Source organism: Molothrus aeneus, chromosome Z, assembly GCF_037042795.1.
Source record: "Molothrus aeneus isolate 106 chromosome Z, BPBGC_Maene_1.0, whole genome shotgun sequence".
NCBI classification, from domain to species: domain Eukaryota; kingdom Metazoa; phylum Chordata; class Aves; order Passeriformes; family Icteridae; genus Molothrus; species Molothrus aeneus.
Genome location: NC_089680.1, coordinates 10584081 through 10728259, shown reverse-complemented (window position 1 = coordinate 10728259; position 144179 = coordinate 10584081). Strand labels below are relative to the sequence as shown.

Genomic DNA, 144179 nt, shown 5'->3' with positions numbered 1-144179 from the left:
AATTTCATAGCACCATAGAATGGTTTGGGGTGGAAGGGATATTAATGACCATCTAGTTTCAACCCCCTGCACCTGTTTTACTTCGTTGGAAGTGGATATGGCGTTACCATCTTTTTCTTGAATTTCAATTTAGACTGTAAGATGTTTTCATAACAGAAGTTAAAGTATAAAAGAATAATCAGTCTAATGCTCTCCTGTCACTTTTTTCGTGTTGTCTATCTCTCACTTTGATCCCATTTTGGTCATTCTGAAAGAGTATTTTTACCTTTTACAGCCTTTAAAATTTTACCTATGCTTTTGCTGTTAAATTACTTTTTGTACATACGTTAGCTTCTAAATTTCCTTTGAATGTTTATATATGAAATGCTAAATTAAATATTATTATGAATAGACATGGTTTTACATGTTTTTGGTATGTTTTTTCTTTGTTACTTTTTGTTTACTTTTCTCTAATGTAAAGTTCATTAACTGTCTGGGTTTTTTCTCAAGAATGTGGGATTTTTTGCACACATGCCAATAAATTTTGGAAGCAGATGTGATTATAAAGGCAGATGCATATTTGCATTATGGTGGGATTTTTTTTAACAGTGATAGATCATATATGTAAATGTTTTCAATATTTCAGAATAAATTTTAGTGAATATATCTATTTTTGTGTGTATATGTATCTATGTCTATGTAAGCATATGTAACTTATGTATATACATATATAGTATGTATATACATACTTTTTATGTTAAGCTGTCTCATTATAAATCTGTAGGTTAGAGTTGTGAAAAAATACTCACCATTACCAGTTTACTGTTGCAAATGATTATTTTAGGTCTCTCAAAGAATCACCAGCCACGGTGGTGGCCAAGGCAGGTTTAATATTTAAGTGATGGTGCAACAAAGTTCATCAGCAAGATTCGTTCTACTTATTCAATGGTTAAAGCACAAACAGGAGAAATTGGACTAGAACCTGAAATCAATCTACCTAAAACTAAAACCAGCCAAAATTTTTCTGTGTAGGCTGGAGATGGAAAAAGGGCAAGGATAGGAAAGGATTAACAATAAAAATGAGTAAGAGAGACAGTCCTTGCAGGGTCACAAAATTCAGACTAGACCACTTGCCCAGACTTGACTAATGATTTAGGCCTAAATGTTTTAACAACATTTAAACTTAATAGCACATTTAATTGATATTTAAATAATCTATCAAAATATTCTATATAATTTACTGTAAGCACAGCAGTAATTCATCTCAGGCCTAGCTTCCTTAGAAACCTAAATTACTTAACAATCTAAGAGAGCAACATTCATAGTACATTTGCTTTAGCTTATTCACACTTGCACACACGCAGACCTGAAGGCGTATGTACAAGGTAGTCACTTGTAAAAAATTTCCCTCAAGGTCAGGGAAATACTCACATTGGATGCTTTTTCATCCTCTCAACAGGCTGAGCCTCAGGGAGTGGGGTTATCAGTGCAGGATCCATTGTCATTGTTCACTGGTCCTCCGAGTACAGGACTTCCTGAGAGGTGCCCCACTCAGAGGAATTTGCTGATCACAGACCACTGCAGGCCAGAAGAGTTCAGAATTATTTATGAGGTTGCAAAAGACCTCTAAGATCATCACCTTCAGCCTCTGACTGGTCACCTCTTTGTTGCTAGACCATGGCGCTTAGTGCCACATCAGGTTGTTTCTTTAATACCTTCAGGGATGATGACTCCACAAACTCCCTGGACAGTTCATTCCAATGAATTCCAGTCTAACAATCTGTTCTGAGAAGAAATTCCTTCTGAAAGGACAGGTCTGCTTGCGACCACTGTTTCTAGAGTCATAAAAGAATTGGCTTGAGTCATAATAATCTTCAATCTTGATGACAATTCAGGTAGTAACTTCAGTTACAAAAGTGTTGTTCCACTGGAGTTGTTATTCAGACAAGAAAAATAAGTTTCCAAAGTGGTTTGTGCTACACAGAACAAGTTCTTGGGAGCAGACAGTATTTTTAATAAGCTCAAGAGCTTAGTCTAGGTGCTTTTTGTCAAGGCTGAGGCCTAATGAGCATTTCTGAGATCACAGTGCAGCCAGGGGGAATGCACCACCACACTTACTCAATGTTTTTTGCTTACTGCATATGACATATTTTAAAAGATACATTTTGAAAAATGAAAATCGGAGTGATAAGCAACTTGCAATTACTTTTCTTGGCCCTGAGAGAAAATCTTTATCTTAACTTTAACAGTAGTCACTGTCAAAAGAGGAAAGAACAATAATATTGGAAACGGAAAATTAATTTTGAACTGGCATAAGAATCTGCTTATTTTCAAACTTGCTGACAGTTTTTTAAAAATAATACTAATTATATACAATAATACCATTGATATTGGGAAAGAAATAATGGCCTATACTGTCTTTTAAATATTTTAAGTTATTAAACAGGTACAAGAATGACTTGGTACTGTGTAATTTAACTGTGTATGAGGAGAATAACCTGCCCTAAGAGATGATGGCCTGTCTGTTAATTATTTCTTCCTGAATTGAGGTACATGACTTTTAAATCAAGAGAAAACTTGATGCAGGCACAGCTATAAAAAGTGATTATTTTCTAAATTAATATGGAATCATATTCCTGTAAGACTACTAAGTTAGCCTCTGAGGAACACGAAAAGCAGAAGTAGTATGTGCTAAACACTAAGCAAAATGTATTTCCTGCCCTCCATGCAGAGTCTCTCCCAATCACTGGAATTAATATTCCTATCAGGCAAACACAGCCATGCAGTCCCAGAATTATTAGATAAATAATTGGATACAGAATTATAAGTCAGTGCAAATGAATTTCCATTGACTTCCTTTGCTCTTTATTTGCATGAACAAAGTAGATGCTGATTTTATATTCTAATGGTCACGTCTAAATGGCTTTGAGTAATGTTTTATTAATAGAACACTTGGTTGCCCATAAGGTGAGTTAAAGTGCAAACCATAGTTAGGATTAAGACTGATTGTTTCCAAGCTGGTAGAAGAGCACCGGTAGCGAGGTCTGGGTGTGTACCAATAAAGTGTACAGTGGTAATAGGAGTTTTTCTGCTGTACCTCAGACTGTCCTCCATGTGTGATGAGTCAGAATTTGTTCTTGGAATCTGAAGAAATGTTTACAATTCTGGAGTCAAAACCAAATTGGATAACGTAATGATGACAAATCTCAATCCATGAAGTATTTGGTCTTGATTTTGAAGAGATGTATCAATGTATGAGTGGACTATGTCCAGGCAGCTTCCTCTTAATACTGAGGAGCATTTTTGGAGTATGATTGCTATGAACTGGATCTACTCAGGAAGAGTTATTTTGTGAACATTGAAAGCTGAAGAGGTAAAATCAAAGCTGAGTTTGTAAAATCAACAGTGATTTTGGTATACATGATGCACTTTTTATATTACACATGAGGTTTTCTTTCTATAACCGTAGCTTTTTTCTAAATTCATCTTTTTATTTTCATTTTATTTAAGTCTGCTTGGAGTAACAACAGAACCAAAAGGGGAACATGAAACAATTGTATCATTTAACTAATCCTCTCTAGCAATATTAGAACTATTTATTGATATGTTAATCACATCAATAGTGATCTGTAGATAATGCCAGTTGCTCTTCAGACAGAGGGCTAAGCGGGCTAAGGCTTTGTGGTAGTTAATGTTAGAAATAATTTGTGTTAGTTTAAATCCTCAATTGCATTTAATTATAGATTTTTTTTTTGTGAAAAAAAACCAGCTTCACCTTTTCCTTATCTCTGTTAACTTGCCATTCAAAATATGCAACAGAAGTTTTCTGCACTGGGCAGAGTTATCAAAAGTTTTGTACATGTAATCATACAATCTTTCATTATTTGTTGGCCATTGAGTGATCTTCTCCAATCTTTGAGACAGCAGTGAGAAAAACTATGCATCTCTGTCTTCAGATAATATTATTTGCATTCATAATTATCACAATAGATAAATAGTTTGTGGGCAAATTTGAGCAGATGCATCATCATTACACTTCCAAGTGCAATGGGACAGAAATTTGGCTCTTAGCAATCATAATGGCATGGCTTGACTAATGTGATCAGTCTTGAAGCAAATTGAATCAAAATTTTCTTTCCCCAGGGAATAGAAATCCCAAGGTATGTTTTAGGCAGCGGATATGATAAATTATTAAATACTTTTTGTGCCATCTAGGGATGACAAATATGCTTTTTTTGTACCTTTCACAGAAAGAGATCTAAAGAGCAACTTGCTCATTTTTTCCTTCTTTGGGTTTTTCCATTAGTGTATCTTCTGCAAGATAGTGAGTGCTAATTCCAGTAAAATATCCTCATGAAAGGGAAGCCACCTGTTCTGGAAGTGCAGTTTTGTTGAGTTGGACTTTGCTACAAACCTTTGCAAAATTCAGTTCTGCTGAAAACTGAACCTCTTCTTACTATTAAATAAAGAAGAAATAATATGAAAAGGACCTGTACTGCAAGAATATAGTATATGCATTGCATATAAAAGTTAATATACAAGGCAGGAGGTATCTGCTACTTCCTATTAAAAATGTTAAAGTTAAGCTAATTTCCATGACAACTATAGCATTTCTGTCTCAGAAACAGGTTCCATGCAACTGAGATGATGAGTTTAAGAATGGAGTGAATGAGGAGTGTAGGATTGGAAATCATTCAAGGGACAAGAAAAAAGGAAGACAGTGGATGATAGAGAGTCACTTGGTTTGAGGGGGTGGCAGTAGTGACAGAAGTTGGAAGAATGTAGCTTGCTAGTCAGAGTGAAAGGAGTAGGCAAAAATAACTGAAGTGAGATAACAGAAAGGAACGTAGGAGACAGATTTGTAGTGTTCTGGAGATTGAAATAGAACAGCCTAGGCAAAGAAACTTGAAAATACTGTATTTCCTTGTGCTAGTTCTTGTGATTAACTTGTGCAAGTAGCATGAGTTTTTTACCTATCACTAAAATTAAATTTTTTTCCTCCGCTGAGAATCTTTTATTTCTTACTAACTCGTATGCTCGTGTGTCTTGCCTTTAGACACAGCCAGCACCTTGCAGATGAGATGGCTGGTGACCAGTTGTAAATATATTTATCCCTCTGCTTAGGAAGGGATGACTTCTCTACTAACATTCAGAAGACTGACCTAGGAAACAAATACATTGTTGGAATATATATTAGCTTAAGTCTTTCCGATTCTGTCACTATTTTACAGACAGAAAGTACATCAAGATTGCAAAAAATCAGTTGATACACAGCCAGCAAAATGGAAAAAACTGTGTGTTGGTTGTTTTGGGGGTTTTTTTAAGTCATTCATTTTATATTTCATTAGGAGGTTTTAAAAATTTCAGATCATTGAACACTACATTTCTGAACTATCCAGACACTGACTACTGGATAATTATTAATCTCAATATAACCTATTTTGTTTTCAAGTTAACAGCACCGAAACTGCGATAAGTATAAAATTCCTGGCATGAGTTCATTGTGTTATTTGATTCTGAAAGTGAAAAAAGATACAATATGTTTAATACTATTTAAACTTTCTTTTAATATGAAAATGTAATGAATTTGTTGCACTGTGTTGAAATGTGTGCATTGTATAAACAGTATTTTGTTTTATAAACAACTCTAGAAGAGAGCAATAGAATATGCCATTTAAAATTTGTAAAAATTTAGCAGCCTTCTCAATGCAATTAGAGAAATAAAGTCTACAAAGTCTTAGATAGTTTGTTTTAATCAGTGGCCAATACTGAGTTTTTAGTGTGAAATGATTAATTTTATCAACCAGAGACAATCACTTGATCTTTACACACATTTTACAGACTGTGTAAGACTCTTTGTAGATTATATTTCTCCACGTGCATCTAGAAAGGTGATGAAATTTTGAAAGTTCTAAATGGCATATACCTTTGATGAAGCGTTTGAGATTCTGCTAGGACTGATTTTAAAACAAAACTGATTTTATAAGGCTTACTGTACTGGGAGAAAGGTGAGGTCAAAAATTTGTCCATGCTTCCTTGTACGATGTGCTGACCACAAAATCAACTTTATTCTTTTGTTGAAAAGGGGCAAAGCATTGCCATGCCTTTCTAGCTCTGCAATCCAAAAAATATTCTCTCATTGGAAAAGTATAAACAACAAATATATAGACAAGCAGGTAGTTAAACATTAATTACTACTGTAAAACTGTTAAGATTAGTGCAGATTTCTTGCCTGTCGTAAAGTAGTTGCTGTAATGGACAGTAATTATGATAGAAAAATAGAATTTGGAACTGCAGTGATTGAAAACTTGTATGACAGATACATGGAGATGCTGGCAATTTGGTTTGTTTCAGTTTGCTATTACTTCTGATAATTACCAGAGCACACTTGAAAAGGCATCGTTAAGTATGACAAAAAGAAAAATCTGTCATCATAACATTAAAGATTACATTCTCTAATGCTGAAAGCTACATTGGTTTTTAGGAAATTGAAAATTTTATGTCAGATTTTAGTGTCTGTGTCTAGTGGTCCCTTTTTAACCTGTGCTTAACTATCCTTTCAGGAAAAGGAGCCTGAAAGAATACATAGAGATTTTGAAACAACAAGTGTGAAACAAATCCTTCTGCTCAGGCCCCCAGCTGTGCAACATAATGTAAGTTATTTAACCACTTTGTCTCTTTTTTTTTTCTTTGTAGATAATGAAAACATATTATTTTCTGTATGTTTAATAATGCTTTGTTTTGATTAAATTCTTTAACAATCATGGTGAAAATTTAATTTTAAAATTTATTTTAATTTAATAGATACAAAAAATGTTAAAAGCCATAAAAGATGTTTTGGAAACAAATATCAATTGAAACCTTACATCATTACTTTGTTAGCTAAAAATTAATTAGACTTGTAATACTTTGACAAATTATTCCAGCTGACCTAATGTTGAAGTATGTGTGACTGCTTATTGTTACTTTCTTTGCATTGTTAGTTAGTCCTTTTACAATATTTTGAGCATTTAGAAAGAAAGTAAATGTTCTTGTGGCTGAATTTCAGTAAACTTGTTGTGTCGTTTAAATAATTTAATCCTTTTGGAGTTGTCAAATTCATATTTCAGTGCTTAAGTCCCAATGGTCTGGAAGGATCTAATCACTAGTGGATCCAGGAAAGAAGAGATGTCATAGGAAAGAAATCAACAAATTCTGATATATAAGTTACAGAGAATATGGGGAGATATCAGAATTCTTAGAAGAAAAGAAACATTGAATTCTCTATATGAATCAGAAAAGTCTGACAAGTTTCAGTTCAGTATCCATGTTAACACAGTACTAGCACAAAATCTATCTCACAAATACAATCTTTCAACTGGTCTGTGTTACAGTATGATTAACATACAAGCATAGTAACTTAAGGAAATTCATAATAGAATTTTTAGAGGAATTTCTTGGCTACCTAGATTCGTGAAATTCACTCTGCAAAAAAAGAGGCAATAAATAAGTTGTTTAAGAAGTGGGGATTTTGAATCCTGAGTAACCTGCACCTGAAGGAAGTATTCATAGCTCTAATTATTCTCAGTTAACTGACAAGACAGATGTTACCTCCATATGTGCTAGGAAAGCCATTCATTGTAATAAAGTATCAATTGTGATCAGTATGTTATTTGGAACTTGGTTTTTAATGTAACTTTGGTTGTTTGAAATATATTTTAACATCATATTTTATATGATATTTTAACATGATATTGTACAAATATTTTTTTAACCTTTTTTTTATCTTCATTGTTACATGACTGTTGTAGGAACGTAAGGACTCAGGGAGTAGGTGTGAGCATGAACTCCTCTAGAGTGGGTGTGAGCATGAACTACCATGTGAGAATCTTGGTTTTAATCATGAACTAACCTTGAGTGTGCTTGTGTTCTTTTTGATCACTTTCTTTTCCTATTTCTTATTCCTTCTTCTGTTGCAGGAAGGCCTATATCGTTTTAGCTTTGCTTTTATCCTGCCCAGTATTCCTCCAAAAGGAATGAACTTGAAATCTTAATAGTTTATTCATTAGTAATTCTTTTAAAAGAATTTTAGGTTTAGATTTGTCATATCGGTCATTATACTTTTTTAAGCATTTGTAGTTATTTTTTTCTGTGTTTTGCAGCTGAAAAGGTACTTATGAAAATTAAGTAATTAATTTCATTTTAAGGTAGTTGTGAAAATTAGCTTCCTTTCATAACTATAGTCCTTTTCATTTGTACAGACATACAATACATGATGTCAGCACAACCGTGTTTGCAACTGTCGCCTGTTTCAAAGAATTTTGTAAGAATTAACTCTGGGGGATTGCTGTAAGTACTTTTCTAATACTGTTAGCTTTCTTTCTAAATGTAGTTGTATTTCTTATAAAAGTCTAACTCCTACATAAAACTTCTTCATCATCAGGGCTTAAAATGCCTAATTAATGGTTTGGTTGTATATTAACATTAATTTTAAAATGTGTAAAATATTTTATGACAATGATTTCACAGAGCACAGATAATGCAAGCTGCTCATAGTCTTTACAGACTGAACACTCTTTTTAAAACTAATTCAAACAGTCTGTAATTTTCCAAAAGCCCCTTAGTTTCATTTAATTATATTTTCAATGTGCCCATTTTGTGTGGTTCAGTCACCTGTGTAAATAGCAGCTTTCTCAGAACTGAAATGAGCAAATAATTACTAACAATTTTGTATAAGCATTATTTTATTCAAAATAGCTTTTCACAATTTTGCTTAAAAACATGAACCGTGAGGAGACTAAAGAACAAATGGTATTCAACAAATGCTCTTAATTTGAGTAGCTGTGGTTATGCTACTATGCCTGCTGCGTCTTGCTGATCACTGAAATATCTTAGCATTTAAGAAAATTGATAATGTCACTCTTACTGCATTCTTTCAAGGGGTCCAGTTTACTTTTTTATGTATGTATGTATCTATGTATGTATGTATGTATTTATTTATTTATTTATTTATTTATTTATTATGTAGTCTATAGGAAAATAAGTTAAATTATACATTCTACTTTTTTCTGAAAGCAGAAGAATTCATAGTTTTTCCAACTTCCCAGGGCTAAATTGACCAATGTGGGCCAGTCAGATTGAACTCTTCATCATTGTTTCTTGGGAGTTTAAAAACAAAACTAACTAAGCAAAGCCAAAAAGACTCCCCAAAGCCCACAATAATGTTCTTCAAATTTTAAGCCACTGTTCCTCAAGATAGAAGGTCAGTGTCATAGGAAGTTGTCTTCATAGTTGTGCTACCCTGATCTTTTTTGTCGCGTAAGCTTGTACACTTGAGGTATTTGAAAAGGAAAATTAAAAGCTGATGTACAACTATATTCAATAGGAAAACAATTATATGAGTGGAGTGATGTATTCTTGGTGACCTGTGTTGCTTAGAAACAAACGGCTGTTTTGTCAGTTGATTAAATCCTCGTCTTCTAATTGTTTTTTACTGGAAAGTCCATTGCAATGCCTGACTCAGACTTGGACATTCCTCAATTAACCATGAGGTCAAGCTACTGTCTGCTTCTTTCCTTCCTTCAGTCCCACTTCATCTCAGCTAAAATCACTCAGACACCTGTCAGTGAGCATTGCTTATATAAAGTTTCATTTATTAATACTGAATTTACCTGGTGTGAGTTGAGTTAGAGCACACATGATCCCATAGTGCATTTCTGTTACATTAGCCAGTGCACACACAAGAAAAGAAAAATAAAAGCATTTTGCTTTCATATTAAATCAGTTGATATATTGTCAAGTAAGTAATCTACCACCAGAAACTTAGCCTGTCAGCATTGTTTGAACAAATTTAAACCAATGAAGTAATTTTATATGGGATCTATTTTATGTGTTGTTGTACTGCATGCTTTTGGTGAAGTGCAAGAAATTATCTGGCTAGATTAACCGTCTCAGTGGGGATTTTTTTTCTATTAGTCACCGAAGAATATTTCTAGAACCACAGCTTCCATATTCAGCTACAAATCTGATGCATTTGTTTTCTCTTGGTTCACACTTTATCTTAATTATTGTAAAATCCTTTTCTCAAACTGGAAAACATAGCCATGGTCCCTATGTATTTATAAAAAGTATTGCTGCAGTGTGTAGTTTCTCACCATCTCATTTCTATATCCACCTTTAAACTTGTTCCCAAACTTCTCACTTTAGACCCCAAGTGTTCCCTCCCTTTCTATGCTCGTAATTATTGCCCTTTCCTTAAAATTTGTAGTGGTATTTTTTTGCTTTCTCTCATTGTGTTTCGCACTTGATAGGAATTTATATAAACATTCGGTAATTCCCTTACATTCCATGGCTTCTTACTGTGACTTTTGCTCCATGTACTCACTAGTTCAAGAACTGAGTTTCAGAAGTGTTCAACCTACTTAGGGTATGTCCTTGAAGTAGGTAATAGTAAGAAGTTTAACAGAAGTAAGAGTATCTGGAAGATCTTCACAGGTTTTATTTTTTTCCCCACAATGACCATAGAAAATAAATAATATATTTTCAGGTGGGATATACCTTAAACCTGGACATCATATGTGTTTCTGGATACTGTGGTAACTGCTGTTGTGTTGTCAGGGAAACAGCCTTGTGCTCATTAGGCAAAACCAATGAGGATTAAGCAAAGCTATAATATAGCTAAGTCCCTGTGACCTTAGCAGGATCAAGATCTGTTAGTTCTTCACTTTGCAAGTGTCCCTCAAGAGTGAGGGTGATATGCACAAGTAAAAGCATATCTGCAGTATGCCTGGTATAAATATCAGACTTGGAGTATTCTAAGAAGTGAATGCATTTCTCAGTTAGATGGATTAAAAGACTCCGTTTGTGTAAGTAAAATCTTTATCAACTAAATGATAGAAAAGTTTTTGTGTGAGCTATGAATGTGGAAGAGATAATAACTCTGGAGTCTCTTTTATTTTTGTTGAAAATTCACACAAATATATACCAATATAAAAGTACCTTAAAGTCACAGGGTTAAGAAACAAAGTTTTTGGCACTCTGGGGTGCGGAGTAGTTGCCAACAGTTTTCAGCACAGTGTTCTTCTTTATTAATAAATATTGATGCATGTGTTACTAAAGTAAACTTCCAATATAGATGTATTATTTCATTCCGGTTTTTTGTATTAAAAAAAGTTAAACTTTTTCTGCTTAGGCATTAAATTATTTTTGCTTTTTCTAACACAAAATATAATATTACACATTAGTTGAATTTTCATAAAAAATAAGAATGAAGGAGCAACTACTTATGACGTGATTTGGCAGAGTCTCTGGAGTTTATTGTTCTTTTCATTGTATTGTTGTGTAACATCAAATGTGATTTAATGTCTTTCTTAATTAGCCCTAAGTTTTAATTATTAATCTGCATGTATCAACCATTATACTTTTTAAGTATCTCTTGTGTTACATGTCCATTATAAAAAAAATTAAAGTTAAAATCAGTGTTAGTTTATCTGCAGACAATGACAGATGAACCTTTTTCAATACTTGTCCCGTGTCTTGTGCTGAGTACGGAGCACCTGACTCAAAGCGTGAAATGAGATGTCTAATTATGAAAATGGCTTGATTTCTAACATTACCTTGTGATTTGTTTTCTTTCTTAGTACTTTGTTTTTACCTTTAGATTAATCTAAATCTCTGGCCAAAGCCGGCAGATTTTGTTAATTTTGATTATTCTTTCCTGCCATCCCAATCCTTTTTTATCAGCGCTCCTGAATTTCATTATTTTTTATATCTGATTTTTTAAAGTAACTGTGTGGTTTTCTCAAAATTATTGCCTTTACCATTTCATCAAAGTTACAGAAAATTTTTGAGTATAAGATACTTGTTATCAAAGCAAGTTCAGGCTTTTTGCAGCATGTTTAAAGCCATTATAGAAATCTTGAAATTGACCTGATTTCATTGCTTCATTTCTGAGAGTCGCCATTTTCCTAATAAGATATTTCTATCAGAACATCAGGGGAATAAATGAAGCAAGAGGACAGTGAAGACTTGGCTGCTTCTGTGAGTTCAATATGATGTCAGCCTTCTTAACTATGTAAAATGCGCACTAGAAAAGTTAGAAATGAGAACATATTCAATACTTTCAATATTTAATGCTTAGATATTTAAGAACAGAACAACATCAAAGTTTTTAGAATGCAGAAGTTGACTTAAAAGACTGCAGCATAAGTTCTGAGAGAAAAATGCACTGTGATGAAAAACAGAACATTAATTTGCAAAGTTAAAGGATTAGGAAATGTACATTTCTCATTTCTATTTCTTCTTCTATTATTAATTTTTTACTTTTAGTTCATGCCAGGTACAGAGCTGAATACTTTTCTTAATATGTTATCTACATCTCAAACTTTTTCCCCTTCTTATATTTTTTCCTAATTTTTACAAGTAAATCTGTCCTTGTTTTCTCTTGGTTCGCCCGCTGTTAGAGCTTACTAATATGAATGACCTTGACTAAGATAAGTAATCAGTAATGACTAATTCAGAAAACAATAAGTAGGATACAACTTTTTTGTTTTCTTTTCTCTAAACCAACTAACTAGTTTAACAACGTTCCAATAAATTACTGCAGGCTATCTACTACCCTGCTGTTTTCTTGGATAATCTGCAGTCCTCAACAATTGTGATAGCAGCAGCAGCCTCCCCAGTTGTTTTGTTTGTGGACAAAGAGGCAGATCAGCCTTTCCTGGCTCATGGAGTACATTAGATGAATCCAGGACATGTCATCCTCCCTGTGCATGTGCTGTGCAACTGATCCATGAGTGCATAACAAGTCTAAGATATTTCGTAAGCTGTTGATTTACAGCAGGCCATCTGTGCATGGCCCACAGCCATGTGTCCAGGCGTTCCAACTTGTTTGGTAGATACCTGGTCTTCCATGTGAAATGGCAAATACAGCTTTCCCATTCTGTTTTAAGTTACTGGTGTAACTTTGGTCCATCTATTCTAAATACAATGTATCATGGACATCTAACTTGTTTGATCTAATCCAGACATGGATTCAGAAGTAGTCATTGGAAAAATATTAATGTGAAGTTTAATTCTATAGTATGAATATGGGGGAAACCAGAACTAACAATACTCTAATCATGTCTGATTTTTCTTCCTCTTTCATCTTATATAGCTATTGACAGTGCTGTAAAATACAAGAACAGTACCAAATCAAAATGTTGACATTTGTCACATATTGAGAACAAAACCCCAGGGAAAAAATGAGGTTATGGAAGACCTCAGGTGTTTAGGTTGCTGTTGTCAAAAGACCGAACAGAGAACTGTAGTTTTAACTGAAATAAATAAAAGCATAATGTCCAACCTCTAATTTAGTCCAGTGACCATCTCAAATTGAATTCTTGTGAATTATGTCCCCATAGATTATGGAACATTATTTCCATTGCTATTACGAGATTATGTGTTTATCGGAATAGTTTGTATTGATTATTTCTGCACTACATTGTAATATTTTGAATTTGGAGCACTGTACATTAGACAGGTATTTAAATCTGTATGTTGGATGCTTTCTTTTTCTATGATTTTTTTTTGTAATTTACCTTTAGACTTCTGATCTACATGTTTAAAAGTTAAATTCATCATAAGAGTAACTTGCCATAAATAACTTTCTTAATGGGTTTAGATGAGTGAAACATTCAGCCTTGGAACACATTTATTCAGGTTATGAAGTACAGATGCTACAGTGGGTATATTAATTAACTGATGTGTAGTTTCCTTTAAAAAGGACATATAGCAATGTGCTGTTGCCCATCAGTTTTAAGTGAAAGACTGTCAACTACAGCAGCTACCTGTGAACAACTGAATATATTTATCTATTTAGTAGATATCTTTGTGTCACTGCAGCAATAAGTAGCAAAAGTTAGATAATCCTAACAGAAATCAAGGACATTAACAACTAACCAAGAGTATCTCATTCTTTTGCAAATTGCTTCCCCAATTTTTTCCTATGGAAAATGATGCAGAATGTTTATATCAACATACTTGTATTCCTCTGCATACATGACTGTATTTTTTATCACTTGCTGCGTTAGTATTTATTTTACTTGTGTTTTGTATACAAAATATAAACAAATAGAAAAACAGCCATAAGCTTTAACATTTATAGATATTCTTTAAAATCATCTCACTGTGGGTGTGTTTTTTATGTAAGTATGCGTGATCTACATATTGATTTTCAGTTTACAACCCAGTTTAAACTTAGATGTAGAATCAACCCAAAACTTCAATTGTAAGACTGTTATCACTATGAACTATCACTGTTCACGTCCTCCTTCAAGTCAAACTGTTTCACAGAATGTCTTGGTTTGAAAAGACAGGTCTCTGCTAAGGAAGGCGGGAGCCTCTCTTCAAGTGGAAAATGTAAACCCCCTCCTCCTGAATTATTAAGGGCTCTCAGGCAAATATATGGGAATAGGAGTAGCAGTTCTTTATTAGGAAAAATAAAAATGTAGTAATAGAAAACAACACTGACAGAGTCAGAATACAACCTGACACCCTGTGGGTCAGTGGGTTGTAGCAGTCCCATTAAATGGTGGCTGCAGCCCTCCTGCAGTGACAGGTGTGGTTCTGTTGAAGCAGTGATCCTGAGAAGGGTGCAGTTTTCCTCTGAAGGTCCAGTGGTGGTATAGATGGGCCTGGTCTTCCTCTGGGAATCCACTGGAAAAGAAAGCTGCTGCTCCGGGAACCCAGTGGGAAAAGGCTGCCTGTGGTGTCCAAGGCTCAGATTATATCCAGGTGGGAATGCTTGGCTTCTCCCCCTGGGCAGAGCATCTCCCAGTGGGATGATGTAATTTCATCAGTCATGCAGTGAGACTCAATGGCCCATGAACAGAAGATATCTCCTGGAGGGAGGATTGGTTGTGGAAGAGATAAAGAAAACTGCCCCACCTGGTTTTAACAGGTGACCCAATTAACAGAAGACAACAGCCCCACCTCTATCAGATGGCTATCAATAGAATACACACTCCTGGCCACATCTTGCATTTCCTACCTAAGACACAGCAGCAGTGGTTAATCATGTTGTCTTGAAGCTTGCTGTGATCCAAAAGCAGTGGGCAGGCTAGACAGTGCTTAAGGGTGCTCCCTTATGGCTCACTTCATCTTTCAGGAGACAACAAATTACTTCAAGGGAGCAGTAGCAAAATGCCTCCTCCCATGGCTGTCCACATCCTAGCTCAGGCAGCAAGGAAACTGCTGCAGATGTAAAGAACTGTGAAGTTCTGCACTGAAGGAAAGTGAAGTGTGCTGCTCACAGCTGTCCTCTGTCTATAAATAGGGGAGGTGTTTCATTTCAGAATCAAAGTAGTTTGGTCTAATTACTTATTAAAGCTGATAATACTTGCCAGCAATGCATGGCATGCTACCTTATAATTTTATTTTCTGACAGTTTAAAAAGGAGATGTTTGGGGAAGCCTCAATGCCTGTTGGGCTTTTTGATCTCTTGCTAAGTGTTGTGCACTTTTGCAGATTATTACTGAAACAATATAAAGCATGCAAGTTTTCCACTACTACTATTATTTGAAGCACTGGTTTCAGTTTAATATTTCAGAAGTGATAGAATCAAGTGCAGAAAATTATTAATGGAAAAAAAGAGAAAAATCCAACTGATTTGCTAACATTCTTTGCTGTTCCCATTTCAAGCCTGCAATTTAGTAAAACTGAGTAAATACTGGTGATGCTTCCTCTGAGAGATATTATGTTCTTCAGAAGTAATAATATTCAGCCTTCTTCAGCCAGAGAAAAACACACGGAGGATAATTTGGATTACCAGTTCTGTTTTTTAAGGGTATTTACAGGCCCACGTCCAAGAAGGTGATTATTTCAGTGCTTGTTGCTTAGGATTTATATTGAGGCACATGGTTGCTAACATAAAAATGTTCAGCTTCCTTAGGAAAAGGTATTTAAGTCCTTTAAGGCACAAAAATACAGAAATAGCTGCACTGCATCAAAGCTGTTCATTTTTTCTGTATTTAGCCTGTGGTTGGATTTCATAACCCCTTCTACAGAGAAAAAATATTGCATTTACAGAATAATCATCTTAATAAAGAAAATTTCGTGTTGGGTTCTTGCTGCTTCTGAGGCTTGATTTACATTCAGAGACTGCTCAGTTGAGGGCAATGGAGAAAACAAAGAAAAGGTGAATGTTACTCTTGAGTAAAGGAGAACAAGAAGGAAAAAAATGAAGAGAGGCTTATAGATTGACAGTGACACAAGTAGCTGACAGTGTCTTCTGAATAGTCAGTATTTGATAGATATTTCCTGAGCAAGTACAAAAAAGAAAGTGGGTAAAATTTAGGATAGACTTTTAGGGAGAGGGTATGATCGCATCTGTTGAGAACATAGTGAGAACCTTGGATATATTGTAGAGACTTTTGGGATATCGAGTGTAGTTAATTGCATGTCCTGATACACAGGTTAGTTCACAGTCATAAGTGTTCTGATATGAGGTATCTGAAAAGCTCCATGTTCAGCCTGATAATAAGACAAGCACTGCAATGCTGACTTCTTGCCATTTCTTTTTGCATTTTGGTATTTACAGTTTCTGAGTCATAGCAGCCCAGTATATTTTCACTGCATCATCTGTTGTTTTGTAAGCCTGCATTGTTATCTCCTTTCTAAGTTACGGAGTCCAGGACTTTTTTTCTTTTTTGTATGGTGTTTTTTTCTACACCTTTCCTTGTATTTCTAACATTGTATTAAAATTTCTGTGTGAATTCCTTCTGTTATTTTTGTATTCTTCTTGGGTTTTGGTTTTTTTGGTTGGTTGGTTGGTTGGTTTGGTTTGGGTTTTTATGTTTTGTTTTCTTTTTTATTTGGTTTTTTGGGTTTTTGGTTTTTGTTTTTTATTTGGTAGAGTGTTTTTTAAACTGAAATCAGTAATACTAATATAGATATGTCTTTGATTTCTGCAGTCCAAATGAACACTGGTATAACTGTCCTCCATTCTAATTCTTACACGATATCTATTAAAGAGAGATTTTTTGTTCGTAAGTTTCTTTCTTAGTACATGCATTTGGTTTCATTTTCATTAGGTACGTGTTGTTTGGTTTTTTTCTTGCAGTGTCCACTGAGTATATGGTTACCAAGAAAATTGTATTTGCTCATGTGATTTTCAAAGTGGAAATGAAATCTGTGAGTGTTCTCTTGGTTATAGAGCAGAGCTCAGATACAAACTACAGTCAATATGCATGTCTTATGCACTGGTGCTTGTGAGACTGGACTAGAGGTTCTTGCTGTTATCTCAGTTACATCTTTCTCCCAGGGGACTCCTCTTTGAGGTAATACAACTTCTAGGAGTTGAGGTTACAAACACCCTATTTAAAATGATGTGGTGTTTGGAGAGCCAGAATCACAGTTAGGCAAGCAGATAATTTTCATCCAGTCATCCCTTTAGTCAGGTATCTGATATGATCTTAGGTGTTCAGGATTGTGGGTTTCAAGCCTACTGAATTCCTTAACAAATGATATTAGGTGTATTTTACAGGTCCTACACTGGGCACAAGGTAAATGTTGCCCTGGAACTTTGTCCAAGATTTTTCAAATTATGTGACTTTTGAATCTTCTGAAAATATAATACGCAAGCTTCAGCAGAATACAGCAGAAAAAAATAATTACATGCATATTTTGCACTGTATTAGACACAAGTGATACTTGCCCTACTTCTGCAAATCAAACACATGCGTTTCCCTCTAAAATTCCTTCCAAATACCAGACTTCCATTTTGGCTTAGACAGAAACTTAGACTGGTTGTAACAAGTATTAGGTCTGCTGGAATGTCATATATTAGATACATAAGTTCCTGTTTTACTGACTATGTGAGCCACTCATAAATCTTTAATATAATCTGGCATATGTACATGACTCTGCTGCATCACATTTTCTTAATGAGGTTCTGTTTAAATTTCCCATCTATTCACTGGCATTTTGACAATTCCAGAAACAGGTCTGGCAGGATTTTTTAAAACAAATATTCTAATCTGTTTTATAATGCTGCAATTTTTTTTTTACATAGTAGTATTCAACTCAGCTTTCCCATGCAGCAGTGTTAATGTCTTTGATTACTGAATTTCAGGTAAAAATTCCCTCTAAATTTCTTTTCCTTGGTATGTGTGCAGTAGATGTCTCCTATATACTACCTTGATGAAAGGAATTGGGTAGGATGCTAGTGGCCTGCAAATATTTGCCAAAAATGTAAACAGAATTGTGTTTTGAGGTCAAAAATGTAAACAGAACTGTGTTTCAAGTTCTGCAATTTTTTGATTGAATAGCTCAGTTGGAAGGGACCTACAATGATCACCTGGTCCACCTTATTATCACAGAATCATAGAACAGTTTGTTTTGGAAGGGACCTTAAATGTCAGCTAGTTCCAACTCCCCTGTTATGGGCGGGGATACTTTTCACCAGATCAGATTTCTCAAAGCCTCTTCCAACCTAGCCTTGAACAGCTTCAGGGACAAGGCTTCTCTGGGTAAACTGTTCCAATGCTTGATGACCCTCCCAGTAAAGAATTTCTCCCTAATGTGTAACATAAATGTACACGCTTTCAGTTTAATGACACTCCCCCTTGTCCTGTCACTATATGCCCACGTAAAAAGTCCCTCTCCATCTTCTCACCTTTTCTGTATTGGAAGCCTGCTTTAAGGTCTCCCTAGAACCTTCTCTTCTCCAGGCTAAATGTCTCCAGCTCTCCCAGCTTGGCTCCAACAGGTCTGTGTCCTTGTGTTGGAGAGCTCAATGCGCCATTCCAGGTGGAGTCTCACAAGACCAGGGTAGAGGAGGAGAGCCATTTTCCTTGACCTTCTGGCCACATCATTCTTCAGCAGACACAGCTGACTTTCTGGGCTTGCAAGCACATGTCGCTGGGTTATGTTGAACTCCTCATCCACTTACAGCCCCATGTCCTCCTCAATTGGTCTGCTCCCAGTCCATTTCCTCCCAGCCTGTGTTTGTGCTGGGGAATCACCATGACCCAGGTGCAGGACCTTGCACTTGGCCTTGTTGAACTTCACAAGGTTCACACAAACTCACCTCTCAAGGCCATCTTATACATGTCCAGTCCCTCTGGATGGCTCCCTTCCCTCCAGAGGGGACCACACCACACAGCTCGGTGTCATCAGTGAACCTGCTGAGGGTGCCATCGATCCCTCTGTTCCTGTGACCAACAAAGACGTTGAACAGTGCTGGTCCCACACTGACCCCTGAGAGACACCCCTTGTCACTGTTTTCCACTTGGGCATCAAGCCATTGACTACAATTCATTGACTCCAACCATCCAGCTCATCAAGATATTCAAGACTGATTCCTGTTCTTAGGACTCTCCAGTAGTTCCCTTGCCATGACATCTGTTCCTTTGGATTCTGAGATTTTCCTAAGCATAAACCATCTACCGATCACACTGATTTGCTGTCCCTTTCTAATTGCAGTCTTTACTGATAATTTTAAGTTTTCATAGGATCTAATATAACCAGTTTTTACCAAGTACTATTTAAATATGCAGTGAATTTTACTTTTTCTGAAGCAATAGAGTTGGTAAGACTTCAGGTTTGTGGCCTTGTTTTTTGAATAACTTCATGGGTCTTGAGAGGATATTACTAAAACCTCTACTATTAATGGAAGAATTACCAGAATTACCAGGATACCAGGATCTCTGAGTGTAAAATTTGTACATAAGTTCTGCTCCTTCTGTGTATTGACTTTCATTCCTTTCTTCCTAACTGGGAGTATTATTAGAAGACAGTATAAATTTATAAGTCTGAATTTTCATCTGTTTAAAATCATCATAAGTCACTTTAAAACAATGCAGCCAATTGCCCTCTTGGGTTTAAAAAATAAGAAAAAAACCTTACAAAAAGTATGTATATTTTTGGAAGATGTTTACATATAAAATAGTTTTCTCTGGTATGAAAAACCTCTATTTAGTAGAATAATAACTTTTTGCAAATGTATTATTAGTTATTACTGTGGCTTCTTGATAGCATCTTTAAAGAATAATTCTGTATTCTTTGTTCGAGTATATTTATCCGATTTTTTCCATTCTTTTCCATAACTAAAAAATACTTGCATTTTCTTGTGTTCATCTTCCTTACCTCTCTTAAATTCCTTGCATTCCATTCTGTAGATTACTTCACATGTATAAGTTACTTGTGAAACTGTCCCTCTTCGAAATCTTGGGATGGGTGATACAATTCAAATTTTGGTATTGATGCTAAAACAAAATACAGTGCTGTTGAATTGATTCTAATTGTTAAGCAAGAGGCACAGTGTTAGAGTCATAGATTCATAGACTCATTTTCATTGGAAACAACCTTTAAGTTCATAGAGTCCATTAAGTTGTACCAGTTAAACCAGTAGCAAAAGCAGTAGTTGTGAGAGAATTAGAGAACTAAATCTCAGGATGCCATTGATTCAGAGTTTCTTCTTTTTGTATGATTTGTTACTTTTCTAAGATACAGCTGAAATCATTTTAATGAATTGTCTCTTTAGTTGGCATTTAATATTCACTTATCTTTGTTGCTCTGGCTGTTCTGTTCTGCACCTTTTCCCACGGCGAGCTGAACTAATTTGCAGTATTGTCAAACTGCAAATGAGTGGGAAAAAGAGCTAGTACTTATCTTATATTCAGGGCTAAAGGAGAGGAACCTAGGCATGTGCACCTGCTTTGGAAAATGCTGCAATTAAGATGGGTTGCACATCAATACAAATAATTTAGTGACTTTGGAGGTGTGTCCCTTCAAAACTACTGAGTCCTTTTCATTTAATTTTAGCAATTTGCAATAGTTAATTTTGTTATTCTGTTCCAGATCTTCTACTGTTACGTGCATTTGAAACAGATTTTCCAATATATCTTCTGTAAAGAAAGCTCTTTGTGTTTGTTTTCTGACAGCCTCTCATGGTGCCACTGAAAAGTCTTCATGACACTCATAAGCCAAAATATTTTAACAAGGTCACTCATTTGGTTAATTTTTGTCTTAAAATGAAACCCTAAATTGGTGGATATATAAATTTTTTTTGTGTTGGACATGAAGTAAAGAATATGATGGACACAGTTTCAGATTAGTTCCTTAATCACATGAATTTTGATCACGTCCGGTACTTTACTGAGGACTGACTCAAGAACTTTTCCTTTGCTTGTCGGTTTCCTGACTGGAGTCTCTGAAATAATACATTTTAATATCGTAAACTTTTACCTCACAATGCACCCCTGCTTTACGTCATTGTTTGCTTCTTGCTCTTAGGTTTCCTGGTCTCCCACAATATGTCACAGGCACAGTCACCATCCTAGGTTCGCTGTCAGTATTACAGTCTTAAAAATCCTGTGCTTTCCTACTTAGGTGAGAAATCCCAATCCATACTGATCCTATTTTCCTTATTAATCCAGTGAACTCATTTATCTGATTTCATTCAGGCGTTTTAGTGTTTAACACTACTCCTCTGTTGCAGCAAGCAGTTTTTCTGTTTTGTGTACTGACCAATAAGCTTTTCATTTATTGTTTTCTTTCACCATGTTTTTATATTCTAATGTTATTAAAGTAATTTATAGCCAGCCATTTTGCTTCCTGCATTGCATTTCTTGTACTGTGCTTTGTATATGTTTTCATACATTTGGTAGTATTTTTTTTACTGACCATGCCATGTTTACCATGAGTTACCATGCAACTCTATTCTTAATCAACTAATAAACTGAATCCTCCTATATCTGCAGAACAATACAAGTAAGTAATTTCTATTGCTCTTTACTTCTTTGTTTGTCCATCATTTTCACCAGTCCACCAGTACAATATAAACTTTATTATATTATTGTCTTAAAATTGAGTATATCTAAAAAATACACACACCATACTTGATCACTGTGAGAATGAAAAAGTGCAGTGCAAAAGTTAAAGAGAAGTAATTAAGTCTGAATCCCAGAGTCAGAGTGGAAAGCCACATAGGTATAAATATGACATGTTTATGGATTGATATATTTTTTGTGGGAGGAGGTTACAATTTGCATCATACATAGTAGTAGGGACAATTTATTTTTGTAGATGCAAAAAGAAATGCACTTATGCAATAGATCATAAAGACTGAGAAGATTATGAAGTTATAGGATTTCCAATATTAAATAATAAAAGATCTGTACAAAATGTTGGAGGAAATGGCAGGATTTTTTTTGTTTGTTTTGTAAATATTTCTTAATTTCCTACTTTAAACCTTCTTTAATTTTCTAGGTATTGTAGAAGCCATTTCTCAGTCTTCTTTTACATGCTTGACAATACTTCAGATTTGAAGTAATGATGAACTAAACACACTGTTACTGTTTTGTTGTTTCAAACTTAGAATATCTTGGAAAGACAGCTTAGATTTTAGCCCAGTTCTGGATGCATTAAGCTCTCCTTTTCCATCACCTTCAAGCAGGAAGTTTCCTTTTATGTTGGCCTCTTTGGCTATACCCTCCTGGAAATAATTTTGATTTGCTTTTTATATTCAGTTCAAAACAAGGGCATTCAGAGAAGGAGTTTTGATTGTATTTTTGTTCTTTTTAGTAACAGGAATAAACATCAAAACAAGACATTAGATCATGATAGAAATAGAAAAAAAAATCAAATTAGAAGAATTTTCAGTATAAATAGATATATAATTACAAGCCCTTGAATTTTTGTAATTACACATACTCAAAAAATCCTCTATGTCATTGCCATAATGAAAAAGCCATCATTTCTCTTCAAAAGCACTTCAGAAAGCAAAATTCAGACAGTCTGCCAGCATGTTCAATTTGTCCATCTCTCACAAAAATTGTACCATATCTTCAGTAAGGAAATTGGTCTTCTGTTGAAAGCAAAGTAATTACAAGAATTTCTCAGAAAAAAAGAGCATTTCTCTCATCACCCCTTGGATTTGAAACTGTAAATACTTTGCTTTTCCCTTGCTCCCTCATCTGTTTAATTTCAGGAGTATCTAGGTCCCTGACCTTGGCCTGATTGACAAGGGAAGTTAAAACTGCAAGCACTTACGATTTCTTTCCACATATCAGTGAAAGGATGTTAGGAATATCAAATGGATGAACAAAACTTAAATAATATTTAAATTATGGAAGGTATGATGTATGCCATTTTGTAATAAACAGTTTACTTAATAATACGATTTTTAATGTAAGTAAAAATCTGAAATACTGTGATTAGAAGAAAAAGCTTTTTTTTTACATATGATAAATATGTATCAGTATATTGTGTGCTTGCTAGTTGGATTTATTTTACTTGGTTACAATTAGCAAATATTAGTAAACATGAACTTACAGACTCGTTATGCTTTCCACGTTCCCTGAACTGCTCCTTTCAGACACAATTTTACTCTGTCTTGTCTTTATCCAGTCTCCAGATAGTAACAACAGGGCTGCTGTTTCATCACAGTTGTGTGCATTCCATATGCCAGGTTATAAATGTTATTAGAGAAGTAAAATTGAAGTTGCCAAAAATTATTAATAAAATTTGTCAGCAAAGCTAGATTGCTTTCCATAGGGAATGAAGTGTTCTGTCGACACTCTCAGTTTTTATTTTCTTAATATTCATACTAAGATCCCAGATCCCACAATAAAATATATTGTAAGAAGTAGACTAAGGAAAGTTAAATTATCAGGCTGTTGCTTAGCAGTGATTTTTAAGATCCTCATTTGAACTTCTCTTTCTAGCTTCTGTATTCTTTGAAGACTCTCACACATAAACAATAAAAAGTATGTTGACATTAAAGCTTGTATTTCCTCCCTACAATATATAATTTCCCCCCATCCTCAGTGTTTTGTTAGTATTTTATATGAAGAAAGTCTAACTAAGAGTCTCATTCAGAGTTTAGCTCCAAGACTTAAGTTCAGCTGGATGAACAAGTTTCTCACATTATTTTTATGCTGGTCATGGGGGAAGATTGAAAAGAGATGAAGAGATGAAAAGATGAAAAGAAGGCTGGGAATCCCACTGGATATGAGTGAAGTCTTCATAATCCATTGGACCTGATGATGTGCATCCCAGAGTCCTGAAGATATTCACTGATGAAGTTCCCAAGTTGCTCTCCATGATATTTGAAAGGTTATGGCAGTCAGTTGATGTTCCAAAGAACTGGAAAAACGGAACCCATTTTTAAAAAGAGAAGAAAGAACAATCCTGGAAACTGCTAACCTGTCAGCCTGACCTCTGTGCCTAGGAAGATCATGGAACAGATTCTCCTAGCAATTGTGCTGAGGCACTTGGATGACAGAGAAGTGATTTGGGACAACCAGCACAGAGTCACCAAGGGTAAGTCCTGTCTGACCAAACTGTTGACTTTCCATGATGGAGTGACCGCATCAGTGGATGAGGGATGGGTTACAAATTTTATTTATCTGAACTTCTGTAAAGCCTTTGACATGATCCCCCACACATGCTCTTGGAATTGGAGAGACATGGGATTGAGGTGTGGACTGTTTGGTAGGTAAGGAATGGATTTGACAGTCACATCCAGTGGACAACTGATGGACATCAGTGACAAGTGGTGTCCCTCAGGGGTCCATAGTGGGGCAAGTGTAATTTAATATCTTCATTAATGACATAGAAAGGGATCAAGTGAACCCTTAGCAAGTTTGCAGATGACACCAAACACAGGTGGTTTTGATACACCTGAAGCATGCCATCCAGATACTTGGACAATCTGGAGGAATGGGCCTATGGGAATCTCATGAGGTTTAACAAGACCAAGTGCTGGTGGCTGCATCTGGGGTGGGGCAACCCCTGGAATCAGGACAGTTTGGGAATGAACAGGCCCAGAGCAGCCCTGCCCAGAAGGCCTTGGGGGTGCTGTGGGTGAGAGGCTGCACATGGCCCAGCCATGGCACTCACAGCCCAGAGAGCCAAACGTGTCCTGGGCTGCATCCAGAGCCCCGTGGGCAGCAGGGCAGGGAGGGGATTCTGCCCCTCTGCTCTGCTCTGCTGAGACCCACCTGGAGCACTGCATCCAGAGCTGGGCTGCCAGCACAGGAGGGACAGGGACCTGCTGGAGAGAGCCCAGAGGAGGCACCAAGATTATTAGAGGGTTATTAGAGGACTGGAGCACCTCTACTGAGTGAAAAGGCTGAGAGAATTGAGTTTATTCAGCCTGGAGGACAAAAGGCTTCAGGGCAACCTAATTGTGTTCTTCCAGTACCTGAGGGGAGCCTACTAGAAAAATGAAGAGCAGCTATTTACAAGAGCATGTGTCTTGGTTTAAGACAGTCTAAATGGGAACACTCTAAAATGAGTTGCCCCCTTTATAAGTTTAACTAATCCCTTTCCACAAATAAGGAGAAAACAAAGATGAGCAGGTGTAAGTGGAAAAAAAATGACAGTTTGCTAACAAATGAAACTGCAACAGGCAAAAACCAGTAAGTAATCACTAGATACAAAATTTCCAAAACATATTTTCTGAGAACCAAGAGATACCCAAAATGCTGGAAATGTCTTTTTTGGGATGGTGTCTGCTGCAGGTGACTCTGTGTGGGGAGAGAAAGGGAAAAGATGGTGGCAAACCCTTCCCCCAAGATGGCGGCCTTGCAAACCCTCCCCCCAAGATGGCGGCCTTTGCAGGCAACAACACGGACCAGGAGACAGTGGATGGCGGCAAACCCTGATGAGAAGGTAGGAGATACAGAGCAGTTCTAATGGCAGATGAAGACTTCCTGGCTTGTGTGGGGCCAGCTCTGCCACCCGCTGCCTCCTCCTGCCACGTGCACCAGCAGCTTGGTGCTGCTGTCTGCCAAGCAGCTGGTGTGTCCAGGGGAAAGAACTGGCCTGTTGGCACTGACCTGGCCCCAGAGACTGGCTCAAGCTCCATGCTGCCCATAGGGTTTGAAAAATTCACCCCCAAATAGTTTTTGTTTGTGAAATAGACTTTTCTGAGTGGCTGCTGTTGCAAGCACAGAAAAAGAACCCCAACCACCTGAAGCAACCCACTCCAAAGCAGAGCCTTCGCCTTCTACCAATGCTTCCACGAAAGAGAGCACTCCCTGCTTCCAGTCTCCACATTAAAAAGGGATATAAACAATACCCCTCTTCCCCCACCTCAGGATTCCCATTCTGGCTGCGGCACTGGATCATAAAGAAACAGTAAGGGTTTTTTGGGGCACAGATAGTTAAGCAATACAATCATGTTTTGGGTTACCCAAGACCACATGGAGTTGGACAAGACAGGACAAGGGGCAGTGGCTTCAAACTGATGGAGAGTAGGTTTAGGTTAGATATTGGGAATATATTCTTTACTGTGAGGCTGATACCTGAATGAGCTGCCCAGAGAAGTTATGGATGCACCATCACTGAAGGTGCTCAAGTCCAGGCTGATTGGGACTTTAAGCAACCTGGTCTAGTTGAACCATGGCCAGGGCAGGAGGCTTGGAACTAGGTGATCTTTAAGGTCTCTTCCAACATAAGCCATTCTACAATTCTATGGTTCTATTCCCACATTGTCTCCTCACTGGATACCAGCAACAAGAGCACAGCACCTCCCTGTCCACTCCCCTTCCTTCCAGAGGAAGCTGTACAGAGCAATTCGTTTCTCACAACTAAGCAAAATTTGGCATCATTCAAGTTCAAATCTCTAAGTTCTGTTCAATGGAGCTAGTCCTGATTTTCAGTTTGAACATCTTTATAGGTTTTTCTATAGGTTTTTCTGTGTACATTAACACAGAAAAACAGTTTGAAACAATGTTCTTAAAATTACCATATTTTAATATGTTTATTACTATTTCTGACTCTTCATTGCTTGATGTTTAATTTTAGCATTTGAAAATTTAGTACCACATCAGAATGACTTGCAACTACAGCAGATTTCAGAGCCTTCTGAAATGAAATCCAAGATGCTAAAAGCTAAGAAAGCTCGTATGCATGTTGCAGAGCAGCTGAGAGCTCAGAACTTCCAAGAAGAGCAAAGAGCTCAAGACACTGAAAAGATGACTACTTACTTTTGTAGACTTCTGATGAAGTAGTTTCTGAAGGTTATGTGTTTAATGAATTAATTAAAACCAGTGTGAAGGCTTCCTGATTCTGTGCTACATGTTCATGTCTATAGAAGAAGAAAGAAAAGAGGCGTGCAGGGAAATAACGCCAATGTACTCTCATGAGACCTTAAAAATGTTTCTATTTAAAAATCACTTTATGTTAAGTTGAGAGTATTTGCATATTGTCAAGCATGGAAAATATTTATAGATTTGAAGACAAAGTGTGTACATGACACAACATTTGAGTTGTCCTTGTAAAGGAGTTTTGTGTAATTCTTTTTTTGTGAAGAAAAGATGGAGCATTGTACAAAAGCAGGAAAATGACAGGAGAAGAGCATCTGTAGTGGGTTTGGTCTCATAACATCTTGTACATCTGTGTAGCTATTTTGATGATGTAAGAAAGGAAGAAGACATTACTTTAGACATGGGAACACTCATCCAAAACAGAGTTTATAGTTTATGTACAGGAAATGGCCAGGTATCAGGGTATTGAACCACACTGACAAAGTTATTGACTAATTTGATATATATTTTATGTGGCTAATGAAGGGAGAAAGTCCTGCTGTGTTTATTTAGCTGTTCTATTGCCACTACATAAACAAGAATGGCAAAAAAATGCCCCTTCATGTATCTGGACAAGAAGATGCAAGCAATATGCAAAATACTCAATATTCTGATAGAATATTTTTTAATATCTTATATGATATATTATATATTTTAACTGGTCTTGACTTTACATACAAAAACATACATACATTTTTCTACTCCACTCCAGCTTTACCTGCATGTATCTGTAGTACACTTTAAATTAGTATAATTTGTATGTTTGTTACTGTTGATGATCTGAAACTCACTATTCTGCAGTAACATTACCTAATGGTATTCTCATTTTCTGTGCTGTATTCAGACCTGAAACATCTACCATCCTGGAACTGGAATTTAATGAAAGCCCTTAAATATATATAAGCCACTGAGCAAAAACTCATTTTCTTTAAAAATGTGCTTCTATTCCACCACATTATTTGTTAATGCAGATAAAGCATATAAAGATGTACAATTTTCTGATGATGGTAATTAAAAGATACATGTTCGTCCTCAAATATTGAAAATCTACCAGTATATTGATAAGGTGTCAAATTATTTAGAATTTATGGTGATACTCTAAATGAATTTTACAACATCTACTTCTTGATATAAAAATTGTGATTTATGAGTACAGTGGCTGAGAATATTTTAGGTCAAGGTTTAACTGTAGACAAAAGGTAGAGAATTTTTTTTCTTTCACAACATTTTAGTGATCCACTTAAAAAAAAAAAAAGAAAAAATAAAGTAATGAAAGGAAAGTAATTTTTTGAAGTCTGGAGCCTGATAATCTCTTGTACTTTCTTTGTGGAAGGTTGTTTTACTTCTTGTTTAATTACATTTGCTTCACATCTATGTAGTGCATTACCTCAGAGTTATTTGGTAGAGTATTAGGGCCAAATGTTGTCTTTTGTTTCAACCTAGTATTTGAACTAGGTTGATACAAGATGTTGAATATTCAACATTGCTTAGGAAGAAGGAGACAAAATAAAACACTAGTCAAGATTCAAACAACCATTATACGTTACAAAGACACCATCAAGACCCACATAAAAAGTGGTCAAAAGCCAAAAAATTCTTGAACGAGAAAAGAGAAGCAAAGGCAATTTTCATTTATATTCTTTTAATGTTAATTATATTAACTCAAAGAAACATGATTTCTGAGAGCATTTACTCTTAAAAATAGTGTACCTGCACCATCAAAAAGCTTCTGTTAAAATTATATAGTAGACTCAGCAAAGATGGGGCTATTTATATATAAGATTATGATTCTGCATTTGTTTTTTAATAAGTAATGTAGGAAGTTCTTATTGAATAAATACCATAAATAGGTCTAATTTGATTGCTGAAACTATTTTAACTTCTAGTCTACCAAGTACAATATGTGAAATAACATTAATGTTGCTGTTGATTTGTGCATGATGAAGTTTTGCACCATGATGTTTGAACTGTTCTGTAACACACTATTGAAATGTCTGTTCTACCAGTTTTTACAAATGGGCAACAATGACAAATGCACTGAAATATAAAGTATACTAACATAGTTGCTTGATTAACTATCTGGGATACATTCATGCTACCAAATATAGAGCAGATCATAGTCCAGAATATCTTGTTTCAAGTCTTTGCAGAGTGAGGATTACATACTCTGCTAGAGCTCTGTGCAAAATCAGAATTATCCTGCAGAAAGAACAGCTGCAAAATTCTAGGATTTTCTGGCTGGTAGAAGTAGGTGTAGCTAGAAAAGGGGAAGAGGGGAAGGAAGTGAAAGGTGAAAGATGGAAATCATCTTGCCTTTATTCTTGGTGTAGCTGATGCTTAAAATATTTTCAGTGTAAGCATTTCTGTTGTCTTAACATGACATAAAAGTGATTGCCTAGTACTTGTTCTGTTGAACCTTCTTTATGTTGCTTTGTGAAGAGAAAGGAAATATAAAATTCTGTGTCACTTCTTCAGAACGTATACAAGGAGATAGAAAAGTTTGAGAAGTCTATGACAGGAAATGTCTCTGCAGTACATGGCTGTGTGACTGACAGGTAACATTTGGATGTTAAATTGTTAAGAAAAGACGGGGAGATGAAGAGATGATGAGACAGAACCAAGAGCAGCCCTGCCCAGAAGGGCTTGGGGGTGCTGTGGGTGAGAGGCTGCACATGGCCCAGCCATGGCACTCACAGCCCAGAGAGCCAAACGTGTCCTGGGCTGCATCCAGAGCCCCGTGGGCAGCCCAGGGCAGCAGGGCAGCCCTGGGCTCCCAGCACAGGAGGGACAAGGACCTGCTGGGGTGAGCCCAGAGGAGGGGAACAAATTGGTTTAGAGGACTGGAGCACCTCTGCTATGAGGAAAGGCTGAGAGAAATGGGATTGTTCAGCCTGGAGGACAAAAGGCTTCAGGGCTACCTGACTGTGTCCTTCCAGTACCTGAGGAGACCTTGTAAGAAAGATGGAGAGCAGCTATTTACTAGAGGATAGAGTGACAGGGCAAGGGGGTATGGTTTCAGACTGATAGACAGCAGGTTTAGACTAGCTTTTAGGAAAAAAATCTTTACAACCATATGTGAGAGTGGTAAGACACTGGATCGTGTTGCTCAGAGAAGTTCAGATGGCCCATCACTGGAAGTGTTTAAAGCCAGGTTGGATAGAACTCTGACCAGCCTGGTCTAGTGAAAGGCATCCCTGGCCATGGCAGTGGGGTGTTTGCAATTGTCTGTCATGAGACTTAGTTACTATCCCCTTTTTTTTTTTCTTTTTCCCTCCCCCTGATTTTATTATTTTTACTCTCAATGCCTTCCCACTTATTCCTGTGATTGCAGTTCTTTAAAGTGTGGGTACTTACAACAGCTTGCCTGGGCTCTTTGTTCATAGTCAGTAAGAAACAGGCATTTGTTGGCAAAATTTGTCTTTTTTAAAACAGGCAAGATGAGTCACCTTCTTTAAGACCCTGTTTCTCTTCATTGACTATAAAGAGGCCATTGAGCTCAGCTACAAGTTCAGCCATAGGCATCTGCTTAAGAGAGGCGAAATTTGTCATTTTGAAAGAGTCATCTGATAGGGAATACACAATCACCTCAAAGTTCAGCTCAGTTGGACCCATTACTTCCTTGTCCCAAAATGGCCACATTACAGTGACTTTTCTGGTGTGCATTTTACTTGACAGAATTGAATGTTTTGCTGTTATCTAGTTCCCAATAGTACTTTCAGGATTGCTTCTTCAAATAACAAAGTTCTCTAAATCTCCAGCTTTCTTTACTTACACTCATTAAACCAAAATCTTTTGCCTTAATTAATAATCTTAAAGACATTAATAGATCCTGGAACTTTGATACAGGCTATGAGTTAATGAATAAAGAGTGTGGGTTTTTAAAATACATTAATGAGACATTGTGTGAAATGGATATAGACATATTAACAACTTTCACAACAAGACTAAATACTTTTCAGAGCAGGAATGGGAAATCCCCTAACTTGTTTGTACTTCCCTCACTAAAATGTCAGAAAAGTATCTTGGGAAAAGAAGCTGTTTAACTCATTAAATGCTTAATCTTGAGGTTGTATGGATGTTTTATTCTAGGCACTGAGATATGTTGTGGAATTTCCATTACTGAGGGTAGGAAGGATGGAACGAAATCAAAAGAGGAACAGGGAAAAGTGAGGATGCAAGACCTGTCTTTCAGCACTGTCAAAGGATTCTATCTACTCCTAAAGTCATTTCAAGACTTAATACAGCTGCTTTTCATTAAATTGTATCACTGAAGTTCCACTTGCCATGATCTGCAGTCCCTTACTTTGATGTCAGGATGTGTACCTTTACCTTAGCCTGTGAAATTCTTATTTCAGATGTGATTCATAAGGTTCTATAACTATTCTAAATGACTACATGTTCATTGTCTGTTATTAGGTAACTTAAATTAAGTGATCTTCTAATTAGGTCTTAAAGGATACTGACAAGGTATAATTGACATAAGAATATTTATGTTGAGCTTTATCAGTGGCATGAATTTAATTCAGTAATTTTCAGTTATGCAAACCTAATTATAAATTAACTATCATTAAGAATTATCTCATTCATTGCATTTTGTTCACCTCTTGTTACATTTTGCCGCAGATTAGCTAAAGACTCTTTTGAGAAATTAATGAATAGACATAGAATTACACACAAAATCTTGCTTTTCATTGTAGGTCTAAAAAAAGTTAAATAAAATATCAATGTTTCCTATTAAAAAAGGAACGTTATATAATGGTATTATTCTACATATCGAATTTTTGTGTATAAGGTAAAAATCTCTGTGTCTTAAGCTGTAGTTACTACTTAATCTCTTCATTAAGTATTTCTAAGAGTTCTAATTGAAATACTACGAATTGTGAAGAATAGGAAACCGAAAAGTGTCTTTTATTATATTTAGTTATCCTATAAATAAGTTTAAATAAGCTTATGCTGAGCAGATTATTTTAATTTATTAGTAATTATTTCTTTCCAAATTATTTGGTCCTTTCAGAAGACACAGAGGTAGAAAATCTTCCCTCAGTCATGCCACCTTTTTATGTATTTATTATGTATGGATACGTAGAAGATTTTAAATTCCAACCTGATGACAGAAATTTTAAAAAATGATAAGAGATATCTAAAGCTCAATGGAAACTTTTTTTTCTGTGATTATGATGATTTATAGTGTGTTTTGTTTCTGATCGGATATGGTTGTAAAACTGTTTCCATTGGCTTTTTTCAGCATGTTTATGTTTGCATGTTGAACTCTGTAAATATCAACAAAGAAAACAGTATTTCTGATCAAAACTTTGGTAAAATAAAGATACTTCTCTCCCACACACTGCTGAGTGGAAAATTTCCTTACTCACTGGAATCCTTAAATGTGCAGGTGTTCTTTTATGGCTGTAATTTCTTTGACATGACTTCAGGAGGTTAGCAGTAATTCAGAAATGTTTGTTTCCATTGCAAATAAATACTTTTTCTTCTGCATCTAGGGGAAAATACAGGATTTGTATTTGTTGCTAGGTCTGTGCATACGCTTTTGGGTGAGCAGGCTTTTTTAGTGCACCTGATTTTCTTAAAGTTGTACATTTTTAATTTCTAGTTCCAGTTTCACCACCATGCTAGCCAGATAGAGAGTACTGTAAAGTTATATAACAGTGACTACATGTAAGAAATAGTTGTACAGAATCAACTTCAGGTTTTAAAGAGTATATATCTGTCTTTTTCTGGTACTGTCTTGGGGCCCTATTGATGATCAGAGATGTTGCACAAAAGCAGTTTGTTTTCACAGTAACAAAGTTTTTGACTAATAGAGGCTTTGGTTGGAAAAGAAAAGCATCAGTCTTATTATAGTCTTTTGCACTATCATTTCTGTAGTCCACAGTGGTCTCACTCTGTGACTCAAACAGCCAATTTGGTTGCAGTGATACTAGGAAGTTAGACCTGTTTCCAAGTGATTTCACTTCTTATCTATCCAGAAACTGCATGAATGATTCTTAAGTCATGTGAAACATATTTGTTCTAGCTAGCCATGAGATAAATAGGATGAATAGATTAATCAGAAAAAAACCAAAAACCAAACCAAACAAAAAAAAAAACAAAAAAAACCAAACCAAACCAAAAAAAACAACCAAACCAAACAAAACAAAACAAAAACAAAAACAAAAAAAACCAAGAAAAAACACCAAAAAACAAAAACAAAAAAACCCAGAAAAAAACACCAAAAAAACCCAAAACAAACACACAAACAAAAAAAGGAGGGGTAAATAGCAGCAGGAGAGAGAAAGAAGCAAGCTTGGAAATTCATCTGTTCACAGCCTGGCACATAGATGGTATACCTATAAGCAAAGTTTTGCCCAGAGAAGTAAGCTAAACATGGGGAAAGTGAAGTCACTAAGGGACTTGAAGATTAAGAAAAACTCAAGAATTCAACATTTAATTTTCATTAAGTGATTTAATGATTGATTGGAATTAAAATTCAAGCTGCTGTGCATATTGCTGAGAAGGTGATTACACATAAATGTTCTTGAGATATTGTCAATGCTATGGTTAATAATGTCTGAATACTAGGAGCTGTCTTCTTTAAGTACAAAGATCATAACTCAATTTCTGTTTCAAAAGATCTTTCTATCTAATTCTAAGAATGAAGTGTGAATCTAATTGTTTTTATACTTACTCATCTAAGTAAGGACTCATGTAAAATAGTGTTTCTGGAAAATCTTTCCAAGGCAAATGGGTTATTTTTGCAGGAAATAGCATTTTAACCATCCAGAATTAACTTATACACCCCTTTAATTAAGAGGGTTGTGATCAACAAGAGGTGGAATGCCTCAGTCTTTCAAAGCTAAAACCTTACTTTAGTTCACTCAGCTTTGAATGCGCACATGGATGTTGACTCTATTGTCCAGGCTATCGCTCAGGGGTGTGGATAATTGAGCAGCTAGTGGACAGAAGACCATCTGCTCACCAGTGATGAATAATCCCTGTAAACAAGTTCTTTCCTCTGTTCCCTAAATGTCCTATGAGTCTGGAGAACTTGGAAATCATGTAACTTAGAAGTGCATTTAGCTTTTATTTTTTCTGTGTGTTCCCATGTTTGTTGTTCTGATAATTTTCTGTAATTTTCCCAGTTCTTTGTCACTTAATTCAGCAGTTGCTCTACTTCTTTGAGGTATCATGATATTTTGTTTATCTCCAATCTTACTTAAGAAGTCATAAGTCTCAGTGGCAGCTGCTCACTGTCTTGTTAAATTCTGGGTTTTCTTTGATTACTTTTGCTAACTGCCAGCTTCTTAACCTGCAAGAAACCAGGTGTCAAAATCAGCTTTTTCTTGGGAGTCAGTTATCTATGATTGACTCTCAGTGACAGCTGTTCACTAAGGTAGAAACTGTTACCTAACTTCTTCCAGTATTCATATTCAAATACAGCTTTTTTCTTGGTTTTGTTACTCTTTTTCTTTTGACAGTGCTATGCTTTTCACATGCATGGCTATTCTTATTTTGGCTATCTCAAGATACAGTCAAACATCAAAATAAAAGTATAAAACTAGACTACAAATGAAGAAATTGCAATGAATAGCCAAACAAAACTTCCCTTTTTATTTCTTTGTTTGGCATTTGGTTTGAATTTATCACAAGGTCTTGGATTTGTAATCTTTCTACATACTTTTTTATTTCAGCAAGCTAAACTGTTAATATTTCTAATACAGAATTTGGGTTATACTCTGCATTATTTTAAAGGCATTTTTCTATTTCACATTGCCCAGCTGAAGTATGAAGTTACTTTAACAAAATTGTTAGTCAGTGTCAGACAACCTGTTATATTCTTTAGGAGTTTGAATTGAATGAGGTTTTTTAATTCAAAGATGATATTATTGGAAGTTTTGACTTCACTGAGAAAGAGTTTAACCTTTTAAGTAATCTGATTGAAAGCAAAGCTCCCTGATGTTTATCTTAATTACTTAATACGGGTTAAATGACATGTCGTCTGGCATATGTCAGCTACTACATCAGGTTGGGATTCTTTAAAAATCACCAGCTCACCTAATGTTGTAGGACAAACATTTTCTTTTGGTTCCCTGAATTTCACTGTCTTGTCTCATGATATCATGATTTTCAACTGTCATTTGAGACTGCATGCAATTTTATCTTTAATGTTAATCTGAAAGAAAAGATCTTAATTCCTCAATAAATCATAAAAAGCCAAAATAAAAACTAATCCCAAATCTTTTTCTCTTTGCAAAATATCATAAAACTCATCTTCTAGAGATATAGTGGTGTAGGTAATGAAGCCCAGATCCAGTTATATCCACCCTGACCAACACTTTTTCACATATTATAAATTTATAATTTGCCACAGCCTTTCCTGTTGTTTTATTTAACAGGATGCATACTTAATAAGTAGGTTTTCCAGGAAAATGTAATTTTCTGCTTAAAGAAATTTGTCAGATTTTCCTTACATAAATACAAATAAGCATTGGGTCTCTCTGGAACATTATTTTGGTGTTTGAAACAATTTTTAAAGAAGCTGGATATGCTCAGCTCGTTTTAAAATTTTGTTCACTTCAATGTTGAAAAGGTTTATGCTTATAATGTATGTGTGTGACATGTGTGACTAAATGTATATGTGACTAAAATTAAATAGGATTCATTAGGGTCTTGTTTTTCTTTTTACAGTGGGCAATGTGGAATGTTCATAATACCCAAAGGATTTTTAGGGGAAAATAAGAATATTTTAATAGTAGACTAGGCTGCAAATAAGTGATATTGTAAGTACTGACACAGTTTTTGTGATGAAGATATGCGTGCATGCTGTGTTCACCAAGAGGGTCTTGAGCAGTGCACAGCACATTCTGTAATCGGATTATTAGTTCAATCGTATTAGATTACTTTATGCTCTGAGGTTAATCCCCTCCCTTAATCCCATTCCTTTGGCATGCAGAAAAATGGCATATAGCAGTAATAGACATTAGGTTCAAAAAATAGTCCCTTGCTCTCCACCCCCATTTCTGCAGCTATAGAATTAAAAATACTTTCCTTGAGTACACTGGAGCAAGAAAGAAAAGCCAAACACTGACACTTAAAATTCAGTTTTCTGTCCTACCCTTGTAACTGTTGGGAGACATTTCACCAAATAACCATTTGGACACATAGGAAGGTTATTTTCATGGAAACATAGAATCATTAAGGTTGGAAAGATCTCCAAGATCATCAAATCCAGCCTTTGATCAAATACCACCATGTCCACTAAACCTGGTCTGGAAATGCCACATGCACTCATTTTATGAACGCCTCCAGGAATGGTTATTTCACCACTTCACTGAGGAGCCTAGTCCAATGCTTAACCACTTATTCAGTGGAAAAAACTTCTCTTCTATCCAGCCCAAACCTCCATTGGCACAACTTGATGCCATTTACCCTTGTCCTGTCACTTGTTGCCTGGGAGAAGGGACTGACCCCCACCTGGCTACACCCTCCTTTGAGGCAGTTGCAGAGAGTGACAAGGTCTCCCCTGAGCCTCCTTTTCTCCAGGATAAAGACCCCTCAGCTCCCTGAGCCTCTCTTCATAGCATTTATATTACAGACTTTTCATCATCTCCATTGCCATTCTCTGGACACAGAGGTCCAGCTCGTGCAGTGAGAAGCCCAGAACTGGATACAGAATTTGAAGTGTGGCCTCACCAGTGCCGAGCACAAGATGATCCCTGCCCTGCTCCTGCTGACCACACTATTTCTGATGTAAGTCAGGATATATAAATTTTGCATACAATATTAGTCGACTTCCTATGCATATTAAAAAGTTTCAGCTTTCTGCCAAGCAGTCATTATGGCTGCAATTCATGGAGGCCAGCTGACATGAAATACTATGTTTGTACTTTTAACTTGTCTTGCCCTCAAAAACACTTTAGTTGTATGCAAACAACCCACTGGAAGTAGTTCCCTGTGCATGTCCCAGATTTGTATTCAGATCTGCAGTTCTTTGTCAGATTAGCAGATTATTTGGACCAAATCTCTATCAGGAATCATTAAAAAAAAATTAACAGTATAGACAATCAGGTTCCAATGTCTGGGAATATTTCTAGATTTAAAGGCAAGTATGTAGTCATTACATCTAGCACACAGTAGTTTCAGACTCTAAATTTCTTTGTGATGTTGTTAGTATCTGAGTAATGTCTGTCAGTACTTTTTGAATGCTGTCACTGTCTCTACTGAATTCTCCGAAAATGTGAGGTTTTAAGGAAGAAATAATTTCATATATTCCATTTGCTACCTTCAACGTGAATCAAAATGACCTCTTTTACTTACACTTTAGAGAAACAGCACCTGATTTTTTTGTTTCTGCTTTTTCATTTCAGTGGGTGTGAATGAATTTACCTATCCATGATGCTCTCAGACATATCAACAAATGTGTTTTGCAATGTTGTGATTTCCTCATCATCTCAGTAGTTAAGCACCATATCATAATCTCTGCTAAATCTTAACTGAGAAACAAAGTTTGACCTCTCAGTTTTAGCAGTACTAATTTTAGAAGATATGTACATTAACAAAGTGAATACCAAGCAGTCTTCTAACTTGTACCAGACAGGACTTAGTGAAGGATAGATATCTGTCAGCTTACAGGGAATATTCCTGTAAAATTTAATACTTGCACAATCTTTTTTGAGAGATCTGTAATGAAAATTAACTACAACTTTAAAAATAGTAACCTTTCCATTCCATGAACTGCAGGATTCCATCATGGCATCAGCAACCACTTCAAAAACATGAAAATGTAATATAAATAGAACTTATGTATTTTTTTGACATGAAGGGACAGTGGCAGACAAGAATGTAAACAATTATAATGGTGAGGGTGTAGTGAACACAATTAAGATGCAAAGGTTAAGAAAAACAAAACTTCTGGTGAGTAGCTAGTAAAATAAACTACTATCACTAGTGATAGTGAACAATCTTGACTTCTCAGATATCTTCTGTTGAAAGGAATGCAATGAAATAAAACCAACAGATTCCAAACAAGCAGACTTCAGCTCTGAAAATCAATACATATCATTCCCCTCCTAGGAGGGGAACATAGGAAAAAATAAAAGAGAAGATGTATCACTTTAAATACACACAGTATTATAATAACTACACACTCCTCCAATGCAGGGGGTATGCAGTGTATAAATCAACTGCCCAAATAAACTATAAGTTCTTGATTGACCTCAAATATAAGAAGTAAGCAGAAGAGGTCAGAATGCAGAAGCTAGGTCAAATGGCAAATGTTGCGTAGAAGAGACTTGCAAAAAATTCAAACCAGTCCAGAATACTTGGAGCAATCAAAATAAAAGAAACCACTAATTAATCAGACAGAAGTTAGTGGCAGTGAATAGATAATCACTGCATGGATATTGGTATATAAAATGAACTAGGGACAATTCCATAGCTGCAAGAGCCCCAAGAATGTGGTACCACACATTCAATATCCACACAGTTAAATTCTTTTTTCTCTGAAGCACTATGGCCTTGTCCCACTCTGTCTGTTAGGAACAGTAAATGGTTCATGCTTCTTCCCAAAAGACTTCTGTGCACCCTCTGGAAGAGTGTTGTTTTGAATAGGCTAAAAGTGGACCAGGAATGTGCTAACTGTTAAATAGTATGGACAGATGAATGCTTGAGCCTGATCTTGTGCCCTGACTTTATTTTGTTTACCGTAGTAAATATTGCCAGCCAGTCCTTTTCACATTTTGGTGTTGAGTGTATTTGTTTTCCTTAGGGACATCCTTATATGCTCTGCTATCCTGTCCCTCAAGGACCATTTTAATACAGTACATTTATCTTCCTGGGTTTAGTCCCTGTTTAAATCCTTTGTGTAAGAATAGATCTTCCTCCACTTAACAGCATTGAGTCTTTTTTTTTTCTTATAAATCAAGCTTCCCTAAGCACAAGACATGACATAAGAAGTGACTGAAGTGGGACAATTTTGAAAATGTAAAATGTCTCCATGGTGCAATACTAGCAGTAAGAGAAACAACAACAAAATTTTTGTTCTCTAGCTAGTTAAAAGGCCAAAGATGCAAATTATCTTTCATTAAAGAAGTCAATTTCTATGAGCTGATGAATGCTGTTAATATCGAGCTGAAGAACTAATGGTACTGTTAAATTCTGAAGCAGAGAAATAAAACAACATAATCAACTGCTTAACTATAAATATCACAAAGAGCAACAAGGAGATGAGTAACTTAACAGCATTGTCATAAACAAATTAGGTCATCCCAATTTGATTTCTTTCTCTAAGAGGACATCAGGCCTTTGAGATAGAGACCAGTAACTGTTAAATCCTTGATTTAATAAAGCCTGTAGGGAATAGGTTGTATCCTTTAATTCTGTATTGCATACCATTTTCATAGATGACCAGGGATATATGGTTAGGATTCATTTATGTCAGAGCAAAAACAAAACTAGGAGGAAAATCAGACCTTTGGTAGTTATCAATAGTTCGGCATCAAAAGTTTGTAACAACTGGCGTTCTATATGCATCTGCCCTGCATCCAGTACTATTCAGGATTCTTATTAACATCCCTAAACATTGACTTGAAATTAAAGAAATGAAAGAAAATTGGTGTGATGGAGCTGCAGTGGTAGATAATATAAAATAGTATTTTCAATTTAAAAACTTAAATTATCCTATGAAAAAAATAGGAACACAACATAGGAAGAAAGGATGAAGACTTACAAATTTATGTAGGAAAAGATAGCCACTCAATAATAAGGTGACAAACAACTAAATACCTATTCCAAAAATAAAAGGAGCTATAGACTACAGCAGCTCACAAGATGAGAGAGTGTTAAGCCTGTTGAATACAGTTTGTTGTTTATCCCTTCAAGCTCTTGGATATGAAATTCATTTGCACATTGAAACTATTGTTTGTGAAAGAAAGACTTTGTGTTTTGCCATATGTTTCGGTTATTCTTTGTAGATAAGCACATTTTCTCAGAGGTACACATAAGTCTACTTCCTGGTTTAATAGAAAAAAACCTACCATTTGTGAGAAGGACAAGTATTATGTCAAATATTAGGATGAGTATAGTCCTTGAAATGTCCTTTTTCCTTCTACTCTTCAGCAATGCTAATGACTATGTTGAAGTATTAAATCCATTTTTTGGCATGTTTCACTTGAAGAACAGGTAGAATAATTTCAGAGAAACAATGGGAAAGCAACAAGCTTTGCCAGAAATTCAGAGATATCTTTGACAAGGGAAAAACTTGAAATGTTTGATCTTGAGAAGATAAGACTGGGGGATGAGAGTGGAGGCATGTGCTAAAAATTTTCATATATTTTAAAACTGTTGCATAAAGGAGCAGGTTGATCTGTTCCCTACCTGTGGTGCATAGAATAATAGCTCCAATTCACAGAACAGGCTATTTCTCTTATGCTAAAGTGTTTTAAACCATCCAGATTTTGCTGCATTACTCAGTTAAACAAGCTGGATTTACCACAATGGAGACTCCTGTGATCCCTACCTTGCTTGCTTTATAGCATTTAGATAATTTTTCTTTAGCACCTATGCCGCAGCGTTTTAAGTTAATCCTTTCATCCGTGATTGTAACCTGTGTCTCACACCTTTCTGTTACAGTAAGCTTCAGAGCAAAACAATCTTTATCATGAGCTGTTGAAAGCTCTCAGTAAATTGGATTTTGAATAAACAGAATTCATTAGTTCTTGTGTGCTGAGGCAGCCTTCCTTTCTGTCTCTTGAGAAAGTATACTTGTGTCTGTTGATGCATTCCAGACTACTGTGCTCCCGATTCACTGCTCTTTGTGTGTAAAGTTCTTGTTTCCTAAGAATGTTTCTTCACCCTACTATTCAGTAACTAACTGATGGTTGCTTCGTTTCCATGGAAAGTCTCCCATTTCTTCATGAGCTGGGTTGAACCTTAGTGCCTCTCAGTGCCAACTGCAGGTCTCTGTGGTCTCTCCAGTATCCAGCCCAGGCTTAGAGGCATTCCAGTACCTGATTTCCCAGACTCTTATCATGAAACAAAACTTCAGAAAAATTCCTGTCAACTATATGAAATGTCTTGAATTGAAGCAGAAAATTTGAGAAATTTAAAGTAAAGAACACTAAGAAGTGCTGTTGTCCACAGAAGTGCAGTGAGTGACACTTGGAATATTCTGAACATTTTTGGTTATCTTAGACTATAAAAGACCACAAATATCATGTGCCTTTATTTTTCATGTTTTCTAGCATCTCTTTGAATTTCAGTACTCTCTAGCTTTGGTTTATTTCACGTTTTAATTTTCTCAGTGTTTACTCAGTATTCAGTTGTTTCAGTCAAAATTCTTTTCAAGGTATATTTGATGTTTTTTGTTCAATAATGATTGTATTGACATGCAAAATTTGCAAACTATGAAACACAGATTGAAGCAGAAAGGTTAACATTGCATCACTTTTACTAAATTTGTTAATTGCAAGGTTTGCTATTAAGCAGACAAAGATTATGCAGGGAAACAAAAATACACAAAAGTAAGTACATCCAAGGATTGCTTATTAATATAGGGCCCCAATATCAGGGATTTGCTGTAGGCCTTGGTTGTCCTACCAATGTGCAAATACCACCATTGTCCTTTGAAATCCATGCCCTTGTGATGCTCAAACACGCAGTAACAGAAAAACAAGCTGAGCTTCACAGACCTCACACAATACCCTGGGGAAGTCTGGCAAGGCAGAACTACAGCCCAGTGCTACCAGTGTTTGTATGAGAGCTCCCACCAATCTTTGTCCTTACAGAAAGCTGAGGGATGAGACAGGCTCTTAGTTTGTTTTCACATTCAGACAGAAGTACTCTTTTATAACTGCAGCTTAAGAAAGTTGGCAGTCTCTTAAAGAAACAAAATTAAGGCACCCACACAAATTACTCTTGAGCAAAAGAAAGAGAGGCAGTTCAATGAAAGACCAAATTGGCTAAATCGTGAGTTCTTCAATGAAATGAAGAACCTGACAAGTGACCTGAGAAAGAGGGTCACATAAATGGTGGAAAACAGGTCAAAGGATAAACAGAAAATTAATAGCATATGCATGCATATAGAGGTCACATCCAACATAACAAGGTGCAAAATGATAGATGGCTAGTTTTTATTTTCTCTGATTCATTGTCTGAGGAGATGATTATTAACCAGATTATTTCTATTAATATAGATCCTCTTTTTAAAAGATGGCTTTTTGTCCTTGAAAATTGGATTAAAAGTACAAAATAATTCTCAGCCAGTATAGTTCCAGGAAAGCAAAACTGTGAGTCTAACATCATGAGAGGGAAAATTATTCAGGGGGTGGGGGTTTTGGGTATTCTTTTATTAGTGTGTTCTGATATGTTTCACAAATATTTTTCTTATAATAAAAATTCATTATTATTAAACACATGTTCTACATGGAAACCTCTAAATTATTCTAAACTATTTACTGAAGACCAGTATATTGAATAATCACTTTAGACAATCCATAGGAAATGCAAAAACCATGAGGAGAGTATATGGGAGGAAATACAACTTCTACCAAAATCTCCCATAGATGTTAGAACCACAGAAGTTTCCTGTTAGAACAAAAGATATGCTACGTTTTAAAAAGCAAATACAGAAGAGGGGGACCAGTGAAAAATCTGTGTGTCTTTGTATGTTTTTAAAATATCTGTAATGAAGTACTTTCTAGTACTTTGAGAGGTAATGCAGTCTACTCTATTAACTGGAAAATTAATAACCAGGATGGTTATTTCTAAGACATATTTTAAATAGATGACTCCAGAGAATGAATTCCTAAATTTAGTCCACAAACAATGAGTAAGAGCAGTTCTATATCATTAAAATTGTGTATTTTCCATTACACTTGCAAAAGAAGACTTAACAAATTGACATATACATGCAAATTCTTTCCTATGCCTATGGATCAAAGTACCTATCCTATGGTACACAGAAATGTAATCTATCTAAGTATTTGTTGCAATAATTTAAGATAAACAGTTTCAATTTCAATTGTCTGCATCAGGTGCCTGAAAAATGTATAAGGCTGCAGACTTTTTCAAGAACAGTGGGGAAAACTGTCTTCAACATTGCTTGGAAATGTAAAACCTCTATTGCTAGATGTCTTTGAGAACAGCTTAGAGAAATAGTTTTTATAAATTACTTTGGTACACTGGATTGTACCTTAGAACTGAAGAGTGATTTAAAAGAACCTCAGAATACTAGCTTTACTCTGTGCCTAATTGTGTAAAATTGAAAACTTCATTACACAGGTTGGCTTTTTGCTTTAAGAAGCAAGATAAATCTGAGCATTCTCAAAAAACATGGTAGATGCTAATTTCCTCCTACAAGGTGATTTGTCCTATACCTTAGACCATCAATTTCAAAAACAATTCCTGCCTCCTGTATATATGGGTAAGAGGAGAAGGCAGCTAATTTCATACATCAATAACTTCAATATCTTCTTCACTTAATCATCCCCTGCTAATGAAGTAGTGTGTGTATGTCAACTGCTGTGCATCAAATTATAAAGGGTACTGAGAATAGAATGTATTGCAGTTTTTCAAAACTACTCTAAGACTATGAACAGAAAGCTGTTCGTAGCAAAGGAGCAAACCTATCACAAAACCAACTTCGTGTCTTCGCCTCTGATAAATGATCTGTGCATATCAGCACATTAATAATAACAGAGTTTTTCTAAGAAGCCAGTATTTTAATTCTCCTCAGCTAAATCACCTTTTGCGCCAGATAAGCTTTTTATAAAGGATCTCACTTAGCTTTTTAAGAAAGTTTCTGATCTCACAACGATGAGAAATCATTGATGTAGAGCTGGAAAAAACAACATAATAGACTATTAGCAGATAATGAACTGTGGAATTTGACATGCCAAAAGGTATTTGAAAATGAGAGTGTTTCCCTACATAATTACAATTTGTTTTCCTCTGCCATTTTGACCTACACAGGATGAAAATCTCTTCTCATGTCTATGTAACAGGCTTACTGAAATGCAGGTCAGGCTATTAGACTGTTACCTTTACCATCCTGAAGGGAGTAGCTATGAAAAGAGTTTTAAGAAACAAGAGTTGTCCTCAAGACAAGAGTCATTTCTAAAAAAAGAAAAAAAAAAAATTAACTCGTAACAATAAACTGCAATTCTAGAAACCTGAAGCCTGAAGGTTGTACATAATGATAAAACACTGCTTTGAACTTTTACCATGAGGTGGGCACCTAAATCCTGTCCAAGTCATGTGAGTTGTTCTTACATACTGCCACTTACTGTCTGAGCACCTGGGAATTATTCTTCTAGATCTTCATGCCAATTCGTGGAGTTCTGTCAGCTGGATTCTAAAACTAGGGCATCAGCTCCTGTAGCTCATCTACATCCCAGCGAGGAGTGTGGCCATCTGCTCTTCATCATCCTCATGTTTCAGTGCTTACCTTCTGCACTAGACACTCTCCCAGCACACAGCTGTGCACAACCAAACATGTTTAGAAGTGTTTGTTCTGCAGAGCCAGATTCTTCTAAAAAGAGACCTGTGAGAGAACACTGTGGTCAGAAACTGCAACAAGGGATATTTGAGTTGAAATAAGGAAACAATATTTAAGAAACAGTAATTAAACGCTGGATTGGTTTAGCTAAAGGAGCCATTGAAATCTCCATCTTTGAAATCCTCAAAGGCACCACTCCCCACTGAATTATGAGAAATAGAAACTTGTCCTCTATCATTCTTTTCCTAAGGTCAGAAGTTTGATTTCAGACTTTATTTGTTAGAGAAGCAGTACCTCAAATGGGTTCTTAAATTAAGCAGAGCATGTTTGGCCTTAGGAAAGTGTAGCAATAATTTGATTTGAAGAAATTGCTTTTTCTACCTTTACAGTTTATTTTCTATACACTACACGTCCTTTAATTTTGTGATGGTAGTTTGTTACCCTTTGCTAGGAATACCTCCATGAGAAACAGAATGAAGAGACAAAATTAGCATTATTTTTTCTATTTGTTCCTAACTGAGGATTATTCATAAATAATCTTACAAGGGTTTGTATTTTTAATGATTTTGCCCAGATTTTTTTTAAGTCTTTATGGAGTTTTTTTTCAAATATGTGGTTCTATTGAAAAGGCCATTTATTGTTATGCAGAAAGAATAAGGCATGTATGTTCAATAAAAATTCTTATTTTAGGTTAAGGAAAAAAAATAAAATAAATAAAAACCAGCTGCTGTCCTTGCAGATAGGCAGTCTTACTGGGATATTAAAGCTCAAGTACCAAGAAAACAAACATAAGTTCTGTCAGAGTTCTTTCAGTATATATTATACTGTTTATTTGCATATGTTTTATTTTTAATTTTACCTTCCATGGAAGCTTTTCTGATTAGTGTGCTGTGTGCTGTGTCTCACACGTGACCTGAGGAAATTATGTGACATTTCTGTCTTTCCAGTCTCCAGAATTTCTCTCTTCAGGTGGTATCATTGTAAAGTTCCACGTGTTGATTCCTTCTTTTCAGTCTGTGGTTTGTAAGAAATTGTCACAAACATTTCCATTGCTAGCTTCCTACTGCATAGCGGTCTTTTTCTCTTTACAGAATTTAGTTCTTTGTGTTAATATACAAATAGAAAAGCTCAAAATCAAAGTAGGGATACCCCACTGCTAAAACACTCTTCTGGTTTTGAAAGACTATAATGGAACAGCATCAGTTAAAAACATGACTTATTCCTTGTAACTATTTGTTTCTTGTTAACAAACTATCACATGCAGAACTGGATTGCTTGCATCCTACAAAGAAAAGTTGTTTTCTCTTGCAGTTCTGCCCATGACTCACAGGGCAAAGGAAAAAAAAAACAAACCTGAAACACAACAGAAAAAAGGAGAGCTAAGTAAAGATTAATTATTAGTAATTATGTCAGTATTAAACTGATAGCCTAGAATGCTTTTAATGTACTAATGGTCTTTGTGTGATTTCATCCAACTAAAAGATATGATTCTGATTAAAAGGTGCCCCTAGATAATTCTGAGTAGCAATTAAATTATCTTGGTAGAAAATAATTAAGTGGAAAATTGCATAGTCTTGATGGGAGGGAGCAATTTCAAAATTTCCTGTTTAGGATCCATCTATTTTTTTCTCTGGTTTCTGAAAGATCAGGTAGTTAATGATGGCAAAGTTGTCTTCCTTCAGGTTATCTCCATGGATTAGGCTTAAGAAGGTTCATGTGTTTCAGGAAAAGGTGCATCATACCTCCTGTAATTGTAATTTCTTGATTTAAACTGTGCTAAGTAAATACTATTAGGAAAACATTCATGCTGGGTCATATGAAAGGTCCATCACTATCTCTTCTCCAGCTGTGGCCAGTAAGAGTTACTTGAGGAAGAGAATATGGCAAATCTTAGCAGCTTTCTGGTTAATCTAATCTAAGAATATTAAAGAAGTGGTGAAATACAACTCATCTAAAACAGTGATTATTCAAATATTAAGTAAGACAGCATGTAGTGGGTTGACCATAGCTGAATGCCTGGTGCCCACCAAAGTTGCTCTGTCATTCCCCTCTTCAGCTGGACAGGGACTAGATAATATGGTGAAAAGCTCATGGGTCAAGATAAGAACAGGGAAAGATCACTCAGTGATTACTGTCATGAGCAAAACAGACTCATATTGGGGAAATTAGTTTATTACCAATCAAATGAGAGAAGAATAAAGGGAAATAAAGGCAAAACACTTTCCCCCAACCCCTCCCTCCCATCTATCCAGATTCCACTTCACTCCTAATTTCTCTACTTCTTCCCCGACAGCAGAGCAGGTGAATGGGGAATGGGGGTTATGGCCAGTTACATCACACATTGTCCCTGACACTTCTTCCTCCCCACTGGAAAGACTCCTCAACATTCTTTCCCTGGCTCCAGCAAGGAGTCTGTCCCATGGGAGACAGTCCTCCACAAAATTCTCCCACATGAATTCCCCAAATGGGCTGCAGCTCTCCATTAACTGTTCCAGCTGGGTCCCTTCCACAGGCTACAGTCCCTCAGGAAGGCTCCTCCAACATGGGTCCCCCCCACAGGCCACAGCTCCTGCCAGGAGCCTGCTCCAGTGAGGGGCTCTCTGCACAGGCCACAGCCCCTGCCAGGAGCCTGCTCCAGTGAGGGGCTCTCTGCACAGGCCACAGTTCCTGCCAGGAGCCTGCTCCAGTGAGGGCTGCTCTGCACAGGCCACAGCTCCTGCCAGGAGCCTGCTCCAGTGAGGGCTGCTCTGCACAGGCCACAGCTCCTGCCAGGAGCCTGCTCCAGTGAGGGGCTCTCTGCACAGGCCACAGCCCCTGCCAGGAGCCTGCTCCAGCACGGGCTTCCCATGGGGTCACAGCCTCCTTCAGGCACATCCACCTGCTCTGCTGTGGCTCCTCCAGGGGCTGCAGGTGGATCTCTGCTCCCCCCTGGGCCTGCAGGGCCTGCAGGGGCACAGCTGCCTCACCCAGGGCTGCACCAGGGGCTGCAGGGGAATCTCTGCTCTGGCTCCTGGAGCAGCTCCTGCCCCTCCTTCTTCACTGACCCTGTGTCTGCAGAGCTGTTCCTCTCACACACTCTCAATCCTCTCTTCAGGCTGTAGTTGGCAGTAATTTTTCCACCGTCTTAGATGCATTATCCCAGAGGTGCCGCTGTCACTGGTGGATTTGGCCTTGGCCAGCAGTGGGTCCATCTTGTATCTGTTTGGCATTGTCTCTGTTGGAAAATGGGGAAAGGTCCTGTCAACTGTACGCTGTAGCCCCCACTACTAAACCCTTGCCATGCAAACACATACAGCAGTATGATTCTTAACAATCATATAGCATGATTTTGAATAGCAATACAGGTTTGGAAGGGAGTACTAATTTCTATTTCATAATGGTATTAATATACTTACTGGAAAACATTCTTAAGGAAGATACATCTCATAATTGAGTAGCCAGCCATTCAACTGCAGTGATGCTTATGATTAAATGTCACTCAGAGGCACTGCCATCAGTGGCCATCAGCATGCCATGTAGATTAGGCCAAGTTCATATCTGAATGGAGTCAAAAGGAGTATCATTGTGATTGCATAGTTCTGCCTCTTACATATTACATACTTTATTGATTTAACATATATATCCTCATCTATTACAATTTCTGATTGATTTAGGGAGCAAACAACTCAATGGAGTTCTCATATTTTTGCATTTGAAAAGCATAAAATATAAGAATACAAGGCAGTACATAAAACACTTTTACAGCTAATACTCATAAGGCAGTCATGTAAGTGAGAAATACAGTATTGTTTGTGTTTAGTGCCTTTTAAAAAGCTCTATCCGCCCTACAAAAATGGATGAGACAATTTCCTAGAATGTATTAAGAGATGAATCTGTTTGAGATATAAATAAGTAGGAGACAAGTCCTTTGAAAGCCTGTTTTTGTAACCACCTCTTTTTCTATTTGTCTTTTCAGACAATGTGAGATTCTCTTGGACATACTGTGTTAATTAGATGGAGGGTTTTGTGGAAATGCATTCTGGTTTAGAAATGCAAATAGGCTTTCTGTAATGGTAGAAATATCCAGTAAGAAATGACTTGTTGTATGATAGTGAAACTTCACATACAGATCAGAGAAAAGAAAACATTTAAGGTCTGAAAAGGTTGTCTGGTTTCTCATTTAACTACCAATAGACAGAGACCATGTTATTGGATAAATACTACTTTGTGTTCATGGCATAACTGTTTATCAGTTACATCTTGGGTTGTTAACTCAGTATTTATATATACATATACATATATGTATATATATATATATGTATATATATCATCAACCAAGCTGTTGTGATACAAAAATTGTTTTGGTAATAATTTAAGGAAAAAATTTTAGTCAGGAAGAATGTAATGGTCCTTTCATTAATGCTCTTACAAGAAGAAAACTTATTTCTAGAAAATAAATAGAGTACATGTTTTTTCTCCTTCTCTGCGTGATTAAATTGGTGAGTGGGAACTTTTGGCATAGAACTATGGGAAATAATAAACTTAAGTACAAGTAGAGGATGCAATCTGCATCTCTTCCACTATGTCCAATTTTGTTTTGATAATAACCATAATTAAACTATGTTCCAGCTGCGAGAGAATGAGACACTCAGTGATGGCATCCATGAAAACTTTGGGTTTGTTTAAAATACACAGTTAAAAGAAATAGGAACATTTCATGAATTTCTTGAGGAGGTAGTCAAGTATTGAGCATGGCTTAATAAAGTAGACAGCTGTCACATCATACAATGATCCCAGCCTAGAAAAAAGTTATCTGTATTAACATATAAACTCAACTGAACATGCCAGCCCTGTACAGAAGAATTTACAGACATTTATAAGGCAAGGGATACAAGCCTGAATTAGCATATGATATATTTAATATAAAATCTGTACTAAAAAATGTATCAAAGTGCTTTGTATATATATGGAACATTTAAGACAAGGATGATTCCTGAAGAGCAGCTGTCAGTGATGGCAGCTACATTCCTTATAGTTATATAAATTCTGGAGATGTGTTTATCATTTCATTTTATTTCAAAACAAAAAAAAAAATAGAAGTAACTGCTATAAAACTAAACTACTTGGTTAATTCATTTGTTCATTAACTCATTCAGGCCTTATAAAATTTTCGATTTTCCTCAACACTGTTAGAGATAGTTGGGTCTCTGAATTGTCCCTCACCTACTAGGAGCCCCATTTTCTCTATTATACCAATAAATATAATGAGTTGCACTCGCTGCAGACTTGAGCAAGTGTGGTAGTAGATGGAATATTTTTCACTAGGTGATGGACAACTTTTATGCGAGATGTGTACTCACTCCTGGCAGAAGTCCTGCATGTCACAGTCGAATGACAGACTCACCCAGACAGTGCCAGGTCCTCCAGGACCAAGCAGCCTCCCTTTCTTGGCTCCTGTTAGCCTCCAGCATCAGTTCCACCTGAGGTGGTGAGGTGATGACGGAGGTGACAGTCATGATCCTGAGGCTTGTCATGGCTGCCTGGCTCCTGGAGCTGTGCCTGCTTGCCGGCATGGTCCATGCACATGGAGGTCACACCAACTGAGATCCCTCTGGGAGCATCCCCTGCATGTTAAGATCAGCAGCTGCTCTGAGGCTCAAAGGACTGGGGATTTCTGAAACAAGTGGCAGTCTCGCACATCCCAAGAAAAGAAGTACAAGAATAAAGTACCCTAAGTGGAGACTGCTGTCACGGGCTGGAGATGGGTTACAGTGTCACACAGCTCTCTCTGGCTACTACAGCAGTTGTTTTTTTCTGTGAGAGGCACAAAGGATATATGGAGAAGACTCATAAACATAATGACTGGAAATGTGGTACATGTGAAGAACAGAACTTGCAAATAAACCAGCATCAGTACATTGTGGCTATGACCAAAACTCCAGGAACAGGAAGGAATGTATTTTTGATGACATGAAATACATGCACTGCTCTGGACCTGCTGGCCAAGGATCACTTCTGGGCAAACAAGAACCATTATTAGGCCTTTCTCAGACCATTGGCTACAGCAGTGGCAAAAGGATGATCACCATTGTGCTAAGGACACCCTGGTCCTCTGGGTCCTTGCTGTACTTTTTGGGTAAGCTTTCTATGTGTTGAGAAGGCCAGGACTTTAGAGGCACACTGCTCGTGTGAGAGGAATTGAGCAGCCGTGGCACCTGCCATGTCTTCTCCTGTATAACAGATGTCCTGAAAGTACATTTTGTCTTTAGAGAAAGATACGTCAGATTGTTTTGGCAGCTGCTTCTTCAGAGGAGGTCATTCTTGAGAAAGCAGACAGCAGCATAAAAAATATTCTTCCCTCTGTAGTTCCATAGTTTCTACTTTTGTTTCTTAGAGTATTTCTACATGTAAAAACAGAGTTGCCCTGTTTCCCTTCTTGATTTCCTCTGCTGCTTTTTTTTTTTTCTTGAATTGCTGAGAGGATGAGGAATGGCAGGGACAAATTGCCACAACCCCTCAACAGTGACTCTCCAAGAAAGGCTGGGTGGTTTTGTTAGGTAAGGTCTGTGTGAGAGCTACAAACAGAATGCAGTCTTCTCTCTGAATTCCTCTGAAGTAAATGCTCCTCACTACCTGACATGCTCCTTTTCACATTTTTCCCACCTGTAAAGCTCTTTCCTGAAACCTTATTGATTTCTTTGACTGGTTCTTCCAACTTTTATCTTTTTTCCTGCCTTTCTTCTGATTCTACATGCTTCCTGTTCTGCATAAATGTCAGAACTCTGATGGAGATCCAATGCAGAATAACTTCAGGTTATTGCAGTTATACTGATACAAATGTCATTATACTGAAAGTAAAGTTAGGCCATTGTACTCTTAATTTACTAAATCTTGCTTTCCTTAAATGACCTGTTGGTGTTATGGGCTATTTTTTAGACTTTAGTATGTTATTTTAACAAATTCAAAGCCTACCAACTCTTCTCAATTGATCAGTCTCTAGAAACAAAATTATTATGCTTCTAGATCAGCCACAGAGGAATTTTTCTCTGTTGATGGCTGGGCAACTTAAAATCCTAACCTAAACCAGATTTCTGAAGTTGATACACCAGTTATATGAGATGGGATGAGTCAAGCTGATAATACCCTCAGAGACTGGCCGAGATCTATTCCAGAAGTAGTTGTGCTTTTTTATACCCCACCGAAAGTCTGCCTCAATTTTTCATGCTCCAATGGTTAGTATCCTTTTAGTTTACTGTCTGTTTTTATGTGTGTTCTGTTTCTACCTGCTGTTTTTGCTCCAGCATTGTTCATTAGCCTAAACTGCTATTGCACTTTTCCAGTGCTTACTCTCTTTCGTATTTATAGACATACATTACCTTTATAGGGACAAGTAAGTGCCTGTTCCATTTTCTGTCTCAACATTTACTTTGTCACACTAACCCAGCCAAGTTCTGTCAGTCATCTTTTAATAGATAGGCTTTAGAGCCTTTACATCATCTGGGTGACCCTTCTTTTCTTCTGTCCTAATTTGAAAGACCGTCTTGAATGTTAGTGATCTGTCTTTTGTGCATATAAGATTTTACTACTACCTTAAAATATTCACCTTAATCCAGCTCCTAGGATCAGAGTTGCCTTTTCTTGGCAGTATTCCACCACAGGCTGAGTGTACTTGTATTGACTTGCCTGACTGGCTTAAATATTGCTAGCAGTGTAGCCACAGGGACACAGTGTTCATTAAAAGCTGAAAAAGCTAACTCAAAATCATGGGGAAATATTTAAGAGCTACCTCACACTGCTCTGCCTGCTGCCACAGTTACCAGGGCTGCATTACGTCAGCTGGCTATGACCTGGATAGTGCAGGTATAAATGTCTTAAGTTATCATTTTTACTGATCCCAGTGTTAGTTCTTCACTATCACCCAACTATGACCCATCCGTCACTACAAATCCATTAGTGAGTGATTTACTTTTTGTTCTGTTTTCTCCATTATCCAGATTCTAGGGCTATAAAGCCTGTTTTGATTACAGGCAAAACTGTACATGCAGACCTTAACAATAAATCCTTCTCTTACAGAAATTTTTATAGTGATGGTAGTACTTCTTGGTTCACCTTCATTTTGTAAGTTGCCTCCCCAGACAAATCTTAGCTTTCTCATTCCCTCTTCTTTGTTGTGATCTGCATGTGTTTAGCAGAGTCAAATAGATGGAGAAATAAGGCAACTGGGCATTGCCTGCTACATAACTGATTAAATATGAATTAGGTTCTACCTTGTGTTCCTTTTCTTATTTTTAAGGTGATAAGATCTATTCAAGCACCTATTCCCTATTTATCAGGAGCAATTTTATCCCTTTCAACTCAGAGAGTCACTGGTAGAATTTGCTGAGAGCTGGCTGAATGCTATGGGCATGTGATAAATTTTAGGCCTCATCAGCTCATCAGCTGAGTCTTTTCTGCCAGTTATACATTCTGTTCCTAGCATTTGTCTGATCTCAGAGTGAGCCTGTTCAGAAGTTTACAAATAAGAAGAGAAAAAAAAAAGTAATTGTCTTCCAGTACCAGCTGAGCTTCCTATGCTGTCTGAGCATGGAATCAAATGGATAACACAGCACACATGATGGGAGCAGTGCAAGTGGAGGTGTGGTCTGACACTGATCTGAGCAGCAGCTGGTGCTTAGCACAGCCAAACCCCACTCAAGGAGCACACCTAAGTTTTATAATTTCTGTGTGGATAGATCACAGGGCATGCACTCCTCACCTGAAAACATTTTCCAAGAAACACAAATGTTTGACAAGATACTGTTCTATGATTACCAATTGTTTTGAATGATCTGCAGAATGTCCATTTGATCACAAGATGTGAGCAATGCTGACCTCAATTGGAGAGTCTTGACTCTAGTAACAACTTAGCATCCGCACTCCTGAAATCTCCTTTCACTATGAAAAAGAGACTTGCTCAGTCTTCTTATTTAAAGAAATCTTCACTATACATACACACATTTCATTTTATATTCAGTTCACTGGCTTGAATTCAGAGAAGATAAAAATATGATTCAGTGGAAGTATTTATAAGAATTTGTAAAAATGTTTTAAGTAGAGATAGATGACTACTGAATAGTTATGTTAGTAAAATTCACAACCTTATTGCATAATAGCTCTCAAAACTACAAAAGAAGACTTTTTTCCTTTTGTTTAATCAGCTTTTTGATGTAAAGCCAATACCTTTTACTCTGTTGTAAAAAAAATAAATCTGCTATTCTAAAATATAAAACATGAACTACTGGTACACAAAAACCATTATGGATGCAGTTTATGTTGAAGGGGTATTAGGTTTCCCTCAGAAAAAAAAAAAAAAAATCATGGGCAATAAGCATTCAAAAGGAATCACAACAACCTGTAAAGTATGTAGCTGATGCTCCCAATTATTCTTTTTCTGCTGCTGCATTCCTACACTCCAGAGTGCACCTCTCACCTTTACAGCCATCACACTGCAAACATTGCTTGCACTGAAGAGAATCACTGTTTTGCCTGAAGCAAGGAACATAAGTGTTGCAAAACTGACTCCTCCTCTAATGGGGTGAGCATGTACAAGTACACAGAGTTGTATTTCTCCCAGAGCTGCCAGGCTGAATATTTTGCAGTCAGAGCTCTAAAGCTGACAGGCTTTTGCTTTGTTTATCTTTCTTTTGGGTCTTTCCCCCTCTTTCTTTCTGGGTGTTTTTCTTCTTTAAATATATGAGAAACACTTTGAAACGCTGGATTTTCAAGTCCTTTTTCAGGAAGCATTCATGAGCTGGCATGGGTCAACATACATTTCATTACCAGGCAAAAGTAAGTACTGCAGTTAAATCTGTTCCTACTGTATGTTTACCTTCCTGTAAAGGGTTTGGTGTTGTATGAAGGACAGAGTAAACTGTAGTTCTGTTAGCAGAAATGAAAAACTTACAGAAATAAGTAAAATCAGTTCAGCTTAATATGGTAAGGTAAATATAATGTGGCTCACATTCTAAGAAAGCAAAAAAGGATTTCTATTTGTAAGTCAGTAATCTCTCTTTTAAAATACTGATATAAGCTGTAGAAACAGAGATGACACTCCTTCTGTATGCTTTTTTCTAAGTGACAGTTGGACTGTGTTTATTATTTCAAAGCATTTTTAATCTACTTGTAGTACTAATCTCATAATATTTCATAATATATATCAATATACTACAATATATTGATTCATATTTTATGTTCAGTAAATATACCTTATTTTTGTTATTCATTAATGAAAATATCCTTCTGGAACTCCTATAACTGCTATAATATCTTCCACTATCTGATGTTCCCCAGTAATTATTTTATTCTTCCTGTGCTACACTCTGTTGTGTCTGCACATACATTCACTAGTTATCAGATTCTGTTTTGTGTTATCTTCCGAATGTGTTGGTATTGGCACAGACTGGCAGTGAAAGGCTGAAGGGAATGGGTCTCAGAGAGAATGGAGAGAAAAGCTGGTGAATGAGCAAGTCCTAAAGAAAATTACGTGCTTTGATCCAAAAGGCATCTTTTTAGCTAGTTTTCCCTGCATTTTATTGAAACACTGTACCGTCAACATCTGTAATATTTTCACTATTACAACAGTCACCTGGGAATGCATTAATACCCTGGGAATGAATACAGTTTCCCGTGCTATGAGTTCCCTCTAGAGAGCACAGCAGCCTGCCAGACAGTTGTGTGGATTCTGTGTCCGCGTTACCAGCGTAAGATTTCTGCTGCAGAAATGCTCTGCTGCAGCTATCAGTCTTTTCTTTTGAGACTTGGCTTGCTTTTGTCTAGCTGCGCTAGGCACTCTCCCAAGGCAGGCAGATGGATTGGCCAGGCAGCGAGCAAGTTTAGCAACAAGTAATGCTTGCACGCCCGCCTAGGGAAAGCAGCCATTTACCACGTGCGCGTTTCGCAGCTCCGAGCATCCACAGCGAGCCTGCAGCGTGAAGGTTCGCCTGTCTCCTGTGACAAAGTGCAGCCCGGTTAAAGCCCTGCACAAAGACTAAACCCGCGGAACGCGCAGACCGTGGAGGGAAACAAAATCTGGAGAAATGCAGTTAGCACAAAGCCGACTGCAGTTGTCATAAAGCCAGCAAGGAGCAAAAAGGCTGATAGGTAATCCTGGTATTTTGCAGTTGTTGTTGTTGTTGAAATTGATCTGGAAACCTGTCAGACTAAATTTTTTGTGTCAAAGGTGGGAGGCTTTGAAAGGGCAGGTTTTCCAGCGGACTGAGTTGAGTAGGATCGGTCTCAGAATTTTCATCTTTATTTTTCAGAAGGGGGTTAAAGTTTTTCAGCTATTTATATTGTATTATCATCATTTTTTGCTGCTCAACAAAATATACCATTTTAATGTGTCAAGTTTATGGCTCTGTCTGCAATTACCACCCATAGCAAGTAAAGTTCAGTTGTCAGAAACAGGGGGCTTTTGAAAGATCTGGCCTTCATTTAGAGATTGCGGAAGTTTGACTTCCACACAATCCTAATGGCAGTGAAGCAAATAGAGTTCAGCAACTTCATTCAGGTGTATCACTATTTGAATTGAAATCTGTATCCTCCCAGGTGGTTCTCTTCTCCAGAATCAGACACAGGTTAATTACAGACTCAGCACTAGAAATGCTTTTGTTCCTACTACCATCCATTTGTCTTGTTTGAAACTAATATTCTGGTATCCCAGACACTCAAATTTACAAACTCTATATTTTCTATATGTTTACATGCCCACCTGTACATATCAATACATATTTTTATTCTTCAGGCAGGATTTTTTAGAGTTTTGTTGCAAGATCTTGCTATGTAATACCCTTCTTTCAAAGTTTTCTCTTCCTCCCAGAAAACCTTCATTTTCTGTGGCTTCAGCACCACTTTTGTTTCCCATTTATTTCTACAGTACAGCTGCCTTTCAGAGAGGTTGTTATCTTCACAAGGTAAGATAAAAGGGCAGCTCAGCCTGTACCCAAAGTTCTTGGTTGTACTCTTAAATTGGACTAATCTAATGGTCTAACAACTTCTCTTACAAAGACTTTCTCACTGAACTCTTCCAGACTGTTCACCTACAGTTTTGGGGGGATGCCTTATTTGGTCTCCGCTCTTGTTTATCTGTGATTACTATCACATTTCTCCTTAGCTTAGCTCTGAACTAAAAATCTTCTATCTGTGAGTCTATACTTAGGCCGCATGGGCCGTTAGGCTAAATTTAGTTGATCAACCTAAGGGTTGATATTAATTTTTTTGAAGAGTCAGCCCATGTGATTTTAATATATTTATTGGTCAGATGTACCTATTTTGCAGTCCTCACTCTTACCTAAGTTATCATTGTGGATTAATTTAATTAAACATTATGAAGTCAAGGGTGCACAGTTTTTTACAAGCAATAATGAGAGACTAACGTTGGCCCTTCTATCTTTTATATGCCTGGTCTCACTGAAGAGGTGACCTTGCTCTGAGACCTTGCTTTATCTATCATAGACAGATAGATACAGGTTGGTAATGGTTCTATTTAACATAAACTTTAATCCTTCTAAAAAACTTTCATGTCCAACAGGCTATATTTACTTTTTTTAGGACTTTTTAGTCCTAAAACTTTTAAACTTCCAGTCGAGCCACTGGTAATTCCCCTGTTTGCAGCATGTACCTGCCTAGTGCAGCTGTGGCTCTGCCTGAATCTTCCTGTACTGCATGTCCTCCACACCTAGCAGAAGCATATGACCAAGCAGGCAGAGTTGTTCTCTTTTCCTGCTGCACTCTAAATAGTGAATTAAAAATGAGAAAGAATGAATATTCAAAATAAATGTTAAAATATCTTTGTTGTTCAGGATTGCATTTAGGTTGAGTCCCATTGCCATTGTATGTAATAGATTAGATGATCATTATGATCCTTCTAGATCTACAGATAATGATCTCTGAAAAGATCTCCTTCAGGATGTTTGTTACATCTGATATGATTCGTTTTCCTTGTCTTAAGAAATTTTCTAATCTCCTGAATTTCAAACCCCTTACAACCAGAAGTAACCCAAGCTTTTTGGCATGGCAGTTCTCTTTCCAAATTCATTGTTCCCTCAGGGCAAAGTCATTCCATATTAACAGTGCCTTTAAATTGTCACATTTCCACTTCTGGTGAACATGTGATACATTACATTCCCTTTGAGCAAGTATGTACTGGTCCATAAAAAGAGTCAATAAACTTGGCACCGATAATTTCTGAAAACTTTCAGACCTCTAACTGGAGCAAGAACAATTCGGGGCAATAATGATATAAAAAATGGAGGGTTTAGAATTCACAACAGATCATCTGTTTGATGAATAGCACATTTTGGATGCTGCTGTATGGTGTGACCCTTCTTTCTTGGACGAAGGAGGAGATGGTCTTTGGAAAAGCAAAGATGACTTGTAGCCAAATCTACATCTGCTCTCAGCCTCATCCAAAAATTGGATTGCTGCTGTTGTTCTTTCTTCACCCCTACACATTGGCTGGTAAATCATGAGAGTTCAACAAAGACAATCCAAAAAGAGTAGGCTTTTCTTCAAAAAGATTCCTTTTGCTTAATCATGATGTGAAGAGAAAATAAAGAACAATTCACTTCAGTGATTATAGGGCAAATTCTACTTACCTTATGAAAGGTAGGTGGATCATAATTTTGTGAATACAGAATAAAAATGGAAAAAAAATAGAAGATATGTATTTTAAGAATAAAAATTAGTCTTTGAAACATTAATATATAAATTATTTAGATGGAAGTGTTAGCTAAACTACCTTGTTTAACTAAACAGGTTCAGTGGTAAAGTCTGGGCATCTGAAGTTAGAATCCTCAGGTGGCCCCTTTGTTTTAAGTAACAATGTAAAGGAGTTTGTTTGTTTTTTTTTTTTTTTGTCTAGATAAGGTAATTTGGCATAATCATACTATTTTGTCCTAGTATGAGGAAGACAAAAAATAGTTTCCTGTCTATTTGTCACTCAAAGGGTGTCTTCTAATCTTCTTTTCAAGAAAAGCCCTACCTCACATGCCTTGTGTCATCTCTGTATTTGAAGCATCATAAATTTGCCTAAATAAGTAATGCCAAATTACCCCAAACTCCCTGTAATTATTACTGTTGTATGTTAAAATAGTATTTATAAGTTCATTCCCTATATAGATATATATATATAACAGTATATTATTATGTACTCTTTCCTAGTTATTTTATGTCCAGTACCTCTCTTCATTCCTTGTTTGAGTGGCAGCAGTGTAGATTTCTGTTGTGATTTACACAAATGAGGGGAGAAGAGATAAGGCTACAACCCAGGGAGATGTCATTCGTCTCAATTAAAGAACAACTTTGGTGCCAGTTGGTGCAGGCTCCATTGCTCCAACTCCTGCTGGAAGACCTGACCCTCAAAAGTCTCATGACCACTGTCAGCAGAAGCCCTTGTCCCCATTCCAGCCTTACAGCCCCCTTAGCCTAGAAATGTATCAGATCCATGAGGCCTTGTCCTCCCTTTGTCCACAGGAGTCATTGTTTGTCATGGTTGTGGCCGTACCCCATGTGATGTCTGAACTTCTTGTACTTGCTGAAAACTTTGCCTTTTTCTTTGCTACAGAAGTATGTCAAAGGCCCTCATAGATAGACACACCTGTGTGTATTTTAGTGTCTTTACAAAGACGCAGATGAAAGTGTATGAAGTGTGTAAATGTATGTTCATATATAGTTATACTTCTTTATACCATACTAGGATTTTATTTATAAAGAGGGTGTATGAAATTGTTTCGTAAGAGATAATAAAATTAAATGAGAATTTAACGTTAACATACAGAAAGCAAAATAAAAGGAAAGTACAGTTAAATGGTGTGGGAGTATGCCAGAGGGAGTGGGGGGACATAACAAGATCTGAACGTGCATTGGGCAGAGGGGTAAGCCTGTAAAGCTGTCCAGGAAGCTGCCACTTCCTGGTCATCCAACCAGCCCCAGGTCATCCAAACAACAGACCAGACCTGTGAATCTGACGAAGAGGCCCTCCTCTTCTATCTTCAAACCAACCAGCTCACCTTGGGGCTGTCCCGCAGCTTTCTCCTATTCTAGAAAATATAGTTAATATTGCTTACTAAAGTTGAAGGCCAGAAGTAAAAAATCAACTTCATGGGAGCATGTTTGTAGGGACACCTACCTCCCAAAATGTTTTCCTAAAGGACCATGTGTCTTCAAGAGGAGATGGTTGGGCTGGGATTATGAAAACAAAAATTTATGTAAGGGGAGGTGAGGCAACTCTTGTCTATATCTCAGTGTTCTAACTTGTAATACCATGACAGGGATTACGCTCCATGTATTCCCTTTTCCCTATGTTGACGTGGAGTTCATAGCACTTCCTGAAAACACAATCCTGGCTGAATACACAAAAGACACAATTTTTCTGTTAATTGTTTTTATTCTTGCTTAGAACCACAGGGTTTAAAAAAGGTAAAACAGCCAAAAAACCCAGCTTTGAAATAAAGGAAATGGTGACAATAGGAGACAGATCACCACAGTGATCAACTAATTAATAAAGTTTCATTGAGCATGACTTAAGTGTTGCCTAATTTGTTTTTCGTGTGCATGTAGTAGCAGCATGTTGATAGACTGCAGCATCTGTTGAAAGACATTTTCTGTGTTCCTGGAGAACTGGAAAGCTTTGGGAGTTAAGGCCCTTTTCTGAAACAAGCAGTACTGTTATCTGAACATGAAACAGGTAAATGGTGTCTGGTAAATCAAGACTCACAATAGACATATGTCTGTGAAAAAGTCCTTTAGAAGTAACAGGTATTTGTTGGCTATTCTAAGCACAATAATAACAGCATTAAGCTCATTTTAATGGTGGTGAACATATTGTCCAAGTGTGCCTGGACTGTGTCTGAAAGGCAGAATGGGTTCTCAAGGAGCTGCAGCTTTTAAAACCATTTTTCCTGCCTCAGTAATTATAGACCAGGGAGGGAATAGACGTTCTTAAATCAGCCTTCACACAAGCTGTTAAATTAAAATAATTTTCACATCTTTGTTATTAGTAATGAGGTACATGCTTCTGTCACAGATTGCTTCAACACGGTGCTCAAAACCTAGACATGGGGATGTTTTAGAGCACACAGTTACCATTTGCTACACTGGTGTGGTATTGGAGTTTATAATAAAGGACTATAACCACAGCTTCTTCATTACTTTGCCAGAGTCAGAAGTGTGTGAAAGATCCAAGCTGTGCAAGGAATTGGAAAACCATGTCTGGTAATTGATGTGAAATTAGAGTAAATATACCTCCACTCGGAAAAGAAGGCCGTGAGGATGTTTGGGAGAAAGGAAATATTTGACAGTGGTTATGAACAGATGTTCACAGGTATTAGTTGAAACTGTGAGAAAGGGTCAGAGGTACTGCTTAATAGACTACAGTCACCAAGGTATTAAGGGACATTCTATTCCAATGAGCTTTAAAAAGTGAACGCTACTGAGGACAAAATTAAAAAGTTTCTAGCAGTAAAAAGATGAGGGAAGAAACAGCTATTTGTAGAGGGGTGTTGCTTGCCCTAGACATTTAACAACTGGATAAAAGCCTCTCCAGTCCATGATGTTTAGCAGTTGGAGCCAGAGTGGGACAAAAAGAAGGATGGTAAACTGCAGTTTACACATCATGCTCCCCAACAAACCTTACACCAAAGTATCCCCACAAAACACCAGTTTGAACTTTACCAAACAGCTATTCAAAGCCCCTGGAAGCCATCAGGCCAGTGGGAAGTGAGGTTAGCAGAAATACAATACCCAGACAGCTGGAATAGTATTAATAATGCTGCTGGGTAAGACACAGCATTATTCTTTGCAGCAAGTCCATTATTCATCAATATACATATTGCTGGAATGTATAAACACTTAGTAGCTTCAACAACAGAGCTTTAACTGTTGACAGCCATGGATCTGGTCTTCAGTCCTGCAATTAGGAAAGCAAAGCTTAAAACGGATGAAAGTTCTTGTATTTGTCATATAGCCAGGAAGCTAGCATGGTTATTTGAAACTTCTCCTGGGGTGGCCAGTGACAGTTTCCCTTTTCATTGACATGCCTGGAAGATTTTGATCTCCATCTACCTCTACACAAAACATTGTTGAATACCAGCTGGTTTGAGATTTATTAGTCCCATTCTTATGGTGAGTTCTGGAAAATGGTAACAGCAATGAGCTCATTGCATCAACACAGATGCAATGAGCTCATTGCATCAACTGTATTATGTGCCAGTAAACCAACCTCATATTGATAGAGGAAGCATTGAAATAAATACAAATGAAAGCAAGTGTGTCTTATTTCACAGTGGAAAAGAGGTTGTGAATTTTATCTGATGACCTGGAAGGTTCTGGTGTTCTAACAAAGCCACCATATAGTAAAGAGTAAGTAGTAAAGGGAATAGCAAAATAATCAAAAGGATCCCTCCTTGAACATAAATTATTAAACATCCCAGGTTGACTAGGTACTTTATTCTACAGCTTCTTTTCAAAAGCTATATAATCTTTCTCAAGGAGTTTGGGAGTTATTAAGCCACATGTTAAAAGCATGGCTAAAACCATGCCCAGAGATGTGATCAGATGTCTCCCAGGCAGCTGTGGCCAAGTTGAAGTCTGGCAAAGCAGGAAGTCTCTAGGGCTGTTGAGAGACACGTCACAGCCCTGAAGGGCTGTCCTTTCTCAAACCCTTTAAAGGAAAAGGGTGGGTAGTGCTCTGGCATTCCAGCCAACAGAAGAAGTAGAAGAATAGTAAACTCTACTGAGCACTGGAAAAAACCAAGAAATACAGAGGAAGATGGCCCATTCTACCACTAGAAAAGGAGATATATTTTAACAAGGCTGCTTTTTGTTCATGGCTGCTCCAAATAATATACTAAACTCATGCTGGATTTGTCTGAAGTTGCCCCAATGCAAGCAGGCATCCCAAAGAGCTTGTTCCTTGAGATGCCATTACTCTCAGCTGTAATATTATTTGCCCCCTGGACTAGAATGAGAAAATTTGTGCAGGTCTGAACAACTGTGCTGGATCTTTGCTGCAAAATTGTTGAAGAGTGAGCCCGATGAATTATGTGTTGAGCACTTTCAGTCATGGATGATAGGTTAGGAGTCATCTTGAGTTTATAAATCCAGTCTGCTAATAAGGTATAGGTGACCTTGAATCTGTCTTCAGTTCATCTTCTGTCTGAACAGGACCCATGTTTACTGCTGCATCATGTTCAGGGGAGGCCTTTGGGTAAGTGTAATCCCCTGCCCTTGTCATTGTCACACTGGGTAATTGAGGTTTGTTTCAGAAATTTCATCACATCTATCATTTAACCAATGGATTTTCTCTTTTGAGGAAAACCCATTGCGAACTCTCCTTAGTGCCCCTGCACATGTTCCTGTAAAGTTGAATTTCTGTTCTGATTTTCCATTTTAATAGGCAGCATTGTCTCTATCTTGTGGCACAGCACAGGATCTAAAGACTGACCAAGTAACACTGTACAATAATGTTGTTGGGGTTTCATGGGTCGTGTTAACGCGTGGTTGTGTATCTGTTTGTTTTTCTAATTTTTTTTTCCTATTCATATTTAAACTTTATAATTGATACCTCTTATTAAGTAATATGTAAATTTTGCAAGTATAAATTCATTTATAAAGTCCATGCATTTATAAGTACTTAAGTACTTATGCACACCTTACTCTATATATTTTAGAAGTATTTACATGTCACTATAAGGGATTGAACCTGCAGTAGAAGAAAGTGGGCACAGCACCTTTCCTGTCCTACCTTGTGTGAAACTGTCTTGACCCTAGAATCTAAAAGAAGCCAGGGGAAAAGGGAGGCACAGTGTTTTCTTTAGACAACAGAAGACATGGTCAGCAGTTTGTGTAGCCTGTTAGCAATTAGTATCTTCTGTGCAGATTTTTAACAGATCTTTTTTTAGCTGTGCCCTCTCTGTGTTGATCACTTGATTATAAACTGCTGTAAGACACTGAAATAAATCCATTACATGTAGCATGGAGATAAGTAACAGCAACACAAGTTCCCACTGAAATGAAATATTCTGAAAACAGAAATGCTCTGGTTTCCTTCTAAAGTAACAAGATTCAGGGACAGAAGAGCAGTAGTGATGTCATATATCTGTGCTTTGGTCAGGCTTTCAAGACAATTTATTGAAATTTTTATAAATTATCTAGAAACCCATTGTCTATATGAAACCACTGTACAGGATGTCCAGTCCTTGGAAAATTATTTACAACTGGTTATCAGTGGGTCTCTGTCTGAGCTTGGTGTAGCAAAGCTACAAGCTTTGCTACACCAAAAAAGGGCTTGCTACACCAAAAAAGTTTTATTACACCAAAAAAGCCCAAAAAAGGGCTTGGTGTAGCAAAGCTCCTTGGTGTGACAACTAATCTATATCTCATTAGTGACATGGATAGCATTATACCATTGTACTAGGTAGTGGTGAAAGGACAGGGACTCCAGCTTAGTGGAGAAGAAGAAGAGAAAAAAGTTGTTTTTATATTATGAGTGTTGTATGGTTTCTGATAAATAAAAACTTGCTTAGTAGAAATAAGACTAAGGTGCTGCTCTGAAACACAGATACAAAACTGCACAAATACAGGACTGAGGTAACAAGGGTTCAGGCAAGTAATTGGTGTTGTGAGAGACTGGATTGCTAGGGATTAATGTCTCAAACAATGCAGATGTAAGAGACTGGACTGTTGGTGCTAGCAGCTCAAACAGTTGGCTGAGTGCTTTGCTAGTGATGCACAGAATGGAGAAGGGTGTGCATGCTTGGGGATAGAAGCTGGATTTCCAGATGATGTAAGAGGCTGATAAAAAACAAATCCTGAGAGGAGCCACAAGTCCTTCTTATCACGCTAATGTCCTCCCTTAAATAATGATTCAGCTGTGAAAACTCCTGTCCAAAGTACCAGGACAGCCACGTGTAGGCTGAAGGTATTCATCTTGGCTGATTGGCTATTATGGGTCATGATTGATTCAACTGCAATGGTAAGAGACAGCTGCAACATTTTAGAAGATGCCAAAGACTCATGAAATGTCCCGTGATCCAGTGTTGCATCATCCAGGGGAGGTACAGGGGGTGTTTCCACATAGCCTCAGCATAATATAAAACCCATGGACCTGGTGTTTTTTGGGTTCTTTCTCTCCACCACTTGATGGATACAGTCTGCAGTCATCACCTCTACAAGACTGCAGTCACTCAGAAGACCAGAAGAGAACCAATGGGACATCGTTGGAACCTATGGAGTGGTGATAATTTTTCTACTTGATCTGTTTCTCTGTTACTTTCTTTCTCCCCTTTCTCCTTTGTTTACCCCATTTGCTCTCTCTGTCTCCCTCACATTTACTGTTTAATAAAAGCTGTACTGTTGACTTCAGAATATGGTCTCATTTACACCTTAATTTGGGCAGAGGGTCCTCTCTAATAATTTTAATAATCAGATTTGAACAGGTATATATGAGGGGTTTAACAGTACAAAAGAAGAACAGGAGTCAATAACATCATCCTGCTGTGCAAAAAGTAAATACCTTGTCAGAATTTAGAAATGGGAGTGTGGTTGAGAGATTTTTTCAAAGTGTTTCTCTTATTCCCTTCAATATTTTCAAGGCCTCAACTAAAATATTTTGTATTTCAGAGGTATGGTGCTTTAAAAAAGATAGATGGGGAGTCTGCAGCAGAGTAAGATTCAGAGATCTGGAGAATGTGGCATATGAGAAAATTATTCAAGCCTGCTACATTTAAATATTAAGAGAAGATATATTTAAAGTGTTCAAAGTACTCTCTGAGCTCTGCAGAGAGAGAAGCAGTTTGTTGTTCTGTTGCTTTTAGGCTGCAAAAGAAGTACTTGGGTTAAGTTGTAGCTTGCAATATCTATAGAATAGATATTAAGAACATTTCATTAATATAAATATTATATCAGTAGTCTACATTGCCTGAAGAGGTTTCAAAATTCCCCTAATTGGGTAGATTAAACAAATCAAAGGAATTTTATTGGCATTGTTGATCCCTCCTTGGTGCTCTTGGGGTCTAGATGACCTCCTGGAACCTCTTCTAGTCTGAATTACTGAGAAGATTTTATGCATGAGATTGTTAGGTTTCACATTCTTTGAAAAGGGAAATACATCTTTGATGTTTGTATTGTGCCCATCGAAGCAATTAGATCTAGAGACTCTGGTCATAGAAACTGTACAGTAATAATGATATCTAAGTAGCATGTTGTAACTGTAAAACTGTGATTTCCTGTGCTGTCAGTGATGTGGTGGTTAATCTTGGCTGGCTGTCAGGTGCCCACCCAAGCCATGCTGTCCCTCCCGTCCTCAGCTGGATAGGGGAGAGAAAATAACAGCAGGCTCATGGGTCAAGATAAGAACAGGGAGAGAATCATTCATCAGCTACCATCATGGACAGTTCAGGTAAATTAATTTATTGCTTAATACCATGAGAGTCAAAAGATTAGAATAATAATGAGAAAACAAATCTAAAAGAAAAAATTTCCCTATTTCATTCTGCTTCTTAGGCTCAACTCTACTCTTTATTTCTCTGTCTTCTCCCGAGTGATGCAGGGGAACAAGGAGTGGAGGTTGTGGTCAGCTCATCACACATTTTCTCAGCTGCTCCTTCTTTCTTATGCTCTTTGCCAGCTCCAGCAAGGCATCCCTCCCATGGGAGACAGTTCTCCATGTGCTTCTCTAATGTGAGTGCTTCCCATGGGCTGCAGTTCTCCACAAACTGCTCCAGTCTGGGTCCTCCGCAGGGTGCAGTCCCTCAGGAACAGGCTGCTCCACTGTGGGCCAACAGTGGGGTCACAGCTCCTGCCAGGAGCCTGCTCCAGTGAGGGGCTCTCTGCACAGGCCACAGCTCCTGCCAGGAGCCTGCTCCAGTGAGGGGCTCTCTGCACAGGCCACAGCTCCTGCCAGGAGCCTGCTCCAGTGAGGGGCTCTCTGCACAGGCCACAGCTCCTGCCAGGAGCCTGCTCCAGTGAGGGGCTGGTCTGCACAGGCCACAGCTCCTGCCAGGACCCTGCTCCAGTGAGGGGCTGCTCTGCACAGGCCACAGCTCCTGCCAGGAGCCTGCTCCAGTGAGGGGCTCTCTGCACAGGCCACAGCCCCTGCCAGGAGCCTGCTCCAGTGAGGGGCTCTCTGCACAGGCCACAGCTCCTGCCAGGAGCCTGCTCCAGTGAGGGGCTGCTCTGCACAGGCCACAGCTCCTGCCAGGAGCCTGCTCCAGCACGGGCTTCCCATGGGGTCACAGCCTCCTTCAGGCACATCCACCTGCTCTGCTGTGGCTCCTCCAGGGGCTGCAGGAGCAGCTGCCTCACCATTCACTGCCCTCAGTACCTGCAGAGTTGTTGCTCTCACATGCTCTCATTCCTCTCTCTGGCTGGAGGTGTCTGCAGAGTTGTTCCCTCTTTATAAATATATTTTCCCAAAGGTGCTCCTGCCATCATTGACCCTGGCACTCACCCATGGCCTGGAATGGGTCCATCCTCAATCCATCTGGCATTGGCTCTGTTGGACATGGGGAAAGATCCTGGCAGCTGCTCACAGAGCATCCCGTGTAGCCACTCTGCTACAAACCCTTGCCACACAAACCTAATACAACCATATTTCAGAATTACCTGGCATCATTCAAACTGTCTTGGCTTGTCTGAACTTTGTTGGAAACTGTGGCAGTAACTGGTATCGGTAAAAATCTTTTTTTGTGTGTTTCTTTATGTTTTCTTAGTACATTATCTGTACTCTGAATCAACCATGACAACCTCTAGTTTATTATTTTAATATGTTCTTGTCACTGTAGTCACAAACAAAATTTAAGTCAAGAATGATTGTTATCTGTATCACATTTGTGGGGCCTTTGGTGTATCCTTTCAGAGTGCTGAGAACAAGGTACTCAGCTCAGCTGATTAGTAAGGGGTATCCCATTGAATTCAAGAGTCTCATGATGTCCAATCTGTTATGAAATGTTTTCATTAAAATTAATTTTCTAGGCACTCTTTCAGGCTCTGATTAACTACCAAGAATCTATTTGCAGTATAATCTTTATGTGCCACTGCTACTGGTAGCCATAGTCCAGAAGAAATTACAACAAGGCTTTATGTTGAAGAACTGTAAAACAAAAACTTTGCAAACCAGAGCAGTTTAGAGCAGATAGCAGATGGAAGTGGGAAGCTATTTACAGTACACAGTGATGTTACACAACAGTTTTTGGAAGGAAATGTGGAAAAGAGTCTTTCATTAACTAAAACTGTAAGGGGAATTGGCTACATTACACAACACTAAAAACCAGCATATATTAGCCCCAGTGGAGAGTTATATTAATGCACTAATACTGATTTAAATACTCAAATGAATTGATTCAGAACTAGCTGGTTTATATGTGAATGGAACTGATACTGATAGGTAGACAGGCCAGAAATACTTTGTGTTTCAGACACAAGAAATCTGAATATTATTTCACATCAACAGTATAACTCAGGGGTGAAGCTGATGAGTAAAGAGGTGCTTTTAAAGCAGATGGTGTTTTATGACACTCAGGTCTTTTGAAAGCATCACCTGACCCCATAAAAAGCATGAAGAGGATAGTGCAGCTATTGAACTAGTGTGTTCAATGTCTGGTTTGATAAAGAAATTCTGAACTCAGTTACAAGTTATTTTCATATTTTTAAACAAGCATGGAGGCCTATTTAAATGATTTTATAATTCTTCTCAGATAGACCTCTTTTCTTTTTAAAACAAACTTCCATGATTCCTTGTCTCGTCCTTGTGGTTCTTAATATAATTTTTAACCAAAAATTTTAGCCAAAGTAATTGAGAAACTAGGGCATTCATTCTCATGGATTTTTAGAGATTCAGCTCCAGGTCCTTGCTTTCTTTCAAATTTAACTTAGATCTTCAATAATCTATATTTTAGTTGATTTCTCTTATCCACTAGAATAAAGGTACTATGATATAGTTTTTTCCAATTTGAAAGAAATCTGAATAGGTATTCTGGAATCATTTCACTTCATATCACCAAGCAGTTAACAGGTGTTAATATCTAATATTAATGAAAATTAAATTATTTCATTTCTTCTGTCAGTAGCTTCACTCTTCATAAATAAAACACTGTTAACAGTAGCAAGGACCCTGGCTGTCCAGTATTACAGATTAATGTTTCTGCTGCTGTACTATGTTCAGCATTTTGCTCTCTAGCTAATTTAATGTGTAATAACTCTTCAAGGAGGAATAGTTCAAACAGGCTAAGTTGAGATACGGGAGTTGAGGCTTGTCCATAACTCAATACTAATGGCATGGAATAGGGTTTGACAGATGATCAGAGGATCCCTGGACTTTTTAATCTAACCATGCCTATTCTTGTTGGAGACTGTGAGGCAGGTCCTGTAAAGAGTGGTAAATAAAGAGTGGACATAGATAATTAGCTGTGTCTGACTTCATTTCTGCAGTGTAATGAAGGAGGCAAGGAGTAGTGTAAGGAGGAAAATTTATTTAATTTAGGAAGGACAGGTTGTTTTGCTGTTGTATTGTAACTGTAATGGACTCTCTGCATCTCAAGAAGAGCTGGATTCCTCTGTAAGGTTTTTAGGAATGAGATAAGCTAGAGATGGGGCCCAGAGATGAATTAAAGTCATAGTATATTATGAAAGTAGGGCAAGCATTGTTGTGAACATCTGGGAGGACCAGGGAAGGAAATAGTAAAGATATTTTTAAAAATTACATTTAGGTAGCTTTGAGAAATTGCTACAAAGGAAAGCAGTCCAAAAAACCTGGGACATAGAAATGGACGTGTCTCAGAGATTTTTATTCCTTTTAAAAATTGGGTAATCTAAGTCTGAGGGATGGAAGCAACAAGGCACCACCAGAAGGGTTTTGAAAGATGGCTAATGCATAATGAGGAGTGTTTTCATTTTTCTTTTTGTGAAATGAAGGGACAGTACAAAAGTATTTTTTCAGGGCAGTATAGAATTGTTGAAGGCAAAACTTTGATGAAGCAACTTACTTAGATTATTTTCAAAGAAGCAGGGTCAGGATACTCCAGAGGACTTCCCATTCAGGTGTTCATATGTGATATAGAAGATTAACTAAGGCACCATCAAAACAAGATATATTTTCTTATAAAAAACTGGAGACAACTATTTCAGCAAAGCCAGGAGCTCTGTAGTTGAGGAAAGGAAGCCTTGCATTCAGGTTCTTGATCTGAATCAAGAAACAGAAGGTCTTGAGCTTGTATTTTCTAGAATCTAATGTTATGCTGTTTGAATATTTGGAAAAATGTTCTTTCCTAAATGAAACAAACTTGTAATGATCTTTGTTTTCCTTCTTCAAAGCTGAATCTATAAAAGAATAGTGAGAGTACTGCTTCAAGTTGCAGCCCTGCTAAAGAATCTCACTTCTTTACATCTGTCAACAGCTGTTTCTCCCATGCAGAACTTAGGCTTGAGTTCCATTCCACAGTATCCCAAAATACAGCCTGAGTGGTCCAGTGCCAAAGGGTTGAAATGTGGGTCCTTTACAGTATACAAACTGACAGATTAGTGTACACCAAATGCACGACTCACTGTCACAGAATCACAGAATCAATTAATTAGGTTGGAAAAGACCTCTGACATCATCGACTCTGTAGCAGGACATCTTGCCCCCACAACAAGAGCTTATCTTTTGTTTGTTAACTGGTCAGATAACTCAAACAAGACAAACTATCTTGTAGTGAGGTATTCTGGCACCACGGGATTAACAGTGATCTGGCATCTCCCAAGTGCCCATAAACATCTTACTGTCAGAGAGAGATCTGGAAGATAAGTTGGATTTCTGACTGACAAACACCTCACTTTAGAAACTATAAAAGCTACACTAAAACTTTCATAAAGCAGAAATATTGTACACATTCCCTGGAAATGTGTGGAGTTTCTTGCCTGAGCAGGGATGCCTGCTTTGCAGTTACTCCTCTGGAGGTTGAGTGAAGGAATCTGTGTACATTACTGATATTTTCATGTTATGTTACGTTTGGCCCCTAATCAACACTGTTTATTTTTCTAACTTTTGTATAGGTGCCACCTTAATGTTGTGCACACACTTATGTTGTGCTGTAATCTATTAGTACTTCTTTTTAATTTTATACTTTGCAGTAAGTAACTCTGATTAAGCTCTTTTGTCTTGTATCTACAGTCTGTTTAATAAATAATTTATTTTGTAAATAGACCTGATTTACCATCCCTAGAACATGCATGCCAGAGTGATTTCTTAAATTCAAGCAGTTGCCAGAAATCTGAAGCTAAAGCAGGGCTTGTCTGAAGCTCCCTCTCATCCCGTGACAGAGTCCAACCTGTGACCCAACACCACCGTGTCAACCAGACCTTGGCACTGAGTGCCATATTCAGTCTTTCCTTAAACACCTGCAGGGACCATGGCACCACCGTGTTCCTGGGCAGTCCATTTTAATATCTAATCACATTTCTGTAAAGAATTTCTTTGTAACATTCTACCTAAACCTCATCTGGAATAGCTTTAGACTATGTCCTCTTGATCTGTCATCAGTTTCCTGGTTGAAGATGCTGAGCCCCACCTGGATTACACCCTCCTTTCAGGGAGCTGTAGAGAGTGGTAAGGTCTCCCCTGGGCCTCCTCTTCTCCAGGCTGAACACCACCAGCTCCCACAGCTGGTTCTGACAGGATATGTGCCAAACTCTTCCCCAGCTCCATTGCCCTTCTCCATCGCTGCTGAGCAGATCCTGGAAGCACAGGAGTGGTGAACACCTGCTTGCTGTTTTCTGACTCATGTAAAAATTAATTTACAAGTTCAGACTAGAATTCTGAAATACTCCAGAAGGGGGAGGAAAGCAGCTCTTTTTCCTCCTTTTTCTTGTCCCTGCAGTGCAGGCTCAGATAAGCAGCTGTATTGGTGTTCATCATTGTGTTGAAGAATTAAACCCCTAGTACTTGAAAGAGAGGTCAGTGTAACCTACACTCCTTGTGTAAACAGTGTCTGAGTTGAGGACTGTTACCCTGTTGCTGGGGAGCTGCTGCCTTGGTTCCAGCTGCTGGTAGTGAATAGTGCTTAACGCAAACCTGAAATTTTCACTTTCTATATATGAGGAGTCCCAACTTTATGTGGACTATGCATCCAAAGACAGGTAATCTAGACTGTATGGACTAGATTCTACAAATAGAAGATAAATTTTGCTGTGTCTGTAGGACTTTGTCCCCCCAGATAATTTTTTCCACCTGACCTTAAAACTTCCTTTTTCTGACTATGGGAAGACCAATAGCCACAGCTTAAGAATCAACACCATGTTCCCAAATTTTTTTCTTCTCCAACTTTGGTCTTGTTATCCTATTCCATGGGAATCCTTACTGCTACTTGAGAAAAGTTGTTCTTTATGTCTTTAGTTGATTTTAATCCTCCCTGCAAAATCTCTCTATGATTCCCTTAAATAACATCTAAGTGTTCCAAGTTTGTGGAGGAGTGTGTGGCTGTTCCCTGTGATTCAGGTAGCTGAGCCAAAGGTCAGCCAGGTTTAGAAGCTCTTTGGCTTTGTGATCGACCCTTTTTAACAACTCTTGCCTAGTAAATCCACGGAAGTCTGGTTATGTCATCACAATTCTACTAGGATTTACAGCATCAACTGTTTTCATTCAAAGAGGTATGAGGGATTATTGTTGCAGGTAATAACCAATACTCATGAGTACCTGAAAAGATGTCTTTACAGTATTTCCACTCTTGTTTTTCTTTTCAGCTCACTGTTGTCAAGAGACTGCTGCTTACTAGGTTCAACAGGTCACTTAACTATGTAGGGAAACCTTAATGGATATGAGCAATCCATTTTCTATTTGAACAGGCGTAATTTAATAGTACGTTGATATCAGGCAGTAAAAAACTAGTTTTTCATTGGCTTTAACATTTTACCTTTTAGCTACATCCTGATAGCCAAACCAAAACTTCACAGGTATTATTCTTCGTGTTTGCTTGAAAAAAATTGGATTTAAGTGTTATTGCAAAAGAGTTCAAACTATTTCCACTTCTTCCCTTGTTCTTTGACTGATATTCATCTGATCTGTTCAAGGAGATAAAAAAACCAAGTTTTTGTTCCTTGAACTGATTCACTGCAGATTTATGGGAATACTGTAAATTATGCTAAGAGAAGTAGAAATACCTGGAGTTTATTGGTCAGTAGTGCTGAAATTAGTCAAAGAGCCGTACCATATAAACTGACTTAACTGTTCAGCATCATCAGAAAAGACTAGAAGAAAACTCCCCCCAACTACAAAATATTAACTTCTTTTTTTTTTTTCCCATGGGTTGACATCTGTAATTTATGAGTAGGTTGAAGCTTATTTTAACATTCATTGTCTGTAGAGAGAAGTTTCTTTTGAAAGTTGATGTCTATTAGCTGTGCTGACCCCCTAGAGGTTAGAGCTGGAGTCATTCTGCATGTTGAAATCCTGTGCCCTATTTTGCTTTATACCTCATACCATGCTTCAGGTGTTTTCATCTGTTCTAATCCAAATAAGGAAAAAGTTAATATTATATTGTTTTATGAGAATAGCTTCAGACTGGTATAACTAGAATGATTGCCTCTCCTTTGCTCAAAATGTCTGATCTCTTTCCTAACTAATAATCTCAATCCTGTTGTGCTTCCAGAATAAAATAAGCACCTATATTGTTTAATCAGCCTCTTGAATGTGGAGCAGTTAGTGTCCAATGACTGATGACTAGCAGCTCATTAGCTCCCCTATTAGCTGCCTCATGGGAAAAATTAAGTGATTAAATCAACAAATTAAGGAGTTTGTTGCCATTTATTCATTTCTGTATTTCAGCTGCATGATTTGAATGAGTTAGTTATTTACTTTTGCTTGCAATTCACATCCTCCTACTATTGTCACTAGTGTGGGTTAAGCTGAAACAAGAAACATTTTAGTAAATCAGTGTCATGCTAAGAAGAGTTTCATCAGGTTTGATAAAGCATCAGGGGACTAAAAACTCCCTCTGGCCTCCTCAGTTCTGCTGCTTTCTCCCTGGGAAGCCTCCCATGTTTAGCTTGGTGGGAGGCTGTCTTGGTGGGAGGCTGTGTCTTGGTGGGAGGCTGTCTTTCCAAGCACCATGAGACCCAGGCCCAGGTGTCCTGGCTGGCAGGCCGGGCTGCTGATCTGGCAGTGCAGTCCTGCTCAGCTGCAGAGCAGCGTAAGGGTTAGCCCTGGCTTTGGTGGGGCCCAAAGCCCACATGAGCATTTCCCAGTAGCTGGGACACAAACACAATGCAGGGCAGCAGCCACAGGCCTGCCAAGCAAGTGTTGCCTGTGGGGCAGATGACGCGTGTGCTACTCTCTGCCTTTTGTTTCCCTGCTGCCTTGGTCCCCAGCTGTGCTGAAGGGATTTGCCTCAAGAAGTTGGTCATGTTTTCTTGGTTTTTTTTCTTTAGAGAATCTGTTAATGCAAACATTCTGGGGCATTTTACAAAGCAGATCTCTTACCCTGTAATGCATCAGCTGAAATCAAGTGGCATGACTTGCACTGAAGCTCTCTTCCATGTTGCCTAAAATAGAAGGCCAAAGTTAAAAATACATAGACTGTATTTCTCTGTGTTGGTTTTACAGTCAAACAGCAGCTGTATCTTTGTGTAGCTAGTTGAAGAATGCCACAGGCAAGGTGCAGGATACAGCGAACCACTATGCCAGCAAAAGATGTAGATTACGGGTACAGAGAAAGTGCAGTTTGTTCAAAAGTCCACTCAAAGCTGAGGATAGAGATCCCCTGGAAATATTCTGAAACAATGCTGATTTACAAGTATGCTTTCTGCTAGAAAACTATTCACTTACATAATCCTAAATCTCTAAAGCTTAAAAATACCCTGACACTTTTACAACTCACCAGAATTCAAAAATAAATTTGATGAGAAGAATGTATATTTAAACAACTGCATTGTTCTTTGAAAAAAGATATATCATGGTGAATCTTACAGGCTAGCTCTGAGGGCTGATCTTGTTCTACAGAGAACAATAAAACAATTATAGAGAAAAATAAAATGAAAAATCATTCTATCCTGAAGATTTTTAGTGTTCTTAAAATTTTCCACTGGATATGTTTATGAGAAATAACTGATTTGCTTCTTTATTTAAGTATATTTAGACTTTTTAGTAGAAAAATATTGCTTTTCACAAGCTTTTAAGGGGGCTTAGCACTAGTAAAGTTTCATCTTGTCCATGTCCTTGAGTGGTTTCAAAAATACATTGTTGTTTCTGTATTACATTCTCTAATCCTCTCAGCTCCCACAAAAATTGGACATGATCAAGCAGGCAGAAGCATTAGATGTAGGTGTAATTCTTTTGAGTTCAGTGTAAGAGCACAGACAAGCCAATTTTTTTTTTTTTTTTTTTTTTCAGAATTTTGCTGGATCAGAATATGTTACAGGATCTAATGCAAAATAGCTGAAATTTAGATTGCATCAGTTGTTTCTTAATTTGATTTTGTTAAGCTATAACAAATCCAAATTGGAAAAAAAAACCAAAATTTCTTCTTAAGCTATAGGGACCACTTTAAATCTCAAAGCATTATCTACTTGTAACAGTTCTTGAAGTTTTGAGTTACATTAATGATGTTATGTTCAGAAAAATACACACTAAATCTCCAAAGACTGCAAGGTTTCTTAGAGGCGTTCTCAAAAGATCTCTGGAGAGAGCAGTACTGACTGCATTTCCTTCTGCCTGGTTAAATCTTGAAGATGAAAGAGAAAATGAAATCACATGGAGTTAACAGGCCAAAAATTGTCATGAAAGTAAATGAAGGAGGGAAGGAGGTAATCATTGGGTCACACCATGGCTTAGAGCTCTTTGTACATAAAGCCTGGTTAGGTAGAAACCAGTAGGTAGCAAGTGGTGAGTAATGAAAATAATGTTTACAGAGAGGAGACTATCGCTGACTCAGAGCTGCTGAAACAATGAGCAGCTTCCAGGATAGGAACACCCTTTCAGTGCTGAGCATGATTCTCCCCCAGATGAGTTATCAGGGGTGGTGACAAGGACTGTCTGGTAGGCATCCATAGGGGGAAGCAGGGCACAGGCTGACAACTGACCTGGCATATTCTTTGTGCTGATTGACAGGGACAAAGCCACAACACTGCACATCAGCCAGGAGATTTGGAGTCAAAGAAGGTTTCTGAAATCAGTGGAGACTGCCTGAGAACAGACCGTGGTAAAATCAGTTACTTCTGCCCTTTCTCTGTATGAAAGAGATTATCTTGAGTTACTCGATTAAGTGCATGAAATGTTTTAGCCTCAAATGTTCATATGGTACTGCATGTTCTGATTTTTTCCTTTTGCCCTTGAACTCTGGGATTGCCAATAACTTGGGATTTGCTTACATAATAAGAACTAGGGTATGTGGAGTTATTGGATAGAAGTCCTACTGTGAGTACCCCATCAAAAGCTTTAGCCATGGGCTAGCTACTGCTGACATAAAATCCATATTAGCCTAGAGTTACAAAATATTTCAGTATCATGCTATTACCAAAAATTTATGTAATCTTAGAACTGAATTTTAAATGCAGCCTTATCCCAAGAAAATTATTTTCCAGTGTTTGGAGTTAAACTGTGAGGCAGGTACATTATTTAAGTATTGGAATAAACAACCTAAATGTTAGTAAGTGTCCACTCTGTTTTCTGCTTAATGAAAAGAAGCACAGAGTTGAAAGAAAATACTTCAGTAGAAGCTCTTGCAAAAGCACTTTAGACTTTGTTAAGAAGCAGATTTAGGATCAAATCCACTTAAAAATTATTTGCAACTAAATTTTATTCAATGTATTAAAGCTCCCTGTGGCTTTGATACATTGTTATTTTATTGTTTGTTGTTTTTCTTTCACATAAACACAGTACTAAATCTATATATGTAGGCAATTTCTTTTTAAGTATTTTCCTCAGGTTTGTGTAATGAAGCTGAACAAACGAATTCTGAAAGACCATCTGAAAACTTTGTATTTCTTTATAAACTAGTATCAGCAGAAAAAAAGCTTTTTTTTTAAAAATAATCCGTTCTCAAAAAAGCAGTGTGTGTTTGCTTGCCATTTTCATTTTGATGTAAATGTGTGTATCTTTGTGGGTTTTGTGAGAATTTTGTCCCTTGAACAGAAGAAACAAACGTGAGTATATAACTTGAAACTATATGTGAGAAATCAGATATTTCATTTTTTTTAAAAAACACCAACCATTTGCTTTTAAAATTGCAGATTTTTGATGGAGCTGAAATGATGAATTGATAAACATCTGGGCTAAAACCAGCTTTTGTAAGACAATACCAGATCTGAGAACCACAAAACCAAGAGTGTTTTAGCTACAGTGACAGAAATCCAGGCTGCTAATGCAAAATATACTGCCTACAGATCTTAGAACAGTGACGCAAATTGCTAACACACAGGAACACACAGCAGCACACTGAGTTGGGTTTCAACATTGTTTTTCATTTTATAAATGCATATTTCAGTAGATGTTTGTGTTTTTGAACAAGAGTTCTTTCCACAGATGATTTGGTGAGCTCCCAAGTCACCTACTAACATTGGGTAATGGGGGATCTCCATCACATAATTGTGTGGAAGGGATATAAGAAAACAGAGCAGGTAATGATAAAATCTCTTCTCAGATATTACAAGATGACTGAAGAATGTTGTGTACATAAAATCTATATTAAAGGAGATGTTGGAAGAAAATTATGCAGACAGCTTTGTACTGGCCAGACTAATTTAGAATATATGGGAGACTTCAGAACAGCTCTGAGCAGAATGAAATATTGAAGCTATTTGAGCTAGATTGACTGATGCCTGTCAATATACAAGTGCAGTAAATCTTATCCACTCTCAGTAAAACACCTTTTCTTTACAGATTTGAAACGGCAAGATTGAGAAATGGTATTTAGAAAATAATTTTTAGGACTCTACCTCAGTATATAATAACACTGGCAGTGAAAGGAAAGCTCTTGTGTAGGAGAGGGTTAGCTCTGAAATTCCTAAGGATGAGTGTTGGATCTGAATCTTCAATACTTGTTTAAATCAATGACTGAGATTGGACTAATAACAAAAATTACTCTTTCAGCCAGCAGCTCATTAGTTGGAAACACAGACAAATTACTTTGACAAGCACAAGTCTAGGAGTGTTGGCCTGATGTAGCTGAATTACTTCTAGTGGAATTAGAGGAGTGTTAATGATGTTATTCAGAATTCTAGTGAAGATGTCAAAGTAATTTGTGAAGTTCTACTTGTTCTCATTCAAGGAGCATGGATTAAAATTTGATCAGGTGCAAAGAAAGCTTCTATTCTTACTCTTCTATTAGCTTTTCTTACAAGAAGATATCACAAAAATAAATCTTTAGTGTAGCAAAAAAACATAAGAAGGAATAAAGTCATAGAATGGTCAGTGTGGGAAATGACCTTTTTACTTCACCAAGCTCCAATCCTCTGTACTATGTGCGGGGATCTCAAAGCTCCATCCATCCAGTTGTCTGCCATCTGCGAAGTGGGTATTGTATCACTCCATAACATGTTATAGAGTGCAGAAAGACTTCCAGGTGGAGGCTGTAACACTAAGGACAGAGAGGAAATGAAAATGTAATACTCTGATCTGAATAATAAACAAGCAGATGTAAAACAGAGAATAAACTTTAGGAAGAATTTGGAAGACTATTATTTTCCCTTAAAGCAATTAGAGATCAGATCACTTTCCAATAACAACACAGTCAGAGACAAAGTATCTACTTTAAAAATAATCTTGAGTAGCTAATTAAGAGGCTTATGCAGTATGACTATTCATAATAGCAGGTGATTTGGCTGATTTGGGTGGTTTTGTCCAGCAACTGCTCCCAGTTGTTGTCTCTGTGAGGGTGAATCTATAGAGTAGGCTGTGGATGACAAGTCACAGATATTACAAATCTACTTTAAGTCAAAAAAAATTTTTTTGAAGACTGAACTGTGGTACCAGTGTCAGCTCTTTAGAATTGTGTGATTATTTTCGTTGCCTCAGCACAAACTTTCATTGCAGGTCTAAGCAGTGGTCAGAGCTGATTCCTGTATGCAGGAGTATTAGATTTTCTCACTTTAGAGCCTTTGACTTACCAGGGAAGAACATGAAAGGGTGAACTATGGCTGTTTGAAGCTAGGGTGCTGCCTGTTGTGGGAAGAAAATCCTTTGTGGCAGCTGGGGAGGCTGTGTTTCCCTCAAGCACTGCCTGCTGCTACAGTGGCTGGGCAACACCTGCAGGACAGGTCTGGCTAGTGTTGCTGATGCTTTCTTGCCTGCATTTACCGACGTGTGCAAGTGAGGGGTAAGTCCTTGGGATAAAAACTGAGGAAAGGGGAAAGGACAGCGGTATAATCACACCTTTCAAATGTCTTTTCATAGTTGCCATCACCCACGTTAGTGATAACTGTTACTGAGTTTCTAAAGCCCTGTTTTGTCGACGTCTTGCTCAGGTCAGTACAGGTTACCACACTGATAAGTGGGGAAATTGCCTTGAACTTGCACTTTCCTTTCTATGCACTATTGCTTTTCTTCCATGTGTTAACCTCTGCTAAATGTTTTGGGAGTTTTGCTTAGAGAATGCATCTGTCTAACTGCCAAAATAAATAGAGGGTTATGAAGAAGAAATCTTATATATGTTTCTATAGCCCAGATCTGTACAATGGAGATAGGCTTTTAACATAATTATCTTAGTTTCTTACCCCATTTTTTTTTAAATGGGGTATCCAGTAACATTCCTGACCATGTTGAAAACTGTGGAAATTTACAGTGTGCACTCAAGGGGGAGTAGTGATTACATAAACACTTCTGGGGTTTACACACTTCCCACAGAACTCTTGGATCCCTTGTATAATAGTCTTTTCCAGTAAAGAAAACTGTATAAGCATTAATCATCCAACATAGCAATATCCAATAGTTTAGTGGGACAGGTAGCTTGCCTGGCTTCTGGAGAGTGCTGTTTGACATTTTTTTTGGCATTGGCAAGTTAAGGAAGGGTTGTGTTGGGCAACTTTCCCCACAGGAGCCCTCAGAGTGCTGTATTGGTAGCTGGAAAAGTGCTGGTAACACAGCAGTGTTTTGGCTACCACCAGCCACAGCATTGAGGCTGCATCTCCCCCGTCCACAGGTCTGTACTCTGGTCACAGCAATGAGCTTGGGAGGGAACACAGACACTACAGCTGAACCAAGATAACCAAGGAGACGTTCTACTGCTTGGAAATAAAACTAAGGCAAAGGAGAAGAGGAGGGAACAATAATTGCTGGATCATTTATTTTCTGGAGTAACTTCTGTGCATAGTGAGGGCCAGCTTCCTAGACTTTAGCTGGACATAACCTGCTGATGGCAAATAGAGAATTAATCTGTTTGTTTTCCCTTGCTTCTCTGTGTAGACTTCTCTTTTGCTTTACTAAACTACCAAAGCTAATGGCTTATTTAAGTAGGCAGCCTGGTGAGAACCAATACATTTATGTATTCTATTTGAGAAGCTGAGCTACTTTTTCTGTGTTCTCTGCTGTCTCCATTCATAAACCCTGAGAGAAACACACAGTTTTAATTTACAGTGATCAGTCACTGGCTGGGTTTGACACTGTGACTGAGTGCAACTAGCAAATGCTTTTGTGAAAGGGGAGGTCCTGTTCACCCATTCCTCCCTCCATCTCTTTATTCCTACCTACCCGTGAGCACTACCACTTTTGCACCATCTTTGGTGCTCGCTGTACCACTTTTGAAGCTGATTTAACTTGTTAGCCTGATAGAAGGCCTTTGCCAAGGTAGTCTGTCAATGTGGATCTCAGCTGGCACATGGAGAAGTGGGAACACATGTCCAGGAGCAAGGCATGTGAGGGAAGTGAAACCCTCCACTTAATAACATAAGTATCATATAATAAATAATATGATAACATAAAAGCATTGATCCACTCTTCCACATAGTCAAAATGTCCCAGCTGTAGTCTCAAACACAAAATATGCTGCCCAGCAAGGAACTAGGTGGAGACAAAAGTTTGTCGTGGTGCCAGAGATATGTGTGTTCATAATTTGTGCCAGGCCACAGCCCACGGTGCCCATATATACCTAGTTACAGTGACCAGGTTCAGCCATGAGTCCTGACAGACAGACAATCCATAGAAATGAGGCATGCCAGGGATTAAGCTGAGAGCTCAGGCTGAAGGGTCAGGGTCCAGATTAGTGGGGCACCTGGCCCAGCACAGGCATGGCAGCAGCACAGCTCAGGTGGGGTCAGAATGAGGCCTTGGTTTCTAAGCCATGGCAGAGAGAAATGGGAGAGCCCACTCCTGGACACTTCTTGGCAGACCTTTCTGGAAGGACTGTTTTCAAAGCTAGGCCCTTACCCATTGCTGAAGCTGAGCCTGTGCTCAGGCACCCAACACTGCAGCTAGGGGGAAGGTAGAAGGGGAGTGCTCAGAAGTCTGGAAGCTTTCAAAGAACATGTATTAGCTCAGAGCTAGGACTGCAGTGTAGTAGGAGAAGTTTTGATGGGTCAGGGGACAGAGTTTGCAGTACATTTTATCCTCCAGTGTCTGACTTTCCTATTCTCCATACTGTAGAGAAGCAAATAGTACAGTAACCCTAAACAATGTTTGCTTTCTCCAGAAACAAAAGGATGGTGTATTTGGAGAAAAACAGTCACCTACAGTTGAATTTACCCACAGCATCTTTTATGGTAGCTCCTTCTAGACACAGTTAATAGAAAGCTCCCATAGTTGTGCATTCACAGTAGGCAGCCTTGTTCTCTGCTGTGTATCAGTCAAGAGCGGCAAAGCTTGACCATAGGATCCAGGATCTCCCTTTCACATATTCATTAAGCAGCCATAAACAAACACCAATGTATTTATGGGAGTTCACAAGGGACTGTGGTTCTCCTTCAGCTTCATAAAGCCTTTTAAAAAACCTACATGTATAAAACAAGAGAAAACTGTTATGACCCACCCCCACAAAGGAGAGTAACCCAGGTTCTTGTTAATACATCCCTTGGGGCAGAGTGAATTATTGGTGTTTGTAAATTTATAAATGTGTTTTATTTTAGAACAATTTGGTTACAATTTGAAGTCGGGATGTAGCCTTTTTGTTATTATTATCTATAGTAATATGGTAACATAAAAACATAAAAATATCACTTAAACATATATGGAAGAGAAGGAAAAGGAAAGGATAAGAATAGAAGATCTCACCACTTGAAGGCCTTGTGATGAGTCTTGGTGTTTGGAATTTCCATATCTGTTGGTCACAATCTTGTCAAAGTGATGATTACAGACTGTATTTGTTGGCTGGTGGGAGTAATCTTGAGAAAAATCCACAGAACACAAAATCTACTGGGTTTACCAGTTTGGGTTCAGGGGAGAATGCCCACCTCTGGGGTGAGGAGTTTCACATACAATGATGTAATTTTGTGGATCATGGGGACACTCAGGGTGTTTTTGACACCTAAGATGTTACAGCACCTGTGATGTCAGTACAGTTGAGTCCGTCATGGTCCATCAGCAGAGATTAATGCCTTCAGGCTGCAGTGTCCGGCACTTCCTGACAGGAGAGTTGTCACAATTGAATTCCCTTGAGTGAGGACAAAGAGACAGGGCTCACCTCAGGGGTTTGCATTTCTGTATCTCATTGAACGTCCAGCTGTAGCTTGAGATGGGCTGTGCTGCCCTCTGCACCCAGGGTAGTTACCTTGCACATCACAGCCATCAGAATCCCAGTCTCTATTCCAGTATCATTCTGGACACATTCTTCTCCTCAGGCCTGGGCTGATTGGACAGTAGTATACCCCCTTTATCTTATATCAAGTCCCAATTCCAATTAATGGATGTGGGAAGGATGGGCTTCAGTGGTCATCAGTGGTTGCAGATGAACAGCTCCTTCTTTGCAGTCTGCAGTAGTGGGAAAAAGTCCTTCAATGAATTTAGCAATGTTTAAGCCATTAACTGTTGCAGTCTCTCAAAAATACATAGGTTTGAAAAATTCTGGTTCTGTCTTTCAACTCAATTGACATATACATGACTGTGACATGGTTAATGAATGATGAATAATTCATAATGATATTTCAAGAAAAATGTGGTCTAACACCAGCTTACATTTAAAATGTTCTGGCCTTTCAAAGGAATGTACTTGTCATCATAACATAGTGGAATTATTCTCTTAAGTAAATTGAAATAATATACTTGGTCTTTTGGGTGATCAGAGCTATCTGTTGACTTAATTTTTACAGAGGATTTTCTAATATTTATTCTGCTTTAATGCATTAGAACTGTATTTGTTCCACATTTAAAAAGGGCAAAGTTTTAAAATCCCACTGTCGTTACTTAGTAAATAATTATGCTGCTCTCCATCAGCAGTCTTGACCTAGTCTTAGAGAATATCCCTGATGTAATTCTTCCTTCATGCTGCCTGCCATTGCAAGTCAGTACTATTGATTCCAGAACAATGTTCTGTTCCAGTGTTCCGCAAGTCAGCCAAGGCTAGATAGGGATGGGAGAAAAAAAAGTCTTACTTGAGTCATTCTTTTCAGTCTACATGTATAGGTTGATAAATCTTTTTTCACTATAGTTAGAAAACACCTAATTTTTCTGCTACACAGGAATAAAATCAAAATGTATCTCTAAGGAAGACAAATTTTGGAGGTTATATAAATTTTTAAAGTTTATAAACTATGCTTCTCATGTTAAATCTTATTAAATAAGCGTTACATAAATGTGTGTAGTTCAAAAGAATTCCCTTCTCACTCAGATCCAGTTTAAGATTATGTCAACTGCTAAAGATAGAGCAGTGAGACTAGATTGGTAATGGCTGCTTCAAGTCTACCAGATATTTTAAATGAAATTTAAAACAGACCCACCTTTTTGTAATGCTTCTAAGGATGAAAATATACTTGCTTTTTCAAATTCACTGTCACTGTTCATGAGATTTGAATATATGGGCAAAGGTAATTTTTTCTATTCTGGATTTTGTAAGATTCCTGAAAGATTTAAATTTAGAAGACCTCCTGAATGTGGTGAAGATGTCTGTCTTCATTTCCATAGGAATACCTCTAATTAGAGGTATACTAGTCTCTGAGTTTTTCTGCAATTTTCTCTTTGTTCCTCTTCCCCTCATATAAGTAAGAATCAGAGGAATTTGATCATCATCTCTCATTGTCTAACTCAACTCACCCCATTCTACAGTGATGAAATAACTTCTCACTTTGAAGTACAAAGTCTTTGATTTTGCTTGTGTCAATTAGGATCAAAGCATCTTTCATAATCTTTAAATACCCTTTCTAAACCAATTCAAAGTACCTGTTGACCGCTGCCTCTAAATTGTTCCTCTAAACTGACAGTCAGATTTGACATAATCTTATCATAGTGCTCACCACCTTTTTTGCCTGAATCATGAGCAAGTGTTCCAGCCACACCACCCAGGCTCCAAAAGGCAAAGGCGGGGACAGGGAGAATGAAGAAACATCTGCCATAGGAGATCAGGTTTAAGGAAACCTGAAGGTGACCAGGTCCATGGGGCCTGATGAGATGTGTATGTGGGTCCTGAGGGAACTGGCAGATGAAGTGTCTAAGCCATTAGCCACTATATTTGAGAAGTAGTAGCAGTTCTGTAAAGTTCCTACTGCTTGTAAAAAAAGAGAAACATAACGCAGAGGGGGGGGAAAAAGGAAGAACCTGGAAACTACAGGCTGGCCAGTCTCACCTCAGTGTCCAGCAAGATCATGGAGCTGATTCTCCTGGAAGTTGTGCTAAAGCACATGGATAATACAGAGGGGATTTGTGACAGCCAGCAAGGCTTCAGTAAGGGCAAATCAACCTGACAAATTTGGTGGTCTTCTACAATGGGTTTATGATGCTGGTGGATAAGGGAAGAGTGACTGGCACAATATCCTCTGCCTGGAGTTGTGGAAAGCATTTGACACTGTTCCCCACAACATCCTTGTATCCTACCAGAACATGGATTTGATGGATGGACCATTCAGTGGATAAGGAGCTGGCAGGATCAACTGCTCAATATCCGAATGGAAACCAGTGACAAGTGGTGTCCCTCAGGGGTCAGTGTGGGGACGAGCACTGTTCAACATCTTTGTTGGTGACAGGGACAGAGGTATCGATGGCACCCTCAGCAGGTTCACTGATGACACCGAGCTGTGTGGTGTGGTCCCCTCTGGAGGGAAGGGAGCCATCCAGAGGGACTGGACAAGCTGGAGAGGTGGGACTGTGCAAACCTCATGAACCAGTGCAGCAATCCAGGTGCAGGACAAGGTCAAGTGCTGGGTCCTACACCCAGATTGGGGAAATGCCATGCACAAACACAGGCTGGGCATGAACAGCCCAGAGCAGCCCTGCCCAGAAGGGCTTGGGGGTGCTGTGGGTGAGAGGCTGCACGTGGCCCAGCCATGGCACTCACAGCCCAGAGAGCCAAACGTGTCCTGGGCTGCATCCAGAGCCCCGTGGGCAGCAGGGCAGGGAGGGGATTCTGCCCCTCTGCTCTGCTCTGCTGAGACCCACCTGGAGCACTGCATCCAGCCCTGGGCTCCCAGCACAGGAGGGACAGGGACGGGCTGGAGTGAGCCCAGAGGAGGCCATCAAGATGTTTAGGGGGATGGAGAACCACTCTCATGAAGACAAGCTGAAAGAATTGGAGTTTTTCAACTGGGAGAAAAGGCTCTGGAGTGAACCTGATAGTGCCTCTCAGTACCTTAAGGGGCTGTAAGAAAACTGGAGAGGGACTTTTCATAAGGGTTTGTAGTGACACGATAAGGAAGAATGGCTTCAAACTGAGAGAGTGTTGCTTTAGATTACATATGGAAAGAAATTCTTTGCTGTGAGGACGATGAAACACTGGCACAGGTTGCCCAGAGAAGCTGTGGATGCTCCATCCCTGGCAGTGTTCAAGGTCAGGTTGGATGGGGCTTTGAGTAACTTGGTCTGCTGGAAGGGTGTCCCTGCCCATGGCAGAGGGTTGGAACAGGATAATTTATAAGCAGGAGCAACATCTGCAGCTGTTCCTCTTTTCTGTGTGTAAGTATGAGTTGTTCCAGTTTTATATTTCATTGGGTCAGGAAAAGAAGGTGATGTATAGAGGACTGGTGAACAATGATCTGATAAGAATGTAATGACTTTATGGAGACTGCATAGCTTATGTCTGTGAAGTGCAATTATTACAGATAAGATTTTGTGAATTTACTGTGTGCATTCATGAAGCTTTAAAGGACCTGTGAGAAGAACAGACCTGAAGACAATCAAGTGTCTTAACAACTTTCAACAAAGCATTTGAGGGTTGTGCTTCCTCTATAACAATGCACTTCAAAGATTCTGCCAGAATGGCACACTTGTGTAGTCAGGTCTTGGAATTAAGTAAGAAAAAAGAGTACTAAAGGAAAAAAACTTTTTTGGATTAAGGGCAGGGAATGGAGTACTTGCCCAGTGGTGTTCTCATTGGAACAGTCTCAGGTCCTGAAGAGTTATCTGAGAGAAGTTGAGGCCCTCACTTGCTCTCAGGGAATGACGGGGCTTAGAGAAATGGCATGTGTAAATGGACTTTTTAGGATGAGACAATCAAGAACCATTGCTTTCAGAGCATGCAGATGCTGTCCCAGTGCTTAAGAGGAAAAGCTGAAGCCAGGGAAAGACTTAATTCAAGGAAAGAACATTTCTATTAATTCAGTCTCCTATATTTGAGCACACCAGTTTGGTGAATTTAATAGCATCTGCAGATCGACCATATCGTTTTTCAGATGTTGGAGTACTAGTAATGGAGTATTAATTTGGGAAGGTGAAAGGTCCTTCTGGGCCTTATTTCATGCATTCTGAATTAGTTATTCTGCCTTTTTAGAGATGTTTCTGGGTGTTGGTCCTGACCCAGAGGTCAGTCGGTATCATTTGACCACAAGGTACTCATAAAAGATTTGGAGCTATTTTACTATTGGCAAGCTCTGATCCTGTAATTTTTCCTGTCGCAGTCATGCTCAGCTTCATCCACTAACTCTGCATTTCTGTGATCATTGCTGTCCTAATATCACTCTTTTTTCCAACATTACCATCTGAGCCAGAAAATTTGTTAAGAAATATATAACTATAGCTGTTATCTGGAAAAGTTCTGACAACGTTGCATCATACTCTGGTAACTTACAAGCTACTCAGAACAGTTAGTTATGTACTCCAACTTTGTTATATACTCCATGAAGCAGTGAGATTTACATATTTCATATTTCAAGACTCAGGACTGGAGTCTTCCCTAAGGCTGTGATGCTATCTTATTCCCATACAGAGGTTTACAGTCAAGAAATGAATGTTCTGACCTTGATTCTTGCTGCCTGTGCTCAGCTCTGCTTTCATATGGAATGACTCCATATTCTGATGACAGCTTCTTACCAGTTACCTGGTTGCACTGTCAGATCATTTAAGGCCTACTGATATTATCCATAAAATCAACTTGATATAAGCTTGGATAAAATATTGGAAATCAGCTGAATGCTTTGCAGTTTGTGAAAGGACAGTAAAATGCAGTGGCCCTGGCTGTTTGTGTCTCCTGGCCCACGTCTAAGCTGCTGCCAAGCCTAAGACTAACTTTGGTTGCAGAGCAGGAATCTGTGAGGAAAAGATCATGCTTAAGTTTTGCAGCACCATGACTGTTCTTGTCTTTTACGCGGTCTTGAGACTCTAAATCTGCTCTCTTCACCCCTTGCAAATGTTTCTCATCTTCCTCCTCTTACCCATATTTTCATAGCTACAGACAGACAAGAGATAGAGCCAGATAGCCAGAACAGGCTTTACTGCCTTCACATCTCAAAAGCCAGAGGACATACTGGATGTACGTCAAAGTGTCAAAGTGTCAGCAATCAGGGGTGGCCTCTGTGAGAAAAGGTATGGGACTGCCCTGTGCCAAACACATCTGGCTCCACAGCAGACCCACTGCAGGACACCACTGAGCCCTTCAGCCAAGCTGGGGGCACCTCTGTGAAAGCATATTTAAGAGAGGTTAAAACATTGCATGGCAGCATGAGGAGAAATTGGAAAAAAAAATGAGAAAACAGCAGTGTGAGCACCAGCAAGTGAGAAGGAGGGAGGAGGTGCTCTGGGCATCAGAGCAGGTGTTCTTTTGCATCTCGTGGGAGAGACCATGTTGGGGCACATACCCACACAGCAGCCAGAGGAGAGACCTGCCCTGGCACAGGTTGGCTTTTCCTGACTGAACTGTGCTGGAGCAGTCCTTGAGGGACTGCAGCCTTAGGGAAGGACCTGTGCAGGAGCAGGAGAACAGTACATGGGAGCAGCACAGGAAGGAAGGGGAACAGAGATGAGCCAGTGCATATTGACCACAGCCCCCCATTCCCCAGTTCCCCCTGGTCTAACTTAGTGGTGGGATGTGAAGTACTCCACAAGTGAAGGAGTGAAGTTGAGGCTGGGAAAAAGATATGAGGAAGAAGGTATGATTTTAATCTTGTCTTTGGGTCTTCTCATCATCCAAATCTATTAAATTGGCAGTAAATTAAATTAAATTATATTAAATTAATTTACCCATATTTTATCTATTTTGCCTGAGATGGTAATTGGTGGGTGATTGCTCTCTCTTTTTCTCAACTTAGCAGTTTCTAAATTTTGCCTTATGTCTTGTTGAAGAGGGGCATAAAAATGGATGTCTGGTTGTTTGGCAACCGACCAAGTTCTCCCATCTCATTTTTAAAGAAGGCTTTTTCATTGGTTTGATTTCAGTCTTTTTATGATTAGCAAAAGACCTTTAGCAAAATACCTTAATTTCTGTCTGAAAGAAAATTCTCTGCTTTCGATGCAGTCTAATGGGGCACACAGGACATTTGGCTGTATCTGAATGAGACTTTACTCCAATAGCTTGTGGCAGCAGGGCTTCTTTTTTTTTTTTTTTGTATCTTTTTCTTTTTCCCCTTTTTTGTTGCTGTCCAGACTTTTCCTATTAGTGGTTTTTTTTTTTTTTCTGTCAAGATGAAATGAGCAGCTTCTATAATAGCTGGCAAGTCATTAGAGACCCAATGACATCCATATTTCCCCTTTTCAGTCCTTATGCTATGTAATCCAGTCCTGCTGCCCTGCATCTTCCTCTGCTGTTTCTAGCACAAGCAATTGGTTCTGCCCTGTATTCCATAGGACCCTGCTGGCCTGCCTTTAATGCCGCTCGTGATGCATTGTCTGAAAGCCAGGACTCCCTTTCCCAGGCAGTATGGTAATAGTAGTGTTTGACTGAAGAGTTTATGCTTACAGCATGGTATGCCTTACAAGAAAAGATTGCATGATATGACAGGGTTCCTGGCCTCCATCTGAAACAATTCTTTGGAGAAAGCACGGTGCAAAGCTGACAGTCCTTGTTGTTCTAACTGGCATCCTCTACTTGGCCAGAGCATCTCTGACAGCCTTGCATGTGCCTGCTTGCTAGAACACGTGTTTTTCCATAGTGTCTCAAAACACATTCAGGAAGACTTGCAGTTGAGATTTCACTGTGAGAGCATGACTAGGCATGGTGCTAGCACTGATCAGCTGCTCAGGAACCACTGACTCAGGAGGGTGCCCCATCCTTTCTGGCATCCTCAAGGGTGCCTTCCTTCCAGAGCTATAATCTATCTCACTGTCTTGAATCTTTGCCCTTCATATTAGCTGATAATGAAACAGGCTCCCTGCAGTTCTGCTTCTTTTAATGGCAAAAGTTTGTCAGACTGATTGTTCCAGAGGTAAAGGGATTTCTTTGTGTGTGAGGCAAAGGATGGGTAGGAGCCAATAAGCTCAGTGGCGTTAATGTGCCTTGTCAGAAGGAGGAAGGAGTGTCCCAGCTGGATGGATTTAGCTGGTAATTGTACCTCACTGGTTTTGAATTACAAATCTAGGTGAGTTGATATCTGTGGAAGATTTATTTGAAACACAGTAAAAGGATACCAGGAGCTGAGTGAATAGAAGCTTTGCCTCTGCCTCCTGGGGACATATTTATAGACCTTCTTGTATTCTCCATCACAATACAGTGATAAATTTGTGCATGTTATAGGCTTAAGGACATTAACTAGAGTTCTTCCTCTCCATTCTTCTTCCAGTTGTTCCTGTACTGACATTTGTAACACTCATAGTCTCTTTACTTTAGTTTTGCACTTTTACCTAGTCAATTTATGGACTGTAGGCACAAATGTCCACATAGAAGGTAGCATTTTCAAAACTTGAACCTATTTGCACAGATGTCTTAAATAAAATAAGGCAGGTGCTGTAATCCAGCTGGATTCGTGTTGTCTTTGTCTCCAGTCCCAAAATGACGTATTGCAGCATTGTGCAGGAGGATGATGCTGTGGAAAGTATAGTAAGCATTGGGCACTCAAGAGGTTTTACTGATGGTGCTCTCAGAGAGTGTGTTGAACATGCAGAAGCTTGCCTCTCTTCTCAATATGAGTGCCAGAAACCCTCTGGTACTTCAGATGCAGAAAAAGACTGGGCATCCTCCCATTACAGAATTTCTTCTCTTGTTGGCAGTACAAAATGTTCCCTTTTTACATAATTATGAAACTTTGTAGTGTTTATACATAAGCAAAGAATTACACCCTTTTTGACAATGAGCAGCAGGCCTATCCACTCTATAGATTGTTTTACTGCTTTTCTTTCTTCTCCTTTTTTCTTAAATCAAAACCTTATCCAGTCCCTCAGCAAGCTTCCATTTTAGCCTGACAGACTTAGTTCATTAATCTTCCTGCTGTGGTCTGGAAAGTATCCCCAGACTCATTCCCAGATGTTTTGTTCACTTTTGTATCCAAAATGTGCACCCATTTGGTGAATCTAAAATTTTAACCCAATCATGGGTACTTTCTATTCACAGTGACCTTACAAACTGCATGTTTTTGAGATCACTTTCAAACTCAATGCATAAATAGCTTCACTAAATAATGAAATTTACCAATTTGAATTGTCCCAATTTGTCTGCTAAATTTATCCATCACCACCACTAACACCACACAAACACATACTGGTTTCATTTTCATATTAGTTTGTGTCTCTGCAGGGAGGATGCGAGGTAATTAGCTTGTCTTGGAGGACCAAAACTACTTTAATGAACCCTCATGTGTTTGCTAAGGAGGTCCTCTGGAGGAAGACCAAGCCCCCATTTTGAAATTCTCTCAAGATTTCATTCAGAGAGGAGTCATTTTCCTATGGGCAACACATGGTCTGCAAAATATCTTCACACTATGATGTGGTCCACAGACACTTACTTAGTACTGAAGTAGAAAGTCTAGTGTTTGTCCATGATCTAGAAATATGTTCTTTTGGCAACTGGACCCCAAGAAATGCTGGTATTATGTTAAAGGTGAACGCTATCTTATTTTAAAATTCTTCACTTTTACTTATGCTGTGTATTACTTTGATTTACTTCCCTACTCCTTCAGAACAATGGAAAATATTTTAGAATGCTTTAAAATATCCTTGTCTTCTCCATCGTAGCATCTGTGTCTGGTTAATGGCTTTTAGAAAGCTGTATGTTCTAAGTAACGTGTAAATGATATATGACATGTAATTTCATCTTTTTAGTTGCTGTAGCAACATCACACTAACTATGCATTAGTCAGTAGTCCAGACCAGCAAATGTCTTGTTTCTAAAGGGTGGCTTACACATTGTGAAGACTATTAGAAATGAATGCTGAAACAGATAATTGACTATATAAGCAATTCCAGCAGAAGGATGTACACACAAGAAAGCATTACACTGAATAGGTTTAGAACTGAATCTGTTTGCTGAGCTTAAATCTTAAGCTTAAATTATAAATCTTACAAACATCCTTTGCCTTCTCTTTTCATGCATGTACATATAGCAGTTCTATACACATGCAGTGAAAAAATCCCGTGCTTCAAAGGTAGGTAAATAAAGCCCAGAGTTCTTTGTGATGACCTGTGTATCTCTGTCCTATAGCTGAAATACACAGTTATATGATGTCACTGTGTTTTCATGTGGGCTTTCTGTTCCTGTGTACAGTATGATGGCATGATCAGGTCTGCCTTAGGCAGAGGTGAAAGGGGGAACAGTGCAGCAGACAAATAAGTACCTCAGATCTTTCAGAGGAGTGAATTATTGATGCTGTGGTCACTTGCTGTTTTCCACTAGGAGGAATAGGTTATTGCTTTCCTCATTCCCTTCCCCAGGATAAACTTTGAGCCATTTTTCTTTGTTTGCTAATCTTCTGCACCTTGCTATTTACTCATTGGTCTGATGGTTTTAAGTTTACTTTTGGGGTTTATGTATTTCAGATACTGTTCTTTGTTGCTTTTATTTTGCTCAGCTCATTGTGTAGATTCATTAATAGGCTGTTGGTAAGTAGTTTACAGACCTTGGATTTGGTTTGTTTCCCCCCATTTCTTATAATTCCTTTTCATGCCTGACTTTACTTTGCAACCTCTGTCTTTATTCTGTGTTCTTATTCATGCATCAGACCAGGCTTGTATTCTCCTAGACTGGGTCATCGTACCATTATTAAATATTTCATCATATCAGAATAGCTAATGTTACTATTCTATATAAAATTATAGTTATACAGAAAAAGAGATGCAAAAATTTAAATAAATTTAAAAAAATAATGCTTCACCTAAACAAGCCCTGCAAAATGTGCAGGTAGACCAAGAAAATATCTAAGTAAGCCTGAGATGCTTCAGTACTGCAGACTTGCAAAGTCAGGACAGTGTGCTGCCTGTTTTCACAATGGCTATAGTGTGGGACCCACAGGGCTACAGTAGAAGACAGCTATACCATTAGAGAAAAATGGAATTGAATTCGAGGTGCAGTTTGATCCTAGACCACATGCGCTGTGATGTAATATATCTGTAAACACAAATAAAGAAATAGGAACCCTAACATTAAGTCAATATATGAAAACCAGTTGCTGATAATTTGAACTGGCATGAATTGTCCAATTTATTTGTCAAGGGAACTCAAGATAGCTATTGCAATTATTCAAAGTATGGCCAGTCTTGAAAGCAAAGTATTGAAGCTGTTGTTCCCTTGGTAAACCATTACACAAATAATTGCTCCATAGTTAACTTTTGTGAGCTACCATTCTTCAGAATCAGAAAGAGGTTGATGATTTGAAAAGAACTTTGTTAGCTTAAAATCTTGCTTGAAATGCCATTCTAATTAGCAGATACTTAACAGTTTTGTTTTCAAGGATGATATTGAATGTGTTATTATGTGTGCAGTTTTCACATGGTTTCTCTCATAATTTGCGAGGCATTTTCTTGCATCACATTTTTGTTCTTGTTTGAAGATGTATTGCTACTTATTATGCTAGAATCATTCCAATTAATGTTGGCATAAGTGGCAGTGAGATCAGGGGGATATCCTTGATCTTCTATCAAGCTGTAATTTTGGTTTTCTTTAATTGTGTGAGGTTTTCAGGCATTCTGTTTCATTGAAAACTGTTAATTTTACTTTTATGGGGTTTTTATATTTTGCCCAATGAAGTAGAAAACTACTGTGTAGAAGTCAGGTGTCAGATGTGTATCTTCTGCAAATGCTAAATTCAGTGAGATTTGTCTGTATATACTGAATATGGACAATGCAGAACAAAAGAGATTAATGTGTCCATGGGGTTGCTATGGAAGGTAAAATAATTAAATACTTAACTTAGATGACTGCTTGCCATATTTTTATTACTGGCCATGGTTAGGAATAAGATAATGACTTGAGAAAGTCCAGTAATTTACAAAAGAAGGATGCATATGAATTTTTTTTTTCTGCAACATAGTAGTGTTAAGGGATTGATTAAAAACGAAGTTCATTATTGCTGAGTCTTTACATGATAATTACAAAGTTTAGTTGACTTAATTGCCTGTGGTTGCCAACCACCAGTGTCATTTCTGTATCCTTCTTTCAGTGGAAAAATCATGGGCTTTCATTCACAGACACTGAAAGATTGAACTAAAACAGAAATAAATCAAATCAAGGCTTTGCTCTATACAGGGGGAAACATGAAGGCACCAGCATCTTTTGTTTTGGAATTAATTTTATTTTGTCATTCAAAGCTGGAGATCTTTTTCAGCATTTGTGGAAAATTTTAGTACTGAATTTGGTATCCAGCATTATGAGTGGACTCCGGCAATGTCGTGGAAGGAGCAAATCTGTAATTAATAGAGTTTATGAAGAAATTAGATATATGTGTTCACTGTGTATATTCCTGGCATTTTGTTTTTCCAGTTCCATTTAGGGTTCCCATTTTTCATTGTCACTAACACTGATTTTGACAGAAATAGTTGCTGCAGACACTTTTGCAGGTTATATACATAGTCTTACAGGCTGCTCAGGCTTCTTGCAGTGTCACTTGTTAGAATGTGTCTGAGCTCCAGTTGGTACACCTCTTGTGTAAGAGTACCTCAAATCCAGTGCTTATTTTGTCACATGGGTTGAATTGTAAAGAGAGTGGATAAGACAGGCCTTATGAAAATTAAAATTTTTCTCCTTCAAATATACATCTAAGATCACATATCCTGATCTTGCCTCACACTACTCTTAATTATAAGTAGTTTAGATAAGATCCATATTTTTTCCTGGTAGTCTCATTATTAGGTATCAGTATAATCAAGCAGAATAGAAGCAGATGACTTTTTAAATAATGACCTGGAATATCTAGAAAGACTGGCTCTATTTAGCATGCTGAAAACATGTCTAGTTCATACCAACAGTATAGCTCCTCTTTTCCCAGTTACAAAAAACATTCATTATTTAGGAGTGCTCCTGACACGAAGTTATTTTTTATTGTGTCATTGAGATTTGCAGATCAATCACCAAGACCTGTATCATAGAATCACAGAATCCCTGAGGTTGGAAAAGACCTCCAGCATCAGCAAGTCCAAAAATATGTAAAAGTGTAGCAATAATAGAGCACAAATCTCCCCTCATGTACCAGTCTCCTTCAGCTCTTTCTTTGGCAGCCCCAACTGCCTCACAAGCTGGAGACCTGGACAGCATTAACAGGAGCTGCAGGAAGGATTTAATCTGTACCCACCTACTGAGCCTCTGTTCCCCTCTCTTGCTGCAGCATTTCCTCCCACATGTACAACCTGTAATACAGTGGAATAAAATCATTATTTGGGATCTAAAGTCAGCAACATTTTTGGACAAACAGAAGCAAACCTAATTAATATCTCTTCCTCTTCAGGACTGTATAAGATATGCTTTCTCAGGCAACAAAAGCTCTTTGTTTCATCATTATATTTGATGAAGTAGTTTTTATAGAAGTAGCTGTTATTTCAATTGAAGCTCGGTCAACTATCTCTCTGTGTTGGTATATAGATAAATATATCTTCATGTAAGATCAGCTACCCTGATCTTGCATCACAGCACTCTTAATAAGAAGAATTTTAGATAAGATCCATGTTTTTCCTGGTAGTCTCATTAATAAGAGTATCTCATTAATAAGAGCATATTCAAGCAGAACTGAAGATACAACTTTTTGAATAATGACCTGAAATGTCTTGAATCATACATATCATATGTGCATACATATCAATACACACATATTGGGTGAGTCCTATTTCATCCCTTATTTATAGTCCTCTTTAAATAAAACCATGGTTAGCAAGATCCTGTTCTTTCCAAGGATTTTAGGAAGGTGAGGCACCCAGTGGTTTAAGTACTTTGTCTCTAATGATGCTGCCTTTATTTAAACGTAACCTTTTTTTTTTCTCTTAGCATCTTACCCATGTTTTTGTTCATATTTTCTGTGTGCTGGCTCTCTGTAGGAAAGAAGAATGCTTGAAATTTCACATGTCATGGTAATAAAAATTAAATGTGATATGAAATATCAAGTTTTTGTTTGGCAAACATCAAGATTCAGAGCTGAAAGAGTTCCTGCATTGAGATAGTATTGTTCTGCATAATCTTCAATGACTTTTTGAGAAAAAATAGATTAAACTGAATGGATCAATGCATTTGCGACCTAATCCCATATTGGTTACATAAAACCTAAAGCAAATCTTTGGAAAATTTAAAAACAACAATTATTACATCTACATGTAATATTTTAGACAGAACATTTTTCAGTTTTGTGCTTTAGGCAACAGTCTTCTTTTCTGTTGTGCAAAGGTCTGAAGTTTTCTTCTACAGCACAGAATTCTCTGCTGCTGAGATTTAATTTTTCATGTCATATTTTTAGGCTACCATCAAGCTCAGCTCTTAGTGTCAAGTATACTTTTTTTATCTACAGCTGCCTTCTACATGTCTTTTCTTGGTTTTTTCTCTCATAGCTTCCTTAATTTGATCTGCTGTTTTGCTTTCATAATTGTGTTTTGTTTACATGATATGTTTGAGCCAGTAAGGCATTGGGATAACCAAGACAAGCTGGTGTTTTTTTCTCATTCTTACCTCTTTGATGCACATTATCCTGTGATGGAGCAAGGCTGCTTGCTGTCTTATAAAGCAGCTAGGATTGGTGAGACCAGGCAGACAAATGCTTTGTGACTGAATAGGGTTTTGGTTCTTTACAGTCACAGAGTGAAAGAAAATACTTTATTACCTCATGGCCCCAGAATTTATTGCAAATTTGCTTTACGCTGCTGATGTACATATAAGTGAGGGCTTCATTTCCTGGATGTGTAAATCATTTACAGAAGTCTGTGTGGTCAGTAGTCAGTTTATGGTTTAAGTAAATAGTGCTTACTTTTATCTAGGGCATGTGGATACAGCAAAGCATAAAACTTTTGAAGGTTCAAATTCAGCAATGCCTCCTCTCTAATTGCAAAAATGACACCTGGAATTTTTATAATTTATGCACATAGTAATGGTTCAAAATATGAAGACTCCTTTTCCTTAGAGAAAAATCCAGCTACTGAAAACAGCTCCTGCATGGAGTCTGCTTTTAAGCATGGAGTTTGTTTAAACTAAGCTTCTTTTCCTGCTTCCTCTTCTTCTGCAGTCAGTGCACTCAGGCTCTTCATTTCTTTGAAGAGCATTTAAGCACCTTTTCCTAACCCTTACGGGCTGTTCAGCTCTGCTGTAGTTACCCACAAACCCCACCCTTAACCTGTGGCTCTGCTCTTTTGTACTATCCTGTGTCAAGATCATTGTTCCTGTTCTTTCCATCAAATACATTTAGGTCAACATAAACTTTGCCTTTCACTTCTTTCCACAGCTTAAAAACTTTTAAGAGACAAGTTAATACTTCATCTCACTGTGACAGGCAGTGAAGGCTTAAATTTATAATCTGAGTTTTGTGATATTCAGGTTTATTTCTTTTGTAGAAGTTTTTGTGAAACACTCAGTGTCATTGTTGTTGGCTTCCAAGAGTACTTTCATCAACAATTATTTCTTCTACAAGTTCTTCCAAACTCCTTCTTAGTTTGTGATTTTCTACTTGATCCCTCTTGGTTTTTAAGGTGTTAACTAGAGGAATGCATCTCAACCTGGAGTTTGAAAAATAAAGTGTAAAAATGCAACATTATAAAAAGTATTTTTGTTAGCAGCTCATTTAAGAATAGTGTGGTGAGCAAAACCAGCTTGCATGATCCTTAAAAACCTAACTGTACATCATCTTGCAAAAGGTGGTAAAATTTTTTTTTAAAGGAAAGGTTACGTTTTTACTTTATCTTTCTTTTTTTAAACAGGAAAAATACATACAGTATTAAAATTAAAAAATACATATAGTCATAAAAGCTGGGATAAGTGAAATAACCTTCCAAGATTTATTTTCAGCTATATTCAATGTATTTCACTCACTGTGCCATCACAGAAGATGGAAATAACAGTAATTTCTGTACAGTTGATGAGGTGTGAGAGAAGCTGTGAAGCTTTTGTGAAATTTGGCAGGGAAAATAGTAAGCTGTATTGACATTTTTTATTTTTGTATTGGAATTACCTCCATGGAGTTGAAATCAGCTGTTTACTAGAAGAGATGTACATTTTCTCCACTTGTATAAAAAAGTTCCTCATTTATCTGAATAAGGGGAAGCATCTGAAAAATTAGACCAGTTGATGCAATAAGTGCCTTTTTAGAAGATATAGCAAAGGAAAATGCAACCAGACAATGGAAAGAATAAGTACACAGTTACTGACATTCAAAAATAGAGAAGGTAAATATTTCAAGAGAGGAATCCCAAGAGATCTTATTGGTCTACTTATTGTGATGAAGAGGACACTCTAAGAATTGGCATTCAGGTTTTCATTTCAGTTGTTTATACACAAAACTAAGGAGATTAATATTTTTATCTTCAAATCACTTTAATCCCTAAAGGTACTACTGGAGCTCTGCTGCATTATGATATTAGAAATTTTCTAAGCCTATTTCCAGAGTTACTGCGTATAAACAGTATATATAAATCGTTTTATTTTAAAATAAAGATCTTACTTTTCCCATGTTCTAGAATGCATTCTGAGTCAGAGTGGAAATTATTTCGTGTTTCCCAAGTATCCACAAAGTACTTATATATTCATGTTGTGTGAGGAAGAAGGCATTGCACTCCCCATACAACACAAAAACAACATCAGTGGAACTTGCAAGGCTTATGCCTTACATAACCAAAAAAAAAAAAAAAGGAAAAAAAATTGGGAAAGCATATGAGAATTTCAAAACCTTGCTGTATTTTCTGTTGCTGAGTAAGGGCAAGGTGGTGTCTTTTCTCTACATATCAATCTTGATTGTACCCATCCTTGAGGAAGTAACATCCGCCTCTTGCCACCATGAAGAGAATTATGGATGTTTTCACAGGGCCTTGGGGAGATATCTCCAGCCTTAGGGGCTAAGAGTAATGAAGTGATAATTTGTTATGGACATAACTGCATTCATTTCAGTAGCTGAAAAGCTGAACAGTTGTTTTCAGTGATATTATTAAACATGCAAACAGTCTCTTTCTAACAGGCCAGAAGGCCATGTGGCACCTCCTCTAACAGGAGACAGTGACATTAACAGGAACACACTAGAGCTGGGAACAGGCAGCTCTCATGAAAATGACAGAGAAAAATGCATTTCCACCTGTGCTAATCTTTGTCATCTGTAATGACAGGCAGCTGCATCAGGCCAAGCTCTTGCTAGCCTTGCCAACTTCAGAATTACTTTTTCCCCAAGCACAAAATGTTCTTGAACTATTTCTTCTGCACACAAAGTTTGAATAGGTTTTGTTTTAGCAGTGAATTGTAGTTTTTTGCTGTTTGTTCTTGTGCAAATTTTGGAATGTTCATCCCAAACTAGCTAGGGAAGGCTGATAATATTACAGCAGTCAAAATGTGTAATCCTGAGCCAGTAACAAAATCCCTGATTTAAAGACTGTTTCATTATCAGCCGTTTGCCCTGTGTGAGAGCCCACAGGCTGACTCACAGTCTTTGCTGAACCCCTGGTACTGTCTTTCCTCCCTAGACCACCTAGCTTATTTACAACTAAGTGGATTTCTAACTGCATCCATACACAGACAGAAGGAAGTCGAATTTGAACAGAGGGAAGTCAAAATACACAGTGTAACAAGGCAAATAATTCAGTGCCATAATGACTTGGTAATTGTCTCACACATAACTGTTTTTTTAGTGTTGGGGGGGAGGGGGGGTTAGATCTGTTTGCTGTCCTAGCTAGCAGCTCTGTGGAAGCTGATGATTTTTTTTTTTTAAATTTATTAACACTTATTCCAGAAAAATTAAACAAAATTATCATTTCAAGTTAGGACTGTTTTGAAGAAACAGCAGTGTCTCATTAGAATTCATTTTCATGATCTATTTCAATTTTGTATCCTTTTACAGAAATATAGACATTCATATTAGGTTGGTGCTGGCATACCCTTTTTCATGTAGGTCATGTACTTTTTTCTTTTTTTCCTAGATTGTTCACACTTAGCCAAATGTGACTGAAGGAACTGTCCTTTTCATTTCACACTTTTCATTTGCTTCTGAGATGGAGAAAGGGCAACAAACACCATAGAATTAATATGCAATTACTGCATCAGAAAGACGGCCTAAAATTCAGAAAAGTGCTCCAGGAAAGTAAAGGGTTTGGATTACAACCAGACAGTGACAATGGGACAGTAGAGCTATAAACAGAAGGGAAAAATAAAGGCCTCCATTTTGATGGTAGTACACCAGTCAGGAACTGCAGGGAAGTCACTGGGAGGATGAGGGCAGGCTCTGCATGGTAGGCAACAGACAAGAGGCATGTGTTGAAACAAGAGAGGCTCTCACGGAGTATCAGGTACTGCTCATTCACCCTAAGGACAGCCAGGCAGTGGAACATGCTGCCTCAGAGACGTTGTGCAGTACCCATCCTTTGAGATTTTCCTGCTGTGAATAGATAAATCCAGAGCAACATGTTCTGGTCTCTTGGGTAAGTGCCTTCAACAGAGGATGGATTAGAGATCCTCCTGCTTGAATTATTCTTTTAGTTCTGTGGGTTTGTGTTGTTCTGCTAAACCCTAATAAGTCCCACAAAATTTTGGTGGCACTACTGGGTATTTCTGCTTTGTTTTCAATTTTTAGTGCATTTTTTCACAATCTGTTTCCATACAAACAGTGTCTTTTTCTGTGTTCAGCATTTCCTGAATTAAATGATTCCTGTGTGCATGTCCCACACAATTATCTCTGCTTTTTTAATCCTTCACTAGCAGGGCTCTCAGTAAGAAGTATCTTGTACTTAGCTGATCTTTTCAGTCTTGGCAATAAGATTTACCTGTCATAGTGTAATTCAACACATGCAGGAGAATATATGGATGTCACGCTTCTTAACCTTGCAGGTTTGTTTACTCAAACATTTAAGCTGCAAATGTTCACAGTATTTCATGGAGTTCTAAACAAACATGTACTTGGTTTTCCACATTCCACATTAAACAGCTGTTATAAATCTAGAGTTAAGGTCACCGAGCTTTTTTGGCTTTCTTACCTGTGTTCAGACAAACAATATTGATTGCTCTTCAAGAACATTTTTAGAACATGTTTTTAGAACATTTCTTTTGGAAAGAAAGTTAAACAAAGACATGCTTCTGCAAGTCTAATTTGATAAACAGAAATAGTTGGCTAATTGTGGCAACACCACAAGTGCTTATATGCAAACTTTCAATGTTTAATATGCAACTTGTGAAATATCAATTAATTGCCAAGTATTTGATTTATCTCTAAAAAAAATACAAATGTAACTAATTTGGTCCTTTTTCCCCTACCACAGTCTTTTCTTTCTCATCCTCCCTTCCCTTCTGCATGCTCACATGTACAGACACACACAAAAGGAGACAGTTTTCCTTTTACCTTTGTCTTCTACAATTCTACTACAGCATGTCCTCTCTTCTTTCTCTGCAGAGGTCTTTTCTTGATCCTCTTTCATTCTCCCCCCACACTGTATTCTGCATTCATCTGTATAGACAACTCCATCTGTCTTCTCTGTAATGACTGCCAAAGAATCTACAACTCCAAACCTTTCCTTCTGACTTTTGTCCAAACAAAACTACTGGCCTGTCTCTTTGACATTTCTTTGGGAATTTGTCACCAGCAGAGCAAGCTAGGCAAGGCCCAAAGACACTTCCTGATCAGTCATATGAACCTCTTTGTTTTCCATGTTCTTCCTTAACTTCTATAGCAGTCACGACCACCCTGCCAATTAAATAGCAAGTAATTTTTCACGTCTGCATTCAGATCCAGTGTATCTTGCATATTGTTTTGCATTATGATTCCAAAGTGTTTTCTTCCCTCAGATCTCTTCATGTATTTTATATTAAGCTGCCACTAAAATAAAGAGAAAATTTGAGCAAGGATCAAGCAAACTTCATTCCTTCCCATCCAAGTACCTTAAAGATGAACCTGTAGTTAAACTCTGTCCTGGTTATACTTTTTTTCTGTCACTTTAACTCTTGCATTCTCAGCCAGAATGAAAAAAAAAAGAGGACTAGAAAACAATTCTAGCCTAGATTAGTGCATTTGATAAGAAATAAGATATTTGGGACTGATTTTCCTAGAATGAGACAATAATTTAACTTATGCCTTCTGGTTTCTAGGCAGATGACCAAACAAGTTCATTCTTATCTAAGTCAGACAATAATTTGTAGTCCACATGTTTTTTAAAAGCCCTCTTTGTGCCCTCTTTACTCCGGTGGCAACCCATAAAAAGAGAACTGCATGATCAGAGTGAACAGAAACACTGGTCACTGTTACAGACTTACCATAAAAAATAAAATTAAATTTAAAAATAATTATTGGATATTTGGAACATGAAACTGCTATTTGTTTACTAGAGACATGAGGTTAACTCACAATCTGTAGGCCCATTCCTTTAAATATTTTTTATGCTGGTGTCTAGTATAAATCTTCTATAAAAGTAGATAAAGTTCCCAAAGCTACTACAAATAATTCCTTTCCAAAAATTGTCAAATGAACAGAATAGAGATCTCTAATTAGTATTTCTGCTGATGTGAAAGGAAGATTGTGCAAAATTTATTTAACAAGAGGTTCCTTTTGGCAAAAACCTGTTAGACTGTCAGCATATGTATGCTGGCCATTCAAGCCAACTTGTGTAGAAAGAACCTGTTGACATAAGTTTATCTCCAGCCCAGCCATAGCCTTTCAGTCTCCTGATATAATAGCGGATATCAGGAAGAAGGAAGATAGTGTTAAAGTGGCAAGGTGAAATAACTTAGAAAATCAAGCTTTTTTAGTTTCACTGCATGGAAAAACATGGTTTTTTCTTCCAGGCTGGTCTCAGCTTTAATCATGTGTTATTGACGCATTTCAGAGCTTAACTTCTGTTGAGTCAGTATTGCAAAATTGTAACTTGTAACTTTTGTTCTCACAATTCTCACAAAATTACAGACTTACTATATTCAAGGGCACAAAGTGTTATCAGTGGCCAAGATGTATTCAGTTCAGCTGAGGGTGTAGGGTAAGCAATGTCCGAGGCCACTCATCATATCCTGACACCATCAACAAAGGTTAATACCACTGTGTAGAATGGAATTATTTGAAAACAATTTTGTTTCCTACCAGCTGTCTGTGATTCAAACCTCATCTCCTGGCTTGAGAAGAGGGATGGTACATTAATCATTACAACAACCAGGATGAGTATTTTCTTCCTCTATGCTGCCATGGTAGAGCTGGCAAAGAACCCATTTCCTCAATTCACAATGTCCTCAGTCAGTGTATTGGTTTTGTGTGAGAAGGGTTTCATAGCAGGGGTGACATCTCCTAGCAGGTTTTGTGTGAGAAGGGTTTCATAGCAGGTGGGATTACATTTCCTTCAGTTCTCCCACATCCAACAGAGCTAATGCTGGACAGATCCAAGATGGACTCACCACTGGCTAAGGCTGAACCCATCAGTGACAGTGGCAGCGCTTTTGGGATGAAAACTGCTGCACACAGGGAGTGACGGAGAGGGAGAGAAGAGTGAGAGTGTGTGAGAGGAACAGCTCTGCAGACACAGGGTCAGTGAAGAAGGAGGGGCAGGAGCTGCTCCAGGAGCCAGAGCAGAGATTCCTCTGCAGCCCCTGGTGCAGCCCTTGGTGAGGCAGCTGTGCCCCTGCAGGCCCTGCAGGCCCAGGGGGGAGCAGAGATCCACCTGCAGCCCCTGGAGGAGCCACAGCAGAGCAGGTGGATGTGCCTGAAGGAGGCTGTGACCCCATGGGAAGCCCGTGCTGGAGCAGGCTCCTGGCAGGAGCTGTGGCCTGTGCAGAGCAGCCCTCACTGGAGCAGGCTCCTGGCAGGAGCTGTGGCCTGTGCAGAGCAGCCCCTCACTGGAGCAGGCTCCTGGCAGGAGCTGTGGCCTGTGCAGAGCAGCCCCTCACTGGAGCAGGCTCCTGGCAGGAGCTGTGGCCTGTGCAGAGCAGCCCCTCACTGGAGCAGGCTCCTGGCAGGAGCTGTGGCCTGTGCAGAGAGCCCCTCACTGGAGCAGGCTCCTGGCAGGAGCTGTGGCCCCAGTGTGGGCCCACAGTGGAGCAGCCTGTTCCTGAGGGACTGCACCCTGCGGAGGAGACCCACATGAACTGATGCAGTTCATGAAGAACTGCAGCCTACGGGAAACAGTTATGTTGAGTAGGAGAAGTTTGTGGAGGACTGTTTCCCATGGGAGAGACCCCATAGGAGAAGGGGAATAATGTGAGGAGTCTTTCCTTTGTGATGAACTGACCACAGCCCCCACTCCCTATCCACCTACCCTGGTGGGCAGGGAGAGGGGAGGGAGTAGACAAATAGAGAGTAAAGCTGAATGTGGGTATAAGGGAGCGGCTGGGGGAAAGTGCTTTAAGTTTTGCTCTTATTTCTCATTAGCTTACTCTGAATTGATTAGTAATATAGTAAACTAATTTCCCAAAGTCGAGTCTGTTTCACCTGTGGGAGTAACTGATAAACGATCTCTTCCTGACTTATCTGGACCCAGGAGCCTTTCCTTGTGTTTTCTTTCCCCTAAGCAGTCGACAGAGCAGCTTTGGTGGGCACCTGGCACCCAGACAGGGCCAACCCACGGCGGTCAGGTGCTCCACTCAGATGTCATAACCTAGTACTCTTTTGATCGTAAAAGTAGGAACCTCGGATGGGTTTTAGAGTCAAACATAATTGTGTAACTTAAGCTGCAGGATAAACAGACCTGCATATTTTGTAGAAGCTATAAAGGACAAAGACTCATGCTCCTCATCAATAATACGTATGCTGTCAGTCTAGGATTTTTATGAAATTATTATCATTAAGACGTTCTGGGATATAGTTTCATTGCAATCAGTGAAAATGACACTCGAATAGAAATGCCAACCATGTAGCTCTCGTTAGGGGTTACCAACCTGAATGCTAATGGAGGGAGAGAAAAAAATACCAAGAAATGACAAAGCTTTTATTTTCCATGCAGTTAGCCAAACACAAACACATGAACTTTCTGAAGGATGACAGTTTGTTCCCAGGTTGAGAATTTATGTGACTTACTTAATGGTTTGGCTGTAAAGTCAAAAATAAAGTGGTTTGTAAAGGAATTCAGTCATTGGCTGATGCCTTTGTTAGGAGCAGATTTCCTCTAAAAAAGGAATCAGATTTTGAGTAATGGAAAAAGATAATATAAAATAAAATAGGAGATTCAGGATTAGAACCAGAATTTTCTGATCCTCTGTGCCAGTTCTTATACATGTACACCAGTGGAAAATGAGCACTGCAGAGCTCTAAAGCAGAGTTCTTCTCAGAGCTGGCCTCATTATCTCTCCCTTTCTCACTCAATGGAATTAGTTGTATATTTCAGCTTTATTTTTCAAGTGTTGTCCTGAAGGGTTTGACTAAAGCACCTGGTATTCTATCTGGAGCTCCCTAGTAGGAAAAAAACATGGGAATACCACAATCCAGAAAATTGTCTAAGATAATAAAGATATGGAATCGTTCTACCAGGAAAACAGAACTTCTGGGAGAAATTAATCAATAGGTGGATGGGGAAGTGGAGATTAAGCCAGGCTCTTCCCAATGGCATCCAGAGAAAGGACAAGAAGTAGCATGGACAGTAGTACAGGAAACTGCACTTAAATACAAGAAAAAACTTATCTACTGTGAGGGCAGTCAAACAGGGGCAAGGTCTGTCCAGAGAGATGGTGGGATTTCTGTCCTTGGAGATAGTGAAAGCCCAACTGGACATGATGCTGAGCAAACTGCTCTACCTGACCCTGCTTTGAGCACTGCAGGGGACTGGACATTCTCCAAAGGTCTTCTAACTTCATCCATTCTGTGATTCCTTGAAATGTTTGCTAAAATTTCTGCCACTTGGATTTTTTTAGCTATTTACAACAAAATCACTACTACCAATAATTCATCTCTGAATATTCCTTTCAATCTGAAGTCCTCAAAGTATCTTGGAAACATTAATTTCAATCAACTTGGAAACTGTAAGTGTAGTTAAAAAGACATACATCTCAGTGAGATGCCCACCCATTTTGCAGATGAACAAGATATCAGAGACTCAGCTACTGGAAGGGATGGGAGTAAAACCCTGGAGCTGAGTTCAAATTCTACCTCTTCATCAGCAGAACATACGTGAGCTTTCTGATACACTCTTCAGTCTTCTCAAACTCTAGAAGGGTATCTGGAAGATTTGGTGTCCACCATGATGGTCTGCTCTCAATTTTTTCCCCTCCTTTAGTGTGGAGTTTTGTCTTCCAAAACTTGAACTTCTACAGTGGAAACTACAAATAATGCCAGGTCTTATGCAGCAGCAGCAGCACATGTCTAAACTGAGACTCCAGTTTCAAAGGTTTTGAAGCAATGAAGGTTCCTACCAATTTCAGTTGCAGACAACATGGAGGATTGCATCTCATTTTAATATTTGCTGTCTGTGTTTCCGCAGCTGGTTTTTAACATAGTTATTGATATTATTGGTGCAGCAGTGCATTCTGCTGGTGGTTTACATCTCCATTTGATGCATTTACCCCATAATCTGTAGTATTTGCCCTGTCATGGTACTAAAAGAACAAATTATTTCCCATCCCTTTTAGTTTCTAGTAAAGAATTGATTGTATATATTTAATGCACTGTGGCAAAAATGCATTAATTTCAGTGACATACAACTGATTTCATGTTAAAGTGTATACTAGTGAATTTAATTCCATAGCAAAACAGACTCTGAGAGCCTGCTGCTAAGCCTTCAGATTCCTGAAGAATAAAGGGTATACTTTATTTAGTAGTATGGTTGTTACTGTGTACTTGTTGACTTGGAGATTTTCTGGTTTTCTATACTGTTGTATACACACGCTTGTGTAACTCTTCTAGGTATACACAGGTTTAAAAAGGAAGGACTTCTGCTCAAGTTAAAAGTTTTGAGACCTAAAAAAGAGTCCGTGACCTTTTCCTTTCATATGCATCTATGCATGCATCAGTGTTTGCAAGCACCCATTTAATCTTTCAAGGAATGATATGTGATTAAAGAGCTGATCAGTAAGAGTGGGAAACTGAAATAGTGGAGCAGATTTTGAAATCCAGGGTGCATCAATAATTTGCAGAACTACTGTTCTTTTTCACCTCCGGAGGAGGAACGTTACAGAAATCTCTATTAAAAGCACTGTCCCCTTGATTTCTTTCTCATAACAAGCACTGAGTGGGCTGTGAGCAGTAGCTAAGTGTTGCCATGTTCATTTAACCTTCCAAAGCTGGGGTCTATCTCTTATCTGGATAGAGTAACATATCATTCTGACTGTGCTTACAGCTTTCTCAAAAGACAGCAACATATCCATACATGGGGTTAGTGCTGAGTGTTCAGACCTGTATGCTTGTGGCTGACTCTCAATCTGCATGATTCGGGTCTCTGTGCATCCAGAGGAGCTCACACTGTGGTCCAGAATAGAGAATTGAGGTAGGCTGTAGGCTTCTGAACCAGTTAAGAACAGCACAGAGGTGGCTGTTGAACTGAAAATATTCTTATTGTATTTGTTACTCAGCAGCATTTATCTGTGAAGAATAATTGATCTGTCTTGTTGAACAGTTAATAACTTTTGTATCAATCAACATACTATTTAGAACATAGCTATGCAAATGTTTAAATGCAGATGGGACTCTGAAAGCGAAGTAAAAATCAGCTTTAAGTAAGCCGAGTCTAAAAAGCAGAAAAATGGTATTTACAACCCGATGGAATTTCATTACTCATTTTGTCTGCTTACTTTTAAAATGTATGTTCACATCTAAAGATTTCAGAATGCCTCAATTACCCATCCATACTGTCTGCAACAGATTTGCCCTCTTAAGGTTCTATTGCTATTTGTGTCTTGAAAGACCATCCTGAGATAACCTCAAAACCTGTTCTTCATCCAGACAGCAACTTTGCAAACTGAGTTCCCTGCTCTCTCAGCTGCACCTGGGACAAAACTCTCTAAGGCACAAGGAAAATTCCCTCTTCTATGCACTTTTGTGGCTGGTTCTTAGAGCCTTAGTGTTTTCTGTGAGGAGAGCAACTGAGTCAGTGAAGGCTCTAGAGAGTAAATCCTGTGAGGAGTGTCTGAGGGAGTTTGGGATGTTTATGCTGGAGAAAAGGAGGTTCAAGCAGGGCCCTATGACTCTCTGCAACTCCCCAAAAGATGAGTGTAGCCAGGTGAGGGTCAGCCTCTCCTCCCAGGCAGCAAGTGACAGAACAAGGTGAAATTGTCTCAAGTTGTGCCAGTGGAGGGCGAGGATGGACATCAGGAAGAATTTATTCATGGGAAGAGTTGTCAAGCATTGGAACAGGCTGTTAAGGGAGGTGCTGAAGTTGCTCAAGAAATGACTGGTTATGGCACTCTGTGCTGTGGTCTGGTTGACAAGGTGGCGATCACTCATAGGTGAGACTTGATGATCTCAGAGTTCTTCTCTGAGCTACTTCACATTTGTTTTGTTCTGAGTGCTGGTGTTCATCACCCAAGACTGGTTTTTTGACAGCCTTGTCAAAGGTGTAACCATCTGCAGGAAGCCCAGATTTCAAGTGGAAGCAGACCTTAAGGAAGATAGAAACCTGAACAGTTTTGGCTCAAGGTTTCTACCATGCCCAGTTTAAAATTTAAAAAATCAGAATTTAATTTGAAAGTCTGGTGCGAGGATTTTAACAGTGTCAGATCATATATTCAACATACTGTCAGTGTGGCAAATCAAAGATTAAATTAAAATAGGAATTTAAAGCATGACTGTGTTAGTCTCCCATGATTTTTCCCTTTCAATTATATAAAATATGCTGTGACCTAGGGCATGAAGCCAGGCAGACTCAGACATATAAACATAAAGGCATCACTGAAAAAATAATTTGAAAAGATGCAGGTAACAATAATGACTAAGGGGTGGATCCAAGTTACAATAGAAATTACTTTTATATCAATGAAAAAGGTCAGCCTTTATGCAAGCAAGTATTTAAAAGCCTTGCTGTTATTACCTAAAGTAATACCCACAGTTACAGCATTTTTCCTCCTGCCATTTCATAAATGTCAGCATAAAGTTTTTATTCCAGGGACTGTGGAAGAAATACAGTGAATTACACACAAAATGAATGTTTTTACCATTTGAAATATGATTGGGTAACTGGGTGCCTGCAAAAAAACCTAAAAATTAAAGTTTGTGTTGGGATATGAAACAAAATGGATTGATGGTAATTACAGAGGCTGATAATTGATTTCTAGTGATCTAGATTACCATGCTTCAAATTATATCAGTTCTAACTAAAATTTCCTAGTTTGCTGCAATGTACCATTAAGTCCTCATTACAGAAGACAAGCATGAATGCTTCTGACACTTATGCCTCTTCTTTGATTCCTTGTAGATATTAAATACTTCTAAAATACAAAAGTGATTGCTATTTCAGACTTATTAACTTCAAATTTGGGTGGGGGCAGGGGGCATTATGATTTTGTGAGATAGCCTTCATAGGATTAAAAGATGCAGAACTGACATTTCAGATGCCTGGGCATAAAAAAATTTTAATCTTTCTCTACCTGCAGTTATTGAAACTTTTTCATTTTGGTTTCAGTTTCTTTTAGGTAAAAATCAGATGCTTTTTCTTGCAATTAGCTCTGAAAGGATCACTCTGAAAGGGTCATAATACCCCCTTTCCACCTTCCCCTTTGGCCACTAAGTTGAATGTGGATTTATAATCTTGAAGAGGTATGCCATGTCAAAGACAGAGGACGCCAGCATTGACTCCAGTGTTCCAAGTTTAAGTCATACACAGTGTAATGAGGCCAATAAAACTTGGTAATTATTGAACACACCATAGATGCAATCTGAGACTTTGTGCAAATAAGAAATTTCCCAGCCACTGAAGCTGCACAATATGCAGTGAATCAAGAATATTTGCTGAAAAATAAGTGCAGCCTGATGCATTGATGCATGCCCTCGCCAAAATTTCTTCATTTTATTCTTTTTTCACCAAATAGTAGAAGCATACTGGAGACAAGTGTTAAAATAGATTTTGGTCTAGTGTAGAATATATTTTTTATCCTTGAAATATTTTCTTCTCCAAATGGTAAAGTAGCTGTTTCTTCATTATTTAACCAAGGGTGCAAACTCCAGAGAGGAACAGGGGAAACTGGTACATTCATGTTAATCTAGTTGGGCACAGTTTTGATACAGCAAAGGTAAGAGAGAAGCATTTTATTACCTAAATCTAAACACTATCCATGCTCTGAAACCTAATATCCCATAGATAGTTGATCTATTTGTGAAGCTAATTTTTGCATTTAATGCACCATGAAACTTCCTCTTTCTTTGCAAAATTAGATTCTTCAAATAGATTCTTGACACATTTTAATTTATAGTTAGAAATGCAAATATCATCATTCATCAATAGGAGCAGTGCTGTCATTGCAGTTCCTAAGGAGCTGAGCAAATGAGTTAATGAGTTAATGAATGAATTCATTAATGAATTTACCTTTAACCTCCAGAGATTGCAGTGTTAGTCATTATTCTGTAAATAAGTGCATGAAAATTTCACAGTCTGCAACCTCAGGGTCATTTCCTTATACTTCAAAACAAAGGAAGAATCTAAACCACAATTCACCATAGCTGAGAATCTCCAAAGCTTAGCATCCTGAGTTGAAGATGGGGAGTAGAGCAGGTTAGTGCTATACTTCACTCAGTTTATAGTTTCATCATGAAGAAATCATAAGGGAAATTAGTACTCCTGATCAAAGGGTGAATTCAATTCCCTCAGAATGCACATTTCATCTTTTAGGAATGTCACTATTCTTCCACTGCTAAACTTTTTTTTTTTCCTGGAAGATGACAATCTATGTAGAACTTAACAGGGTTGTGATAGAGCAATATTGATACTATTACTGGTTTAGCATGTAGAAGAGTTCACAGTAGCTTGAACATTTGACTTTCTGTATAAAGACTCTCCTCATGAGGACATTGTGTGTTTTCTACTGACATTAGAGATAAATGTCATCTATCTGAACTCCTGTAGAGAATAATCTGTTTATAAAATGTGTTAGACACAACTCTACTCAGGAGTTAGGTATCCGAGTAGATCCATAAAATGATACCAAGATTAGTTCTAGGCATGATAAAGATACCTCTCTGCATATCCATGTATTTCAGTATTAAAGGGGGTATAATGTTTTTAAGAGTGCCAAAAGATTATTATTTTAAGCTTCACTGAAGGCTAAAGGTATACTAGTGTTGTGTTCCCATTATTGTCAGCAATTTCTCTCAAATAATTGGTTTTAAATTTACCAGGATAACATTTTTTCATTCCTTTAGTTAACCAATGTGCCACTTACCTGTACATGGCATTAGTAGTGGCCTTTAGCATGCAACCACAAAGCTCTTTTACCAACAAATTTGAAGCTTAGGGAATATGTTTGAGAAATGTTCATGCTCACAAATAATAGAATATTGAGTGTTTTATCAGTTTGATTAGAGTAGTAATTTTTGGTAATTGCATTCTTTCTCACAATAACTATACAGTCATTTAAACAATTCAAGTGTAAGTATACAATAAGTCTCAGAAAAACACAAAGAAACAGTTACTTTTACAACCTCACTGAGGATGTCCTGAAAAAGAGAACACTGAAACAGAAAACGATTGTTATTCTCTGCTCCCACTGTTAATACTGTTAATTGCTATGCATATTTGTGATTGAAGAAGAAAATTCACTCTCCAGCAGCCAGGTTCTTTCTTTTAGAGTCTTACTGCAGTCATAAAGCTTTGATGAGAGACTCCAGACCCAGACTCAGCCAGAATGGGCTGTCCCACTACCAGTGAATAAAGAGACTGCTCTACAGCCATGGTCACAGCTTTTTTCAGCATTGCCCCACTAATGATTGCAGGTACTAGAATACAGGAGATGCTTCTCCTCCATCCAACCCCACAGCCTGACTGTTGGGGGTCAGCATCCACTGGATGGAGCTTTGAAACTCATAAGGGATCATGGAATACATTCAAAATTACAGCTTCCATCTGACCTTCTGTTCCCTGACTGCCTGTTCCCAACAGATTATTTCTTCTTTCCCACTTCTGTGTTATTCCCCATTGTCTTATTCCCACTAACCTCTGTTATGGACACTTATGCCCCTTACTGTGTTCCTGTTACTACAGCCTAAGTCCTGTTCCTTTGTTTTCTCTAAATTTTTCATAATTTTTGTCTCTCTGCAAAAAACCTCCTCACCTCTACACCAGCATTTTCCCTCAGAAATGTCAAAATAGCAAGATTTTCATGCCATTGCATTACTCATTGGAATTCTGTGTATAATTAAAATTATCAGGAATTTTTCATTGGAAAATTGGAAAACCTACAAATATTTGATTAGATTTCAGAAAATATGCTACTGGAAAACTGCAAAACAAAATGCTTTATGTGGTTTGATGAAACTTGTTCATTTTGGAATTTTCAGAATTTTAATTCATTGACTTTGGTTGAAAAAGAATTTGTGACGTTCCAAAATGAATTTTCTAAAACTGATGGTTCATAGGCATTTTCCAGTTTATGGGATATTTTGACAATATTTTACCAATAAAATAATCTTTCATCTCAACCCAAAAATATGCAAGTGTGACCTGCTTTTTAGATCCCTTTTTTCCATGCTGTATAATTAATTGGCTACTTATATTTTTAGATCTTAAGAGCAGGAACTCTTCTTTATACAGTACCCGAGACAGCAGGATTCTGTCTCTGTTCTCAGGACTATCACTATAAATATGACTTGAATAATGATTGTTTGATGTAGAAATACTTGGATGAGAGACATTGTTCTGGTTACAGCAGAAAGTTAAGGTTTACTCTATCATCATCCTTTCCAGTTGGTGATACGATGAAGCCAGCACTTGCGGCACTGTTGCAAATTTGGTAAAAAACATATTTTATGTCAGTCACATGTAGGGACATGCCACTAATTCATAATCCACTTCCTGACAAAGGAAGTAATGAAAGCAGAATAAATTTTTCTGGAAGGATAGAATTGTATGTTTTGATGTAATACAAAGTAGTAGAAGATTCTATTTAGCCAGTCTTGAGTCAAACAATGCTCCCAGCATGCACACTCTTTAACAGATTTCTGTCCTCTCTAAAGCAGGAACCATTCATTGAGCTCTATCTTTAAACTACATTTCACCTTATGCCATGGTTGAGTAACTGCACACATTTAATTCTACCATATTCAGCTGCACATTATTGATGCCCTTTTAAATATGCACATAAAAAAACCCCGATTTATCACCCTCAATTAAATCTGTTTTTCTGTAATGGCACAATGTCTAGCTGCCAAATGACTTCATGCTATTTTTATTGCTCTCATTAGCTTTACTGAAATGGAGCCAAACAAAAGAGTACCCTGGTAATTGAGTAGTATGTCTTCCCACCTGGTCTCTGGGAGATACAGGTCATTCTTATTGTTAGTTAGAAAATACTCTATTTTGTTTCAAATTGTTTACAGACAGATTTTGTTAGAAAAACAATGATGAAGCTAGTGTTTTCAGAGTTAGTTACCTAATGTATGAGTAGTTTTTATTGCTCTGGCAGGTAAATTGCCCATCTAAATTCTTTCTTCACAAAATAGTGTATTTGGAGTGGAAGGTAGAGAGCAAGTTATTAAACAAAATATGGGGTTTTTGGTAAAACATTGCATGTTGATGCACGAGAGTCAGCTCAGTCAGGCAGCCCCATAGATGTGAGGCTGCTGTAGGTCCCTAACATCAGTTTCTGCCTGTAGCAAAGCTGAGCAGCTGCTCCCAGTGGGTGGGTACATGGACACAAAACCCACACAGGGGCCACACACATCAACAATGCCCTAAAGTGTAGATTTACATATGTATGCGTGCATTTGTACATAAAGAAATGGATCGCCCCAGTAGCTACTTGTGGATGTTTAGCTGACCTAGTAGCTGGTCCCAGATCCTCTTGCTTTCCCCAGCTATGTGGGATCTGGATTTGAACCTGGAGGTTTGCAATCCAGCTCTTTCTTCACTGGCTGATCCAGTTGAGAATTCACTGACATCCAAAGGCACCATTCAGAACAGCCCACCCAGACAGGAGATAGAAATAGGGTATAATGAGATTATGGGGTAGACTACTGCTGCCAACTCAGAACACTTCCACCCACTCGCTGCTGGAAACGGAAAACTTAAAACTTTGGAAAGGGTCCCAAAAGCTGCGTCGGCGACTGCTCCCACTGTGCATGGTGTGTCCCCTACCCCTGGGATTAACAACGGCCTAAAGGGAGCCCCCCCTGGCCAGGTCCCTGTACGGGCCAGGTTAATTAGTGTCTGTACACCCATTCATTTTGAATTCCAAGTTTACCCTGTGGGGGAGAGATGCCATGTCACAATGGGGGGCGAAACTGGACTTGCCCGCTCCTCAGCATTTTTAGGCGCGGCCACTGGGGAGCGCCTTACCCTAAAACTGAATTGGCTTACAGATAAACCAGTCCGAGTAGAGCAGTGGCCACTGAACAAACAAAAATTAAAGGCGCTCACTCAGATTGTGGAAGAGGAGCTGGCCAAAGGCCACAGAGTGGAAACCAACAGCCCCTGGAACTTTCCTGTTTTTGTTATCAGGAAGCAACTGCAGTCTCATCCCACGGTCACAGGAGCTGACGGGTGCTGGCTAGCCGCTCCCAGAGTGACCGGTGGAGACCACGAATCCCGCCACTCCCAGGTCCTCTGAGAGAACCCCTGGGTAGTGGCTCCGTCTGCAGTGTGGTGATGCAGGCGAGAGCAGGACTACGAAGCACTGAGGCAAAGGAAGGAAGGAGTGGACATACCTATGAATGCCAAGGTGCTTTATTGACCCAGGCGGAGCCAGTAACGGTGTCAGAGAAAAACCGCTGGGGAGGCACTTGTAAAGGGGACAGGCGTGACATGAGGAGCCAGTGAACGAGGGACCAGTGAACGAAGCCCAGGGGAGGAGCGAGGGACACAACTGAACCAATAGGAATGGCCCAGAGGAGGGAAAAGGCTCAGGGGACAAATCATATATTAGGTAAGGGAAGATTGAAATAGAAAGTTCTCAAAATGAAAGGGGGTTGGTTACAGTGATGGACAGGCGGGAGGAACAAACCATTATGAGGGAGAACATGGGGGAACCGAGGTCAAACCAAATCTTAACTTATAAACAATAACCAACTTTACAATAAAACCCATATAAACGACACAATGCTACGTCTCCCCCTTTTTTGTTTTAAAAAGGAGAGGGGGGGGACTGTAAAAAGAAACAGAGTCCCGTTCATGGAGAGGGTGCTGTAAAAGGTGTAAAGTCCAGTCCTTTATACTCCAGTGCCCTCTGCTTTTTGGTTATCCCACCATCTACCGTTTTTTGCAACAACGGCAGCAAAGGCGATCATGCATGCTGAGGAAGGCTTTGTGGTGGAGGCAGTGATGACTTGTTACAAGACGCTGAAGCACAAGGACGGCAGGAAACGAATCACAGCAAAATAACTTCTGTTCTTCATGAAGGACAGGATCTACAATTGCAAGGAGCATTGTGGGTGCCTGAAATGAAATGAGAACAGAACACGTAATGGATACTAAAACAAACATAACAACGGAATTTCTCTGAGGGAGAGGCAAACGAATAAAAAAGATAATATCACGAGTTTCTTCCCTTCCTGCGGTGTTTTCTATTCTGTGCAAATGTGCGGTCATTGGGGTCTTCCTGGCCGGGGGGCGTTACAGCTTGAGGTGTGCTAACAGATTCCGTTGTTGTATAGGGTTTGATTAGTTTCTTAGGGATCCATCTGACACCTGAGGGCATGGACACGCAGGCGTATCCATGACCCCAAGTGATAAGCTGGAATGGACCCTGGATTTCTCTGGAGTCTGGGTCCCTAATAAGGACAGGTGGCTTCTCTTTGAATCCATAGTGTTGTTGCTGGTGGAAGTGTCTCAGGACTGACAGCTCCGGTCTGTCAGAAGAACTCAAAAAATTCAAAAAATTGATAGTAAAGAGTGCTTTACAAAGTCTGAGGTGTGGGGACAGAGCCTGGACATCTCCCCGTTGCCGGGCAAGGACTTGCTTTAAAGTTTGGTGTGTGTGTTCTATTACAGCCTGACCAGCAGGGGAGTGTGGAATTCCCGTCCAATGTTATACCCCCCATTCCTGCAAAATCTCACCAAATGCCTTGGAGGTATAAGCTGGGCCATTATCTGTTTTGATGGTAGATGGGATCCCCAAAACTGCAAAGGCATGAATCAGATGTTTTTGTGCATCTGTCGCTCTTTCCCCAGTGTGGGCTGAGGCAAAGACAGCCCCCGAGAAGGTGTCCACAGATACGTCAACATATGTGAACTGCCCAAATTCGGACACCTGGGTGACATCAGTTCACCAGACTTCGCAGCTGCGCAGTCCTCTAGGGTTCACCCCGGAACCCATTGACGGTAGAGCGGTCTTCTGGCAATTTGGGCAGGCGGCCGCGATCGCATTGGCTTGGTCTTGCCGCAGGTGAAATTGGCGGACCAGCCCTGGGGCATTCTGATGAAATTGCTGATGGTTTAATTTGGCCTGCTGGTAGATGCTAGGTAGGCCAGCCAGCTGCAGGGGTGCGGCTAGGGCGTCTGCCCTGCGGTTTCCCTCGGCAATAAACCCAGGGAGGTCGGTGTGTGATCTTACATGCATTACAAAGAAGGGTTGCTCTCAGTGGGAAACCAGGTGTATTAAACGCGAGAGCAAGCGATAGATGGCAGGATTGGAAACTTCTTTGAGCACTGCATGTTCTGCGCAGGACACTACGCCTGCTACATAGGCCGAATCAATTATTAGATTAAAAGGCTGTGGAAACTTCTCAAAAGCCCTGATGACTGCATCTAACTCAGCAACTTGTGGAAAACCCTCCACAATCTGCACATCAGCTTCCCACTGCTGAGTCTGTGGGTCCTTCCAAGTAACAACTGACTTGTGGGATCCTTCAGATGCATCTGTAAAAACTGTCAGGGCTTTGAGTGGACGGTGATTTTGAACCTCTTTTGGAATTAAATTAAATTCAACATTAAACAATTTGTGGCCTGGATGGTCTGTGTCCCATTGAAAAATCAACCCATAAAGATGCAGTAGCCTACTCAGAATGATGAAGCTGAAGGGCAGATCCTCACGACACCAGTGGGCGTGTCGACTTGCAATGATGGATTGGACCTTCTCAAGTGCTGCCCTGACCTCCAGAGTCAGGGCCCTCGGGGAATCCAGGGTCTCCCCCGCTTTTAACAAGTTGAAGAGATGGGATAAATCTCTTGTGGTGAGCCCTAACCAGGGCCTGATCCAGTTTAGGGATCCACAGAGTTGGAGCAGTTCTCTTAGGGTTTTAGGGTTAGTGTGAATTAGGATTTTTTGGGGTGTAATGGTACAGTGGATGATCTCAAGGCCCAGATTCTTCCAAGGCAGCAGGCGTTGGACTTTTTCTGTTTGCAACTCAAATTTTGCCACCAACAAGGCTGTAATAGTGTCCTCTAAGGCACATGCAAGCATGTCGTCGTTAGGGGCACAGATAAGGATATCATCCATGTAATGGTATATTACGCATTTTTTTTCCCTTGCGTGCGCAGGGGACAGAACCCTAGCAACACACCACTGGCAGATAGTAGGGCTGTTCTTCATTCCCTGAGGAAGAACGCACCAGTGTAGCGCTTCATGGGAGCTCCTCTGTTGATGGAGGGCACAGAGAAAGCAAACCGTGGTGCATCATCTGGGTGAAGGGGAATATGAAAGAAACAGTCTTTGATGTCAATAACTGCCAATTTCCAATTTTGTGGGAGCATAGATGGGGAAGGCATCTCTGTTTGGAGGGAACCCATGTCTTCAATGACATTATTGATTCTCCTCAGATCGTAGAGAAGACGCCACCTGTCACCTCCATGCTTCCTGATAACAAAAACAGGAGAGTTCCAGGGGCTGTTGGTTTCCACTCTGTGGCCTTTGGCCAGTTCCTCTTCCACAATCTGAGTGATCACCTTTAATTTTTGTTTGTTCAGTGGCCACTGCTCTACTCGGACTGGTTTATCTGTAAGCCAATTCAGTTTTAGGATAAGGCGCTCCCCAGTGGCCGCACCTAAAAATGCTGAGGAGCGGGCAAGTCCAGTTTCGCCCCCCATTGTGACATGGCATCTCTCCCCCACAGGGTAAACTTGGAATTCAAAATGAATGGGCGTACAGACGCCAATTGCCCATTCGGCCCCATAATTTGCACTATGCTCTTTGATCTGCGTACCAATTGGAAACCCCCAACTCCCAGTACTAAGCTACTCACGTTTTGCAGCTCCCATTGTGATGGCCATTTGTGTGTATGAATGACTGTCCTGTCTGCTCCCGTGTCCATCATCCCCTGAAGTTGAATAGATTGACCCCTGCTCTTAAGGCAACACCACAGGAGGGGCTTTTCCTCTCCTAGCACCTCAGTGTAAAAGACAGAAAGATCCAGGTCATTGCACATAAAACGTGGTATAGGGATAGCTTGTGCGATGATCTGGCCTTCCGGCAGGGAGAGGGGGGGTGGACAAAGTGCGTCATGAGGGTTAAGTCCTCTGGGTGGAGTGTGAGGACTTCTGGAAAAACTTCAACCCCCAAGGGAGTGTACTTAGTGCCCCCGACAACAAGATACTTGCAATCAACGGATGGAATGCGCCTGTAGGTCTCTGCCTGTTGAATATTTGGTGGAAGTCCAGGCTCCACACCAATCTCGCACCAATCCTGATTGGAATATACAATAGAGTGAGTTAGTCTGAGTCTGTAAGGTTCATGACAGTCTGATGTGGTTAATTGGCAAACGTTATTATGATCAGCTGACCCCTCGCGGATTACCCTATTTATATAATCATGTGGGGCTTAGACGCGCTGCGTGTTCAGTTTTTTTGACCGTGGTGACTAGAATGTTTGCCCTCTTGTCCTCCCCTTCTATCTCCCCTGCACTCAGGAGAGCCCTCCCAAGGAAAGGGCAGTGGTGAATCAGGTGATTGTCTTAGCCGCAGTGGAAGCAACAACGCTGCGGTGACAAGGGCGTGCTTGGAGCTCATGGAGTAAAGCTGGGTCTTGCTGGGTCTGAGAAGGCTGCGGCCATCGCTCTTTCAGGTGGCGGATTGGCTCTAAAGACGTCTTCAATGATGAGCATGGCTTTCTGTGTGCACTCCTCGATAACTTGAGCAAGTGTGGGCGGTGGTGATGCGGGAAGAGCGAGGATGACCTTCCTGCAGGCATCATTGGCGTTGGTGGTTACGATGTCTAGAATGAGCTGCTCTTGTAGCTGAGGGCTGTTCTACCCTTTTCTCAACTGCAGCTCTTACCCTGTCAACAAAATCTAAAAATGGTTCAGAAAGAGATTGTTTAATGGCAATGTAAGGCACTGCAGGTTCTTTGGAAGGCATTCCAAAGAAAGCTCATTCAGCCGTAGCCCTCACCAAATCCAGGACTTCTCTGGGAATTTTTGCCACTTGCGTTTGCGCAGAACTCCACTCTCCCTCACCCATAAGGTGATCCATTGTAATTGGGTGGCCCTCAATATCCGCAGCATAGTCCTCACTTTTTTGGATCTCTGGGAGGAGGTCCCCTGTTAACCTCCTCCAAGTCCTCCCACAATTGATACTCAGCTGGAGCAAGCAGACAACTAAAGAGGCGTTTAATATCTTCAGGCACTAATGTTCTTGAAAATGTTGTCTTTAAAATGCTCCAAAAAAAACTCGCTTTTTGGGCCAAATTCTAGTTTGGACTTGTAGAGATCCCAGATATTATCATAAGAAAGAGGCTTATACCACAGGTGCATCCTGTTTCTAGTATAACTAACTGGAGTGAGGAACAAAGGCTCTGCATTACTTAAATCATCCTGCTTTCCAGGCCCCCCCGCCGGCTGCTGCATCACCATGGGAACCAGAAGGCAGGGTGTGGGAAACAGGAACCAAAGGGGTAGCACCCTGAGGGTGAGGGGTGGAACTGTGGGCAGAGGCCATGTGGAGCAAGGGCAGAGCAGATGGTAATGCCGTGGGAAAAGGGGAGGGGTCAGGTGACATGGGAGGAGGCGTTACATAATCATACGTGGGAGGAGACAATGCAAACGCCACAGAGGAAGAGGCAGGGAAAGAGGCGGGGTTAGAATGCAGGGCGGGGTGGAAGGGATTGTGGGAAGGAGACGCTTCTGTCACGAGGTGGCAGCCATTTTGTGGCACGGGCATGGTCGCCACATGACAGTGGCCATTTTGCGATGACAAAGAGGGAGAAGAACACCCAGCCATGCGGTGGCAGCCATTTTGTAGCATGGGAGTGGCTGCCACAAGGTGGCGACCATCTTGTGGCATGTCTTGGGATCACGCGAGGAAGGGGTTTTGGGCACTAAAGCGACCTTGAACCTTTCAGGCTCAGAAACTAGGAAAAGGGGATTGGAAGGAGGGTTAGGAGCAGGTTCCCTGACAGTGTGGCCAGCACTGTTGGGGCAAGGGTACCGAGGGGATTGGGGGAAGCCAGGGAGACGGTAGCAGCCCTGCGTCTGCTTTGGACGGGTTCCTTCCCCCCTCTCCACCAGGTGTAGGGGAAGTGGGTGTAGGGAAAAAAAGCAGGGACAGGGGTTGAGGGAGAACTGAGGAGCTTGCCGCAGGACATTTTCCACTTTCCCGTTCGCGAATTGCAGCATTATTTTTTACAACTTCGATAATTAAAAGAAACAGCCCCATGTACCCTTCCCTGCCAGTAGGATCGCTTTTCTTTGTACTTTCGGTTAGCTCTCAACCAACTGCCTTCCAGAAACTCTCGTCTTTGACCTCCTTAGCGGTCAATTGCGGGAACTTAGAAAATATCTATCGGACAAAGCTTTTAACTAAACCCTTAGAAAACCCTTCACCCCCCTCCCGCAGGAATCCCACAACTTGGAAATACAACTCCTGCTGAGTCGACAGCCTATTGCCCATGCTGCCGACTCAGAATGCTTCCACCCACTCACTGCTGGAAGCGGAAAACTTAAAACTTTGGAAAGGGTCCCAAAAGCCGTGGCGGCAATTGCTCATGCTGTGCACGGCGTGTCCCCTCCCCCTGAAATTAACAGCCGCCTAAAGGGAAGCCCCCCTGGCCAGGTCCGTCCCAACGCCACCAGGGGAAAACCCACCAGATGGCTGACTCTGGGAAAAAAAACCAGCAGGAGCAGTCCCCAGCCCAGGAAGGCGTTCCTTTATCTGCACGCTGCAAGAAGGGAGTGCACCCTCGCTCCCCCGGGAGCACCGCCAGACAAAAATCGGTGTGCTCATGTGGAGGTGTTGGTGCTGCCAGGAACCGATAATTCCACAAGGGCTGATACCCCCAGGACAGGTCCAGCGCCATCAGGCAGCGCCTTCTGAGCCGCGACGCCTTTAAAGCCACGTCACACCGTTGACATCTTTAAAGCCACATCACGTTTGGCGCCAAAGTTGACAGGTTCAGGCAAAGCCTCACCGCAGTGGTGCGCCAACTGCAGTCTCGTCTCATGGTCACTGGAGCTGACAGGTGCCAGCACAGGTGGTGACACAGGCAAGAGCAGGACTACGAAGCACTGAGGCAAAGGAAGGAAGGAGTGGACATACCTATGGATGCCAAGGTGCTTTATTGCCCCAGGCGGGGCCAGTAACGGTGTCAAGAGAAAAACCGCTGGGGAGGCACTTGTAAAGGGGACAGGCGTGACACGAGGAGCCACGAGGGACCAATGAACGAAGCCCAGGGGAGGAGCGAGGGACACAACTGAACCAATAGGAATGGCCCAGAGGAGGGAAAAGGCTCAGGGGACAAATCATATATTAGGTAAGGGAAGATTGACATAGAAAGTTCTCAAAATGAAAGGGGGTTGGTTACAATGATGGACAGGCGGGAGGAACAAACCATTATGAGGGAGAACATGGGGGAACCGAGGTCAAACCAAATCTTAACTTATAAACAATAACCAACTTTACAATAAAACCTGTATAAACGACACAATGCTACAGACTACAATGATCAGGCACACATTTCAGTCTGACGAGCCACAGGTTTACACTGAACTGAACTGTTTATTACCCTTATTTCCCATTCTTGTCTCTCCCCAGTCCACTTTGAACCTTTCCTTTACTCCCCAATGCCTTCCTTCCACTGTGTCCCTAGTGTTCTGCCTCCTTCAGTCGATGAGTCAGTGGGGAAGGTTTGTTTGGTGAGATACACACAAGGACAATGGTCTGACTGTGCTTTGGTAGTCAGGTGTAGCTCATTCCCTGCACCTGATTTTCACTGATGAGGCTGCTAGAGTTCCTCCCCCAGCCCTCTCAGCTTTTATCTGATCATGTCCTGGCCTGGGTAGATGTTGATTAGCCTTTAAACAAGTAGCCTAGCACAATTTATGAGTAAATTTAAACTGCATCCAAAGCTCATTTCTACAAAATTTTGTTTGAAATAGATAAAGGGAAGCATGTATAGTATTTACCACTGTCTCTATCTCTCTATGTTTAAGTGTATTTACTTAGAGTGTTAGTATCTACAACAGCTAATACAGAGTAACCTTTTTTCTCTTTATGTTTTAGAAATAAATTAGTGGTGCTTTCAGAAATATACTATTATGGAATTTTTTGTTTTTCAACTTTTCAAATAATCTGATATTCATGAAATAGAGGCATAAAAAGCTGCCTCACATACATGAATCCTCTAGGTAGAAAATTTTATTTTATACTTTATGACTATGCTATCTATCAAAAATACCTAAAATTACTGTAAGAAGATAGTGATTGTGGAGTTGGGCTTGATAGCTGGTAGAGATGAATGCACAGCATAATTCAAGTTCTAATGTAAGCACTAGCTTTCAGTCTCTAAAATTTTACTCTTTAGAACTTACGATTTTCTTTTCTGTTAGAGATTGCTTTAAAAATAAATCCTGAAATTATGGCTAAACTTACAAAGCACCAGGGAAGAAAATTGAATATTCAGGAAATGTGAGACTGGTAGAGAAAGGAGGGTACTACTGTTAGCTAAAGCATTAGATTTGTTTTTGTGGGAAAGCAAAGGCAGTAGAGGTGGTATTTAGAAAAGAAAAGAAAAATGGTCAGGTTGTAGCTTTTGTTACACTTCTACTATAAGTCTGTTGGGCATTCTTTACCTTGGTTCCTCATCTGCAAAGATGATAATGGTAATTTCTTCTTCTTTTGATTTTTTTTTTTTTTTTGTCAGTTTAGGTAGTGAGAGTTCTTAAGAAAATTGCAGTCTCTGTTCTGTAAAATCAATAGGAATTAAGAGTCTAAATACTATGATGGAGATGTAAGGGTCTAAACTGTTTTCAAGAATCTGGGGGTTTGTGATTTTCCTTTTTCAAAATTGACTCAAGTCTTTCAGACTGAGAAACATATCTCCATGGGTGAGGCAATTTGTTTTGTTCATTATCACATCTTGACTGCTAATCAAAGGAAGGACTGCCAAGGGTTGTTGGGGGGTGACTTATGAGAGAAATTTGGGAAAAATATATTATAAGGCCATAGATAGGCTTTTCAGGTGAAATCTAAAAGTCCTTGCCACTGCACCCATTTTATGCAACACAGAAATATGAAGTCCCAAATCCCAGTAAATTAACTGAATATCTAGGTTCATAGCTAGTAGCAGGTACTAGGCTTCCTCACAAAGTACACAAGAGAACATACATGCTTAAAGTTGCCAGCTGGAATCAGTCACAAGAAATTCAGATCATAGACATGCCTCAGCCCTTTATCTTCTCTGGAGCCTGTACATCACCCTGGAGACAGTGCTGGGTGCCTGAGGGATGCAGAGACATCCAATTAGGGCTCATTCAGAGAGGGAAAACAGAGCTCTGGTCACACTACACATCTACAGCTTTTAATTTGCTGTATAATCCCAACCATCACTGTCAATCAGAAACACATCTGGCCATGATGCTCTGGCCATGGCTAGGAACATGTATCCCTGTTGGCTTTGTGATCTCTGTGTGGGAAGGCAGACTCCTGCCGTGTCCATAATACAGCTAAATGTTCTAGGTTGTCTAACAGACTCTCACATTCTTGCTTTATTGGGTTCCTTTTTTATATTTTGTTTCATACAGCTGTAGTTCAGCCTTTCAAATGGTAATGAACTATGGTGTTTTGAGAGCTCCTTAAACTGTCTTTCCCCAGGCCTGAAAGATGAACATTGTTTATCATCATGACAAATGGAAATGCCAGACTTTTTCAGTAGAGATTGGTAAAGTACTTTTGGCTTTTGATTTCTTTAACCACAGAAGCAGAAATTGTGTTGCACATAATGTCATTGCCAGTGGCTGATACACAGTTGTTCCTGTTCCTGCAAGCCTGAAAAGATTGCAGATAGAAAATTTTTCCATCTGTGTAGAATTGAGTAAAGACTTCTCTGTCACTCTCAAGAAATTTATCCATCAGCAGAGCCAGGAAAGAAAGAAATGAAAGAATGCAAGAACTGAAAGTCAATTAGGACAAGGACATGTTTCTCTCAACTCAGCTTCATGGCACCTGATTTAAGTACTGGTGTTTAGCTTTCATCTTTATTTAGTAGCATTGTCAGCACAGTTTTCAAACCTACAATTTCATTATATTATTAATACCAGGGCAGAATTATTTTGCAGGAATATCTAATTCTTCTGTGCATTCTGAAACACCAGTAATAGTTTCCACATCCATCAAGGAGCACTGCATTCTGGCATGTGATGCACAGCTGTTGAATACTATCTGACAGCTGTGTTAAAAGGCAGAATTCAGATAGAATGTCAGAGTGCAATAACATGGTTGGAATTAAATCAAGACTTTCAAAAGGAGGCATATGATCTTTTAATTATCAGTTACTCAACCCTTGATTTTGGATCATATTGTGGCAAATCAATGTCCGCTGCATCCCTCATGAAAGAATGCATTCAGTCCTAAAAGAGAGACATTACTTCATAGCATCTTCAAAAACACTAATTACCCTTTTATGAAAACATTATATATAGGGAAGATGCACTTTAGATACAGTTATGACAAAGTGAGTATTATTTTATTAAGCAAGTATTTTCAAAAAACAGGACATCTCTCCATAAGCCTTCTAAGCCGTATTTGAGTCGCAAATACTGAATAGCAAGTGAACATGGAAGCATTCTTATTTTACTCATTCTTATTTTCCCTCTTTTGATGCTTATCTTGTTTTATGTTTGCAGATGACAACCATACACTTGCATGGAGTACAAAGCCAATTCTTTAAATCACCATCATGAGGCAGTCTCTATGTCATGTTGATAGCTGTGTTCAAAATCTGTTCGGTTCTTTTTTCCGGAGTGTAGATTACCAGAACTGTAGACAGAGCTTAGTCTGTGACACTGATAGGTCCATATTCCTTCCCTGTATCACCTCTTGTTCTGTCGCACAGCCATATTACAGAAGTGGTTCGCAATCATCTCATTTTCAAAAGCTCCAGAGGAAAAATATATTTTTTAATGCATTAATTTCAGCCTCTCACTATTAATTTGGTTCTTTAGGTCTTCAGTTTACAAAATCATCCCATTTTCCTTGAAAATTGCTCTAGTAAAGATCCTTCTTGATGATGCCTCTCTTTTGTTGTATTAAAAAATGTCATTCTTTCAGCCAGTGTAATCAGTTTCTCTTTTGTCAATTCTTCACATAGAAAGATACATACAGAAAAGTAAAAAAAAAATCATGCAATAGTTCTTTATCAATATGACTCTTAGCTTTAAAGTACATTGTTTTGCAAATGTTCCAACTATTTTTAGAAGTAATAAAATATTGTAAATACTGTCATATGTACATGAAATAGTTACTGTTTGTAGTTTCATTATTTCATCTTCACCTGAGAAAAATGTGCCTTTTATGAGCCTAATCATCTGTGTTCCTCATTATATAGCCCTATTTTTATGGGGCTATAAAATTATTTTTGGGTAATTTCTGACATTAAACACTAATGTTTGTTCCTGCCATTTGTTTACAGTAATAAAAGCTGCATGTGTTTACACCAAACTGGAATTTAATTTAAATGGTTCTCTCTTCACTGTCTTTATATGCACAAAATGCTCTGAGTTTAAAACTAACCCAGATGCAATTTTCCAGCCTATAGCTCAGTTGCGCACCTGAAACACGCCTAGATATTCAGAAGTGGCATATGGGAATGTCGCCAACTGTTGTTCTCTTCCACACTGTCCACAGTAAACATGTTTTAGACTTAGCTGCATTAACTGATACTTGGCTTTGTGCTTGAAAAACATTTGTATGATGATGCATTACAGTTTCTTGATGTAGAAAATTAATTGCATACTGCAAAATTAGTCATCTGATGAACCACAAAGGATTTTTCCTCACCCAGGACACAGCTTGTTCTCATGCTGTGCTACACGGAATGGGTTGCAAACATACATCTACCTGTGAATGTGCTAGGGGTAGGAGTGGAAAGCTGAGATAAGGAACTCCCTATTGAGGCAGTAAAATGTTCTTCTTTAGTTTCGAAGACTGAGGTTGGCTACCGAGAATCCAACAGCTGACTGCAGTCGTCTCCAAGCAGGGAGTGTACTAGTGGGAGAAGCAGGAGGTGTCGTTTCTTCAGGCTAAGCAAACAGATTTAGCAGCAGCAGGGACTCCAGGGCACCCAGAACTGTAACCTGAATTCTGAGGACATCTAGTGGTATGAGCCCACGGCAGGGAATGGGTCTTGGTCCCAGGTGGTGACCCCTTGCAAATCTTTCACCTGAAATTTACTGCAAAATGAAATACAGTAAAAACAATTGGTTGAATGTGCTGAAAGAGTAATATTCTTCTGCTCAAGGGATCCTGAATTCAATACTGACAGTCCTAAATATAGAGAAGTTTTGAGATTGGATCAAAATCATAAGCTTGTAAATGAATGTTGGACCTTTTCTATTTGCCTTCTGTTTTCAGGACTTTCAGAGTTCAAGTATGTTGACCTCTTCTTTGCATCAGTAGGGGTAAAAGTATATTTTTGTTGCTAAAAGGCTGCTTTCTTAGGTTAATTAATTAACCTAGAAGTTAGAACTCTAAGATAAGAACCCGGTATCCCAACATGCCAAAGAAATATGCAAGATTTGTTAATGCTAAGAAATTGTAATCCTAGTGCTGCTAATCATTCAGAGACCTCTATCAAGTCCTACCTGCTTTTCTGAGGTTCTGGTTTTCAGCTTCCAAAGTGGAACTGTTGGTGTTGCCTCACCTTTTTGAGAGAGAGCAAGAATCAATTACCTGCAATTCAAAAAAGGACTTTGGTCAAGTCATGAGATACGTATTACATGCTGAGTATTGTTACTGACTGTTGCATGATGGCGTGTTTTTCAGTGAGCCCTTGATCTCATACTTCCTTCCTGCAGAGAGGCAGGCATCATGAAACAGAGATTCATTTCATCAGTCCCAATTATTTTGCAGCTTGCTCTGACTACAGTAGGTCTGACTGGTAAGTACAACACTTCCTGAAACACTTGTTTTTTCCTTAAGACACTTTCTTTAGAAAAGTCTGAGGCTTTACCCCATTTATCCTGACCAACACTGGAGCATGTACCTCTTTAAGTTGCTTTCTTCTGAAGTTTGTTATGGCAATTTTGAAAATGGCTGGAGTTGTCTTTTCTTTTTACGTGATTAATTTAAGGATTCTTTGGTGGCAATACTGAAACACTATATTCACTTTATGCCTGTCACCTTCTTGGGATTTAGCATATGAATAGTTACTCTATTTGAGATAATTACATGGAACTTTAATGAAATAAAGATAAGCTTAGGTTAAAAGGTCACACGCTTGTTGTTTTAAAATGAATGTAAATGTGTAGTCTGTATTCTTGGTGTAAGTTAATGAGAAGTAGTCTTAACAAGAAATATTCTTAAATATATTTGGATTAACAGGGAATGATTGAACAATGAATGAGTACATTCAGTTTGCCAGTACCCAAAAAAATCTATCTAGCCCATTGATTTCCTTCTTTTTATAATTTTCTGACCTATAATTTACCTCAAATATGTGCAAAGAATGGAATTTTAGTTCTGTTGCAAAGTTGAAATTTAATTTTAAAATAATCTGAAGATACAAAATTTTAATATTTATGGGGACAAATCCTAAAAGTCATATATTTATTTCCCATCTTCATAATTTAATTTTGAGATAAATATACCATTTTGAGTTTAGGTAAAAAATAAATGTTCTTGTTAAAAAGCAAAATCATTGCACTAGCTGTTTTAGAAGTTTGAGGTTAAGTGTATATACCTTTTTGAGAATATTGATCCTTTTCCCAGGCAGAGTTATTTCCTTAATTCAGTCCAGTTTTGTATAATTTTATTGTCTTCAAAAAAGGAATGCTAGGTTGACTTTTATCATTCAACAATAGCATCCAAAAGCATTGCCCACTTCTAATTTAACTAGTTGGATTTTTGCACTTCCCTAGGTCAATCATACCCTGGAAAACCTCAGATAATAAGATGTCGTTCTCTAGAAAAGGAAACCTTTTCATGTTGGTGGAAGCCTGGCTCAGATGGAGGACTCCCTAACAATTACACCCTGTTTTACAGCAAGGACAGGTAACAAGTGGTGCATATGTACTCTGTAAGTGATCAGGTGAGCGTTTTATCAGACCAAGAGAATGACAACATTAATTTGTAAAGTTGTTTTTATGAATCCATTTTAACCTTAGATAGACAACAGGGGCTGCATAAAATCCATGGCTTCCCTTGTTGGAAGAAAACATGACTACTAAAAGCCCCGAATCTTCACCCTGTCCCTCCTGAAACTAATCTACCAAAAATCCCACTTGTCTGAAGATGTGCTGGAAACAAAGGCGTGTTTGCCCATCTTTTTGGGAAGCACAAGCTTTCAGCTAGATGGGGTCACCCTCTGAGCACTGAAGCATAAGGGCACCACAGGGCAGCAGATCTCCCATCACCCCAGCCATGGAGCAGGGCAGGAGGGGCGCAGCCCAGCCCTGGGCATTGGTCACCTCCTTGGGGACAGGGACAGGCGGAGGCCACGCTGGGCTGGGACATCATCTCATGGCTTGGGCTGGCTCAGGGGGCTGTGACTGGGAAAGGCAGGACTGTGTGGAGCTGGAGACCAGCTAAACTGGGGACCTGGGACCCAGGTCCCCATGGAGGGGCTGGGCAGGGTCAGTGAGGGCTGCTGGGGCCCTGCCAAGGAGCTTGTCCATTACCATGCACACTAAAACCCCATTCTGGACTATGGTCATTTTTTTCTCCTGTTGGTTTTGTGGTCAGTGGTTCCCAAAATGCAGTGAAATCAGACATGGGTGTAACATCTCAAAAATTAATATTTTGGTAATTATCACTCCCTCATCCAGCTCAGGAATGAAGTGTATATGTTTGGTAACTTTACTTAACCTGTCCATCTTTCTTTAACTTTTTACTTTCTTCCTGAAAACAGTCTTTGGACAGGGACAAGTAAGCAGGGAGGCTTAGAGATTAAGTTTTTTTATAAATCCAGGGAGATTAAGAATAGGTAAGATAAAGCCTCAGAAATCACTGCGACATTTAAGCATTTCAAATCATTGAGCAGAAAAAAATGCAGAAAAAAACTCTTTAATGGAGTTACCACACACAACAATGATTTGGGAACTTTTATTTTATGAAAGCCCAGATGTTTCAGTCTTCATCAAAAAGTTTAATGAACATTTTAATTCACTGCCCAGAGCCATTTTGCTTAGGGAAGGATAGGAGTGCTTATCCATTTATTAAATCTGCTGAAACCAGGCTCTGCCAAGCATTTTAGACCTGGGCCACAATTGCCTTTCTAGGCTCATTTTCTCTTAGGTATAGACCCCTTTCTCCCATCTTTTCTTTGTGAACTATGACAAAACTTCCTGGAAACTAAGAAACCTTATTACTGATCATACATAAAGCATAATAGTGGAATTACTGTTCATTCTTGTGCCACATCAGCTGACGCTTTGGATTTGTACAGTTCTTATCACCTGAGACAGGCTGTGAGTACATCACCTTGGCCAGCTTTGAGCACAATCCCTCTCCTAAATAATCCAAAGACCCATGTAAGGGCAATAATAATTGACTGTGAAGTAATTTTTTTTCTTCTTTTTTTTCAGATAGTTTTGATTATGATCATGTTAAAAAGAAATAAATTGACATCAGGAAGGTTGTGGAACAGGTTGTCCTGTGCAACCACACAGCACATAGAGGACAACCAAGGGATCAGACCCAGCTACCATGGATTTAGGAATGGCGGGTCCTGCTTGATCTCCTTTTATGAACAGGCAACCCTCTCAGGAGAGGCTGTGGATGTAGTCTGCCTGAACTTCACCAAAGCCTTTGACAATGTCTCCCACAGCATTCTCTTGGAAAATCTGGCAGCCCATGGCTTGGACAGGAGCACTCTTTGCTGTGTTTAGAAAGGGCTGATGGCTGGGCCTAGGAAGGGGTGGTGAGCTGTGCTGCATCCACTGCAGCTGGTCACTAGTGGTGTGTTTAGGGGATCAGTGCTGGGGTCAGCCCTGTTTGATATCTTTACTGATGATCTGGATGAGAGGATTGAGAGCACCCTCAGTGAGTTTGCAGATGACACCAGGCTGGGCAGGAGTGCTGATCTGTTGGAGTCCAGGAAGGCTCTGCAGAGGGATTTGCATGGAGGCCGATGGTGTGAGGTGCAGCCAGGCCACGTGCCAGGTCCTGTCCTTGGTAACAACAACCTCATGCAACTCCAGGCTGGGGTAGAGAGGTTGGAATGTGGCTCAGCAGAGAAGGACCTGGGGATGAACATGAACCAGTGTGTACCCAGGTGGTTAAGAAGGCCAGTGGCACCCAGCCTGTGTGGCCAGCAGGACCAAGACAGTGATTTGCCCCGTACTTGCCACTGGTGAGGGCACACCCAAATCCTGTGTGCAGTTCTGGACCCCTCACTGCAAGAAAGACTTTGAGGTGCTGGAACATGACCAGAGAAGGGCAACAGAACTGGAGAAGGGTCTGGAGCATGAGTCATGTAAGAAGCAGGTGAGGGATCTGGGGGTGTTCATCCTGGAGAAAAGGAGGCTCAGGGATCACCTTATCACTCTACAACTCCCTGAAAGGAGGCTGTACTCATGTGTCCATCAGTCTCTTCTCTCAGGGCATAGTGATAGGACAAGAGGAAACAGCCTCAAACTGCACTAGAGGAGGTGCAGGTTGGACCTCAGGAAGAATTTATTCACTGAAGGGATGGGTAGGCATTGGAATGGGCTGCTCAGGGATGTGGGCAGTCACCATTTCTGGAGGTGTTGAAGAAGATACTGGACATTGCATTTGGTGCTATGGTCTGGTTGACAAGGTGGTCAAAGCTTGACTTGACAAGCTTAGAGGTCTTTTCCAACCTAAATGATTCTCCTACCTTGCTGAAAACAAACTAATCAATAAAAGAGCTCTTTGCCATAGGGCCCATAAGTTTAATTTCTCGGGGTGATATGCAAAGATATTTAGGAACTTATGTAATTGAAGTAAATATTTTTCATTTGCCTCTTACTTGCTTATAAATATTGTTAAAATTTCTTTGTTTTGTCTGTGGAAATTTCTGTTTCTGTTCTTTTGTTGATTTATTCCTATGTATAAACAAAGGGGAGAAAGCATTCATCAAAACAACTGCAGTAAAAATGTAAATGAAGCATTTATGGTAATGTCATTTCACATGTACCAAATGTTTCCCAGAGATGGGATTATATATATATATATATATATATATATATAATATTAAATTATAATAAATATATATATATATATATAATTATTTAAATTTCTGGTTATTCTATATCTATATAAATTATATCTGTGAATATATATATATATATATATACACACACACACACAAACATTTCAGATTTTTCTGCTGAATCTAGTCCATTGCTAGAATGTTATCTGCTTTGCTTCATTTCCTAAATTTTTCAATCATTTTGTTTCAGTGAAGAAAAAATCTATGAATGTCCAGACTACCTAACATCAGGTCCAAATTCCTGTTACTTTGATAAAAACCACACTAATCCCTGGACAACATATATTATCACCGTAATGGCAACAAATGAGATTGGAAGTAACAGCTCAGATCCTCAGCATGTGGATGTAACTTCCATAGGTAAAATCAAAGAATGAAATGGAAAACAAACTAGTTGGAGATGTGTTCAGTTTTTAATCCCAGAACAGGTAGTGGTGAAAGATTTTTTTCCTCATGATGTGCAATTTGCTATTGAGAAGTGTTTATTTACAGATAACCTAAAATATGCATGTTAAATGTATGTGAAAACTGCATTTTAATTCTAAGTTAAGTAACTACATACTTGATTGTAGGAATTTCATGTATGAATATGTAAAAATTTTAACTTTAGGTGAAAAATTTGCTTCACTTTCTAGTTGTCTGCAGTATTTTAATTAGACTCAATGTAGATTATAAAATTTTTCAAATTAGGTTAACCTACCAAGTACTTCAAATGTAAAAATCATTTTAACTGCTGGCATTGCAGTCTTGGAAGGGTAAAAATAACTGCCTGAGCATTATGCAGGCTTTTTGTAGAACTTTATATTCCTGACTCCAATCTAGTTTCTGCACACATATTATATACCATTTTAATTATAATATGCTTAGTTTTTCTAGCTATGAAATAGATGACATTCTAGTTTTCCAGGAGCGGCCTTATAAAATTATGATTTGTATTTCCTTAGCCTGACAAATTCAGAATAAAGTTTAAGATTTGCTGATACTGTTGGAAATCAGGAGCTAGTTAAACTTATTGAGGAAAAAGGAAAAATAAAAGTCTTCTTTATTATTCTTTTACATTGCTGAAATATCTGAAAATAATATGATGACATACAAAACATAAAGGAGGTGGTTTTTTTCTGAGAGAAAATTAAATAGCACACTTTTCATTCATTTATACAGTTCAGCCAGATGCTCCTGTGAACCTCTCTCTAGAAACAAACACATCTGCTAACCTGTCATACCTTTGTGCAAAATGGTCTCCACCCCCATTAGCTGAGGCCAGCTCTAATTCACATGTGTATCACTATGAGCTACGACTAAAGCCTGAGGAAAAGGAAGAGTGGGAGGTAAGGAAAAAATACATTTATTTTATAAGTGCTCTATTCATTATTATAAGTGCTCTATTCAAATGAATTCTCTTGTCTCAGTTTAATTGGTCCTATAAAAATGTAAGAATAGAAAAATTATTGTAACTAGATCTGATTAAATAAAGAAAATTACTGGAGTGTTCTGTGAAATTCAATATATTTACATAATCATCCTAATGTTATGTATGACAAAAACCAGTTATCATCATCCTCTTCAACATGATCACTTGGAAGCAACCTGCCCCTCAGAAATTCTATTGTGGCCCACTCACATTTAACCGCTCCATTGACATTCTCGACCTGTTGCCAAATTTCTAGGAATCAGCTTCAGTACTGCTACAGCTGAGTTTTCAGGATAAAATGTCATTCTTAAACTTATAGTCATGTGTCCTAAATGCTGCTTAGCTTGTTGCTGCTTAATGATGGAGAATGCTATGCATTTTGAAATAGTTCTGAGGAGAAATTAGAAGAGTCTGAGAAAGTAACTTAAAGCCACTGAGAAGTATTTCAGTGGGGGTTTATATGTGGGCTGGACTACTTGTAATGTTCTTTGCATTATGGATCTGATGGCATATTTGGAAGTCTACGGTTTAATATTTTCTTGAATATCAGAATCAGCAGTGATTTTTTTCTGCTAAATCACTACTTTTGCTTCTTGGTAATTGATATCTTATAAATAGCCGACTTAAATCCCTGACTTTCAGAAGTCAGAACCTCATGCCTGTTCCTTTATGGTTTATTTGTTGAAGTGGTCCAATTCTTGATTATTTTCCCAGTCCATTTTCTTTTACAGACAGTGTCTGTAGGAATGCAGACACACTATGAGGTGAGCAGCCTGAAAGCTGGGGTGAAGTACATTGTTCAGGTGCGTTGCATGCTAGACCTTGGAGAATGGAGCGAGTGGAGCTCAGAAAGAAGCATTCAGATCCCCAAAGGTGAGTGGATGATTGCTGCTCTGTAAATTGCTTTTAAAGTGTGGCAGGTTCGATGCTGTGAAGGTGCCTAAATGCCAAATCCTGAAAACCTGGCCTCTCACATGGGTACTTAGTAGCGCTCAGTGCATTTTACCATACTTCCTTTGTAATTGCTTTGTTAATCTTGTTGATCTGGTCAGGATCCTCTGCTGAAACTAGCTATGATGAACAAGGTGGGATTTACTTGGAAGTCATTTCTGATACAGACATGCCTAAATAATTTATTGTTCCTATCCCTTTATTTAAAAACCATGTTGATTTTATCTGTAGCTATAAATATCAGGTAATATTTTTTGTATAAGAGCCCAGACAGAAAGCCCTGATGGCTCTTACAGATACTATCACATGGAAGTCACTATCTGCATTTTACTGGATTTAAGTAGACACATTAAATATGTATGACATCATATCTTGTTGCAAGACACTTTAACCTAGCTGTCTCAAAACTTCTTCAGTTAGTAGTTTTATTATTCATTATTTGACATGGATATTGTTGAAGTACTGTGAATAGAAAAATACTTTTTAAATATCCCGTTTTCAGATCTGCCTTAGGCAATTATAAATTTGGAAAATCAATCTCTCTGCTGTACATAGTAGAAAATATATATTATTGATGTAATAGGAATACTTTTGCCACAAATACACAACTGCAAAAGTTTCAATCACTTCAGGGTTTTGATGAGCATCATCCTATTCAAAATTCAAGCATTTTTCTCCGCCCAGTTCTTAAGTGCTGTTCTTGAAACTATAAAAACTTGCTCTGGAGCAATCATGCAAGTAGCCTGAGTACTGAACATAAAAACATTACAGTGAAATATGAGACCTGCTTCTTTGTATATTTTGAGTACTTCAGAAGAAAATTACTGGCAAGAATGCCAACAAATAGACATACATTTACATTCTTCCTTTTTTTACCTAAAATCAAAAGAAAATGACAGCATACCTTTCAAACAAACAGAATAATCTTTAAACACATCTTTTGGAAAAAAAGATTTGTTTTGTATGTAGTGGTTTAAGCCCAGCTGGCAACAAACCATCACACAGCTGCCCACTCATAAATCACCATGGTGGAATGAAGGGAAGAATTAAAGGTAAAATCTGTGGGTTGGGATAAGAACAGTTCAATCACTAAAACAAAGTAAAATGTAATAATAATAATAATAATAATTGTAGATGATGATGATGATGATGATGATGATGATGATGATGATGATGATGATGATGATGATGATGATAAAAAAGGGGAAAAAATTCTGGACAATATATTTTCTCACCCACTGCTGATAAATGCCAGACTCCATTTCTGAATCCTGATGGGCACTGGTTCTGGGTAATTCCCAAATTTGTATGCTGGAGATGATGTTCTGTGGAACAGGTGACCTTTGGTCAGGTCACCTGTCTATCTATAGTCACTCCCAACCTTTTTTTTCTGTTTTGTAGCTCTTTACTGATGGTGCAGGAGACACAAAAAGGCGCCCTTGGTTTAGGATAAACATGACTTAGTGACAAAATATCCCTATAATGAATGATAATATCCCTATAATGAATAATGAAAATTATTCTCATACTGTATCCAAACCACAGCACTATACCAGTTACTGAGAAGAAATTATGCTAGCTGAAACCAGAACACCATAGAAAATAGACTGGATAGTAGAGTGTATTTTAAATAACTCTGTAGAGCCTGCTATGACTGTATTTCAACATTCCTTATTAGATTTTGGGGCGGAAGAAAGCCACAGGCAGAAAACTAAAACTGTTCTTCAGTGCAGCTGCAGTGAGAGAGAATTCTGAATCCAGATGAAAGTAGCAAGTTGTTGCCCTAAGCAGCAAATGGTCCCTCCTTTCCTGTGCCACTACAAAGCAAGTTTCTCTTTTTTCCTGTTCCTGTTTTTCTGTTTTCCAGTTTTTTCTATTTTCCTGTTCTCTGTTTGACTTTATTTTGCAAATTCAAGGTGGACCTAATGGATTAAACTTACTAATTAGTTCATTTCTTTATCTCTTACAGAAAGGTTACCTCCTGAAAAGCCTATAATAATAAAGTGCCGTTCTCCTGAAAAAGAAACATTTACTTGTTGGTGGAAACCTGCTTCAGCTGGAGGACTCTTGACCAAACACAGTTTGCTTTACAGCAAAGAGGGGTAATAAGTGCTGTGTAGTTATTCTGTGTTTTGTTGGAAGGACCTGGAAAATCAATCCTCATTGGTTTCTTATTTTGGGAGATCACATTTTCTGTAGTCCATGGTTTTGTCCAGTGGCATGTTATGGCATCACAGCAAAGCAGCAACATGTCTAAGATTGAAATATTAAATCTTGGTCTCTTTATAATGACAGGTATATAATTACTGTGAATTCTGTCTTTTAATTGCTCATCAACAGCTTGTTAGTAAACAGTGCAACTGCACAGTCCTAAAACTCTTCAACCACGCAGTCTTAGAAATAAAACTTTCCAAAATTAGCAGATACTAAATTTTTTATCTTCTGATAAGGCTTGTTTTGCACTAGTATTCATAAGGCATGAATGTTTTCTGGTTTCTGTAGTAACCTTTCCTTGGAACTCAGATAAAGTGCTAAACATTCATTTTAAAGAAAGAGTCAATAAGTCTTATGAACCTTTTTTGGTCCTTTTTAGTTCACCTAGTACTGCTGTACTTTGCAATTACCTAAATAGATGCTAAACTCTGTAACTATCAGCTGAGAGCCCACTGTTAATGTAAAAAGACAGATACTGGTCCAGCCAGGTATGGCAAAGTAAGAGGTCCACATCCACAACTTTTTCTTTTGTTACTGTGCATCTAGGAAGAGCATGAAAACAATGACTACATACTCAAATTTCTCTCCTACCCCTCCTCTGACTTTGGGAAGCTTGGGTATGGATGTTAAGGACAGTACAAAGTAGATTTATTTTTTTAATGATCAAGAGATGAAAGACCAAATAAATTCTGAAGGCATATTAGTGTAATATGCAGAATTCCTGTAAGTGTGAGATGATCATTGGAAATACATAGTATTTAATAGATAGAAGACTCAGCAATCACTTCTACTCAGTCTCTGTAACGTTTAAGGGCTCTGGGCTGTGCAGTGAACAGTGGCTTTCAGAGAAGGAAGAGCTGTGCTGTACTAGCCCACAGCTGCATCTGCAATAGCCTAAATCCTCCAGGCTTTGTGGTGTTTGCTTTGTGGGGAAAATGCTTAGTACAGTCTCTGTGATTGTCCAATGACTCTTTAGTCTGGAAGCAGTTTTCTGATTTTCTTCACATTGCCAGGTGTGAAAAATCAGATCCAGCCCTAAATAATGCTGAAGTACTAGTAACCAAAATCAGGTGTTGCAGTCTGTGTAACCTAATCACTGGGATTCTTTCATTTCAGAGAAGAAAAAGTTTATGAATGTCCAGATTACAAAACTGCAGGCCCCAATTCGTGCTACTTCGATAAAAAGCACACCTCTTTCTGGACCATATACAATATTACTGTGAGGGCAACTAATGAAATGGGAAGTAATGTCTCTGATCCCCATTATGTGGATGTGACTTACATAGGTAAGAGTTAAAAAGTAGTTTCTGTGGAACCAAATTATTCAGAATCATGGGTTTTGACACAAGAATTTTAATTCCAGCTCTCCTTGTATATAGGATTACATTCAAGTTTAAAACTTATACAAATAAGATATTCCTTAGTGTAATAACAAATCAATATTCATCCCTTTACCATCTTATTTTCCAAAGAAGCCAAAAATGCTAAAAGCTTTAAAATTATGTTCAGATAAATATTTATTGGTTTTCCATATTTCTTGTAGTCAAACCCTAAGAAACATCATCCAGCTAAAATCTTTTTTCCACTGTATAAGCAACAGAAATCAATTTAATCTTTTAACTAATAATACTTAAATCTGATTACCCAAAAGTAGTTTCCAGACCCAAGAGAAGGTGCATTAGTGCTTTTTATAGCAGTATACTGATAATCTTTTTATAAGACTTTTTCTACAGAGTGACTGTGGACAAGTAATTAGGGTCTTATCTAAGGGAACGGAACATTATCCTTGATAACCATTTTGTTGCCAAGGATCTGGCTGCCAGGAGTCTGGCAACTGGAAAAAGGCTGTTGGAGAAATGGCTTTATACTTTACCTCAGTGCAATGACCCAATGAATCTTTGATCAGACAGTGGTAAAAATATACACAATATGCAGAAGCTCTACCTCTGAACTGAGGGAGATGCAAGTCTGAATCCTGTGTTCCATTTTGATTTATTTTTGAAATATAGACAGAGCTTTAATATGGTGTTTTGGTTTACTTTTAAGTATCCTTACTTAGAAGTGTAGGGATCATGTGGTTGTGTTTTCTGAATGTAAAAGATGGAGGAGACAAGTTTCACTAGCTGCATCCATGTTTTCAGTGTTCCTAAATATTTATGCCAAGCTTTGATAAGATTATAGTAGAACACAACTTTCAGAACATAACATCAAAGATGTTAACTTTGAAATACAGTTGTGGGGAAAAGTAACAATAAATAGAAATGTAAGAAAAAATATTTTTGATGATAAATGGTTAAGGCAAATCTCAACATGAGTTTAATACACTTACTACCATTCGGGGGGGGTTTAAAATTCCTAAATCCATACTTAATTTATCTGAAAACTCTTGATTTCTATATTCCAGTAGCAGTTCTAAATTACCAGACCCAATGGAGATGGCAACTATTCACTCACATCATTTTATATTTCTTCCTAAGCTGCAAGGAAAAAAGTCACTTAGATTCTTATTGACAGTTCTTTTGTTTCAACAGTACAGCCAGATCCTCCTGTGAATATAACCCTGGAATTAAAAAAGTCAATAAAGAGAAAACCGTATCTGGTCCTGACGTGGTCTCCACCCCCACAGGCTGATGTCAGATCTGGATGGCTTACCCTTGAATATGAATTGCGACTAAAGCCTGAAGAAGGAGAGGAATGGGAGGTAAGGATGTCACAAGTTTTTGCTAGATAATATTTTCTGACCAGCTAGATTTTGTCGGCCAGGTCCCATGCCTGAATGTAATGAAGCAGACATTCTAAATAGTTCATAATTTTTCAAAAATGCTTGTGTGACCTGTGATTTCCTGCTGGTATCTCAGATGCTGCTGTACAATAGCAAGTGATTAAGTATTTGTTTTTAATTTTGGTCATTATTTATTAATCCTATTGGCATTGTAGTTTAAATTGTTCCTTCTCATTTAGTCATGTTTCTTTCATGATAATTTGTTCTTAATCACAGGTACTTCTTCGATAACAGAAAGCTTCAGTGACATTACGTAAAATAATTTAAATTTATATAAATAACCATTAGGTAGTAACTGTAGTGGCCACCCAACAATAATAAATTTTTATGGCTAGGATCTACAACTTAAACAGCTGAGTGGTAAATTAAAGACTCCAGCTATTGGTATTTGACTCCATGCCCTTCTTGTCTGCAGAACTTCCAAACCACCTCTGCATCTCCTCCTGCCATCCCCCTCCCACTGCACTTCCCTCTGACCATTGCAAGACCTACTTTTTATTCCCCTGTGCATTTCCACAACTCCACATTGCCTCTTCCTCTCTGCATTTTCTTTCTCCATCTCTGTTTTCTTCCTCCCTCATTAATCTCTGCCTCCTCCTCTTCCTGTCACCATTGCAGTTCCTACCATTACCACAGCTTCTCACCTATTTGCCATAAATTCATGATGTGTTTTTATACAGCAGTTTAATTTACACCAGAGCCAGATCTCATTCCCACCTCCTAGAAAGCTAAACTATAGAAATAAAATAGATGTACCATTATTCCATGCCTGCTCAACAATTATTAGGAAAAGATATCCAGAATCATTCTATATTACCACCTTGACTACCAAAACCTTAGCTGTGACATTTATTTTATTTCCAGACTATTTTTGTTGGACAGCAAACACAATACAAAATGTTTAGTTTACATCCTGGAAAGAGGTACATTGTACAGATTCACTGCAAACCAGACCACCATGGACTGTGGAGTGAGTGGAGCCCAGAAATGTATATTGAGATCCCTACTGGTGAGTGGCCAGGCATCCCTTCTGTAATTGTTATTACATGCAAGTTAATGTTATATTTTTTGATAGCTGTTTGTGGCATCCATGCAGATCCCTTAGTTTCCCTAGGACAGACAAGAACATCATTGCTAAGGTAACCAAATATTTATCATCTCTGCACCATACCCAGATACCTTTCCCCTTCATTACTTTATGATAGAGTTGAATAATTTCTTTGCTTGTTTAAACCATGTTCTTTCTGTCTGTTGCCTCATTTGTTCTCTTTATGGTAGTTTTTAATTAAAAGAACACTGGCAACTGCATTAAAATGGTGACAGAGACAACAAAGAGCGATTGCCTTCAGACAGTAACAGCTCTTCATTACTTCATTACTCTTTATCTGGAATTCATATGAAATAACCACTTCAGTATGAAAAGTGTTACATTACAACAAAAGTCCTTCAAAATATGTAATCCTAGGTCACTTTACCCAGCATTTAATTAATTGTATGATATGTATTTAATAATGAAATGACTACAGATTTAGTACAACTGGATTTGAACCCAATCTGTATAATTGGCTGTGACAAAATTTTCCTCTCCATGCATTTTTGTATGATTTTTCCAAGACAGTTTATTTCCTGTGCAGTACCATTAGTAAAAATTATATTCATTATTTGATATTACAGGGATTGTTGAGATCTGTCTGTGCTGCTGAAGGCCTCTGTTCGATAATAAATTTGGCAGTTCAGGCCAATTTTTAAAATAAAAGTAATTTGTGAGGGGTTTTTGGCATGCTGACTGCATATGCTAGATGTCTGTCCTTGAATAATTTTGCTTTTTCTTAGACTTTAGAGTAAAAGATATGGTTGTGTGGATCATCGTTGGCGTCCTGTCATCTCTTATATGTTTAATCATGAGCTGGATAATGATTATGAAAGGGTACAGGTAAGCCACCAATTTCACAATTGCATCAAGTCCAAGATCAGAGAAAACTTTCCAAAAATAGAATTCTAATATTTGATTCAATATCCTCTACCATTTACTTTAGCTTTTAAACTATTAGTTATAGGTATTTGACTTAATTCGCAACTGATAAAGCAGTGTTTCTGCTTCTTATGGAAACCAGGCTAAATTCTCAGTTAGAGACAGCTCTGTTAGGTCTGACTAATCTTGGTTAGTCATGTAATATTCATCAAAGATTACTTGGAGTATCCCTGTTCTGTAGGAGACATGTTTTTGGGTTTTGTCATAATTTCCTAAAGTAAACAAGGTTATATTATGAGATTGTCTTTCTGCCAGCCTCTCCATCAATTTCCCAAATGATTTCTTAGAATCCTGGCTAATTTCAATCAAATTTGAAAGAGAAAGGTGTTGCAAAGATTATTGTTTTTGTACAAGTCCAACAAAAAATACTGGCTGAGTAGAAGAAAGGGAAAGAAACTGTGGTTGGAAAAGCCATCCTGTTTAGCAGTAATCAGGTGACAGGCAAACATGCACAGACAGCCCCACTAGCCCTCCTGAGCTGTGCCTCACTTCACTCTTTCTTGGGCAGTGGTGAATTTACAATGGTATTAGAGAACTGGAGGTTAAGGGACAGATGACAATTAAAAGGACATTACTAATTTTACTTTTCCAGTTAAATAACTTTTGTATTGCTAGTATGTTTTTTATAAGTCATCTAAGGGTACTGTATGAGCTGTAACTGGATTTGTCAATTACACAGCTTGAGAGGCAGACAGGAGACAGAGGTCCAACTGGGATATATAAGATATGGGAGAAGTGTTTAAAATCTCAGTCATATTCTGAGGAAGTGGGAGAACAAATAGTGAGCTAGTGTCTGTATTTACAGCTGGTATGTTTGCTCTGGGTTTTTTTTTTAGAATGATGGCCTTTATCCTGCCACCAGTTCCAGGACCAAAGATAAAAGGCATAGATACACATCTGCTGGAGGTGAGTACCACAGCCAACAACAAAAGAATTCACCATAACTTGCTTTTCCAACTTATGTACTAGCAAACACAGTTACCACAGTAATGTGTAAAACTGCTTCAATTACTCAATGTTGGAAATAAGCAACACTTTCCAGTTAAGTATGTGGGGGATATGTGTGAGTCAGAGTTTTGTCTTTCACTTGTAACAGGAATTTAAGAACAGGGTTTGTGACTGCCCTGTTCCTTGGGGCATAAGAAAATGCCTCTGTGAACTTCCTTGTAGTTCTTATGGAAGATGCTTTTCACGGTCTTTTGCTATGCTGCAGAGGCAGGACATGTCTACACTGTAGTTCTCCTCCATTTCCTTCTTGTTAATCTCAGGAGACCTATACCTGCCAAAAGCTCCCTGCTCCTCCCACATTACAACATGAATTTTAGGTTTGTCTCCCCAGTGAGGAAATTCAGGAATTATTCTTCCCTTCTTTCAATATTTTCTGCAACAGTAGAAATCAGGTTTAGGTCTAGCAATGTAACTGTCGAAGTGTTTGTGCATCAAATATGTAGACTGTTCACAATTGTTCTAGTCATATAATCCTTAAGGTTGACAATGAAAAATTATATCCTCTTCATTATACCTTCAGACAGGAAAATCTGAAGAATTACTGAGTGCTCTTGGTTGCCATGGTTTCCCTCCAACATCAGACTGCGAGGAACTACTGATAGAATATCTAGAGGTAGAGGACAGTGAGGATCAGCAGCTCATGCCAAGTCATGACACTCCAAGTAAAAATGCAAAAATTATTCTCAAGGAAACAGACAGTGACTCAGGCCGAGGGAGCTGTGATAGCCCTTCTCTCCTCCCTGTGAAGTGCAGGGAATCCCGCAGCCTTCCATCTACTCTTCAAACACAAGATGTAAGAGCTAAAGAAAAGAAAGGGGGGAAGGGGAGCTGGGACACTCGGTGTGTGGCCTCGACCTCAGAACAGAAAACACTCCCTTGTGAGAGTATAAAGTCGTGCACATGGCTGGCAGCTCAGTTACCCAGTAATCAGGCTGCTATGTTTGCCTACCACAGCACTATGGAGGCATTCAAGATAACACTGAACACCACAAATGTGAACACTTCACCAGTTTTGGTGGGAAATGAAGAAAGTCGTCAGTCGCTATATCCTATTGCTGAAACTGTGTATGATGACCTGGAAAAGATAAATGAGATGGAGTATACCAAAACTGACCAAACCACAGTGCAGGTCAGACAAAATGAACATGGTAACAAGTCACCTTTCCTGAATCCTAAACTAATGGACTATGTAGAAGTTCATAAAGTCAGACAAGATGAGGAACCAACACTGTTACTGAAACATAAAGAAAACAATGGAAAGACCAAAAAAGGCACTGTTCCAGGAACCAGCAAAGAATATACCAAGGTCTCAACAGTTGTGGACCATCACATTTTAGTACTATTGCCAGATCAGCGCAGCCAGAATACACCTGTATCTCAAGAACCTGTACCAGAAACATCTCAGAACCCTCAGGAAAGTCAAGCTGAGAAGAATACGAGCTACAGCACGACAACTCCAAGTGACTCCAGAAGAGACAACAGTGGATCAGACTACATGGATCCATCTTCCTTTATGCCCTCCTTTAAATAACCTCTTAGTACAGCACATACTTAGTAGTTACACACAGTAAAACAAAATCACATAGCAAACAGCTCTTCGGAAAAGCCTAGCCTCCAAAAGCCTATCCTCCTATGTGCATTGTACAGGTAATAAAATAATCTGTGAGTCGAGGTAATAGTCATGGATGTAAATCCTGTATTACTAGCACACATTTCTGACAAAGGGAAATGAGGAAATGGGTCTTGTGTATCATGAAAAATACTCTGTAAAATAATTATTCAGTTCTGCAAAACTTTTGTTGGTTGATGAAGCCTGAGGAAATACCACAGATTCAACAAAGATGGAAATTGTTATGGGTGAGTCAGCAAACCATAGCAATCTGAGCAGTTCCTCCATTAGATAAATCATTGCACAACTGTATTCTTACCTACAATGTGTTTTCTTCTGAATGCATTCTGACGCTGCATTGTTTTCTTTATCTTTCTTCTCAATCCTCGAGAAAAAGGAGCTCTTGTACATGACAAATCATATACAAAAGCAAATATATTCTACAAATGGCAGTAAAATAACAAATTATTCTAAATATATTTTGTTTAGTTTCAATGTGACAGAAAGCTGCATCCCATTCATATCCTAGTCCAGACAAACCAAAATGAAAAAGAAAGCAGGATAATATATGATATACTGCCTTACTGTATATAATACACAATTTTACTTTAATATAAGCCCATGTTAAACTATGTATTTTTAAAGGCTATTTTTCTATTACCAAAAAAGAGCAAAATGAAATATTTTTTAATTGCCCAATGCTATTTAGCTGCTGAGGAACTTTTCTCTTTCCTTCTGCTGAGGCAGTAACAAGTAAAGCTATAATTTCTATACAAAGCATAAAATTAAACTTTATACTAATTAAGAATATGGAGACATTTTTAAACTATATTTCTAATATATTAAAGATATATTACTATTTGAATTGTAAATTATTTGTTTCACAGGTTTTTTATTACCCGTAATTATATAATTAAAATAGAGTTTAGGTTTTGAGACCGAAGGTTCTTTCCCTTTGGATTTGTACTCTGATGCCATTTGTAAATGACATGGGGCTCTCCTGTATCCTGCACTTTTCTCTGAGCCTGGAAGTAAAATTTGAAGTCATATTTTTCATAATGAATTTATGAACATTAGTTTTGGAATCAGCCTCCAAGGTCTAATTCAGACCTCCACTGAAAAAGCAGTGGGAATGAGGAGTCCATGTACTTGGGCTGGTCATGTGTCCCCAG

At 38.6% G+C, this 144179-nt stretch overlaps 1 protein-coding gene across 1 annotated transcript; it reads left to right on the top strand.

Moving 5' to 3' along the window:
• Positions 1-54173: 54173 nt before the first annotated feature.
• On the top strand, positions 54174-143090 carry PRLR (prolactin receptor). The gene is made up of 14 exons (XM_066569147.1): positions 54174-54330; positions 75617-75707; positions 126593-126707; positions 127687-127819; positions 131191-131360; positions 132162-132328; positions 133143-133284; positions 135332-135464; positions 136693-136862; positions 138108-138277; positions 139223-139367; positions 140192-140291; positions 141227-141296; positions 141919-143090. Exons 3-14 carry the CDS (start codon positions 126638-126640, stop codon positions 142927-142929), a joined length of 2481 nt encoding a protein of 826 aa, XP_066425244.1. The 5' UTR covers positions 54174-54330; positions 75617-75707; positions 126593-126637; the 3' UTR covers positions 142930-143090.
• The last annotated feature ends 1089 nt before the right edge of the window (positions 143091-144179 follow it).

Bases quoted from the DNA above. Each gene is read 5' to 3' on its own strand.
- PRLR (XM_066569147.1), top strand. From the start codon at position 126,638: ATGAAACAGAGATTCATTTCATCAGTCCCAATTATTTTGCAGCTTGCT. The intron at 140,292-141,226 runs GTAAGCCACCAA...TTTTTTTTTTAG, and splicing joins ATGATTATGAAAGGGTACAG to AATGATGGCCTTTATCCTGC. The intron at 141,297-141,918 runs GTGAGTACCACA...TTATACCTTCAG, and splicing joins TAGATACACATCTGCTGGAG to ACAGGAAAATCTGAAGAATT.